At 44.0% G+C, this 144,179-nt stretch overlaps 2 protein-coding genes across 2 annotated transcripts; both read right to left on the bottom strand.

The window, feature by feature from the left end:
- Positions 1-7,330: 7,330 nt before the first annotated feature.
- LOC120936586 (putative serine protease K12H4.7) lies at positions 7,331-83,852 on the bottom strand. Its single transcript, XM_040349051.1, has 9 exons — positions 83,628-83,852; positions 75,624-75,805; positions 73,940-74,172; positions 72,500-72,635; positions 65,741-65,855; positions 44,037-44,238; positions 34,935-35,025; positions 30,686-30,894; positions 7,331-7,852 (listed from the first exon to the last, which is right to left on the bottom strand). Exons 1-9 carry the CDS (start codon positions 83,799-83,801, stop codon positions 7,743-7,745), a joined length of 1,452 nt encoding a protein of 483 aa, XP_040204985.1. The 5' UTR covers positions 83,802-83,852; the 3' UTR covers positions 7,331-7,742.
- A 14,035-nt stretch (positions 83,853-97,887) lies between these two features.
- Positions 97,888-124,470, bottom strand: FAM124B (family with sequence similarity 124 member B). The gene is made up of 4 exons (XM_040349052.1): positions 124,149-124,470; positions 119,240-119,385; positions 110,277-111,002; positions 97,888-98,573 (listed from the first exon to the last, which is right to left on the bottom strand). Exons 3-4 carry the CDS (start codon positions 111,000-111,002, stop codon positions 98,046-98,048), a joined length of 1,254 nt encoding a protein of 417 aa, XP_040204986.1. The 5' UTR covers positions 119,240-119,385; positions 124,149-124,470; the 3' UTR covers positions 97,888-98,045.
- Between the last annotated feature and the right edge of the window lie 19,709 nt (positions 124,471-144,179).

Genomic DNA, 144,179 nt, shown 5'->3' on the forward strand with positions numbered 1-144,179 from the left:
AAGGTGCTCAATTGCCCTTACCTGGAAGAAATATTTCCCCACATCCCAGGAAGCCCTCTGCGCCAGGGTCAAAGACATGGAACTTATGGAGAAAATGACGGCCAGAATACGGGACAGGTTGGACGACCACAATGAAGTCTGGGAGCGGTGGCATCTTCAGGACGACTTGTCATGAGCCGGCCACAGAGCCATCACGTAATCTAGTGTCTTCTTCTACCTTGTTTCCCCTACTTTCTTTCCCTTTCTATCTTATCTACTTCTCTCCTGTCTGGATACTATCTATGCAAAGTTAAACGTGTCATTAGTCTTTAAAGTACTGCCCAATTATATATATATATATATATATATTTTTTTTTTAAGGTACTGATATTACTGTTGGAATGTGCAATCCAAAATTTTGAAAGGTTTCCCCCTTCTCAACTTTACTGTGTATACACTAGACATTGTCCTATTCCTTTCTCTATTTTTGCCTGCTCACTGCATGTGTACCTGTGCAGAGGCGTCCCTAGGGGGGGCCAGAGGGGGCCATGGCCCCCCAACATCATGTTGTGCCCCCCCCCCAAAAAAAAAACATTTTTTTTTTTTTTTGTGCAATTTTTGTATTTTGCTCCCCGAGAGGGAGAGCGATCCCAGTCAGCTCTGCGGGGGATTCCTCCCCCTCCCTCTGCTCGCCGACACTGCATAATGCAAGCACTCACACAACCAGATATTCTAGCCTGGACCGTGTTTAAGTGTGTGCACTGCAGACTGCAGTACACTGTAATCACTGAACTACATTATCTCCATCCCTTCTCTCCCCCCCATTTGTCTCCCTCCCCCTCTCCTGTTCTTTCAAAACATTAACAATTTACTCTCACTTTCAGTTAGGCAGATAATATACGGTGCAAATTTCTTTCCTGCATCCACAGATTGCAGGAAAGAAACTTGCATGATTCCCCCATCAACAGACAGTGGTGACAGGGGAATATCCCTCCTGCCCAGCAATTATATTCTCCCGACAAACAGTGACTATCCAGCAACCACTAGTGTACAAAAAGAAGAAAACAAAAGGCGCCTCCAGGTTAAAACGTTAGTGAAGCTTTTAATACACAAATGACAGTGTGAACTTACATTTTAAAATCTTAAAATCCGGTGAGGAAATAGCTGGATCAGATGCTGAGGGAGGAGGGTGAGAGGGACGTCTATCCGGGCTGGTTGTTTGTGCTGAAAATCAGCACAAACAACCAGCCCGGATAGACGTCCCTCTCACCCTCCTCCCTCAGCATCTGATCCAGCTATTTCCTCACCGGATTTTAAGATTTTAAAATGTAAGTTCACACTGTCATTTGTGTATTAAAAGCTTCACTAACGTTTTAACCTGGAGGCGCCTTTTGTTTTCTTCTTTTTGTACACATGTTTGGAGTCCCTGCTCTGGTCTCCCCTGCTTGAAAGGCTTGCCCTGGGACAACGTTTTTGGGACAATCAGCTCCACACAGAACAGTGTCCCTTCTTCTATGATTCACTGCATCACCAACTAATCCCAGGTTTTACCATATATTTTTATTTTTTCATCCTCATTTTTTAAATTTTGTTCTAATATATACATATTTTTTAAAAATTGTTTATTCTTGTAACAAGGATTCATCTCCTATCCAGCGGACTTTATTCTACCCCTGTGTCATTTATTTTGCAGCGCCACAATTCTCTCCTTTGCAGCAACCACTAGTGATAATTATAAGAGAATCTGCTCATTAATGGTTAAAATATCAGCCAGTTTCTTCTGAACCAGCTGAGATTTAAACTGTCCATGGCTGGTCTTAGCTCTTAGGCAGCCCATACATTGATTAGCACTGTGGAGTGTCGGCTTCCTGGCGTGATCGGGCATGTGTGATTTTAAACACACCCGAGCTCATCTCTATTGGTTGTAGACAGTTGAGCTCCCTGCAGGTTGCTTAGCAGCAGTGGACCCTTCTCTGACATGCTGATCGGGATGCAATCCAGGTGATGCTCTTAGTCAAATCCTAGTCATAAATATCAGTGATTTTATTGATCAAAGCCCACACTTTACAGGCATAGTGCCCACATGACTGCTGATCATACGGTTGATTATATTTATGTGGTTGTACTCTTGATGCTAATAAATACTGTGTTTATTAGATCTGACTGGGAGCATCACCTGGATCACATGCCGATCAGCATGTCAACAGAGAAGGTTATACAGCATTACTGCTGCTAGGTGACCAGCTGGGGGCTCGGCTCTCTATAACCAATAGTGCCAGCCTTCCCCTGCATGCACCCATAATGTCACCAGCACTAGGTCCTAATAGACTGCCGCCGCTGCCAAGGAGACAGATGCCAGACCAGCGCTGTAAATAGCAGGGACAGGACAGCTGGGGAACCCCACAGTGGCAGAACAGGGCCCGGTGGCAAGACAACCTTTGCAACCCTGATAGTTCTCCCACTGCTTTGTACCCTTATATTTTCTCAGTGTGCTGGTGACATATATCTTGTTTTCTGCCACCCTGGGGGGCCCCAGTATAGTAGGAAGGGAGCTCACTGCAGAACATGTGAAAGGGCCCATAGTGGGATCGTAGTAAAGGGCCCCAGGAGATTATATATATATATAATTGCATTTTATAGTTGGCCCCCCTACTTTTGTCCCTGTCCCCCCATGTGCCCCCCTAAATATGAAAGCTGGAGACGCCACTGTACCTGTGTACTGGTGTTTTTCTCAAAATAACTAATAAAAAAAACGTTATTTGAAAAAAAAAAAACATACAATGTAAAAATGATATCACAAAAAACAGTAAAAAAATGTAAATCACACGATCCTTCCTCCAAACAGCCATCTGATTATTTGAGAATGTCTAGGTGGTTCGAGTTCATGGACTCCAGAAGGAGGGTATCTGAGCAAGTTTGTGCCAAAAGAGCATTTGTGAGATCAGGTACTTGGATAAGAAAGCCATGCTGACAATCAGATTCATCTCAATAGTGTTCAACAGGTTTACGGTATGTGCTTTGTAGAGATGACGTTGGCCAAAACATACCAGTGAACAAATCATTCCAGGTGGATTTATGCATTGCATTCCTCTGCCACATCCAGATTCAACCACTAAATCACATGATCCTTCCTCCAAACAGCCATCTGATTATTTGAGAATGTCTAGGTGGTTCGAGTTCATGGACTCCAGAAGGAGGGTATCTGAGCAAGTTTGTGCCAAAAGAGCATTTGTGAGATCAGGTACTTGGATACGAAAGCCATGCTGACAATCAGATTCATCTCAATCGTGTTCAACAGGTTTGCGGTATGTGCTTTGTAGAGATGACGTTGGCCAAAACATACCAGTGAACAAATCATTCCAGGTGGATTTATGCATTGCATTCCTCTGCCATATCCAGATTCAACCACTAGTGTTCCTTCGCACAAGACTCAAGTTATATCTTTATGGACCCAGTTTTGCGCACAGTGGCACATTCATGCAGAAAATGGCCTTCCCCAAACTGTTATCACATGCATGGACACGCACAATTGTCTGTCTTTGTATTGTATGCATTAATCTATACATTAACCCTTCACTAGAAATACCTGAACTCAAAATTAAAAGGTGTCCACATACTTTTGGCCATATTATGTGTATGGCTACAGAATCTAAAGCACAATAGTCTAGTTTTATTTTTCACAACTTAAAGCCCAATTCTACCCAAAACCTATTTTTTCCTATACCTCCCTTTCACTATTTTCCAGGCTTTTAAATGTCCTTACTTTGTGAAGTCAGTTATACGCACCGAATTCCCCCATCCAGGTCCCTCACTGACGTTTCCACCTGCAGGGACTGCTAATACAGAGTGGCATGTTAACCCTCACTTAATGGTCCCCTTAAAGGGTCACTAAAGGAAAAAAATGTTGTATCTAAATAGCTTCCTTTACCTTACTGCAGTACTGGTTTCATGTCCTCATTGTTCGTTTTTGCTTTGAAGTAGCTGTAATTCTGCTGTGATCTCCACACTTCCTGGTTGCCTGTTTCCTTATAACCATGGTACTGGGAGATTTTCACGGTGGTCTAAGCTGTCATTACTGTGTGTCTAAAACTCCTCAGAACCAATCAGATTAATTTTAAAAACAAAACACTGCCCTGGATTTGTTTGTTTTTGTTCTGTGAGTCTTCCCGACTCACCTCTCACCCGGAACTTCATGTATGTACCTTTAAAACCGAAAGTGAAACTAGAGGCACATTATATGATAGATTAAATTCAATTTTTAATCATTTTTAAAAGGAATCAGTTAACTTTTATGTCTCTATACCCAATAAACAGTAATTTCAGCAAAAAAATATTTTTCCTTTAGTGACCCTTTAACTTCTCTATGTCATATATTGCTGCTCTTCTGGATCCTAAGAGAACCCCTCCACTGGGCAAAAAAAAATCCATGTATGCAGTATTTCCTGGAAATGGGTTTTAGGCATAGTAGTCTAAAATGTATTTAGTGTATTATTTTTATTATACTGAAGTAGGATTGTTGATGAATACAAATGGCAAGCCAGCCATAGATGTAATACCACATCCCTATCCAGACAGCATAAGGGGAGTTGAATCTCCCCAAAGCTTGCTCATCTCTTATTGACTAGGCTAATAAAACTGTACCACAAATTACCTCAATACTCATTTATTTTGTAAAGATAGATAGAGAAGTCTAAGAAGAGACACAGCCACACAGTAAGCAAGACACATTGCTGTTCTGAATTTTATAGCCATCATAAATTTGTCTAATTAGCCCAGGTGGGTACATGGATTCCAGGCGCCTAGCTCTACCAATTCATCATTAGTTCATAAATTCATTCTGTACAATGCCAATGACACAATTCCAGCTGTTGCTGTACCCGGAGTCAGATTTCATTGCAATGAATTGTTACTTAGGACTGCATTGAGTAATGAATTGTATATTTTTTCCCTTCTAGATGTGAGATGATGAGGTGTTTGGGGAAATAAATGTACTACAAAAAAGTGAATCTATAAAAAGGACGTTAATACAAGGAAGCAAGTAGCAACTACTGTATTGTGTAAGGTGTTTTACTTCAATATAATATGATATATACAAATAATAATATAGTAGTAATTTACACACAACCTTTACATTACAATTAAAAAGAGACATTGATTAATAATGAGAAACTGTTAAAATAAATATAACCAGTGAACATCCTTTACATACTTTTCTTGGAATGACCAAGCACCATGTACCCAGGGCCGGTGCAAGGATTTTTGGCAACTCAGGCAAGGTGCATTTTGATGCCCCCCCACCCCCTTGGCACGCACGCACAGGGCACAACACATCAGGGTACAGTGCACATGAGGGCACAGTGAACATCAGAGCATAGCACATCAGGTTACAGCACACCGGGCCACATCAGGGTAAAGGGCACAGCACATCAGGGCACAGGTCACAGTACATCAGGGCACAGAACATCAGGGCACACGACATTGAGGCACAGCAGACTGGGACATCAGGACACATGGCACATCAGGGCACGGGGCACTTGGCGCACATCAGGGCATACTGGCACACATCGGGGCATATTGGAGCAGATCGGGGCATATTGGAGCACATCGGGGCATATTGGAGCACATTGGGGCATATTGGAGCACATTGGGGCACAGAGTTTACCTGGCAGCCAGTATGCAGGAAGCATCTGTGATAAGTTCTCTCACGTCACGCTTCCCTGGCGGCCTCTCCTCTCTTCTCGTCTATCCCAGATGATGTCACAAGCAAATGGGGATGGACAAGAAGAGAGGAGGGACCGCGTGACATGAGAGAGAATTTATCACACACACTGCCAGTGTGGCTGCAGTGCTCCCCTCCCTCCCTCCTCCTCTACACTTCACACACAGCAGGCATCCCGCTGTGTATATCGGAGCTTAGTGTGAAAACTTTGGCCACGCTGTGAGAAAAGTCCCGCCCTCCTCCTAGATCAGCTTGTGTGATAGACGCATTGTTCTGCCTATCACACAAGCTGATCTAGAAGGAGGGCGGGACTTTTCTCACAGCGCGACCAAAGTTAACACACTAAGCTGCAATACACACAGCAGGAGATGCCTGCCGTGTGTAATCCTGGGACTCACAGAGACGAGAGAGACACTGACACAGTGACACTGTCAATTTTTCGCCCGGTTCCCTGGCGCCGTAAGGCAAGTGCCCATGTTGCCTTGCGATAGCGCCGGCCCTGCATGTACCTGGCAGTCAACTCAAGCCCTGTACACACGGCCCGGAATCCCGTCAAGAAAAAAAACATCGGTTTTCCTGATGGGATTCCTGGCAAGCTTGCCTTGCAAAGCCGTGTATACAGACGGCCACTCAAAAGAACTGCCGTTCTTTTGAATGGCAAGAACGCGGTGACGTCATTGACTTCGACGAGCCAGTGTCTCGTCACATTCAATGCCATCGCCACCATCTTGCTACACCCCACACTAACCTTGTATGTTACTGCGCATGCGTCGAAGTGTTATCGAGCATGCGCGGTTTTTCACCACATACAGACCGCTTTTCTCAGCAGGAAACACTTACGGGAATCCCGTCGGGAAAAAAGAATCCCGCTGGGATTCTTGGCTGTTTTCCTGACGGGAAAACTGCTAGGGAGCATACACACGGCCGGGATTTCTGGCCAAATGCTCTCCTGGCAGTTTTCCTGCCGGAAAAAAACGATTGTGTGTACGAGGCTTTAAGTATAATAAAATAGCTGTTCATTCAGCCAGAAATGTGTAAAACCGATAACTTACTGTTCTCTCTGCCTCTGGAGACAGGTGTCAGTTAGTATTGTTCTCAGCTATATATGTTGACTACAAAACACCTCACCCAATGCCATGGAAAGAAGAGAGAGGATATTTTATAGTCCCAAATCACTCCAGTCCTAGAATAACAATGCTTCTCCCTATAGATACAGTAAAGTTATCACCATAGAACAGAAAGTGTGTTCCTGGCAGGATCACCAAGTGCAAATAAAGAAGAAAAAAGTGTGAAAAAAGGAAAACCAATTCAGCCACCACATCTAGAGATAGGTAGGCTGCAATATATTCAAATTTTGTTCTTGCGTTTAGATACCCTTTAGTGAGTCAACAAGTTGACCCAAACCCCTTCCAGCTTTGAAGCCCCATTATTGCCTTTTTTTGTGACAGGCAGTCAGGCTGTATTGGGTATTTCGCACCTTAGGTTTGCTGTTGCAGCACTGGGGTCTATAGTTCATGTTTTGTCATTGGAGAATTTCGCATAAATGTCTCTTCTGAAATAGGAAAAAGGACAAAAACAACACAGATTACTGAAACAGAGAGAGAGGGAGAATGGAAAAACACACACACGACGTTTTGAAAAAATAAATACAGTTTATTACCATCCTAACCAAAAAAAAAAAAAATCAAAAGCTAGGACCAGTGACAAAATTCTGTCACATGCTGTATGATCAAGTTGACACAAAAATCTTCAGATATGTTGAAAGCCTTCTGCAGGGTAGATGCAACACTCATGGACCGTACATTTATGTGATACAACATATTTTATTATGCAGAATAATTTGTGCTCTGCAGCCGTTTTTTTAAATGACAGCTCACAGTATGCCGACGCATGCAAGGCCATGATGGAACCTGTATTAGCAGCGACTGGAAAACAATCACATCATTTGTAAAATCTTTATAGGTTGTTAATAAACCTTATGTCTGATTCTATGTGGGTAGGAAGTGTAAGCAGCACCCATAAGAGGTTAGATCATTTACAGTGTTCATAACTGCAGCCATTTTGTTAGCAGATCATATATCTGTTTTCTTGCAGCTGGTAACATGGAAGGCTCTTCGGGTCGGGCAGGATACATATCGGCACAGTGAGCCGCATCTAAAACAATAAAAGGCCAGACAATAATAAGTGACCCTACTTCAATTAACAGCTACTCTATGGTTAAAACAACACATTGGTACCAATTTATGTATCAAGACATAGAAATCTACTACATATGGGCCCAGATTCTCGTCCAGTGGCGTAATTTTGTGGGGGCGTAACGTATCCGCTTTACGTTACGCCTCCACAACTTAGACGGGCAAGTGTTGTATTCTCAAAGCACTTGCTCCGTAAGTTGTGGCGGCGTAGCGTAAATTGGCCGGCGTAAGCCGGCCCAATTCAAATTTGGATCAGGGGGGCGTGTTTTATGTAAATGTACTGTGACCCGACGTGATTGACGTTTTTCCCGAACGGCGCATGGAATTTCCCAGTGTGCATTGCTCCAAAGTACGCCGCAAGGACGTCATTGGTTTCGACGTGAACGTAAATGACGTCCAGCCCCAGTGGTGTAGTGAGTAGCACTTTTGCCTAGCAGCAAAAGGGTCGCTGGTTCGAATCCCGACCACGACACCATCTGCCTGGAGTTTGCATGTTCTCCCTGTGTCTGCGTGGGTTTCCTCCGGGCACTCCGGTTTCCTCTCACACTCCAAAAAGACATGCTGGTAGGTAAATTGGATCTTGTCCAAAATTATCCCAGTATATCTGTGTGTATGACTGTGTGTCCCTAGCGTGTCGTGATCCTACGGGGTAAACTGACCGTACCAGCCAAGCAGACACTGGCTGGAATAGCGCCCAGAGGCTATTCAGTTCACAAGTGTAGCGCTATGCAAGTCATTCATTCATTCACGAACGACTTACGCAAACGACGTAACTTTTTCAAATTTCGACTCGGAACGACGGCCATACTTAACATTGGTACGCCGCAGTTATGCCTCATATAGCAGGGGCAACATTACGCCGGGAAAAGTCTAACGTAAACAGCATATCTTTTCTGCGTCGGCCGCGCGTACGTTCGGGAATTCACGTATCTAGCTAATTTACATATTTCAACGCGTAAATCAGCTTACCCGGCCAGCGTAAAAATGCAGTTAGGCTCCGACGGCGTAAGAGACTTACGCCAGTCGGATGTAATAGAAATCTATGCGGAACTGATTCTAAGAATCAGGCGCATAGATACGACGGCTCGGATTCGGACTTCCGACGGCGTACATGGCGCTACGCCGTCGTAAGTCCTCAGAATCCGGGCCATGATGTCCAAAGTAATGGGTGTGGGGCCACATTGGTTGTGCAGAAATTCTGACTTTTGACACACAATACACAGCAAATTATTCATAAACAAAAGGTCAACATTGTATTAATACAAATTTGAAGAGCACATCAAATTTCATAGAAAAATACTGGTAAATTTGGCAAATGCTAGGAGGGTCACTTTATTATGTGACTTCAACAGAATAGCCATTTCATTATATGAAAAGGGGAACATTTTGTTTGCACATTTAAAAATATGCCTTCTTACATCTACAGTACAAAGGTCCAGTACAAATTGAGTAATAAAGCACTCATGTCTGGACAAAGGTGCCTATTATTCTAATGCATGATAGAATCATAACAATGACCTGATCATCTTGTTGATTCAACATAGTTGATGGATGATAAAAATGTGCCTATAATTCAGACATTTTTACATTCCTCACATAGTATCCAATGACGCATGTAATCTGGCTGTCCAAATTCGCCAGACTTCACTGGTAGGGAAGTGGGTGAAGTTTTTCTATCAAATGTTACCAGTCTGAGATATCAATTGTAAATAGAAACTTTAGTGCCCTTCCAGTTTTTGTTGGCATGCAAATTATGAAATAAAATCTAGCAATACTCTATAAACCACTAAATGAGATATAAAATTAAACAAACATATAATAATAATAACAAACAAAAAACAAACACTATAAAACTTCTATATAATGTGATTCAAAGTTAGGTCATAGCAGAGGTGTTTCCTCTTTAACCATTGTGTGCACACACCTCGGCTTTCTGGGAACATGCAAAAAGAGGTGCATTGCACTTACGGTGCCATTACTTCTTAATGCAGCTGGCAGTCGCGCATTTTGTCATGCACCAAAACGTGCATTTCAAAACACACGAGGCTCTCTGCAAACAATGGTGCAGGAGCTACTTTGACACAGGGCAGCCCATTCAAGTGGAGGGGCTGGCCTATGCTGTCGCATAAAAAATGAACTAAAAAAACAGTGTGTTGAGTGGGTGTGAATAGGGTTTTAAAATTATTGTAAAGCCTTTTTCTTAAAATAGCAAACATGATCTACTTACCTGATCTGTGCAATGGCATTGCATAAAAGTGATTGCTTACCTTCTCCTCTGGGGTCCTCCATTAGAACAGTCTGCTCTTACTCTTCTCTGGGTGATCCCCATAGCAAGCTGGCTGCTGTGGAGGCACTCACACAGGCGTGTCCTCAAGTCGAGCTGTGTGCATCCATAGACACACACAGCATGGCTTGGAACCGCCCCCTCTCCCTCCTTCAATTAATTTGACTGACAGCAGCAGGAGCCAATGTCTCCCACTGCTCTTTGTGATGCTTGTGAGAGGAGGGAAATGGGGGAGAGAAGACCTGCAGCAAGGCACAAGGCTGGGTCAATAGGGGACTCCGGTAATTGTTTGGGGGGCATGGCTATTGAAGGTTTTTAACTTTAAATGCAGAGAATGCATTAACCACTTGCCGACCTCCTCATGTACATTTACGTCAGCAGAATGGCACGGACAGGCACATGTACGTACCGGTACGTCCTCTGCTTGACGTGGGTCGGGGGTCTGATCGGGACACCCCCCCCCCCCCGGTACATGCGGCGGTCGGTAAGCCTCGGGGAGCGATCCGGGACGACGGCGCGGCTATTCGTTTATAGCCGCCCCCCGTCGCGATCGCTCCCCGGAGCTGAAGAACGGGGAGAGCCGTATGTAAACACGGCTTCCCCGTGCTTCACTATGGCGGCTCATCGATCGAGTGATCCCTTTTATTAGGGAGACTCGATCGATGATGTCAGTCCTACAGCCACACCCCCCTACAGTTGTAAACACACACAAAGTGAACACTAAATGTTACAGCGCCCCCTGTGTTTAACTCCCAAACTGTAACTGTCATTTTCACAATAAAGAATGCAATTTAAATGCATTTTTTGCTGTGAAAATGACAATGGTCCCAAAAATGTGTCAAAATTGTCCGAAATGTCCGCCATAATGTCGCAGTCACGTAAAAAAAAAAATCGCTGATCGCCGCCATTAGTAGTAAAAAAAATAAAAATGCAATAAAACTATCCCCTATTTTGTAAACGCTATAAATTTTGCGCAAACCAACCGATAAACGATTATTGCGATTTTTTTTACCAAAAATAGGTAGAAGAATACATATCGGCCTAAACTGAGGAAAAAAAACATTTTATATATGTTTTTGGGGGATATTTATTATAGCAAAAAGTAAAAAATATTGCATTTTTTTCAAAATTGACGCTCTATTTTTGTTTATAGCGCAAAAAATTAAAACCGTAGAGGTGATCAAATACCACCAAAAGAAAGCTCTATTTGTGGGGAAAAAAGGACGCCAATTTTGTTTGGGAGCCACGTCGCACGACCGCGCAGTTGTCTTGGGTCTTTAGGCAGCATATTGGTCCGGTCCTTAAGTGGTTAAAGGAGTTGTAAAGGCAAAAGGTTTTTTATCTTAATGTATCCTATGATTCTAAGATAAAAATCCTTCTGTGTGTATCGGCTTCCCAGCACCCCCTAATACTTACCTGAGCCCCATCTCTGTCCAGCGATGTCCACGAGTCCCTCAGCTATCCCTGACTCTCACTCCTGATTGGCTTAGACACAGCAGCGGCGTCATTCACTCCCGCAGCTGTCAATCAAAGCCAGTTAGCCAATCAAGAGAGAGAAGAGACGGGGCCGAACAGAAGCTTTGTGTATGAATCGACTCACAGCTGCAGCTTGGCTCGGGAGTCCCCATAGCAAGCTGCTTGCTGTAGGGGCAGGAGGGGGGGCAGGTATAAAACCTTTTGGCTTTAGAAGAATTGCTTCAATTGAAATTGCTAGGAATAATTACTGATTACAGGGGTTCCTAGAAGTGGAAAAACCTTCAAATGGTGTGGACGTGCAAGACATTCATGGGGAGATTAGAGATGCCCTGTTGTAGTTGTGATATGTAAAGCTACCCCCCGTAAGGACTGCTGGATTTTTAGGCCCCCCCTTTACATGCATAGCCAGGCAACAGGTATTTTCAGCTCTCACTCTAGACAGAAACCAGTCCAAGGGTTTTGTTTTGCTTTTAGTTGATTAGGGGAAGCAACTTGGATGGGAAAAGGGTGGTATGGGATTCACAGAACTGTAGTACAATAGAACTTGAGAATATACAACAGCTGTCTCTGGTTTCCAGAAAAGGACACAATGCTGTATTCCAGTAGAACAAACTGAATAGCCCAACTGGCAAAGATCAATCCTAAACTGCTTACTACAGGTACTCTCCCACCTCAGAGTAGTGCCAAAGCACCTGGCTCCTCACTAGAATCCCCAAGTAGAGGTGTAGGATAGCTATAGATTATCTGCAGATTTTCTATGGTTGGATGGAAAAAGTGCAACAGGTTTCTCCATGTACGCTAAACTGTGTGGTTGGAGGAATCTCCCACTGGGTCAAGCTTCAGTATCTTGCTAGTTGACGGGCCGACTAGCAAGATATGGAAGCTTGGGCCAGTGGGAGATTCTTCCATCCACACAGTTCATCATAGATGGAGGAATCTGTTCCACTTTTTCCATCTGACCATAGAAAATCTGCAGATAATCTATAGGTGTATGGCCAGTCTAAGCTGTCCCTTGTAGATAGCTAGCTGGGTATTGCTCCTGGATGCTTGTCCTCCATAGGATCTGGGATATACAGGTGGTTCTCAAAAAATTAGCATATTGTGATAAAGTTCATTATTTTCTGTAATGTACTGATAAACATTAGACTTTCATATATTTTAGATTCATTACACACAACTGAAGTAGTTCAAGCCTTTTTATTGTTTTAATATTGATGATTTTGGCATACAGCTCATGAAAACACAAAATTCCTATCTCAAACAATTAGCATATTTCATCCGACTAATAAAAGAAAAGTGTTTTAAAAAAGTCAACCTTCAAATAATTATGTTCAGTTATGCACTCAATACTTGGTCGGGAATCCTTTTGCAGAAATGACTGCTTCAATGCGGCGTGGCATGGAGACAATCAGCCTGTGGCACTGCTGAGGTGTTATGGAGGCCCAGGATGCTTCGGTAGCGACCTTAAAGCGGTCCTCCACCCTAAAGTGGAGTCCCGCTGATCGGAACCCTCCCCCCCTCCGGTGTCACATTTGACACCTTTCAGGGGGGAGGGGGTGCAGACACCTGTCTAAAGACAGGTATTTGCACCCACTTCCGGCCACACGATACGGGCGAAAGACGGGCATTCCGTCACATCCCGTCTGTCGCCCGTTGTGTGCTGGGAACACTCGGCTCCCAGCACACAGCGTGTGAGCCAATCGGCGGGCGCAGCGCGACTCGCGCATGCGCCGTAGGGAACCGGGCAGTGAAGCCGCAGCGCTTCACTTCCTGGTTCCCTGAGCGTGGATGGCGGGGGGAGCAGCAGAGTGACGAGCGATCGCTCGTGCTCTGCTGCGATCGGCGCTGGACTCCAGGACAGGTAAGTGTCCTAATATTAAAAGTCAGCAGCTGCAGTATTTGTAGCTGCTGACTTTTAATATTTTGTTCCCATGGCACATCCGCTTTAAGCTCATCCAGAGTGTTGATTCTTGCATCTCTCAACTTTCTCTTCCCAATATCCCACAGATTCTCTATGGGGTTCAGGTCAGGAGAGTTGGCAGGCCAATTGAGCACAGTAATACCATGGTCAGTAAACCATTTACCAGTGGTTTTGGCACTGTGAGCAGGTGCCAGGTTGTGCTGAAAAATGAAATCTTCATCTCCATAAAGCTTTTCAGCAGATGGAAGCATGAAGTGCTCCAAAATCTCCTGATAGCTAGCTGCATTCACCCTGCCCTTGATAAAACACAGTGGACCAACACCAGCAGCTGACATGGCACCCCAGACCATCACTGACTGTGGGTACTTGACACTGGACTTCAGGCATTTTGGCATTTCCCTCTCCCCAGTCTTCCTCCAGACTCTGGCACCTTGATTAACGAATGACATGCAAAATTTGTTTTCATCTGAAAAAAGTACTTTGGACCACTGAGCAACAGTCCAGTGTTGCTTCTCTGTAGCCCAGGTCAGGCGCTTCTGCCGCTGTTTCTGGTTCAAAAGTGGCTTGACCTGGGGAATGAGGCACCTGTAGCCCATTTCCTGCACACGCATGTACACAGTGGCTCTGGATGTTTCTACTCCAGACTCAGTTCACTGCTTCCGCAGGTCCCCCAAGGTCTGGAATCGGTCCTTCTCCACAATCTTCCTCAGGGTCCGGTTACCTCTTCTCGTTGTGCAGCGTTTTCTGCCACACTTTTTCCTTCCCACAGACTTCCCACTGAGGTGCCTTGATACAGCACTCTGGGAAAAGCCTATTCGTTCAGAAATTTCTTTCTGTGTCTTACCCTCTTGCTTGAGGGTGTCAATGATGGCCTCCTGGACAGCAGTCAGGTCGGCAGTCTTACCCATGATTGCGGTTTGGAGTAATGAACCAGGCTGGGAGTTTTTAAAAGCCTCAGGAATCTTTTGCAGGTGTTTAGAGTTAATTAGTTGATTCAGATGATTAGGTTAAGAGAACCTGTTCATGATATGCTAATTTTTTGAGATAGGAATTTGGGGTTTTCATGAGCTTTATGCCAAAATCATCAATATTAAAACAATAAAAAAGGCTTGAACTACTTCAGTTGTGTGTAATGAATCTAAAATATATGAAAGTCTAATGTTTATCAGTACATTACAGAAAATAATGAACTTTATCACAATATGCTAATTTTTTGAGAACCACCTGTATAATTAAAGCTACTCACTTAGTCCTTTGTAAAGATCTTGTAGCTAATGTGGTGACTGCTGAACAGACCTCTTGCTAGACAGGTCCCAATGGCTCCCAGGGTGACTCCGCTAAGCCTAGCTGAGGCTGAAAGAGTTTGAGGCTTCCTCATCGGCTCCTTTTGCCTGGAGGCAGAGCCTCCCAGCACACAATCCAATACACACGGCCACTGAACCCTGGACTCTGCTTCCACATGGCCAGGCTCCAGAATACTTATGGGCCATCTCTCCATCTTGTGGGCCATCCTCACGCAGGGACTGGAGGAGACATTATAAATATTCAGACCTCATCTCTGCCCCTCCACCCTCTAAGCTCTAGAACTCTCCAGGAGTGTCTAGAAGGCAGGGGGTGGTGACAGACTCAGCCCACAAAGCTCTGCCAATCTAACTCTAAACAAATTAATACTGGCTCCTCTGACTACAATAGGAGCCCAATTAAATTTACCTATTGTACACAGGGGGTGCTACAGATCTATGCGCAGTATGACCTTTTTATCTGTGGGGGTCATACTGTCCAGTTATTTGCACAGTATGATCTTAAGTGGGGGTACAGACACATGATGGCATTTGGTTGTTTATAGAGCTCTGCCATCTTATTTGTGGCTATATTTTATATGGTCTTAATTGAATTTCTTTTTTTTTCTTTAAAGGGAACATTTTATAAAAGGTTTATGTCAATTGTACAAAACAAAAGAAACACAGCAACAAGTGCTAGAGAAAGAACTGGAAGATTAATCATTTTCTTATAGGAGGTATGTCCAAACTATGTGTAAGGAAATTTAATTTAGTGGCACTCTGGTAGTGCTAGTCATGAGTGGAGATAGAGAAGAGTAAAGTTATATAAAAAGTTCCAAGAAAACATTTAGATCATGTCTCATAGCTTGTGGATGAGTGACTGGAGTTTATTAGTGGTTGCTAGCCAAGACACTCACCCCAACCATATTTGGTAATTTTTTTGGGCATCTCTAACTAAATACATAATTTTAAATAAAAGGGAAAGATTTGTTAATTAAATCTTTACATGCTTGTAAAAGGTAGGTGGTTCGAGTACCTTCCAATGTACAGCTTTTTTGGCATACTGTAGCGCCCTGCTCCCAAATATGGGGGGGCGCTATTTCAAAATTAAAGGATGTCTGGGCCAATAGTTGGGCCCGGACCTGTTGAATTATATACACATTTGCCTCTGTTATGGCTGTGATACTGCCTGGTAGTATCTTCCCTTGTTGCCTGTGGTTGGCGTTACCACTTCAGGCCCATGTTGGTACACAGGTGTACCATGGTGTATTAGGTGTCCCTCCTCGGCAGCGGTACATTGGGAGTGGTGACCCCGCTGTGCATGATGGGAGGGGATACTTAAGGGGCAGACACCGTTTTTTGGGGTCCTTCACCTTGTGGCCTTCCTGGCGTGAGGTGGGTGTGCGTGATTTCAGTCTCGGGACCATGCTGGCCCGAGGCTGCATTTCTGTCCGGTAGGCCCAGTTATCCTGGCTGGGGCCTACGCTTTGAAGGTGATCCTGTGCTGTCTGTTCTGCACTCCACTCAATGAAGGAAGCCAGGGAAGCCGAGTGGAAGGCTGGTACTTTGGGAGAGGCTTGGTAACTTATTGAAGGATGCACCGTAACCTACAGCACCTTACAGTCCACCAGATTGGCTTAAAGGCTTTTTGGCTGCAAGGCAGGAAGTTCGGGACTTTAAATTCCTGACCATTATTCTGTGTTCTCAGACGGTCTGTGGCAGAGACTGTTTCTATTCCGGCTGCTAGGAGATGTGAGAGGGGTCTATCCGGGTGAGCAATGCCCACTCAGGAGTGCGTGGCGAATATTGGAACTTTGAATACTATTGTGCATTCTGTACTGCATGCCCCTTCTCTCTATACTCTCTCCTTCCTTCACAAGTTTTATGCAACAAAAATAAAGCCCAACAGTTGAAGGTTTTACATCTTGTGTGGACATTGCAATTTCTACAGACTTCCTCCCCTGGACAACGAACTTAGGAGGTAACGTGCAAAACCCAAAATCTAAACCAGCAGCTCCTTCGGGGGTAGTGCTACAATAAAAAAAAAAAAGAAGGACATAGAAGTAGTGATTTTCTAATTATTTTCAATCTCTTCCCCAGAAATGTCTCTCAGCAGGCACCATGACGGTTTACGGGGCTACGTCCCATCCAGGATTTAGTAAATGGTGTCTTGAACGTAAGAAGGCAAACTGGTTACAAAAGGTTATTGTTTACAATTCGGCTCTCTGAATACGATTGGCCTGCCAGGTGGATTTAATGTATGTCTATGCACCTTATAGACAATTATCTTAGGGAGTAATTGTTCTGATGATGTATTTTTTCAAAAAGAGGCAGATGTCCTTAGGTTACGATTTCTAGAATGTGGCTACACGAATACTTGCCTAAAAAAATAAAAGCATATAGGCGTGCTTCAAAGTCATTATGTCATGATCTCCTGTTTGCCCCAAAAACAAGTATAACAAAATGACACAGCCAGGATTTATTGGGATTAATTGAATCCAATGGTCCGTTTTGGGGGTGAAACCTCCCTTTGTAATAGTATATATACACCGCATTCCCCATGGTAGCAGTCTCTCTTGACACATGGGAGAGAGAGAGACACTACCTTACTATGCGATTGGCAAGTTCCCTGCTTCTCCTCTCCATTTACATTCATCATTTTTTTTCTGCCCTTGGGGACTCTGTTCCCTTCTACCTAGAGTAAGTATCTGGGAACTCTTATGCCCCGTACACCCGATCGGAATTTCCAATTGACTTTTTCCATTGGATTTTCCAATCGTGTGTAGCCCCATCAGAGTTTTTTCATTGGAAATTCCAATGAATTCCATCGGACTTTAGATATAGAACATGTTACATTTTTCCAAGTGAATTCAGTCGGCATTCCGATGTGATTTGACTGGACAAAAGCCTGATCCCGTGTACGCGGCATTAGAGTATGTACTCCTTAACTTACTACTTGCGATTTCACATGTGACAGAACTATATGACAATGTAAATCACATTGTTTTCAATTGTGCCCATTCACATCAGTGCAACTCAGTATGGTGCGATTTTGAAAAAGGTTACTGTGCTACCCATGTGCAATTCCAGCAACCACATCCAAGTTGCACTACATAATCGCACTGAAAATCAGATAAAGATTTTTATTGCAGCACTGTGAACCTACCCTGAAGAAAAACTGTGCTACAGTGTACCAAAAATATAAAATTATATTGAGAGAAACCAATATAAAACACTTTTTCTTTAACCAGTTGCTGACGGCCGTACGACTTTGTACGGCCTCAGCGCGGCTCTAAATTCCTAACAGGCCGTGTTTTTACGGCCTCCCCTTTGCTCGTTCCCCGCGCGCGCTCACGAGCGCGCAGCGGGGAACTAATGTCATCGCCGCGTCCCCTGGATACAGCCGCACGCAGATCGCGGTAAATAGCCAATCACAGCGGCTATTTACATCGCGATCTGGACAGCCAATGACGGATGATCTCATATGTAAACATATGAGATCATCTCTCATTGCCGGCGCTCTCTCCACACACAGACGCCGCGTGTGTGGAGAGAGTGAGTGACAGTAACAGTACAGTACAGTGAAAAAGTAAAAAAAAGTGCCCATCAGCGCCCAATCAGTGCCCAATCAGTGCCCACCAGTGCCCACCTGGTACCACCAGTGCCCACCTGGTACCACCAGTGCCCACCTAGTACCACCAGTGCCCACCTAGTACCACCAGTGCCCACCTAGTACCACCAGTGCCCACCTGGTGCCCACCTGTGCCACAGTACAGCCCGTGCCACAGTACAGCCCGTGCCACAGTACCGCCCGTGCCACAGTACCGCCCGTGCCACAGTACCGCCCGTGCCACAGTACCGCCTGTGCCCGCCTGTGCCACCAGTACCGCCTGTGCCACCAGTACCGCCTGTGCCATCAGTACCGCCTGTGCCATCAGTACCGCCTGTGCCATCAGTACCGCCCGTGCCATCAGTACCGCCCGTGCCACCGTGCCACCGTACCACCTGTGCCACAGTACCACCTGTGCTCGCCTGTGCCATCAGTACCGCCCGTGCCATCAGTACCGCCCGTGCCATCAGTAACGTCCGTACCGCCCGTGCCATCAGTACCGCCCGTGTCATCAGTACCGCCCGTGCCACAGTACCACCTGTGCCCGCCTGTGCCATCAGTACCACCTGTGCCATCAGTACTGCCTGTGCCATCAGTACCACCTGTGCCATCAGTACCGCCTGTGCCATCAGTACCGCCTGTGCCATCAGTACCGCCTGTGCCCACCTGTGATCAGGGCCCATCTGCAACACCTCAGTGCCCATCTGTGCCGCCTCATCCGTGCACATCTGTGCCGCCTCATTCGTGCACATCTGTGCAATCAGTACACATCTGTGCCGCCTCATCCGTGCACATCTGTGCAATCAGTACACATCTGTGCAGCCTCATCAGTCCCCATCTCTGCCACCTCAGTCCCCATCTCTGCCACCTCAGTCCCCATCTCTGCCACCTCAGTCCCCATCTCTGCCCATCTGTGCCACCTCAGTGTACATCTGTGCCACACACACACCGCCAGCAATGTCAAAACGTCGCTATTCCTTACAGGAGGCATTTCAGATTATTTCTGCACCTGATGAGAGCAATGTGGAGCTCCCTGTTTCTGATTCCCAATCGGATTCGGACGTAGACTATGAGCCAATCTACACCAGTGGAACAGCGACAGGCTCAGAGGGGGAAGATGGTCAGCCCGCCAAAAGAAGGCGCTCTGGTGAGGAGGCAGTGGCATCCACCAGCACCGACATGCCATCCACCAGCACCGACATGCCATCCACCGATACTGAAGTGCCATCCACCAGTACCGTCGTGCCATCCACCTCTACCGAATTGCCATCCACCAGCACCGCAGTACCTCAGCAACAAAGGTCAAGGACCCATGCCAGCCTTCCCTATGCCCTTCAGTACCCCCTGTGGCTTCCTCCAAATTCCGGAGAAGCCAACATTCCCCCCTTCACTGCCCAGCCAGGAGTCCAGGTAAACACGGACAATTTTTCCCCAATTCAATTTTTCGATTTATTTTTCCCTGAGGAACTGCTTTCTAGCATTGTGGCCCAGTGCAACTTGTATGCCCAACAATTTATCATCAAGAACCCCACATCGTCCTATGCCCGTCCCTTCCAGTGGAGAGACCTTACAGTGGATGAGTTCAGGATTTTTTTAGGCCTCACTTTTTGCATGGGACTCAACCCAAAAAATGAAAAACATTCCTTTTGGTCAAAACGCCCCATTTACCACATGCCAATTTTCTCCACAACAATGCCCAGATCCCGATATTTTCTAATCATGAGGTTCCTCCACTTCAATGATAATACACAGTGCCTTCCCCGAAATGACCCCAATTTTGACAGGCTTTTCAAAATTCGCCCCTTATTAGATTATTTTTCGCAATTATTCCCCCAAATATATACCCCGGAACAAAACGTATGTGTCGACGAGTCCCTAGTAAAATTTTGTGGCCGACTTAAAATCAAACAATTTATACCCAGCAAAAGGGCCCGCTATGGGGTGAAGGTCTACAAACTTTGCGAACGAGCCACAGGGTACCTTTATTCCTTTTTGGTGTACCAAGGGAAGGACACCCAGCTGAATCCCCCCGATTGCCCAGACTACTTGGGATCAAGTGGGAAAGTTGTCTGGCAACTCATCAACCCCCTCCTTGATAAAGGATACCACCTGTACGTGGACAACTTCTATACGTCTCTTCCTCTGTTCCACAACCTGCACCGAAAGAAGACGCCAGCATGTGGCACCGCCAGAAAGAACCGGAAAGGCTTTCCGCAAAGCCTTGTAAATACAAAGCTGAAGAAAGGGGAATCGGCGAGTCTGCGGAACAAGGAGGTTCTGGCAGTGAAGTGGAGGGACAGAAGAGACGTATATATGTTGTCCTCCATCCACAACGATTCTTTTGTTGAAACCCGCAGAAGGCGTGGCACCACCATCCAAAAACCCACCTGCATTCAGGACTACAATTTGTTCATGGGGGGAGTCGACTTAAACGACCAAATGTTGGAACCATACCTTGCCACAAGACGCACGTACCATTGGTACAAAAAGGTAGCAATTTATTTTTTTCATTTGGCCGTCTACAACTCCCATGTTGTTTACCGCAAATCAACCCAAAACCCCCTACCCTTCCTTGGCTACCTGGAGGAAATTACCACTTCCCTGATATTCCCGAACGACCTGCCCCAACACATCCGATCAGATGTCCTAAGTCGGCTCTCCGAACGGCACTTCCCGGATAAGGTCCCTCCCACAGCATCAGGCCGACGAGCTCAAAAAAAATGTAGAGTGTGTACCAGTGCAGGAATCAGACGGGACACAGTTTACTATTGTGCAGAGTGTCCTTCACAACCAGGCCTCTGTATAATTGACTGTTTCAAACGTTACCATACTAAACTAAAGTATTAGTTTAGTATGGTAAACGTAATCCTCCGTTCCTGCCTTCTCACCCCTTATGCCACTGCCTGCTTTTGTAACTGACCCCGGCTTGTTATTGGACCACCCTTCTGCCTAATGATTTTGCAATACCGCTGCCTGATTTGGAATTGACCCTGGACTGTTTTTCGACCATTCTTCTGCCTAACGATTCTGTACTGCCTCTGCCTGATCTGGAACTGACCTCGGACTGTTTGACCATGCCTTTTGCCTGCCTCTTGGACTGATCTTGTACCCTGCTACTGGACTAGTGGGATTCAACACAGGGGTCTCACATATGTGAGGGGCGCCAGAAAAGTTTTTCTGGATGAAGAAAACTTTTTTGTTTTCTCATGCTAGATTAGGGTCTGGTTGCCCGGAGGCTTCAAAGAGATTTGGGTGGGAGAAGCCTCTACCCCTGTCCCCATTCTGTCCTGAACGAGGCCCTCCTTCTGCCTGTAGGACCTATGCCATCATGCCTCTGCCTGTTGCATGAACTGACCACCTGCAGTATCCCTGCCTGGACGTTGCTGACCAAGTCCCTGCCTGCTGCCTGGACCAGTGCTATCCTGCTGTGTAGAACTGCGCTACTATTACCAAGGTAATCTTTTGTTTACGCTTTGCTCAGCATAATGTATTTTGGGGTGTAATTCTTGGTATGTGCATGCTATGTGTCTCTGGAACACCTGACGGTGTTCCTTGCATGTTGGATCTCTATATGTGGTCAGGCTGTGTAGAAGTCTCACACATGGGGTATCGTTTTACTCAGGAGGAGTAGCAGAATGTATTTTGGGGTGTCATTTTTGCTATGTACATGCTATGTGTTGGAAATATCTTATCAATGGACAACTTTGTGTAAAAAAAATGCGTTTTCATTTTTTTTCCACATATTCCAAAAACTTCTGGAAAAAAATGAACTGTTCAAAAGACTCATTATGCCTCATAGATTATACGTTGGGGTGTTAGCTTTCCAAAATGGGGTAATTTTGTGGGTAATTCCATTGTCCTGGTGTTCCAGGGCCTTCAAACGTGTAATAGGTTGTCAACTAGTTAGATGTGCAATTTATGCTCCTAAAACCCCTGATGGCGCTCCCTGCATGTTGGGCATCTGTATGTGGCCAGGCAGTGAAAAAGTCTCACACATGGGGTATCGTTTTACTCAGGAGGAGTAGCAGAATGTATTTTGGGGTGTCATTTTTGCTATGTACATGCTATGTGTTGGAAATATCTTATCAATGGACAACTTTGTGTAAAAAAAATGCGTTTTCATTTTTTTTCCACATATTCCAAAAACTTCTGGAAAAAAATGAACTGTTCAAAAGACTCATTATGCCTCATAGATTATACGTTGGGGTGTTAGCTTTCCAAAATGGGGTCATTTTGTGGGTAATTCCATTGTCCTGGTGTTCCAGGGCCTTCAAACGTGTAATAGGTTGTCAACTAGTTAGATGTGCAATTTATGCTCCTAAAACCCCTGATGGCGCTCCCTGCATGTTGGGCATCTGTATGTGGCCAGGCAGTGAAAAAGTCTCACACATGGGGTATCGTTTTACTCAGGAGGAGTAGCAGAATGTATTTTGGGGTGTCATTTTTGCTATGTACATGCTATGTGTTGGAAATATCTTATCAATGGACAACTTTGTGTAAAAAAAATGCGTTTTCATTTTTTTTCCACATATTCCAAAAACTTCTGGAAAAAAATGAACCGTTCAAAAGACTCATTATGCCTCATAGATTATACATTGGGGTGTTAGCTTTCCAAAATGGGGTCATTTTGTGGGTAATTCCATTGTCCTGGTGTTCCAGGGCCTTCAAACGTGTAATAGGTTGTCAACTAGTTAGATGTGCAATTTATGCTCCTAAAACCCCTGATGGCGCTCCCTGCAGGTTGGGCATCGGTATGTGGCCAGGCAGTGGAAAAGTCTCACACATGGGGTATCGTTTTACTCAGGAAGAGTAGCAGAATGTATTTTGGGGTGTCATTTGTGGTATGCACATGCCATGTGAGAGAAATAAGCAATTACAATGACACTTTTGAGAAATTTTTTAAATAAAAAATAAAAATCTTAATTTTGCAAAGTGTTTTGGGAAAAAATGACAACTTCAAATAACTCACCATGCCTCTTACTAAATACCTTGGGATGTCTACTTTCCAAAAAGGGGTTATTTGGGGGGAATTTGTACTTTCCTGGCTTGTTAGGGTCTCAAGAAATGAGATAGGCCTTCAAAACATCAGGTGTGATCAGATGTGATAATTTATTATGATTTGCGCTATAGCTTGTAGACTCTAAAACTTTCACACAGACCAAATAATTTCCCAAAAAATTGGGTTATTTTTATCAAAGACATGTAGCAGTATAAATTGTGGCCAAAATTTATGAAGAAAATTTAATATTTTGCAAAATTTTATCACAGAAACTAAGAAAAAAACATTTTTTTTCTAAATTTTCGGTCTTTTTTCATTAATAGCGCAAAAAATAAAAAACCCAGAGGTGATCAAATACCACCAAAAGAAAGCTCTATTTGTGGGAAAAAAAGGACAAAAAAATCATTTGGGTACAGTGTTGCATGACTGAGTAATTGTCATTCAAAGTGTGAGAGCCCTGAAAGCTGAAAATTGGTCTGGTCAGGAGAGTGTTTAAGTGCCCAGTATGGAAGTGGTTAAAAAAGTAAAAGCCTTGCTTAAAGGCAGAGACCACAAGATGCCTGCTATTACCTTTATTCGTCAGGAAGGATTTTTCTTTGATTTAGTTTCACTATATTATTACTTTTGTGGTCGGACTTTCACTGACTTCATGGCTAAATTCCGTAATCTGTCATCCTCCTGTCAAGTGAGTCAGTATTTGACAGAAAATAGAAACAGAGGCGCCACTAACAAAGTAAAATTAAATTGGAGGAAAGTTTCACGGCTAATAAATGTGGTCTAATTAAAAGCAATATACTCCCTGCAGTCACCAAAGTGAAACGTCCAAAATGCTTCTATAACCCAGAGACCATGTGATTTTTGTCCAAAATGTAGAGCTTAGGAACATTCAGGCCTTATGCACACTGGACGTTTTTTGAAGTTTTTACAGCAGCTGTTTTTGGCAGTAGAGGTTTTTTTTTTCCTACAGTCATTAAACTCTCCATAATATTATCCTAAATAAATACGTAAATAAATAAAACACTAAAAAAACGATATTGAAAAAAACGTTGAAATACTCACTGCAAAGCTACTGGCGTTTTTTTAAATGTTATTTTTAACGTACAGTGTGCATTTTAGTGAATTGTCCCATTTTTCTTTTTTATTCATAGGACAACATTCACCTTGTGGGTTAATAACAGGTCTACATTAACCCTTTGGGGCCGGCCGCACGTAAATATGTGGCCTCTCTACACCTGGTCCTGAGAGGACGCATATTTGTGTGAAATACTGGCGCCCAACCGAAAGCTCCCGATTGCAAGCAAAGGATCACGTGACCGCAGTGACAGCCAATCACAGATGATCATGTAATCTTAAGCCCCATCCCACCCCACCTCCCAGCATCATAAATCTCTTAAGGGGATGGGAAGCGTCAGCGCGAAGAGGTTAAAGTGGGAGTAAACTCTGTACTACCACTTGTACCTACAGGTAAGCCTATAGTAAGGCTTACCAGTAGATACTGTGAATATCTCCTAAACTAAAAGGATATATTCAGAATGCATGCAGCCGATTATATAATTGACGCATGCGATCTGAAGGCCCAGCTTACAGTGCATGTGTGGGAGTGACATCACAGCTCCAGCCAATCACTTAGTCGAAGCTTATGAACCCGAAGACAGACAGGGGAACAGGTAAGCCCTCTCAGCTGTGACTTTACAGCGATTGAGGGCTTTGTTCCAAGGTGAGTATTTCATAATGCGCTAGTATGGGATGCATACTAGCACATTATGCCATTGCCTTGCATGTTTTTACATGTAAATGAATGCTTATAATTGTTTTTCAATGGTGCCATTCACACAGTACATTTACCTATGCTTGGATGCGGTCAGTTTTGCTTTATTTCGAGAAAATTTTATTTGGTGTGCCAGCATCTGATTAACCACTCTAAATGCAGCTAAACCCATGTAAAACACACTTGGAGGTGGTTAAACCTGCTAACAAAGCAGAACATATAAACTCTTATCGGAGGGATAGAAAAGCTACAGTATTTATACTTCCCAGGTGAATTCTGTGTTTAGAAAAGCCAAGCGCAGTAGTCTCAGTGTGACTGAGGCCTTACACCTGTATGACCGCTTGTCATTTTAAGTTTATTGGGCTAAAAGAGATTTATATAGGATAGTAGGTTTTGCTTTTCAGATTAAAGGTTGAAGTGTTTGTAAAGTCTCAGGATTTTTCCTCTTTTTGTTTTTTTTATTTTTTATGCGTGTGTTAACCCAATTTAGAGTGCGTGTGTAGGTGTGGTGGTTTTTGTGGGAGGGGGGTGGGCGTACTAAGCACAGGCCTACCTTGCATAGCACACCCACCGGGAGCCGGGCTGAGACCACCAAACTCAATTCACATGAAGCCGAGACCGGGATCCGAACCTCTAGCTGCAGAGGTGAATGGCTTGTCAGCGCAGTGCCAATCGCGTTGTGCCACCGCAGCTCCCAGGATTTTTCCTCTTAATGCATTAAGGTGAAAAAAATCTGTGCTGCAGCTTCCCCCCTGCCCCCCCCCCTTTTCTTACCTGACCCAGATCCAGCGAAGTGCACAAAACCCAGCAGCTCCAGCCACTACCTCATGCCTCATTGGACAGATGGATAGCAGCAGAAGCCATTGGCTCCCACTGCTGTCAATCAAATCCTGGGACACAGGAGCAGGGCGTAGGGCTGAGTACCTTTGTCTGTATCAACAGACCCAGCAACAGGACTCTGGAGCGAGCCTGCATTGTTGCCTCTATGGAAAGCAGCTTTCATTGGGGCACCCAATGAAGGGGAAGAGCCAGAAGATCCGGCGGGGAACCCCAGAAGGGGAGGATCAGGGCTGCTCTGTGCAAATATCTTGCACAGAGCAGGCAAGTATAACAAGTTTGTTGTTTTGTTTTTTGTTTTTAAATAACAAATGTACCTTTAGAGCCGGTTCACACAGGGGCAACCTGGGATCCGACTTGAAGTTGCCCCAAGTCGTGTGGTTGAGAAAATCAATGGAAGTGAATGGAGCCGTCTTAATGCACACTACTGAAGTTGCTCCGACTTCAGAAAAGGTTCCTGTACTACTTCAATCCGACTTCTAGGCAACTTGTACCCATTGTCGGATCACTGTCTTAACTGAAGCAACAATACAGGAAGATAACATACATTTCTCAAGCAAACCCCTCCCTCCCTCCCACAGAGCGGATTGTTGTTTGATTGGCCACTGGAAAGTCTCCTGTCCTGGAGGCAACTTGAAGTTGCCTTGTAAGTTGCCTGATGATTCATACATACTAAGTCGTGTCCAAGTTGCCTCCCAAAGTCGTGCTGGAAGTCGTGTTCTCCCTGTGTGAACAGACTCTAATAAACACTTCTTGAGTTGCATAGCATAAATAAATTAAAACTCGATCCAAAAAAAGTTGTGTTTTTTTATTTTTGGATTTTTTTTTGCCTTTAGTTTGGGAAGAATTGCCTTCACCTCTTACAGGATTAATTCTGACATGAAGTTATTTTAAATATCACCATCGGGAACACAGACAGAAGAAAAAAAAAAAAAAAACACCTTATAGGTGTTCTAAACCTTTACCACCCAAGGAAAACAAAAGTTTGGATAGCATATCATTTTAAACACTATCAGTGTTTTAATCCGAAAAAAAAAGAAAGAAGGACACATGTAAGCAGGTGCTTACTGAGGTATTACAGTGTTGTGTTCAGTATTTCTGTGGTTACGTTTTTTCTTCTGTGATGATTAAAGGATAAGTTAACCTTTGTGAAAAAAATTAAATGCACACCCTTTTGCAGGTAAAAAAAATGTGCATGTATTATTTATTTTACTATGATCCTGCAAAGTATTGCACCCACGATCAGCAGATCCCTGATGCCATGCAGTGGCTGTTGAAGACAGTCTATGCAAGCCGTCTGCTCTTACCTCATACAGCTCCCTGGTATTTAATTGAGAACATAAACAAACTACAATGTGTGTGTGTGTGTGTTTTTTAAATAATAATGCTAAATACCTTCCCTCACACCACCACTATACAGTCACGTGATCTCCCTCTGCTGGCTGGCTGTCAGAGGGGAATCTCAGCCCCTCCCACTGCTCTCATTACATTGGGGAAGGAGAGGGGGATCATGTGACGTGACCACACAGCAGCGGTGTAAGAAAGGGCATTTAGCATTATCATTTTCAAAAAACACACGCACTGTAGTTTATGTCTTTAAAAACCAGAGTTGGTAGCAGTAAGATAATAATGTGACTTTACAACCACTTTAAAGCTAGGAGACAACTCTTAAACAGTATTAACCACTTCACCTCCAGAAGATTTACCGTTACTTTAACAATTGTATGGACATGCAAATCTAAACCCAAGTAAAATGTATGTAATTTTTTCCTACAAAAAGAGCTTTCTTTTGGGGGCATTTGATCACCTTTTTTTTTTTTTTTTTTTTTTTTAATAGTGCAAAAAAACAAAAACAAAAAAAAAATAGAACTATAAAACATATCCAAAAAAAAAAAAAAAATGTACCAATCTAATTTTGTTATAATCCCAAGCATATATAGTTTGGTTTACATGAACAATATAGACTCTACAAACTATGGTATATATTTATGATTTTTTTTTTATTACAATAATAATAATCAGAGCAGAAGGTGCCTGCTGGTGGCATACGCAAGTCCTCTGCAGGTGGAAGTGCAAAAATCACATATATATGTGACTCGGATAGCTATAGATAGAGATCCATCTATGCGACGATGATACTGCCACCCTGTAGCAGTAAAATTGCTATAGAGCAGTCAGCAAATGGTTAAACCAAAAAGCAAACCTTATATTGCAGCTTACCAATTCTTATATGTGGTGGCTGCATGAGTTTTTTTCCTATTTTCATCTGATGATCCGAACAGTAAGTCTGCTGTTTTTCAAAAGAACAAGCACCCTTGCAGTTATAGGGACGAGACAAACCATTTAACACTGACAGGGGTGCTTACAATTATCAGCTTTTTTTTATGTAAACCTTTTATCCCAAAAGGAAAAAATTGGTTATAACATGTACTCTGAAGTGTGGCTTCAATTTGTTAATGTAATTAAATCTGCTAGTACATCTACCCCTTCCTTCCCCCCAGAACGACAACGTTGCTGTCCAATCTGTCCCCTGTGCTTTGTCAAGCGTGTAGGCAATCTAATACTGGAGATGCGTTACTGGTTGGATCACAAGGTAAAAACAAAAAGAAAAAAAAAAAAAACCCTGTATGCAGCTACCACATCTCAGGATTGGTAAGCTGCAAAAAAAAAAAAAAGTTTTGTTTTGGGTTGAATATGACTTATCTTAATCTTTTATCAGTAAGTACTGTGTGCAGAAGTTTAAATTAAAATGGACGTTTAGACTTTTCTTCCCATAGTTACAGCTTGAACTGATGCAAGTATGCAGGTGACATACATGGCCAATCCCCATGGAAGCTGGAAATCGCTGTAGTAGACACCGCTACCACCAGGGGCCGACTGACATCTCATGGGGCCCATGGACAATAGAAGATTATGGGGCCCCCGGGCAATAGATTATAGGGCCACACAGTATACACACACACACACACACACACACACACACACACACAGTATACACACAGTATATATACACACACTGAAAAGGTACTGGAGAGGTGGGGCAGTTATAAATCTTGGGATTTTTAGACCAAAAGGATGTCAGTAAGGGACATTTCAGGGACAGATGTAAAAACAAAAAAAAAAGATTTTTACATACTGTCCCTGATGTCACTGAGGCTGGCAACCCTGATGGGGCCCCCTAGTGGCATGGGGCCCTCTGGCAGTGCCCGAGTGCCGAAATGGTCAGTCCGCCCCTGTCTACCACAGTGATTGCCATTAGATTCCTGGTCCCCTACTTCATAAAAATGGAGCATAGCTGAATATATTAGTTTGCCTGTACTTTGTACAAGTTATTTAGACGCTTCTTACCATTTTAAGCTTCCCATTTCCTTTTTAACACTCCCTAACACTTTCAAATGTAAACTACTGCCATTTTGGTTCTGACTTTCTGCGTAATCGGTCACAGACTATACTGCTCCCAGCTTGCCAAAAATACTGAAATCCAGTATCAGGTTCAACAGCTATTATATGTGTGCATATTCAGTGACAGATACGAGACAAATCATACTACTGCAAAAGAGTGCAGAGAAATATAATCAACATGGCTTAAACAGAAGAAGAACAACTGTTCCTATTCCTATCTGAAAATGTAGGATTTTTTTATAGGCAAAAGGAAAGCAAGTAATACACGGAAAGATATAAAAGATATATACTTGGAATTTACTTTAAAATCAATAAATCTCCACTAAGTGTCAGGTCACATATTCATTATTTTACCAGCAAAGCAAGAATATTTAGTGTTTAAAGCGGTGACTGGAAGACAGGATAAGACTTAAGATTTCAAACAGTTGATCCTTCTGTGTCCCATTGTAATAAATCTGACTAGCTATGGATATAGATTGAATGTCATGGATGAAAAATATATATGGTTAAGTCAGAATTTCAGACAAAGCTAGCTACATCAATAATTATTCCACTCACACGGGTCCAGACAACGCAGCAGGGATACATGCCACAATATTGTACATTTTAAAGCGGAGTTCCGGCCACAATTTCACTTTTTAAATATAAATACCCCTGTAATACACAAGCTTAATGTATTCTAGTAAAGTTAGTCTGTAAACTAAGGTCCGTTTTGTTAGGTTGTTACAGCATTTAGACACTTTATAAAATAGAAATTGACTGGGGCCATCTTAAGTGTGGGCATCATGAAGCCAGACTGTATGACTGCCTGGATTTCAGCCTTTCAGATCTCGCACATGCTCAGTGCTGCACAAGCAGTGTCAGATCAGGTTTCAGCACCTGTGCTGTCCAAGTCACATGATTCTTTGAGACTGGGGAGTGCACAGACTCCTGGAAAGTTACACCCACTACATTCCCAGGAGTCTGTGCGGTGTAGGTTAGGAAGCATTAAGCACCTAGGTGCAGGAAGTGGGAAGATTAACTATTCTGCCTAGCAACAACACTTTGAAGGCATCTAAAAAAAAATAAAAAAATTCGTAAAGGACTAATGACATTTTTTTAAAACGACTGATGTAATGTTATATTTATGGGTGGAACTCCTTTAAAAAGGAAAACCACGTCTATGACTAATGGTAGTGATTACAATATCTCTACAATGGTCTTCATATGAATTACCTTGCATTGGGATGGCCACAACATCAGTGCCAAGGCTCCTGGTAATCCCCAGTGCATGCCAAGGGTCAATCAGTCCATTTGGAAATATTATTCTACTGCTGTGAATATTAAATCCACCATAATTTTCATTTGTTTGCTGAACAGCAGCACTAACCATTGATAAATTGAATTCTGAGCCATAAATGTCAGCACATTGCTGGATGTGGTAGCTGAAAAAAGAAAGAAGAAAACAACATATTTTATATGTATGAATTCAAATACGTGTGCATTTGTCTTTTGCAGAATAAAAAAAAAATAACTCTTCATGGGTATATCACTTAGGCCAGTCATATACGGTTCCTGCTTAACCAGTCAATATTCTAACCATTAATGGGCAGGCTAAATGTACCAAGTTGATTGATGAACTTGAGTACAACCAGCTTGCCGGATTCACTTCCAATTATCGCAAGTGGCTGCTATAGCAGCTAGCGATAATCACGGTCTTCTTCTCCTGCCCCTTCACTGGGAGAAGACAACTGCATAGCAGGAGGAATTCGAATGTCAACACTGTGGCTGTAGGAAAGAAATTCACACAGGCCCAGATTCAGATACGAGTTCTCCGGATACGCCGTCGTAACTCTGAGTGTGTGGGGTCGTATCTATGCGCCCGATTCTTAGAATCAGTTACGCATAGATTTCCCTAAGATCCGACAGGCGTAAGTCTCTTACGCCGTCGTACCTTAGTTGCATATGTGCGCTGGACGCTAGGTGGCGCTTTTGTAAATTTACGCAAGGAATATGCAAATTAGGTAGATACGCCGATTCAGAAACGTACGTCCGCCCGGCGCATTTTTTTTACGTCGTTTACGTAAGGCTTTTTCCGGCGTAAAGTTACCCCTCATAAAGCAGGGGTAAGTCATGTTAGGTATGGAAACATACGAACAGCGTCGTATTTTACGTTGTTTACGCAAGTCGTTCGCGAATAGGGCTGTACGTAAGTTACGTTCACGTCGAAAGCATTGACAGTTTGCGGAGTAATTTGGAGCATGCGCACTTGGAAACGTTCACGGACTGCGCATGCGCCATTCGTAAAAAACGTCAATTACGAGGGGTCACAAGTAATTTTAATAAAACACGACCACATCATCCACATTTGAATAAGGCGGGCTTACGCCGACACATTTACACTACGCCGCCGTAACTTAGGGCGCAAGTTCTTTCTGAATACGGAACTTGCGCCTTAAGTTACGGCGGCGTAGTGTATCTGAGATACGCCACGCCCGCTGATAGATACGATAATGTATCTGAATCCGGGCCACAGTCTATGGGCTGCCTTGAAGGGATTAAAGCAGATGCTCTAGGTTCTGAAAAAAAGACGACTCCAAGCAAGCGTGTTTAAAAAAGGACTGACTGCCAAATCCATGTGCAGATGCCATGGGGACTTCCAGCAGTCTGATTAAAGGGGTTGTAAAGGTTTGTTTTTTATTTTCTAAATAGGTTCCTTTAAGCTAGTGCATTGTTGGTTCACTTACCTTTTCCTTCGATTTTCCTTCATACATTTTTTTTTCTTTGTCTGAATTTCTCACTTCCTGTTTCTCCTCAGTAAGCTTTCCACCATCATCCATGGGGGTTAGTCGGCCAGAACAGCTTACTGAGGAGGAACAGGAAGTGAGAGATTCAGACAAAGAAAAAAAACATTTAGAAGGGAAATCGAAGGAAAAGGTAAGTGAACCAACAATGCACTAGCTTAAAGGAACCTATTTAGAAAATAAAAAAAAAAAACCTTTAAAACCTCTTTAAAGACTCTATATTACCAGCACACCATGTTCAAAATTGTGGACAAGACCTTTATTCATCACCCATAAGTAGGCCCTGAGTAAGAGGCCCCTAGTGGCTGCAAAGAGTCACATCTTGTGGGTGACAAATAAATGACTTGACTGCAATTTTGAACATGGTGTGCTGGTGCAATTGAATCTTGTGGACACATAGGATGGCACCATCTGTCTTGTCATCATAGCACTTGTTTTATGGTCAGCTGCTGTAAGGAGTACACTGGATTTCTCTGCATTTATGGACTGATTTTCCTTCAGCATGATTCTTTGTGCTGATCACAAGGATGTATTGGACCCATAAGGTCTATGGAAATAGCTTCTATTCCTTCTCTTGACCTGCAACTGACACATGACAGTTGAATCTAACTTTCAGATAAAATTTAGAAATCATTTTGAAACCACAAACTGATTCAACATTAAGGCTTCATTTCCACTGGCATTTTTACAGCTACTTTTCTGAGCGTTTTTTACAGCTTAAAAACGCCTGTCCATGTTATTCTATGGCATCATGCCCACATAGGCGTTTTTGAGCTGCAAATGGCATAGGCGTTTTTAAACTGTAAAAAAAAACGCGGGACCAGGGCGTTCTGTGGCTCCAGCAATAGGGCTGTAAAAACGCCAGACATTAAAAAACGCTCAAAAACGTGCAAAAACAGATACACTTGGCTGTTTACTTTGCAAGAGAAATTGCAAGGAAATGTTCCTTTAGGTTTGTGAATGAGGTGAAGGTCAGATGACTTTCATCCTCCATAAATGTGCAAGTAAATATACAGTTTTTTTTATTTTCCATGCACTCCTCTGCTGTTTACTTTACATTTCTAGGGAATACATATCCCATGGTACCTTGCTGCCTGAAAACATTGATTCCTGTACTGACTCCACCTCCTGAAACTTCTCCTCTCAGTACCTCTGTAGTTCACAAGGCAAGCTTTGTGAAATGTGACACAGCTGTGCATAGTCATAGGGCATATTGAATGTGTTACTGCATACAAGGAATTAAAATGTATGGAACGTTTTCAAACTTCTTTCAGATTAACAGAAGGCTAGAAATAATTCAAATGCAATGCGATTTCGGCCATAGAAAACACGTTGTTTTTCATCAGGTTACCAGTTATTGGTGGGCAGCTCAGAAAGGAGGAAGCAAAACCCTGCTCTTCTACAAAGTTGTTGTATGCAACTTGGAGACACAGGGGTTGATTTACTAAAACTGGAGAGCAAAATCTGATGCAGCTGGGCATGGTAGCCAATCAGCTTCCAAATTCAGCTGGTTTAATTAAGCTTTGTCAAATGTTTCTTTTTTTTTAGTAGATCTCCCCCACAGTGCAGAACAAGGAATGTTAAGTCAGTAATGGGTGTCAATCATAAGATTAACCACCAGTTTATTTTTTCCATTTTAGTTGGTTATTCCTGCAGCAGGAGGGGGATGGGGTGGCACTGTCACTAGGTGACACGGAGGGGGGGGGGGGGAGAACAGAGGAGACCGACACAGAAGAGCAGGCTGCGGATGATGAAGGCGCATACTCTGACCACGGTGTCAGGGCTCAGCAGCCATGATTACCGTGGTCAGTTTACACAGGAGAGAAACTGGCAGGATAAGCCAGTTTTTTTAGGTGTTACAAGGGTCCAAATTACACAGCACAAACACTGTGCTGTATAAGATGCTGTACAGGAACAGGATCCTTTTTTTTTTGTTTTTTTTTTAATAGGTAAACTTTATTACTTTTTTTTTTTTGCAAAGGTTTTAATGAACAGCACAAAAATGAATATACACTAGATTACCAAAAGTATTATGACACCTGCTTTTACGCACACATGAACTTTAATGGCATCCCAGTCTTAGTCTGTAGGATTCAATATGGAGTTTGCCCACCCTTTGCAGCTATTAGAGATGGTCCTGATTGCAAACAAACAAACACCCAATGTTCGATTTGAACGACAAACTGAACATATGGGGCGTTCATGGCAAATTTGAGCGCCGGAGTGCCCCATAATGCACTGCGAGATCGTAGTGCATTCACAGTTGCCGATTGGCCAAAGGATGCACCTGACCTGCATGCTTTGGCCAATTACAGCGTGATCTGCTGTGAGTGCCATGAATGGCCAAAGGCAGAGTGCCTTTGGCCAATCATGGCTCAGGGGACTAAGTCCACGCCCCACACCATATAAGGCTGCTTACACGGCAGCCGCATGTAGTGCGATAACATGGAGATTGAGCCCCCCAAAGCACCTTGTCCCCATGCATCAAAAAGTTATAACACAGCTTGTAAATATGTTGCTATAACATTTCAGCAAAGCACAATGTCATCTGTGTAGTATGACGACTCCTCTTCCAATCTTTTTATGATCACACCCTTAACTCTTGGTGAAGAATGGGTCAGAATATCTAGGACCTCCTCCACTAGAGCAAACAAACCCAGTAATAAGCGTATACAGTTTACCTTAATGGAAAACCAGAGAATGGTTGTGAAGTAGAATCTGAAGACTGGAAATAGCCAAATTCTGTACAGGTTTGGTACATCCATTGCCTGCCTGGAAAAACATTGACAAATATAATCATTTTATATTGCTTATGGATTCTAGCAGTGACATTTGTGTTGCTCTGTTGGTAATACAATTATTAACTTTCCTTCTCTGACAATTAAGAGGTCATTAATCATGAAATTTGCATCACCTGACCCCTTTATTAAAAATTTGAATCAGTAGTTGCTTTAAAATATTAAAAGGAGTAAACATGCTGCAAGTGTAAAGTAAAACTTCTCATGAGGGAAACACAGGAATTGCCATTTTGACCTTCTCCCAAAAACTCTATGCTTAAATACCTTTTGGGCAACTGATGTAAAGTATGCAGATCAGGAAAGTCATGAAAATGTTCTAAAGTGGATGAAATTGGGTGGAGTTAAAAATGGAGTGGAAAAATTAAGCCAATCTTTGTTTGAGCACCCAAACAAATTTGTTAACTTGGGTGAAGATGTACAGTTGCCAGCCCTAAACGTACCGATGCCTCCAACAGCCGGGAGTGCAGCTCACCTACTAGAGGTGATCAGGGTAATGCAGAAAGGCCTAAACAATTGCTGGTAATAAGGGGATCTGTCATTAGGCGAACTGATGGAATAATTTCTCTCAGTTTACATCTACCAATTGATCTGCTGTCTCCCTGATGCCAGAGTTCGGCATGTGGTGGACCAGGTAGACAAATTACTGGGGAGGACTGGGCATGACACAGCTGCCTCAGTCCGTGTTGCAGGTGGTATTGAGATTCCAATGTTACAAAGATACTTTGGAAAATAGGAGTACTATTTGCACTACAAAAAAGGTAAGGTTAATACAAGTGCATAGTGCAACAATAGACTGGACGGCAGTGTTAGTACACCAATTCCAGGAGTCTGCCAAGCAAAATAAAGCAGTAAAAACAGCACCTGGATTTAATTGGTAGTTTGGAAAAAGTAGTGGCACCTGTATCTATGTGAGAAGTCATCTAAAAGTAGGTTTGAAAGAGGAACTTCTTGATGGAGAGTGTGATGGTAATGGGGTGTGGGGGTTGAGTTATATATTAACTGGTAAACTGCAGAGATAATGCAGAAGTAAACCCATCCATTAATTAGTTTCATTTCCGGCACATGCCAGGAATGTAGCACTCCCATTTGTTGTTCTCTCAAACCGTCAAACCATCCAATGGTTGGTGTCATGACTGATCACATGTGCAGCATAATGGCAGTTGTAGATTGAACAGAGGCAAAGATGGCAGCTTCCTTGGCTGAAAACGATAGAAGGTTTACTTACACTTTAAAATACTGGTGTTTGTTGAATGGGAGTTAGGGACCTTAGATTGTAAGCTCTTTGAGGGTGGGGACTAGTGTGAATGTATAACAAATATGTGAAGCAATGCGTAAATTGACAGCGCTATACAAGTACCCATAATAAATTAAATAAATTAACAATATACAGTGCCTTGAAAAAGTATTCATACCCCCTTGAAATTTTCCAAATTTTTCCATGTTACAACCAAAAACGTAAATGTATTTTATTGGGATTTTAATGTGATAGACCGACACAAAGTGGCACATAAATTGTAAAGTGGAAGCAAAATGACCAATGGTTTTCAATTATTTTTTTTTTTTTACATATGAATATGTTTACCTACTTAAGGACCAAAAGGATTTGCCCCCATAATGACCGGGCCATTTTTTGCGATGCGGCACTGCATCGCTTTAACGGACAATTGTGCTTTACATGCGATGTTGTATAAAAACAAAATTGTTTATCATTTTTTTCCCCTTACAAATAGAGCTTTCCTTTAGTTGTATTTCACCTCAACAGCCAGTGTAGGGCTCTTGCATCTTAGGATTCACAATAATTTTGGTTTTGAAAGATGGGGGAAGAGAAGGGTATCCCTTTCATGGTTTGTCATTGGTGGAGAGCTTCCTGTCATGGGTGAACTCAAAAATAGTTATGCTACTGCTAGCATAGAAATTAGGACCAGGCCAACTACTGTATATTAAAATAGGCAAGCCTTGGTATTCATTTTACATGTATTTAGGAACTTTACTATGGGAAGTCTATGTATATAACTCATCAATCATTTTCATTGATTGGAAGCTAAAATATGTAGTAAAACAGCAGATGTCCTTTGAACGTTATCCAGCATAGTCCAGGTACATCTTCATAAATCCAGTCAACAAGTCTGTTTTTCAAAAGAACAAGCGCTCTTCCTGATGTTATCAGTTTACAGGGGTGAGACAAACCATTTAACACTAGCAGGGGTGTTTACAACGGTCGGATTTTATTTATCCCCCAAAAAAACTGTTTACTCTAAGGCCCCTTTCACACGGGGCGGATCAGTAATGATCCGCCTCCGTGTGCTCAGCGGGGATCGCTTTGTTGATCCCCGCTGAGCTGGCAGCAAGGCTGTCCAATGCATATGGTGGCCGAATATCTTTTATTTTTTTTTATTATTATTTTGGAACAAAATTTGGAACATTACCAATTAATCAAATATTCACAGTTCCTTCAAACTATTTTACTTGCTTATAAAAGTCAGCCCCTTAGTTTAATTTCCCAGTCACATATTTACTAAAAAACAGCCCCTCATTTGAAGAATTAATAGTCATCTGTGCTGGAGTTATACAAGGAAAAAGCATATTCTTCTTTATTCCTCACTCATGTAACTTTGAATGTGGCAACATATGTAATAGTGTAACAATCGGATGCCTGAGAACTTTCTTTATAGTATATTTTTGGCACATATCACTTCCTTTTACCACAACTGAAATAACACTGCTAATGACAAACATATGGAGGCTAATGTTATAGGCAGGGAAGCAGTAGGATGTGATGGAAGCAGTAGCACACAGCTGGAAGTCGAAGCCAGAGAGAGAGAACTTCTCAAGGTTTGATTTCTCATGTACAAATAAACACAACTGTGCATATGTTCTAATAAAGAGCAATGTGGGTCATGGAACCCTGAGTGGGAGTGCACTGCATAGGAGAAAAATTAAGACAATAAAATGTATTTACTCATTCATTCAGGGACACAGGATTAAGAGACAATTGTAAAATAAAATGTCAGAAAAAAAACAAAAAAAAAACAAACAGTGATTGGGCTGGTACAACCCCTGCCACTTCCAGCATGCCTTTGTTTTGTGGTAGTGTCCTAGAAGCAAGAATGTCTTCGCACTACTATTACTACTGAGAAAAGTTTACCTCTTTTACTAGCCATTTTCTTGGTTTTACTTGGTGTATGTTCAAGTCCCTCTGATGCCAGCTTTAACCATAAGGTCCTTCAAGCAGGTCTTTGAGCTGTGGGCTGCCCCTGTTTCCCTAGTTTTGCTATGTGGGCTTGTTAGTATTTTGTTACTGTTGCCCACTTCTCAGTTGGACGGTTTAGGACATCCCAAATGTCCGAATCTGGTGTCCCTTAATCTACTCCATTAAACTGATTTTACGATGAGTACAACATTTTTTTGGCCTAGTAGTTCACTTTTATTCTTTTTGTAATGCAGCATAATTTTAGAAAGTGTTAATGTTTTGGTTCTGGTCTAAAACACCAGTGGCACTACACAAGCAGTCAGACTCAGGGGTATTGATGCCAACACACAAAAGAGTCAACATTTGATAGGGAGAAGGGTGGCAGGAAAGTATGTAATTGCATTAAAACTTACGGTGCCAACTCTAAAATCTCCTGTCTACTTTCTAGTAGCAATTTTTCTTGTATATTTCACCTTGACAAAGGGCTTCTTGCACACTTTGAAGCATTGGGATATTATATCTGTCAGGGCTGGGCTCAGCTCTTCCTTCTCTGAGCTGGCCTGCTCAGCTGTCGGCTAATTGCCAGGTCCTATCTCTCCACAGTGACTCACCTGTTGAAGATCTGCTCGTCAGCCCTGCCTACTTAAGCCATCCAGCTCAGATGATCTTTGCCATTGCCTTGGTCAACATCACAGAGACAATCTCCTGCGTTCCTGTTAAAGACTTGCTTGGCTGACATACCTTCTGGCTCCTGATCCTGCTTGCTGTTCTACTACGTTGATCTCTGGCTCCCTGACGTTTAGCTTGTCTGACAATCCAATCCAGTTCCTTAACTCTGGCTATGTTTTGACCATGTTTACTCTGTTTATATTTGTATTATTATTATTAAAACAAGTGTGATTTAACTGTACATCTGTCTCGGTCTGATTCATGGTTTCTGACAATATCTTGATAAACGTGTACAGAGCTGGCAGATCCAACTGCTCCCCTGAACCATGTGCTTATAGTTTGAGGGTTGTACAGTTTGTAAATGTAAATTTAGATGGAAGTTTTAAAAAGCATAGAGAGAGTATGTTTAGAACATAATTACTTACTTAATTGCTATATTAAAAAGTGTATTAAATATCCCTCTCTTTCAAAAACGCTTCTAGACACGTTACCGAATTTACAAGCCTTTACAAGCAGTTGTTGTTTCAAATGCTTCTGAACATCCGTCCTGAATGCTTTTTTTTGCTTTAAAAAAATGCTTCTATCCTCAACTGCCTGGAAACCAATATAAATGACTCTGTGATAAGATAACATATCAGAATATGCTGATAAGATAACATATCAGAATATGCTGATAAGATAACAGTGGAGCGTTCAGGGGCTGCCCAATTGCTCCTAAACATCCATTTATCAGCTGCAGTGTACATGAGGCCTTAAAGCGGAAACTGTCCTATCACTACTCTTATGGACTATCCCTTCGCTATTATGGATAGGCCGCATCAACATGGTTAAAATGACTGTGCTCCCTAAGATCCTATATTTTCGCACTTACCCGCCGCCTTCTTATGCTCACTCCAGAATAAAATCTTAGCTTGCATTTGGCCCAAAAAACACCCCAGAGTAGCCCGTACCACTTTCTTTGTCCACAGACCAAGAGACCAAGAGGTGGACTTGGTGTCCCAAACATCTCAAAGTACTACCTAGCTGCACAGCTTACGTCGTTACACATGACCTCAGACGTTCTTCATGGGTGCTTCTGGAAATCTATCTCATTAGTAAAAAGATAGTTTTAAACTTTTATTTAAAATTATTTCGGTACTTCCTGGTTTCTTGTCGAGGCAAATGTCATGTCATACATCCCAGGAGTCTTCAGGAGGGGAGAAGGAGAGGGTTTCTCAGCTAAGCACCCTCTCCTTCATGCCGGCTTGTATTTTTGGTTTGTGGTGCCAAGATGCAGTGAAGATTCGCTTTAAGAGTCTTTAGAACCATGTCAGAACCCTGGTCACCCCAGCTGAAAAATCCCAACTTACAAATATGTGTACACTTGCATCAGCATCTCATAATGCAGTGTGTGGTGTCTGAATCCTATTGCTTGATTTAAGCTTTGTTGTCGAGTGGCAGCGAGACATATTATAAATATTCTTACTCTGCACACTCTGACCCTAATGGCTCATTCACAAGGTCACTCCACCCACTGAGCTGTGTGCAGGCAGGTCACAGAAGGTAACTTGGTACGCATCTTCTGTATGGACTTGCCTGCACTGCTGAGTTTGACAGGTATACAGGGAAGGGGCAAAGACACAGATGCACAGATTCTGCGTTCAGATCTATGCACCCATCCTAGCATACCTGTGAATTTGGTGTGAGAGTCTGTGTAGCTGATGTGTACCTACTCACTTTCCATGTATAGCCTGCATGTGGCTTAACAGTAGTTAAAAAAAGTGAGTTTAATTTTTTTTTTGGCTCGCAAGTTTTTGAAAAATGCAGGAAAAAAAATAAAAGGAGTATGGTTTTAGAAATATCTTATTAATTTACAATTTTGAACACACACACACACACACACACTGGCTAGGCATACTAGAATTACACCCCAAATATATTCTGCTACTCCTGAATATGGGGATACCACACTTTAGTACCTGGCTGCATAGAGAGGTCTAAAATCCAAGGAGCACCTTAAGGTTTTCATAAAGTAAACATCCAAGTAAAGCTGGCCATAACTGGGTAGAATTTCAAATTATATTTCTTAGGAAAATAAAGTTTGTTTTTCTAATCATTAGTGGGTCGACCACAGTGACCACAGTAAAAATAAAAATTTGGAACAGGATGGAAAAAATTTCTAACAGTGTATGTGGCTTTCGTTTGGTAAAGTCCATTCACTCCAAAAATCAAATGTTAAAAACAAACATTACATTTTCCTAGGAATTTTTGTTAGAAATTACTGTATAATCATCTTTGGCCAGCTTAAGTAAACTTCTGATATAATATTCTGCCATATTAGTAAAGATATGATCTTCTGCCTTATGGTGCCAGCTCTCCAACAGTATCTTTTGTTTGTTTACATGCCTTTTACACAGTGTCGATACACTTTAGACTCAACTGGCCCTAAAAGTTAGTGGATAGTTCCAAATAAAATTATTTTTTAGTTATTAGCTTTCAAAATAAAGTATAAACAAAAGCGGAAGAAGAAGAAGAAGAAGAAAAAAAAAAAAAAACACACTTTTTCTACCAACAGCATATTCACCAAATACTATAGATAAAACAACTCTAAAGCCATGCCACCCACAATACACATTCCCCCAACAATGGCCAACCAACAGTTTCTTCTAGCAGACAGAAGAAGCTTAGTTAGTAATTTAGATACCTTGCAAAAAAAAATGAACAGTAAAAAAGGCTGAAAAGTTACTGTGGCTGAACGGTGCAATGAGTGGTAGTAATGTTTAAGGCAGAATACCCCTGGAAAGAAATACCCCCAATGCAAGAAGTCTACATTCCTTGCATTCATCCTTAGGTGCATATAAAAGGGGGACAACGACTGGCTGTGTGTTGGTCTAAAATCACTAGCGTCCCCTCCTTGCTTTTTCTTGGATAGGACAGCTACCCATCTGTTAGGTGGAATCTCTTCACCTTATTGTAGCGATATTGACTACCAGCAGAAAGCACTGTACCCTTTCAGGATTTCGAGACATCGCTGTCCAGAAGACATTGGAGCAATTTGGTCATTGGTGAGGGTAAATTGCTTGACCTTTATCTATTTATTGCCACTATTACAGAGACACTTTGCACAGACATCTTTACCCCAAGAACACTTTACTGCATTGCTTGAACATTGTGCTCAGACACATTTAGATCTTCACCACTAGGAATCTATTGCGTTCATTAAACCCAAATGGATTACAGTTAACAAGCTCCAACTAGCCGGCGAAGAACATCAGATCTGCAATGTGGAACTTTTTTGCCATTACTTATAGGAATGCTCTTATATTACTCTTTGTAGACCCACTCCCTTCATTAGGCTAGCATAGGCTGGCTAGATCACATATGTCTCAGTGTGGCAGCATAAGTAGTTAACTGAAACATCCAAAAGGAAGTGACCTCTGATCAAAAGGGAGTACACATATATGTATACAATATTGTTGTTGCTGAACCATTGTCTTGTGTCTTCTGGAGGAATTTGTTTGCCGAGTTTGTGCTGTTATCTCGGCTCAGCAGATTCATTACCTCTCTTGAAAATAGCTTTCCCTTATTTGGTTTGAGTAAAATATTTTAGAACCTAAAATTATAATAAAGTTGTTTGATTATTGCCACACAGTGCTACCAGGATATCTGAACCCAGAGTGTCAGGTGGGTTGAAAGGTTTACTTTGTCATGGCCGTGCAGATGAGCAGGTAATTCTCAGCAGTCCCCTAGGGTCCGTACTACATTGTGTCCCAACTCCTGGTCATAGGCCTGCTCATGACATCCTTGGCTATAAGCCTTTATATATTTAAGAATAAAGGAATTTCCACGCATGAAATATATTTTCTGCACTTTGCTGTAGCTTTTAAAGATGGCTCAGACTTCTAACATCCTAGACATACTGACAGAACTCTTTAGTACAGGAGGCCATACTCATGAGCAAACATAATGTAGCTGCCATTTAGGCACACACCGCTAGCACATAATTTGTAAGTAATTTTCTCCTTTTCACCTCTGCTGTCCTTGGGAGCACCACAGAACTGGGACCACTTTAACCATACAGCTTTTGTCACCAAGTCAAATCAAGGTGCTTTTCACTAGCTATAGTCATTTATGGCTTTGCCCAGCCAGGCATGATCCCTGATGATACACTCTTTCCCAGGTGTTCTAGGACTCACGCCAGTCGAGTCTTCCCTAACCTAAAAGGCCTTTTGCATCCCGCTTCTAGTCCACAGCAGACCGCAAAATAGTCAAGGCGACTACAGCTGGTCCTTCTGGTGTTAAATTGCCTCACCCGGGGCTTCAGCCCTGTTATGTGCCCTTGGCAGTGAGGACTGCCGAATATCTCTGGGGTGTTTGTTTCCCATGCCCCAACTCACTATCCTGGTATTTATATGGGCATTAACACACCCAATACATCACAGATGAAGGGGCCCAACACTGAATTACCACTTTGCCTATACCAGACTATATTGGGAACAGAGCCACCTAGTGGCAGACTAGCCAACTGCACCTGCTAACATACATACTGCCCTAAGAGCTAGTACCACTCGTGCACTGTGCAGTCCTGTTCAGCCTCAGCAGCTTTTACCTGCTGAAATCTCATGCACACCCAGTATGCACAAGACCTTAAAGTGGTGGCTATTACAATGCTTTGACAAACATTGTAAAACATTTGCTCTTTTCCTGATTAAATAAGAAATATGTTGTTTGACAGATTAATACAGTATATAAATTCATATCAACTACAAGGATGCATTACAGTAAAACCTTGGTTTGAAAGCGTTTTGCAAGACAAGCAAAATTTTTTAATAAATTTTGCCTTGATATACAAGCGATGTCTTGATATAAAAGTGTAGAGTCATGTCACAACTGAGTATAAAAAAAGAAGAGGAGCCTCTAAGTGTAGCAATATGGTTACATTTAATGAAGGTACAACATTTAGCAACTTATTGCTACACTTAGAGGTGCCTCACTTCTGTTTCATACCCTGTAAAAAAAATGGATTTGGATTACAAGCATGTTTCTGGAACCAATTATGCTCGTAAACCAAGGTTTTACTGCAATTCGTTTCTGAACTATGCAAAAAGGTATCATTAAGCTAAAAGAGTCAGGGCATAATTTCTCACCTCCAGTAGAGGCAGCTCCTTCCCAGTGGCAATCCCTCATGTCTTGAACGTATGAGCGATAACTTGCTTCAATGCATTTCTCCTGTGCAGCTTTTATAATGGTGTTAATTACTTTAGCATATCTGTCATATGGCGAGCCCCAGGATTCATTAGCCATAATATCACACACAACCTGAATGGTGATATTGGTGGTTTTCACACCCTAAGAAAGGAAAATGGGGAAAAAAGTATAAAAGAATACATTTTATTTTAACATTGTATTGCTTTATTGAATAAACCTGTAAAAGAACAATAGAGAGGTTCAGCAACCAACTGAAACCAGAGGTCACATAATCGCAGTTATATCAGCAAGATGGGTTCAGATGTGTTGCTCCTAGCATATATGCTTTGCATTATACTAAATACAGTTCATAATAAAAAATGTACATAAAAAGGAAGTCATATTTGTTCATTACATACTGTACATTGCAAAGTTACACAATGGTTGTGCTTTACTGCTTCATCTGAGTTGATTGACTTTTTTTTACAGCAATATCCTTTGTGTGGCTGATAGCTTACCAACAATTGTTAGAGCCCAGCTAAACCTTCATTTAAATCATGGGTAGGCAACCTTAAAGAGGTGGAGATCTACCTGAACAACATGGGAGTAGTCAAAGATCACCGGGCTATGGCTAAGTGTAGCAAACACGCAGGAAATCTGCAGGTACACTGCACCCACAGTGTGGGTAAACAATAGTGCATCAGCGTGAAAGCAGCCCTATACTAATATGCCCAGTGTATTGCTCCACACTGACCTGAAGATCTTTTTCCTTTAGCTGGCACCACTCTGGAGACCGATAGCTGGGATAAGAGGTGGAGTGCAGCTGGTATGACTCCGCATGGGACAGGAGTCAGCACTACAGAGAAGGCATCCACTTATGTGGCTCTTGCTCCCTACTACAGCTCCAACTTTACAAGTAGTCTCTCTGCATTTCACTCTGATGCTTTGGGATAGAGCATCAGCAAGCCCAGACTGATCTACCAGTCACGATCTAAAAGTTTGCTGATCCCCGGGTTAAATCCACTAAATACATTCCAGGTTGATCAAAACAAAAATATGGGCACATTTTTACAGTTCAATTTCTTTCTTAAAAAAAAGAAAAAAAAAAAAAAGAAGTTTCAGAGAAGGACGCTTGCCGTCTATGGGAAAGCAGTTGACTTTTCACACAGGTCCAACACATTTGAGTCAGACCTAATGTATAGCTCTGTGGTCAGCAAGTACATGCTCCCTGTGTTGATGGAATTGGTGATCGATTGGATTTAAGTCCTCTGGCATGGACAATGTTTTTAAAACATATAGCACTATGTGTGACTTTTTTTTTTTTTTTTTTTTATATATAATATATAAAAAGGGATTATACATTTCCTGTAAACCCTGGGTGATATATTAGGGAAATGTTACCAGGTATCTCATGGTTGCATTGTAGTAATCTCCTGCTGTTCTTCTCACCTTTTAGCTATAAAACAGGACAGGCTTTTACAATTGGGAGTTGAGGAAAGCAAAAAAGGGTGAAAACCTTGAGTGATCTGTTTTTTGTCCCCCCCCATATTGAACCTCTGGTTTTAAAGTACTGCTTCACTGCATCTCGCTGACACAGTATGGGTGGCCCTAGCGCAACGTAAAACCGCGCAAAGCACATCGGGAAATTGACGTTGTGAGCATGCGCAGTACGTCCGGCGCGGGAGCGCGCCTAATTTAAATGGGACTCACCCCATTTGAATAGGAACGCCTTGCGCCGGCGGGATTTAAGTTACACAGCCGAAAATTTCTAGGTAAGTGCTTTGTGGATCGGGCACTTAGGTAGAAATTTTGAGGCGGTGTAACTTAAAGCGGGGGTTCATCCCTATAAAAAAAAAAAACATTTTTTTTTCTTCTAGCATAAAATTCGGCATAGTAGCGCGAGCTACAGTATGCCTGTCTTAATTTTTTTATCTCCGTACTCACAGTGTAATCGTACATAGAAGAATCCGACTGCCCACGGGGAATGGGCGTTCCAATCCAGACGGAAGGTGATTGACGGCCGGCTCTGGCGCGTCACGCTTCTCCGGAAATAGCCGAAATAGGCTTGGCTCTTCACGGCGCCTGCGCATAGTCTGTGCGCAGGCGCCGTGAAGAGCCGAGACCTACTCCGGCTGTCTTCAGGGAGCGTGACGTGCCAGAGCCGGCCGTCAATCACCCTCCCTCTTGAAAGGAACGGCCATTCCCCGCGGGCAGTCGGAATCTTCTATGTACGATTACACTGTGAGTACGGGGATAAAAAAAATTAAGACAGGCATACTGTAGCTCGCGCTACTATGCCAAATTTTATGCTAAAAAGTTGTTCTGCAGGGTGAAACACCGCTTTAAATGGGAATATTTAAGTTACGGCGGCTGGCTGTGGATCTGGCCCTATGTGCGCAATTAGCACTTTAAGCATTATTGCTCCCTTGGCAAACTCTTTGCATTACAAAACCCTTGCTTTAGCTTCCAAACAGGCTACTAAACTGCCAGAATGGGCTATGTGTGGCCTGATTTTTGGTGCCAACCATCAAAACAGCTAATATAGCTTGCTTATATCATCATCATGCTACAATTTTAGTCAACCTTTCAAATGGTCCAGATGTTCACCTATAAAGTAAAATCTCTTGATAATTTAGAATTGGTGATATCAGATTGTGTGCCTCTTGAAATGTCAAAAAAAAAAAAAAAAAAAAAAAAAAAAAAAAGGTTTTGGGCAAGAATAAGCATGTGCATGGGCTTCTAATGAATGTAGTACCCTCTAGTGTGCTAGAAGTGTATTTTTTTTTTGTTTAGTGTAGGTAAACTCGTGCAGGCATGGCTGGCAGCCAAGCCTGTCTTTTTTTCTGGGTTGGGCAGAAATTCAGGGAGAACTGGATGACTCACAAGCAGCATCACTGAGACCACCCCATGTACCGGAACCTTCTAGAAGAATAGGAGGGGGAATAAGTAAGATGGAGCTGCCTGGAGTATCCTGAGGGCCCTGACCAATCCCCAACTTAGGATGGCAGGGGGCAGGCCCCCTCAAATACTCTAGGTCAGCCAGGCTGGGGAGGAGCTGTTCTAGTGGAAAGTGGAGATGGAGTGTTAGGCTGTCAGTGGCCTTGGAGGGAGCTCCCCAGTTTGAGGGAGTGACCTTGAGCCTGGGCAAGGAGAGGACAGCATGAGAAGACTGCCAGGCAAGTACCCAGGAGGACAGGGAACAGCCAAGAGGGCTGGTGAGTGACACACAGTCAGGAGGACTGGGAGGTGCGCCTGAGAGGACTGGGATGGGTGCAGAGCCAGTCAGGAGGACTGTGGTGGCATGGGCAGTGGAAAGGGGCAGCTGCAGCCAGGAGGGCTGGCCATGACTGAAAATGTGGTACTGGGAGCACTAGCCACAGATAGGACAGCTAGCACTAAAGACTTTTATTTTTTCTACACCTGCCTGGAAAGGGCATTTGTCCAGACTAAGATGAGATTGTGCTGAGTCTGAAACATGTACTAGCTTTTCCTGGGAATGATAGTCTGCAAGCATGTGCTGGAGGTAGAAGGGGAGAGAATGTATATTTAGAATGTATGCATTTATGAGTGCCTAGAAAGGCCTTATTCCATTTCCCACCCACTATCTTTTACATATAAATAGAGATTCCCACACACACACACACACACAGTGATCATAGCCAGGTATGCTATATACATAGTTACATTGGCCCAAGCTGTAACTATGTAGAAGATACCTGTATGACTTGGCTATTGCAATCAAAAAGCCGCAGCACCTGCGCCTGTCTGAACACCCAAACGGTGACGGCAATGGGTTTAGATGAAGTCCCTGTTCAGCCAACATATTTCCATCCAACTCCTTTGATTTTTTCAATCAACCTTAGTGTAGCCACGTAGTGTTGAAAAGGCCACTTACAGCTCAGCCCCTAGTTTTAGCTGGTGCAGCAGGTCTAAATTTAAGCCGTACATCGCCAGCTTTAGACCCGATTTGCCATACTGTAAACAAGGAGCATCTGCCCACTAGAATGTCCAAAATGACCCACCGTTAAATCTTTAGGCTGGATTCCCACTATTGCGAATTGGATGTGGTTTTCCCTGCATCCAATTTGCATAGCAGGAGATTATGACCGGCTCTCTATGGAGCCAGTTCACACATCTCCAGAGTGGCTCCAGTGTAAATTGCATGGGAGTTCTGGGTGTCTTTTGGTTCGTTTCAGTTAATGGAGACGCACCGGACTTCTGCTATGAGCCGCTCCATGGTTCAGTCTGAACCCAGCCCAAAGGCCCGTACACACGATCGGACTTTGACAACAAACCTCCGACAGACCTGTTTTTGCAGACAGACAATCCGACCGTGTGTATGCTCCATCAAACAAACTTTTTCATCGGACAAGTGTTCGCTGTGTGAACAGACAAACTTTACAACAACAAATGTCCTACGTCAGCTAATCCAATTGTTTGTACACAAGTCCATCGTCCTAAAGTCCAAAGTACAAACACGCATTCTCAGAACCAATGCTAAAGATCAGACAACAATAGCAGAAGTTGCCCAAATGGTGGCGGTAAAGTAAAAAAACCACAGTCTATTACGTCACTACGTTCGTGTTTGTTGGCTGAAAAAGTCACGTGTATGAGGCGTTAGACTTACCAGCCCACATTTATCAAAAGTGTTCAATGCACTAGGCACAATTTGACACAGAACCAAAATGATTTGTCATACAACATTTGATTCATGTAAGTAGCTGCCGTAACCGAACACCTGAGCACACATAAACACTGAAAATCTATTCAATCTTTTAAAATTTTCATCTAAAACCAGTTTACTTCCCTTTGATTTCACTTGGTAACACTGCAAATAACACATATCCTGTGCCTGGGTGGCTTCACACACTTCCCCACTGTATCTAGGCAGCAGCAATCTTGGTCATCTCCCAACATATATTCCTCTCCCCATCTACATGGGGATTGTTGGGTTAGTGGTGTACAGAAAGAAAAATCTGTGTTTTGTTTTCACTTCAGCTCTTAGAAAGTAAACTACAAGGATACTGCATGTCTGTCAAGATCAACATCGACATATTTTCTGCCATTACTAAAAATGTTCTTAGCCTGAAAAATTATGCATCCACCACATTTAGGAATTGGTATGCAACATTATTTTAATAGGCATGCGCAGGGGGTGTGCCAGGTGCTCTACGTTGCCCCACAGTGCTGTTGGCTTCCCTCCTCACTCCTTAGTTTCTGCGGGGGAAGTACTTGTAATATGTCATTTACCAATGCCTTCCTTTTCTAAATGAACACAGTAAAACACACCCACTTACTGTGTTCATTCATAACTGAAGCATAGCAAATTGTGTTTGTGAATGAACAGGAAGCCGCTCAGCACAGAGCACTGCCCATTCATTTACTGGCCCGTGCAATTGCAGAGAAAGGTATGCATGTTTGAGCTTTGGGGTGCACACCCTAATGCAATAGGCTGCGCACACCTATGAATGTATTACATTTTTTTTTTCTTGGGTATAGATTTTTTTTTAATAAATAAAAAAAAATAAAGAAAAATGCTTCTTGCCCTCCTCTGTAGAATTCAGACTGGGAGATGGAAGAGTCAGCACCCTGAACCATTTGGGGTTTTATTGCTCTGCACAGTGTTGACAATAATACTGTATACATGCTTAGAGGAGGTGAATGCAACATCAATGTGTTCCTGTTCCCATATTGTCCAATTATCTGGCTAAGGGAGGAGAGATGGCTAAGGAGGCAAAGACGGCTAAGGCACCAGAACCTCAGCAGACCTCCTACAGTCACCCATAACAAACATGTTGAACATGGATGCTTGTAGCTATGAGATGAATGTATATGGACTTTGATGCGGAGCCAATGATTTTTTTATTTTTATTTTTTTATGCAAACCAGCAGAAAAAAGTATAGTAGTAAAATAATTAATTGATGGTAGATAGACTACAAATGCTACAAAATATCTATAGCATATAAAAAGGGCAAAACATCCCATCAAACTAAGCAGCTGGTGTGGTTGGATCCTGGCCGTGTCAAGGTCAGAAAATATACGAAGAAAGTTTAACACTGCAGAAACAAAAAATAGTTACAACACCATGATGAGCAACAAAAGGACCATCTCTTCTGTGAAAGGAGCACAAGTTGTTAAACGAAAATGAAAGGTTAATATTATGTACATTTCTTTCCCATCTGTGACCCAAATATTACACTATTCAATTCATCCACTTTTAGTCTAGATTTCATTGAGAATAAAAAAGGAAGTTTCACAACATTTCACAGACAGACAAAGGTTAAGAGCAGATCAGATTTTATAAACTAAAGACCTTAATCTTCCACCCATGCAGATTTTAAGAGGCTTCATGTCATTGTACACGCCATTCAGTCCAACACAAACACAAACAGTACAAATTTGGCTTCTTTCCTCCTTAACATGGGAAAAAAACATTTCATTTTATGCTGGGATACACTGTTGGAAGGAACAGAAAACCACAATGTTCTGTCTGGAAATAAGAAATACTAACATCAAACATATGATCAATTTAAAATGTCAGAGGAGCTTGGAAAGAGTTCCAGGAGCTTAGGAAACTTAACAACTCCTTAATGTTGCAATAGGAGAATGAACAATTTGTAATACAAGGAAGTCACGTAGTAAAAAACAAAAAGGAAAAAATTAAAAAAGGAAAGTCATTATGGGTATATAAAGTATGAGACATAGGATTCAAAAGCTGAGCAATAAGGATCGTCGCTACATTTCAAAATGGAACATGCCAAAATGTATCTGGAAAATAGTGCATAGTAGTGGTGTAATAAAGATTTTCTCCCAAAGCGCAAGAGGAAAAAATTCTCAAGGAACAATTAAATATTTTCAATTAATAACATGTGCTCTAAAAAGGTGGAACTCCATGAAACTTTGTTAGCAATACATCCTTTAAGGTGTACTGAAAGAATCCAGCTTTCAAAAATAGGTCTTTAGAACAGGGATTTACCTTAAGCTAGCTATACATGGATCGAAATACAGCCGGTTTGGCAGGGACATGTAGAATTTCGATCCATGTATGAGCAGGTTGTACAAAAGTCGATCTACCAAATGACAATTGAGCAGAAACTTTCCAACAGGGCTATTGTACAAATCAGCACCACCAGCTATAGCCAGCAGCGCTAATCAGTGTATTCTGATGGTGGGGAGGTCTCCCCACCGTCAGAATACAAAGGCTTAGCTAGCTTCTGTGTTTAGTAACAGAGACCGAGTTCCTACACCTATTCTGAGAAAAAAAAAAGTCCTGGGATAAAGTACAAAAAAAGGGATTACAATGCCTGTCAGTTTTTTAATGCTTTTTGTACCATTGTAAGGGGTAGTCGCCCTCTATATTTATCCTGTTTAGCATAAAAAATTATCTTCCCATGGGGACACTAGCCCTGAAAAAATAAAAAATAAAACACACACACACACACACACACACTATAGTTCTACTTTAAGCTACCCCACAATGCACTGGGATTCCTTTGTGATGTATTAACCGTTTATTGATGAAACAAATTAACTACTTCTGGACCGTCCACCACACATATACTGCGGCTGCATGAAACAACGTACCTGTACTTTGTTCGCTCTTCCTAGTCGGTCTTGGGTGCCCACAGCGCCGGCGACCTGCTTCCGCTGTGATTGGACACAGCAGGAGTCAGTCAGTGGGTCTGGCCACCCCTGATCATTAGGGGGGGGGGGAATAGATGACAGAACGGTGGTCTGCCACCGTAAACAAGGCAGATGTAAACAATGTAAACAAGGCAGACCGTTTTTCTGTCGGAGGAAGAGAGATCTGTGATTCCTACTAAACAGGAACACAGATCTCTTTTCGTCCAGTGTCAGCATCCCCAACAGTTAGAAAGCACACATAGGGAAGGGAACACATTTAACCCTTTTATTGCCCCTGATGTTAACCCCTTCCCTGCCAGTGTCATTTATACAGTGTCCGTGCATTTTCTTTTAGAACTGATCACTGTATTGGTGTCACTGGTGCCCACAAAGTGTCACTCAGTGTCCGATTTGTCCAACGCACTGTCACAGTCCCAAAAAATATTTTATTATATAATAGTTTGCAGACGCAATAACTTTTGTGCAACCCAATCAATGTACGCCAATTGGATTTTTTTCTTTTTTACCAAAAAAATGTAGTAGAATAGAAAATGTGCCTAAATTGATGAATTACCTGGATATATGTTTTATACCAGAAAATAAAAAAGAAGAAAGAAGAAAATGTTTTGTTTTTCTTTCAAAATTTATCAAATACCACCAAAAGAAATACCCAAATGACCCTGATCAAAAAATTACATACCCCAGTTGTTAATACCGTGTATTGCCCAGTTGAACATCAAATGACAGCTTGAAGTCTTTTGTGGTATTTGTGGATTTCTCAGGATGGTAAAGCTGCCCATTCCTCTTGGCAAAAAGCCTCCAGTTCCTGTAAATTATTGGGCTGTCTTGCATGAACTGCACGTTTGAGATCTCCCCCAGAGTGGCTCAATAATATTGAGGTCAGGAGACTGAGGTGGCTACTCCAGAACCTTCACTTTGTTCTGCTATAGCCAATGACAGGTCAACTTGGCCTTGTGTTTTGGATCATTGTCATGTTGAAATGTCCAAGTACGTTCCATTCACAGCTTCCTGGCCGATGAATGCAAAATGTTCCTCCAGTATTTTTTGATAACATTCTGCATTCATCTTGCCATCAGTTCTGAGCGCATTTCCTGTGCCTTTGTAGCTCTCACCTATCCTCAAAACATCAGGGATCCACCTCCATGTTTCACAATAGGAATGGTGTACCTTTCATCATAGGCCTTGTTGACTCCTCTCCAAAAATTTAGCGTTTGTGGTTTCAACAGAATCCCTCATTTTCCACTTCTTGATTAGAGTTTGAACACTGCCGATTGGCATTCTCAATTCCTTTGATATCTTTTTTTAATCCTTTCCTGTTTTATAGAGTTCAACTAACGGTTCCTGCATATCCTTTGACAATTCTTTTGCTTTCCCCATGACTCAAAATCCAGAAACATCAGTGAAGCCCTGGATGAAAGATGTAAGGGTCTGTCAGGAGTCCAGAAACTCATTGACCTTTTATACACAGCCATTACAAGCAAACGGATCAAAGGTGAGGATGGTTACCTTTAATAGCCATCCAAACCCCTTTGTGTCACCTTGTGTACATATTATCAGGCCAAAATCACCAGGGTATGTAAACTTTTGATCAGGGTCATTTGGGTAGTTTAACACAGTTGATTGATAATAAATGGCTTCAGCCAAACACTAACCATGAGTGAAAGAAAAGTTTTCGTGCTCTCATTCACATTCTCTGAAAAATTGCCAAGAAATCAAATTCTGCCAGGGTAGGTAAACTTATGAGCACAACTGTGTGTGTGTGTGTAAAAATTACACACACTGGGAAACTTGGCATTATCTAACAGAGGGAAATGGAGAGACTTTACACTGTTATTCTATCAGAGAGGGGAGTATCAGGACAGAGGAGTACACAGGAGAGCTGCGGATGATGGAGGCACATAAACTGACCACGGTGTCTGGGCTCAGCAGCCATGATAAACTGTGGTCAGTTTACAGGGGGAGGGCAGAACGAGGCAGGATCAGCCAGGTATTTTGGGAGATAGAGGGGGCCAAATTACACAGCACAAGCACTGTGCTGTAAAACATGTTTTAAAAAGTAACAGGATCTATTTATGGGTTACAAACACTTTAACTTTTTTTATATTAGCATAGGTGTATTTCAATAATGGGAGCTATAATTAAGGGTTCCAAAAGTCAAAATGTAGATTTATAGCCATTGAGTGGGACCAACAATATATATTTATATGCCATCACAAAAATTACTACACTGGTCAATATGTACATTTTACACATTGAAGCCTTCTGCCTTCATTTAAGAATTGTATAAAATTTGTAGACAAGAGAAAGTGGAAATAACACATAATAAAATATTGGTTCTATTCTTTTAAATGCACAATGCGTAATAAAATACCTAGAATTACACCAATTTCTATGCGGAGTGCCAACTTATCTCCTTTATAAAATAGCTTAATATACCCTATTATATACACACACATTTAATTTTACATCACACAAGTTTATCATGGAACATCTTTTTTGGAATTTGTTTGGCAAGTTGTGCATTGCTACCTAGGTTTAGATAAGAGAACATGATCCACAGTTCCTTATACTCAGAACAATTATCTTGTCTATTATACAACTAACCCAAATGTGTAATTGCATACAGATGTTCCCTTCAATAAAGTTTTAAAGTTTTCTCTTCTGTTGTACTCAAGAGAAATAAAGACGTCATATTCAGTATTCTCATTCTAACATCTAACTAAACAAATACATTCCTTTCCATAGTGGGAACACAAAAAAACCCTAATCTTCCTCTTGAGATTCTGCATTTGTCATGGAGGTCATCATCATTTTATATATGCATTCATGGGACTCTTAGTAAATTTTAATCATCCAGGAACTGTAATTTAATTAGCTGCAGGGATAGTTTGTTAGTGTAGATACCCTGAAGGCCAAGTACTACTTTAGCTTTCATCCAGAGCACCTTTGGAAACACTTATATTTCTGCCTATGAAGCCTCTTCTGCACTTCCCTTTGTGTGTTTGCGTAGCAATTCAGTTACCTAAAGTTGTCAGGAAGTTCACATTTTATGGTCTACATATTCTTATAATGCAGTCCGAATTCCTAAAAACAGGTCATCACTGACCTATGTATCTGCATACACCGTGGAGTCTCATCCTCCAAGTGACTCTGGGGGTGTTTATTTGATGCCCAAGCACTGCATCTTTGGAGGAATAAGCTTGATGCATGTGTACCCCATACCTGGAAGTACTGAGCTTTTCTTGGATCAGGGCACTGGTCGGAGTGCAGTGAGGGTAAAAGCAGACACCTTACCTAGTCCGTTATGTGCGATTTTGATTTCCTTTAAAAGTTATTACAAAGGCTGCAAGGACTGGGGCAGTGATAATTAATGGGGGATTTTACCTACCCTAAAATTTACTGGCACTGCTAGAACGGTAAAGGGGCAGAAATGTAAAAACCTATTACACGACAATACAGTTCATAGGAGGCCAAAGCTGGAATGATGCTCTGCTGGACCTGTCCATCTCAAACCATGCTCGTTACTAACGTTCATATAAAAAGAACATCTTGGTAGGAGTGACTATAACATGATTTCATTTAAAAGAGAAGTTTTGGGTTTTAAAAAATAAATAAAACATTTATACTCACCTAGGTGGATCTGATGCTGCATCTGTCCCCAGTCGGCTCTGCAGTGAGAACAGAGCGAACAAACATCACCGATTGTTCAGTTTTTCCTCTATGTTCTGAGCCGAGAGCTGTGACTGCCAGTCACCAGCTCTCTGTTCTCCCCTCCAGCACTCACTGGAGCACTGGACTGTGGAGGGGGTGGAGGGGCTGGCTCCGGCTCTCAGTGGATGTTGGTCCAGGCTTCTGGGCGGATACCAACCATATAGTCTTGATCTTTCCTGAGCCCGGATTGGCTGAGTGACATCTTTAGCCTACTGTCAGCTGACATTACTCAACAGGTGAGGGAGGAGCTGCTGGTTTGTTTTGGGCGGCATGTTACCTCTATTTCCTCGCCGTCTAGGGTATCAGATGAGAGTTGAGAAAAAGTTTCAATGTCCACACTTCTTTTTCTTTGATTTATTTGCTGAACTTGGTAAAGGAATAAAATAAGTAAATAAGTAGTTGAAGAGGTGGAAGGGTAACAGGTAATAGGTTCAGGTGCACAACTTCTGTCCAGAAACACTCCTGCTTCCAGCAACACAGCTTTTGTCGCCACTCTAGCCAGAGTGGGTATTATGCACCCGGATAGGCCTCTCTCACTAGCCTAGAAGCCAGAATGGTGCACGGAAATTGGTAAAGCCTCTGCCACAGACCTTCCCACAGATGGAGGTATGTTCGGTCCAAAATCCTCTCAACACAGGATTCAGCACTCGGATCTCTCCCGATTAACTTCTTGTAAACTTAAACTGACAGACGACCATCATTCAGCCTTTCAGTAATGGTGCGTCCTTCGATGAAGTTCAAGGCCTCTCCTGAGATACCAGCCTCGTGCTCGGTGCTCTCCAAAACAGGTTCTTCATCGAGTGGATTCCTCCCTCCAGGACGAACAGCACAGGAACACTCTGCAAACATAGACCTAGTCTGACTACCGGGCCTACTTTGTAGATCACAACCCCAGACCAACGTGGTCCCAGGGCCAGGAACACATGAACACGCACCCCCGGCCAGGAGGGCCACTCATGGGGGTGGTGGGACAACAGACCAGCGATCGATGACCCGGTCCAATGGTGTCTGTCCCTTAAATACTCCTCCCCAGCATGCACAGCGAGACGATCAACCCCCACTGATTGGCTGCCCAAAGGGGAGCACCCAAAAAACCTTGACCTGACTGCTGCCACCCTTGGCCTGGGGTGGTAACGGCACCCCAGACAACAATAGTGGTCACTCACAGTATAGCCATGGCTAGAACAGAGGCCCAAAATTTGAAAACAAAAAAAAAAAATCATACGGTCTGTGTCAACCAACTCTCAGACTACACTCTAAATTTAAAAGCAGCGCCAGCTAAAAAGTAAGACGCTACACATATAAATAAAATGAATAAGAGCACCTAGACCAGATGGCTTACAACATCGGGTCCCCAAAGCGGAGTTGAGCTTTTTTTCTAAGCCATTGTTTCTGATTTTGTAGACACTCTTTAACCACCAGTTGTGAGCTGGACACAAGATAGCTTAAGGCAGAGAGCCCGCTGCGTGAGTACTAATGACCCTGGAAAGGAGAGAGACTGTATACATGGAAGATGGCTTAAGTTTAAAGTGTTATATGCTGCTATCACATGTGACTGCTGCCGATCATTCACTATATGTGATTGACAAAGTACTGTCAAGTGACCCTGGATAGCTTGTCTATGTGACTGTAAATGCCATTCTTAAAGTAACATCAGTAAAGTGCAGCAACTATAATTTTGTGTGGACATTCCTTTCTTCAAACCATGAAGGCCAATTGTCAGGGATGTCATGGGAAGGCAAGGAGTTGGGCACAATATGGCGGAGGTTTAGGGTTTTAAGTAGGTGCGTTGTTGTTCTAGCTGGCTCAAAACATCAGCCAATTACAAGCCCCCTTACACTCATGTTTACCAGGAGGCTATTGGGAAGACTGCATGAAAATCACCAGCACCTAAGCTAACACACAGGAGTCTACAGTTAGTAACCGTTAGTTTAGAGTTTAAGTTTTAAGCTCAAGATATGCTTTAAAAAGATCATATTGAAAAGTTTTACCAGCATAACAAACCTTCAGCATTAGCATTCTAACAGGATGCAGAGGACATCTAGGGGTAGCAATGGAAAATACAATCCTCATGTAATGAGAAGGCCAGCCATGAAAGAAATGCACTGGCTACCATTGCTGACCACCTTCTGAAAATGCTAGCAACTTGCTGTCCCCATCTTCATTTCACCTTCCGAGTCACTGACCTAAAACTAGTATGCTGCAAATAAAGTCAGTATGTCCGATCTTTATAGCGATTCAAATTATAGTAGCTAGAGTGATAGGCATATTCATGACCAGGCTGCCAATGGCGACATCAATATTCTTCTTTTAATGTTTCAGTCCTGTAATCCTTTGTGCAGCATAGGTGGCTTTCCGTGTGATTGTGCAGAAAACCTACCTGTGGCGAGTGCATGCAGTCAGATTTTCACTCCTTTTTATATTTTTTGCAGATTCATGAGAACATATACCATAATCACTCTTCTATTAAAGGTCCACTAAGATAAAAATAACTTTCAGGTGGAACCTCCATCTTCTCTTCCATCATTAAAAAAGTTACTAGCTACTGCAGAAGCTTGCGATTAGTGTTTTTTAGTCCAATTCTTGGACACATAACAGGGTAGAGTAGACAATGCAATATTAATACCCCCTAAGAAAGAACCCATGTTTCCATCAGTGAGGAAATCTGATAGCAATAGTAATCTGCCATGTATAAACCCCAACAACAAACATCTTGTTTGGTCCCTTTTAATCTGCAATTTATAGTATTGAAAGATTTTAGATCTGTTTGATAAATGCAAAAACATACTTGTTGATTCTGGCAGAAAACCACTATGCCTTTGCTACACTGTTATCAGCCCTGTTTACTTTTGTGGACTACAAAACACCTCCCCCAAGGCTATTGAGATGAGGAGAGGAAAGCTGTTCTGTATTGCTAAAACATTTTTTCTCTCCTACAAAGTTGCTTGACAACCATTATAGATTGAGTACAATAAACTATTATGGTCGCCCTAGGACAGGGAATGTGTTACTGTCAGACTCTTCAGGAGATGCAAAAACAAAGGGCCCCCGTCAATGGGCCGGATTCAAGTAGATTTGCGCATTTATTACGGAGGCGCAGGGCAACGATTTTGCCCTGCGCCCCCGCAATTTTTTTGCGCTGCCCTCGATTCACGGAGCAGAAGCTCCGTAAATTGCGCGGGTGCGCCGGCAAAATGCCCGGCGCAAGTTAAATGATCCCGTAGGGGGCGGGAATCATTTAAATTAGGCGCGTTCCCGCGCCGATCGTAGAGCGCATGCTCCGTCGGGAAACGTTCCCGACATGCATTGCGGCAAATGACGTCCCAAGGACGTCATTTGCTTCAAAGTGAACGTGAATGGCGTCCAGCACGAATCACTTACGCAAACTACGTAAAATTCAAATTTCGCGACGCGGGAACGACGGGTATACGCAACATTGGCTGCCCCTGCTAATAGCAGGGGCAGCCTTACGCAAAAAACGCTGTACGGAAACGACGTAAATTGCGTACGCAGGGCTCGCGCAACGTTGTGAATCGGTGTTAGTATGCAATTTGCATACTATACGCTGAGCACAACGGGAACGCCACCTAGCGGCCATCGCAAGAATGCAGCCTAAGATATGCGGGCATAAGAGCCTTATGCCGCGCAGATCTTAGGCTGCAGTCGGCGTAACGAGGTTCCTGAATCAGGAGCACTCGTTACGCCGGGGCAAGTAAGCAATTGCGCTGTGTAACCTATGGTTACACAGGCGCAATTGCTTCTTGAATCCACCCCAATGATGTTAAAAAATGGCTTCGCTCACTGGAATTGAAGTACACCATGCCCTACCCTGCCCGCTTGCAAGTGGTTGCCAGAGATGAAGTGCTTTTTTTGAAAAACATACCTTGGCAATGCAGTGGCTGGATAGGGAGGAGCGCTCCAGTCGAGATGAGCTTTTTAGATGACGAAGAGCAACCTGATTTTTATTGATTTATACCCTTTTCGTTATGACAGTCTTCTACAATTGAGAGATTGGTCAGTTTTCTTATGTTGATCCTGCAAAGGCGGATGACTGTTTTCACAAGTCATCTCAATACCAATTGGGCCTTTGGCTCTTCAATGCCAGCTACTGAATGTGGCCCACTAGTTGCTAGTACCTCATGGACATCACAGGTATTTTTTTGTTATTAACTTGGACCCCGTTGGTCCCAGGGTTCTCTACCTACCTAATCTTTTTCTCTACAGGAACTGCCTCCACGGTCGTGAACTGTCCCATGCCTCATGGGATCATGTGTGAATTCATATACTTGCCCTACCATGTTATCCATACACTACCCGTACCTCCATCAAATCTGGCCCGCTGATATGTGTCTGTTTGTTATGGTATGTTTTTGTGTTAAAACCCCATGGCTAAACATAATGTGATTACAAGCTGGAACGTACGAGGTTTGGGAGACAGAGTGAAATGGTTGGCTGTATTCCACATGCGTCTCCAGGAGACTCACAAGTCCCCACACCAGGCATCTCCGTTTTTGACCTGTGTATTTGGCACACAGTTCCACTCAGTTTTCTCCTCCTACTCCAGAGGACTCAATGTGTTAATTTGTCCGAATGTACCCTTTACATCAGGGGTGCCCAACCTTTTGAAGAGTGAGGGCCACTGAAGCGACTTGGTAACCGGTCGCGGGCCAAAATTGGTGGAATGGGAGGATGACAGGTCTGTGTCCACGCTGCATATGCGGAACAGACACGGACACAGCACATGCTATTCTATGGGCCCTCAAATGCAATTTTCCCAGATGAAAGGGGACAGATTTTTTTTTTTTAGCAGATCAGATTGGAGGTAAGCAAGGGTAAATGAACATAGATGCAGTGGCGGCTGGTGGGTTCTTCTTTGGGGGGCAGCAAACAATCACCCCCCCCCCTGCGGGCTGTCTGGACCGGCACATACCAGCTTCTGTGATGGTGCTGTGGTGCCCTCTCCTGGAGTGTGGGCAGCAGCCGCAGCTGCTCCGGTGTACGCTCCGCCAGCTTCCTCTGCCATGTGTCTTCCACCTAAGTGCTAGGCATCCAATAGGATAGCCTGACGCCTTGGCCAATCAGGAAACAGGTCTCGCAGACCTGCCTCCTGACTGGCGGGGAGGAACTTTAGTGTGATAATAGCGAAAATGTATTTGCTGTGGTCACACAACTGGGTGGGCTCTGAAAGCAATGCGGATTAGTTTAAAAGCAGCCTAGTAACCACTGCAGACCAGATATGCCCATTTAAAATTCAGTAATAAACTTACCTTTAATAACAGTCTTCTATTGAGATTTCCCCGGCTGTTGCTGTCCCAAGCAGAGTGTATTTGTTATCGAATGTGACAGGAGCTGGTGTTATACAGGAAGCAGCTGCTTGCTTTCTCTACTACCGGTCTCATTCACAACACTGATGCTCTGGAATGGCGGTTTGGTGACCTGGGATCTAAGCTTGCCAAACCACCATCCCAGAGCAGGAGGTCGCGGGCCACATCAGAGAGCCCCGCGGGCCACTGGTTGGGCACCCCTGCTTTACATGCTCAACCTCGCTCATTGACCAGCATTGTCGTTATAATTTTTTTTTTGTGTACCCTGGACGGTCTAGAGAAGACTGTATTAGTGAAAATTGATATCCCTCCCCCTTTCTCAGTGGAAGTTGTCAAACTTTTGGCACATTTTTGGGCACACCACCCCGGCATGCCTGCACTCATTGTTGGAGATTTTAATAACTATTTGGATGCAGACCAGGACAAATATTCTAGGGCTCCATCAGAGTGTTCTGGGAAGGGCGCAACCTCCTTTTGCTCTGCTTTTATCGGAGCTGGGCTTAAAGGATATTTGGAGACTCAGACACCCAGGGGTTAAATGTTATTCATGTCACTCATGGTGGGCTCTCTAGAATCGATCTTGGTCTGGGCAATGATTTGATGCTCCCCTTCGTGTCCTTCTCACGCTACGAGGCAAGAACTGTCTCCGACCATTCTCTCTTGTGTTTCCAAATTCTCACTTCTGGCATAGTCAAGTGGACTTATTGGAAAATTAATCCATTCTGGTTGTCGCCATTTCCTAGCCCCAATCCCATACACAACTCGCTTTCCACATTTATCAAACTAAACAAATCATCAGCTAGCCCTGGAATTTTCTGGAAAATTAAGGCCTTTCTAAGAGGCCAATCTATCAAGACAATTAATGCCATCAAGACCAGGACTGGTTCATGGGAACAATCTGTGCTGTGGGAGGTTGAGAGGGCCGAGTCAGTGTTCGTTGATTCCCCCTCTGAACAAACCGAAAGGGCATGGCATGAGGCTCAGTATAAAGCTAAGAATATGGTTTTAACCAAAGCTGAAAACAAGAGGTTCTTTCTTCAACAGATTTTTTTTGAGAAGGGGAAAAAAAAAAAATACAGGCCATAGGCTAGCACTGATGGCGAAATCGCAGAGGGGATCCTTATATATAGAGACAATTACTGACCCCTCGGGAGCTCGGTTTTCCTCTCACTTTGGTATCCAAGCTACGTTCAGGGATTTCTATGCCGATGTATATTCCTCAAAAGTCTCACCAACATTGACTGAAATTAGGTCTTTTCTTGACAATAGCCAGGTCCCTCAACTCCCGACCTCGGATGTAGAGCTACTGAATGCGCCCAGAGGCGATTCAGTTCGCAAGTGTTGTGCTATATAAGTTTTTCACTCACTCACTGAATGCCCCTCTCACTGTTGGAGCTAATGGAGGCTCAGGCACTTTCCTCTCTCGGCAAGTCTCCAGTGGCGGATGGCTTGCCGGCGGAGGTTTACAGGAGGTACGCTGAAACTTTGATGCCACAATTGAGAGCTCTTTTTTGATGCCCTGGAGCGGGGAAGTCTACTCCCATCTATGAATGAAGTGGTAATCCCATCTAAGCCCATCTTGTTATTAACGACAGATGTGAAGTTACTGGCCAGGGTCCTAGCTACCAGGCTGGCTAAAGTCATTCACAAAATTGTTCATAAGGATCAATCTGGGTTCATTCCCTCTAGGTCCACAGCCCTAAACATCAGACGACTATTTCTTAACCTCCAGCTGCCTGTGGACAATCTGGGCAACAGAGTCATCCTAACATTAGACCGTGTCGAATGGCTTTGGGCTAAGAGATAAATTTATTGCCTGGGTGAAGTTGTTGTATGTGGCTCCCACTGCGAGGCTACGTATAAATGGAGATCTCACTGACCCTTTTACCTTTTTTAGGGGCACGCGACAGGGGTGCCCACTGTCACCCCTGTTTGTGTTTGCCCTGGAACTACTGGTGGCTACCATCCGGTCCTCCCCATCTATTGTGGGCTTCAACAGGGAATCGGGTGCAGGAAAAAAATCTCTGTTTACGCCGACGACACCCTTCTTTACCTGGGGGATGCAGATAGGTCCCTCCCACTAATGCAATGTCAGTTATTCAGTGTGTTGGCTCTTTGTCAGGATTCTCCATCAACTAACAAATCGGTTCTTTTACCCTTAGATAATCCAACAGTTTTGTTGCCGGTTGCTGCAGAGTCCCTTAAATTAGTCTCCTCATTCAAATATCTGGGAATGCAGGTGTCTACTAACCCATCAAAATACTTAGAGGAGACTTTACTCCCCCTTTTGAAAAGACTCCAAATGGCCTGCAACACTTGGTGTAAGTTGCCACCGTCAGTAATTGGTAGGATAAACCTAATTAAAATGGTATGGTGCCCCCAATTGCTGCACATTATGCACAACTCCCCTTAGTGGATACCATGCATATGTTTCACTTGCATTAATACCTTATTCAGGTCCTTTATATGGAAAAAACAAGTAGCTAGGATTCGTCTCTCCACACTGCAGTATGGTAAGGACCGGGGAGGGGCTGCGGTGCCTAATCCCAAGCTGTATTTGTATGCCTCCCAGCTACAACACTTGAGTGGCTTCGGGTTACCAACTGAATCCGACCCGATCAATGGCCTATTGCAGACTGGAGCGCTGACGGTTCCACTTTAGCAGGTTTGGAGGCCGGCTTACCCAATTTGCCACAAACAGCACCCACCATTATTCTCTTTAAAAAAAACTCTGGGCCACACAGTTAAAAACAGTTTGGGGACCTTATGATTTCTAGCCGTTACCCCATTATGGCACGATCTGAATCTGGCGGAGGTACATAAATTGGAGGGTTTTCAGTCGTGGAAACTAGCTGGCATTTGCAACATTTCCCAGTTATAGAATCAGAATATACTGAAATCATTTATGGACCTTTAGGCAGAATTCAATCTACCTAGACAACAATTTTACAAGTACCTTCAGTTGAAACATGCTCTCCAAGCCCAAGGGATATCTTCTACGGACTAGAGAAAAAGGGCCCGATATTCCATATCGACTCATGCCTACTATCAGCCTTACAAGACCCAGCAACTTTGCCATGTAGGAGGGGATGGACACAGGACCTATGGAAGATAGATGACGATACCTGGGAGTTGTGTTTGCAATCTGGACCGATGACATGGGTCTCACAGTCGCACAGGTTATCTCATTTATTTTTACTACACAGGGCTTATCACACACCCATCCAATTACATCACTGGGGTAGGAGGGATTCTTCTATGTGTCACAAATGTAATAGGGAGGAAGGCTCTCTAATCCACCTGATATGGCACTGTCCCAAATTGCACCGTTATTGGGGGAGGTAAATTGCCAAAGCCATCTCTACAGTATTCCAGGTTAGGGTCCTATTGGACCTTTCATTCTGCTTACTAGGAGCTATTGATGAAGAAAAATATACACCCCCCATTAATATGGCAGTGATCAGACTACTCTATATAACCCGCAAGTTAGTGGCCAGATTCTAGCATTCTCCACGTGTGCCCACTAAAAAACAATGGGTAGACCAAGTTAACAAACAGAAAATTCTCCTGCGCTCTGGTATCTCCTGCTATAGGGTAACGTGATCCAAATACAGGGTATATTCAATGGACTTGCAGCCCTCCTCAGAATCATGGGAATTAATATGACTAAAACAACCACACCCTACGAAATAGGAGTGGCCAAAGGGGAGATGGGCGGGTCTGATAAGTGGGGGGAGGCCTATGGTCCGGGCACCTCCGCACATGTCCATGTGTGTATAAATATCCAAAGGTTTTATCATGAGGGAGCAACTATAGACCACCAAGGCTCTGAGGAAAGGGGTGCGCCCCTGAAACGCGTCAGCCATACCACTGGTCAGATACGACTTGATCCATGTTGTCACCGTGTTTGTCTGGCGTTGGTGTACCAGCTGCACTATTTTCCAAAGCGTGTTATACAACTCATTTTGTGAGTATAACCATTGTTTTAATACATTTAATAAAACCCTTTTATACAGTATCACACTAGGTCGGTGCACCCTCCTTTCTTTTGTCTTTTCTAGACCAAGTTAACTACATTCTTGTCAGGGAGCAGATGACGTAGCATAGAAATGCAAATCGTAAGTACCATTCCTTTATGGCAAGACAAATCTCACGGTTGTTAAGTATAACCTCTATAGGCACTCATTGACCTTGGGGAGGAAATTTCTTCATGAGCAGGTGGGATGAGGAGGACCATGTTATTCTATGTTGGGTTGGCTGGCTAGATCCTGCCTACTCAGCATGGATGGTTGCTATTGTTGTCAAAAGTTTTCTTTCTGTTATCACGCACTATTTTATCATCATATGCCTTTTGTGACGTGTTATCCTACAAAAACACATAAGTAGTTGGTCATGGGTTTGTGGCGGTATAATATTAATACCGTAACACTCCCCTTTTTTTTTACGACTTATGACGTTGAATTTTACGTTGAGCTGTAATCTTATTCTTTTCATTTGTATTCTACATGCCTGCCGATAACAAAAATATTTTTTTCTTTTTAATGTAACCTTTGATGTATAACAATTGGCACAATAAAAACTTCTGGCAGGTGTCCCAATACTTTTGGTAATATAGTGTATGTGACCCCTGATTAACATAAAACTCATAAATAGAAAAACCTAACAAGACTGGACATAACTTGAGGAGCTGTTAAAAGTAACTAAATCGGCAGGTATTAGCGTTTCTAACTATATCATTGGTTGGTTAGAAGTCACCTTTGGATTTGTTGTCCGATCTGCACTGCTTTGGGCAGGCTTTGTTATATGCTAGAGGCCAAAATATGTTCTCTTTTGAAACAGTACATGTATTATAAAAGTAAAAAATAAACAAAGTAAAAAAGGTAAATAAAATTATTCATATTGCACTTTTAGTACTAAAAATGTTGTTACGCTTTGTCCAATATTATAATCACTTAACTACAGAGCTGTCTAATGAAAATCTTACCTCAAACTCTCGATTGTCATTGTTATACTGAACAACATCCATAATGTATTCAGCTGTGGTATCAAGGAAAAAGGCCATGTCCATTTTTGAGTTGATTTCCAATGGTTTGCACAGGCTTCGTGAAGAAAAACAAAAAACAAACACTCATATATAATGTAGCGGATGGTTGCTTCTAGTTACTATCATCCACCATGTTCACCCTGCTGCCAGACCATCATACATCACTCTCCAGTACAGTCATTTGCTTTTGTTTATTTGGGGGGACATAACTTGGTTGGGGAAAAGGGTATGGGATTCCCATAGAATGGATCACACTTGCCATATTTACTGAAGAATTATTGAATCAGTTTTGTGTAGAAAAAATTATGGACTTTAACATTGACAGTCTCACTTAACTTCCTCCTCTGCACAATCTCCTGCAGACTTACGCCCAGGACTCTTCTCCTCCTGCACAAAAAACCTCACTGTCCCAATGTTAGCCTTTCCGCCCCATCACCTTTAGGCTGCACCAGGGATCACTCTGAATAATCCCTGGTGGTTGCTGGACTTTGCTGATTGCCCAAAAACTTAGCAGAATTAAATGGTCGGTGGACTACTGATCCGAGTCAGTCCTTCTTGCAAACCCTGTGCCCTCAGGCCACAGCGATTTGCCACAAAACCCCACAGTCTCTCCTTTGGCCTTGCACCCAGTTCCCCTGGCATGCCTCCTCCAAATATCCACTGTGTCTCACTCACCAAACTTCTCCTGCCCTGAGTCCTTGATGAAGAATCTACCCGGACATGCGTACCGACTGCTTCTCCAGCTCCTTTGTTCTAGGGCACCTCCTCCATGACCATGTACGGAGAGGCTACCTCCCAGCTCCGGAGCTCCTCCGCCAAGGCCTGCACACCCCCCCCCCAGATGGGGATGGGCCCCCTGCTGCAGTCTAACACTCCATTCTTCACTTCACCGCGGCCTACATCCAGCATCTATCCCCCAGCACACAGTGCACGGATGCCTACCCCAGACTGCTCCGAACAGCATCCGACCCCGGCCTACAGGAGGTCAGCCCTCTCTCCCCCACCCCTTCATACCCAGACAGGCCGGCCCCTACCTCCCCTAAGGCTTAAAAGGCCAACAAGATCCTGGGACACCAGTGCCTCCACGAGCCACGCCGGGACCCCCCTCCTCCTATGCTGAAATGGCATGTGCACAAGCCCCACCACAGAGGGGGGACCACGCCACAAGCTGGTCTGAACCCTGGGACCCTCCACAGCCGCCTACCCCCCGAGCTCCTCTGAGCCAGCGGAGCACTACCTCCAGCAGCCCCCGATACCTCATCCCCATTCACACCAAGCTGATTATTCCAACCCTTTAATCCACGCAAGAGCGGGCTTCGCCATCTTGTTAAAAAAGGGATACCCTTTCACCTGCTCAGCCACTTATCTAGATCCGCAAGGTCACTACATTATCCTCCGTGGTCTGTGGCAGGCGCATAATGTCACTTTATGCGTCCTGCATGCCCCAAACACTCGCCAGCATCCCTTCTTGGTGAAGGTTCTCACTCGCCTGTCCCGAACTACCCACAACTTTCTCATAGTCGGGGGGGAGACTTTAATCTCTCACAATCTGTGGCCTATGATCGTCTGGTGGTGAGCCCCAGGGCCTCCCAATCCCGAGCCCTGAGGGACTCTAAACTCTTCCGCCAACTAACAAGGAAACATGCTCTATTTGATGCATGGAGGGCTCTCCACCCAGGCGATCGCCGGTACACTTTCTACTTGGCCCCTCATCACACCCATTCGCGCATAGACTGTTTGTCAACAACAACGCGCTTCGTATTACTAACTCGCCACAAATACTCCCCATATCCTGGTCCGATCACGCCCCCATTACAATAACGCTGAATCTCGGCATCCCCCTGCGTAGACCGTATAACTGGCAATTGAACGACTTTTTATTACAACACGCCCCCTCTCAAAGTGAATTAGAATCTACACTTAAACACTACTTTGACGAAAATGACACCTCAGACGTGTCCCTTGCCACTCTTTGGTCTGTCCATAAGGGGGTCGATGCCTCGCCCTCTACTCAGCGCTTCAGAAAGGATGCCGAAGCCGCCAAGCTGCAGGCGGAAATGCAACTTAGAGCCCTAGAAGCCCGGTTGCAATGCTCCCCATCCTTAACACTCCTCAAGCGAATCATATCCCTCCGGTCCACGCTTAGGGAGCTTGCGATGGGACAGGTAGAGAAGGCATTGATTGGATTGAAGCAGCTATATTATGACAAGGGAAATAAGGCGCAAGGCCTTGTTGGCCAGGAAACTGGCTGATCGTACGTTATCCGCCACCCCGCACAAAGTTAAAAACAGATCAGGTGGCCTGGTGTCACATAACAACAAAAACCTGGGGAATGCCCAGGGAAAAACCAAGCCTACTTACCGACCAGCTTGCAGAAAACCAATTAACCTGTCTACAGTATGCGTTAAAAAAAGGTGTCACACCCTTAGGATATAGCGAACGCATTTGCGGACTTCTACCACTGACTTATACAACAAAACGGAAATACCACATAGCCTGACCTCTTGGACAAGATGACACAATATCTGGAGCAGGCGGGAATTCTCCGTCTGCCGGAGTCAGACCTACTTGCACTTAACGCCCTCATCACCAGAGAGGAGCTCACGATAGCGATAAAAGGACCTACCTACCCACAAATCCCCTGGACCAGACTGCCTTACGAATACTACAAAAAAAAATAAAAAAATAATAAAAAATAAATAAAAAACTTTCCTCCCCCACTGACCCCCATCTCGACTGACATGCAGCGCTCCCACCTGACTCTGATCCCTAAACCGGACAAAGACCCTTCTTCATACGCCAGTTATAGGCCAATAGCTCTATTAAACACAGACCTTAAAATGTTCACGAATCTCCTCTCGATACGTCTGACTGCGATACTACCCTCTATGATCCATAAAGACCAGGTGGGCTTCGTCCCCCTCCGCCAAGCAGGCGACAACAAAAGAAAGATCATAGAGCTAATCGATGTGGCCAATAGAGACAATACAGAAGCCCTGAGTTTGGACGCGGAAAAGGTGTTTGACCGCGTTGGCTGGCCGTTCATGCTCGTTACTTTGCACCATATGGGGTTTATGGGACCTTTTTAATGCGAGCGATACAACATTTCGCTGCCCAACCTGCATGCCGAACTCGATAAATACAGCGAACTCTCAGGCTACAAAACAAATACCTCAAAATCTATGGCCCTCCCGCTTAATGTCTCGGAGAATGAAGTGCTCCACTTACGGTCAGAGTCCCTATACAACTGGGAGTGTAAAAGCCTGAAATACCTTGGGGTTAACCTCACCCTGTCCTTTGACTCCCTATACCAATCCAACTTCCCTCCCCTCTACAAATTCATTAGGGAATTACTCCAAAAATGGAAGACCCAACAAATTTCTCTCTTGGGGCGCATTCCATTCGTAAAAATGGTCATCCTCCCTAAAACATTTATACCTGTTCCAAACCATACCTATTCCCATCCCCTATAGTCATCTACGTAAACTTCAGGCCGACCTACTGCGCTATGTATGGAACTATGGGCGACACAGGGTCTCGCGCTCGGTCCTGACGGTGGCCCGCACGGATGGGGGCCTGGCGTTTCCTGACCTGGTTAGGTATTACCAGGCGGCCTAATTGCGATCAATAGTCTCCTGGTTCCCCTCAGAGGTCGTACAACAAGTGGACAGAGATAGAGAAAATTTGGTTGGCACCCATTCACCCGAACAGTCTCCTCTGGAACGCAAATGTGAAGTTAGAGCCTGGTCGATTATTAGGGTCTATGTCCCAGCTCCAAAAGTTATGGCGAAAGCTATCCCGTGAATGCGAGCTTAAATCTGAATGCTCTCTGATGACCGCGTTGCTGTACAACCCTGAAGTGCCGGCTAGTCTTACCCACCAAATGTCGTGGCCCTGGGCCTCGCAGAATCTGTTCCATTTTGGACACTTGGTGGACCCCAGGTCCTGTACGCTGCTTCTGTTCTCCAAGCTCCAATCCCAACATGACCTTCCTAGACAAGTGTTTTACAGCTACCTACAGATTCGCCACTACTCCCAAGCTATAGCACCACGCCTGCAATTCTCTGCGCCTTCCCCATTTGAATGCATTATACTAGAAGGCCGCTCACGTAGGGGATTGATCTCTGACATATACCAGATCCTGAACAAGCACTCCATGCAGGTCCAAGGCAAACATGCTTATATGCTCTGTTTGGGAGAAGGAGTTGGGAGAGGAGATCCCGGGGGACGCTTGGAGGGTGGTCTGGAGTCAGGCTGCTAAGAGCTCCATGTTTACCCTTTATAAAAGGAGAATTCCTACAAGATTCTCTTTTTTTGGTACCTGACCCTGGACGTACTCCATAAACTCTATCCCTCCACCTCTGATCACTGCTGGCGTTGCCAACGAGCCAGAGGTACGCTCTTCCACATCTATTGGACGTGCCCCTTGATAGTCCCGTTCTGGACCTCAACGCAACAGCTACTGACTCGCCTCTTTGAGACACCCATACCTTGGACCCCAAAACTCTTCTTGTTGGGTCTCTCCCAACCAAAGATAGCTAAACCCTACAAAAAAAACTGCATAGGCACGTTCTCACGACGGCAAGGTGCTAAATTGCCCTCAACTGGAAGAGAAATGCACCCCCATCGCAGGAGGCCCTTTATGCCAGGGTCAAAGATGTAGAGATAATGGAAAAAATGACGGCCAAACTGTGAGACAGTGTATGGGATCGGTGGCGTTCTCGGGAGGATCGGTTCTGACCCGGCGGTCGAAACAGAGGTATTTTGCCACATTTCTCTCCCCCTTCCCGTCTTGTTCATCTGGTCCTTCCGGTTTTCCCACCTACCCTTCTCTCTCTGTTCTCTTCTCTCTTCCCCTCCCACTTTTCCGTGTGTATTTAACTTGTGACTATGGAAAGTTAAACAAGGCATCTGTGACGAAGGTACTGTACGCTACATATCCTACTTGAGACTCTGTTAGTCTATGTGATGCCAAAGTTCAAAGGAGGGCCCTCCCTCCAGGTTTCTAACGCTTGCTAGACGTTGCTACAATTTTAATCCTCCCAATGTCAGATTGCCATATTTGTACCTGCCATATTTGTAAGTTCTGCTGTTTTATTTTCCTAAAGAACAATAAAACTTTTTTTTTTTTTTTTTTTTTTTAATAACGATAAAAAATTAAAAAAAAATCTTATTAATAATAAATAAAAAAATAAATAAAAAAAAAAACTTTGAAGGCACAGTCTAATAGCAAACCTACACTATTGTTTTAATTGCCATTGTTTTTGTTTTTATGTATTTAATTAGCTTATACACTGCCTTTAATTCAACAAAATTAAGCCTGGATACACACAGGCTGGATATCAGTCAGTTCAACAGGAACCATCTGACATTTGGCCATTGTGTACAGCTGTTTTTCCAACAGAAGCCGCTTTAACAGACAGCTTTTGTCAAAGACATGCTGGAAAGCCAGCATCCAATCAGCGCTCACAGCCAATACAACTCATTGTGAGAGCCCCCCAGCTGGGGTTCTCGCATCTAATCATAGGCCAGGTGCATCGCAGGTGTGAATGCATCCTTAAACTTTGAACACAGTTAAAAGCAGAGGACCATTTTAAAAGGTTAGTTTTCTTACCATATTGCAATTCACAGATGCAAAGCTGTTCATTCACAGGTTGTCTACTGTAAACAATAAGAGTAAGGTCCCATGCACACGGGACGCCGGTGCAAACTCTGCTGAACACACGTTTTTAAAGGCTAAAACCAGCGTTTAAAAACGCCCGTTTTGCCACGATTTTCGCTGCGTTTTAGTTTATAAGCGTTTAACTAAGAAACATAAGACCCTCCCTAAGCTCAAAATAACAGTATTATTTAACCATTTCAGACATTTTGTGAGACCAGAGTGAGTAGCAGCTGAGAGAGCAGCAGTGGATTTGTATTTAGCATGTCACTTGCCACATCACCTGCCACAAGCTGTGGATTGTCCACTTGCCACGTCACCTGCCACAACTTGTGAATTGTCCACTTGCCACGTTACCTGGCCATGTCATCTGCCACAAGTTGTGTAGTTTCCACTGGCCACGTCACAAGTTGTGGATTGTCCACGTCACCTGCCACAAGTTGTGGATTGTCCACTGGCCATGTCACCTGGCCACATCGCCTGCCACAAGTTGTGGATTGTCCACGTCACCTGGCCACGTCACCTGCCACAAGTTGTGGATTGTCCACTGGCCACGTCAACTGGCCACATCACCTGCCACAAGTTGTGGATTGTCCACTGGCCACGTCACCTGGCACAAGTTGTGGATTTGTCCACTGGCCACAAGTTGTGGATTGTCCACAATGCAAGCAATTAGTTTTTTTATATTTTTTTTATCATTTGCCATCATTTTTGAGATTTCTAATGTAAAAAAAAAAAAAAAATAGGTCACCTTTAAAAACGCCTATAAACGAAATTGCGTCAAAACACTGGTACCGCGTTTTGCGTCTGAAACGTGGAAAACTTTTGCGTCTGAATTCATTTTTTTGCTTCTGGAAAAACGAGGTTAAACGCAACTGCCTAAAAACGGCAATAAACGAGACTGTGTGCATGGACACATAGGATAACATTGAATGTGTTCAGGGGCAGTTGAAAAAAGTGTCCAACTGCCTCTGAACACGCGTTTATCAGCGTCTCGTATGCATGGGGCCTAAAAACGAATCTACACAAAAGCCACTTACTTGAAATCACGTGTGATTTTCTCGTAGTTCTCTTTGTGGGCCAGAAGCTCGATTAATGAATCTGAAGCCATTTTAATTGTCTTGGGGCAGTCAGAGTGATTTCTAGCCAACGATGACTGCACCACATCAAGGTATTCTGCAAATCAATAATGGAAAGTTAATAATAGCCAAAATAGGTTGTTTGTTTTCTATACAGCGAGAAGGAGCAAGAACTGTCAGGTCTTTATTGCTCTCAATGCCCCTGTTGGAAGATTTACCCACCCCTTCCTGTCCTTGTAAAGGGTGGGAACATTTCTCCAACAGGGGCTAAACAGACCCTAGATACTTTTTCAAATGGTATAAAGTTAAGGAGATACAATTAACTGACCCTCTCAATAGATTATATGTCAAAAGCTTGCACTTTCAAACACAAAAGGTGGTTATATACAAAAGGCATATCCACTTTGCACTACAAGTGCAGTCGCTGTAAATCTGAGGAGTAGATCTGAAATGAGAAGAAGCTCCGCTGATTTTATTATACAATCATGTGCAAGCTAAAATGCTGTTTTTTTTTTTCCCCTTGCATGTCCCCCTTGGATCTACAGCGACTGCACTTCCAAGTGCAATTTCAAGTGTACTGTGCCTTTGTAGTGCAAAAAGTAGATTTGCCTTTAGAAAATAACCCCAAAAGTGCCCTCACATATTCTAAAAGCTTATAATTTTCAAATTATTTAGTTAGCCAATAAATTCTAAGCTTTTTTCTTTCATGACTTTATAAATATTAAACAGTACTTTGCAGCTCCAAAAATTGTGAAATTGTCTGAAACATGCGTTTATACCAAATTGCCATACACCAGCTAAAAGTTAAAAAAAAAAAACACCTTCCAGAAGGACTGCCTTTTCAGCAGTTGGGGTGCAATCAGAAAAGAACTGCATTGTGATGTTTACTAGAGGGCAGAAGGCAAGACTTGCTAAATGATCTACGCAGCTGTAAACGGTTTGCTACATGTTATCTATGCATTTGCCAGTTTAGTTGGTTGGGAACAAATGCCATCTGCATTTTGACTCAAAAAAAAGAACTGAAGGAAATACGTCTTTCGATTTTCTGCTCTAACCAATGAAACCTTTCACTTTCTGACCCGAGTACAAAATGACACCCGAAATTTCATAGACTGCCAAGCATTGAGGACTATGTTCACCTGGAGTAGCAATTCATGATAAAAAATAAAATAAATAAATAAAAAATTAGAAGAAATATTGCAAGATCTTCTCTCTGAGAAAAAAAATAAATAAAAAAATTGTACACAGTGATGTGCTGGTGAAGATTTATATATTCTTGCATATTGCTGGTGCCATCCATCTCACCCCCAGGATACACTTCAGATTTTATTTCATTAAAAAAAAAAAAAAAAACACACACACACACACACCACACAAAATTGTAATTCTTTAGTTTCTTACCAGAAAAATTCAACACAGCTTGTATAGGGGCACTGCTGGCTACAGCTGCATAGGCCAAGTGAGGAAACTTTAATCGGTACCATGCTGCAAGACACCCAGGATATGATCCACCGAATACAATCCATTTCCTGCTACCTAATCCAAGTTTTTCAGTCATCACTACCTGAAAGTGGGCAAGGTCTGCCAAAGCTTGTTGACTGGTCAGATAATGGAGATTGTCCACACTCATATTCCTACAAGAAGAAAAGGTGGATGTGACTAGCAGACAAAAAGTAGTTTATAGTGGTTGTAGACCCCTGAATTAAAAAAAATTAACCAAGCATCACTCCATAGTATCTACTTGCCTTACTCCAAATTACCTAGTGCGATTTCTGTCATTCCTCTGCTATCTGCAAGAGCCAATTCTGACAGTCTGTGCCGACGCAATCTCATGAGATGCCCCTGTACCCACAGCACATAGCAGGAGATTAACAGCCTCAGCTCTGCATATATTCCTTATGAGATTGTGTAGAGAGGGTTTGTCCTTTACCTCCACGCAAGTCTCATATTACACTCAGCTTAACCACTAAAAGGGATGGTAAACGCTTGTGCTTTTTCACCCCAACGCATCCTATGCATTAAGGTGAAAAAACACCTGGTAGTCACCGACCCCCCCCAGTCCCCCCTTATCTCCTCGGCGGAGATGCGCCGCCCTTCTCTCCACGGGGTCCCGGCATTGGTTTGGATAGATTGATAGCAGCGCAGCCATTGGCTCCCACTTCTGTCAATCAAATCTAATGATGCGGGCGCCGGGGCCGAGTCCGGCATTCGTGTCTATGGACGAAACCCCCCCCCCCCCACACGGGGATCCCACAGGTATATCTGTGGAAGCTGGAAGTCACTGAAGCAGTCTCTGGTGATCTCTGCTGTCTTCTAGGTCCTGTTCTGTGTGATTGTTCCTGTTGCATAGTGTACACAGGTGGTCACCACTCGCCACGGACAACATTCACAGAAAGCCTTGTATTTTTTCTCCGTGAATACAAGACGATCTGATTGGACCAGGTGGAGATTGTGACATCACCTTCCTGCCTCTCCACCTCATCTAATCAGAGTCTGCCTTGCATTCACTGAGGGGAAAAAAAAAAAAATGCATGGCATTCTTCGAATAGTGCCTGTGTAGAGCGGGCAAGCTCCTGTGGTTACTATGCAGCTGTTCAGCACATGACCTTTAAGACAGCAGTAATCACTGATTTCCAGCTTCCAAAAATGAAAAAGTATAAAAATAAAGCCCACAAAAATGTGAAATCCCCGAAATACCACCCCTGAAACCAAAGCCCCTTTTTAAAAAGGGAAACACTATTACTTTGCCTTGTACTCACACCAATAGCTGATGCTTTTCCATTACAAATGCTGACAAGTGCCACGGTACGTGATCTCTGCCTAATAAGGTTAGTGGCTAGTTACTCTCTCTCCTGTGGCTCCTGCCTTATACATGCCTGTGTACATGGGAGTGTGTAGAACACTGGGAGCATGCCTGGGAGGAAGAGGTATATTGACAATCCAACAGGTAAAATCATTGCAAGGTTACCGTGCTGTCACTGAAATATAGATAAAATTGTGAATACCCAGCACATGAATGACAGGCAGAACCCACCTACAGTCAGGGATATAGAGAAGGATAGCAATGACAAGGCAGTATTCTTACTCTGTTGGGTGACTTTTTCCATAAAATCTGTGCTCCAGCAGAAAACAAAGGGCTCGCATTTTCTCAGCATACGTCATCCATGTCCCTTGAGTCATCCAAGCTGGATTGGCAGTTCCTTCACCTCCAATCATCATGAAAATGGGGCCATCATCACTTGTGAAAGAGTCATTCACGTAATATCTCTAAGAAAAAAAACAGCAACAGGTTTAACATTTTACAATTGAGAACACACAATGAGGGGAATTTACTAAGACTGGAGCATCTTTGGCAACCAGCTTCTAGCTTTCATTTTCAAAGCTTAACAAGTTGAAGTTAGCAGTTGATTGGTTGTTATGTACAGCTGCTCCAGTATTAGTAAATTCCCTCCAATAAATGTAGCCAAAATGTTGATTTAAAGAATATGTAAAGACAATATTTCATCTCCCTGATATGTGCCTGCTGTACCATGTACTTGTATGAAAAAGTATCCTGTTCCCTTTGTATTGCTTCCTGTGTGTGAAATACCAGGTGCTCCTGCCAGTCCCTCTGCTTTTTAATCAAAAACTGACCATACTAGGCACAAGAGCACAGCATGGTCAGCTCTCTAGCTGAGTTGAGAATGCAGCCTGCTCTCAACCAATGATCAGACTTATCCAGACACTTCCTCTTACACAGCCATTCACTGGAAAGACTGGTGTACTGCTGCCGCTTCTTCTTCTTCTTCCTCAGTTCTCTGTGCTCTTTATGCAGCGAAGGAACAGAGATTATATGATCACAAAAAAAAAGGGGGGGGGGGATTATGTTGTGACGTTCATGTTGGTCTTAAACACAATAGGTTGTTTTACAAGATGAGGGTTTACAATAACTTCATAATATATATTTTTTTTCTGTTCAATTATTTTTATTAGTTAAAAAAAAAAAAAAAAACAACAACAGCTAAACAAAGGAATGTGTGACTGGCTTGGACTGCAGGGCTAGGTGCTGTCAGCAGGACCAGTAGCATCACCCCCTAGGAGGGCAAGGACCTGCTTAACTGAGTTGCCATGTGCAAGACCCTGACACCCCTAGCTGACTCCAACATTCCCCCCCCCCATATACACCCCATTTGCCTTGCCTCCGGCTGCATTGATGGGCACTTGTAAGGCTGCATTGATGGGCACTGGTGAGGATGCATTGATGGGCACTGGTGAGGATGCATTGCAAATCTTTTTTTAAGGTGTGCTGCAAACATTTTATTTTTGGTGCATCGCAAGACAAAAGTTTGAGAAACACTGCCATAACTGAAGCTTAATAACAGATGTAAGAAATCTTTATACAAAAAAGCAATTAAAAGAATACACCAACCCACATCTGAAATAACAGTGACAGCTTGCCAAAGATACATTAATCAAAATTACAACCAATTATAGCTCTCCTTCTGCCCAGCAGTGAGAGCTACCCGTGCTGCTCTGTCTAGTACCACCTCACTTGGAAATAACCTGTACAAAGTTATCATTCAGATTGTGGCAGGAGTTATCAACCACGTTTATGCTAAAGCTGAGGGAAATATTGGTTACTAAGGGAGGTCATCATTCCTATTGATTAAAATGCTATGGTACAAGTTATTTTACCATATTGTAGGTTGTACTTTTGGCAGCCGTATATCAATGGTGAATTATGGGAATCCCATTGTCCTAAAAAGTGCATTTATGCTCAAAACTTTTTAAAGTTTTGGATGGAGTGGGTAAAAGTTAGGATTTATATCAGGTTTTACTGCTATCTGGTGCTCTATTAGGGGAATTTCACCCTACTGTCTATACCGGGGATAACCTTTTACAAGACATAAATGAGCAACAGAGATATTAAAAAAAAAAAAAAACACACACACACACACACACACACACACACACACACACACACTTTTAAGGCTTAATTTCCATGGACGTTTTTACAGCCACTTTGTTTAGCCTTCTTTACAGCTTTAAAAATGAATGTCCATGTTTTTTTTTTTTTTTTTAATTAATTAATTTATTTATTTTTGAGCTGGAGCTCAAAAACGCAGCGGTATTTAGTGTTTTTGCGCGTTTTTTAAACATCTGGCGTTTTTACAGCTCCAACGCTGGAGCTTCAGAATGCACTGGTCCTGTTTTTTTTTTTTTTTGCAGCTTAAAAACAGCTCAGCCATCTACAGCTCAAAAACGTCATGGTGGGCATGAGGCCATAGACTAACATGGAGAGCCGTTTTTAAGCTCATAAAAGTGGCTGTAAAAACGTCCATGGAAATGAAGCCTAAGAGTCAATGCCATTGATATATTTCTGCTCTTGTATAAGCAGGACCCCTGGTGGCAATCTCAAAAACTACCTTGCATTAGCTGATGTCTTCCCCCTCCCCCTTCTTTCTTTTTTATAAAATAAAATAAATAAAGTAAAGGCTTGCAAAGCGAAGTTAAAGCCCAACAATACATACCTAAAATGTCTGCTTATGCAAATTATTATTGCTACAGAGGATATACATATGGTTGTCACAGGTCAGTGACTTATCAAATACAGAAGCTAAAATACAGATAACAGCACCAGAACGGGCATCCTCATAAATATATGAGCAATGGCAGTTCCCATGTCGGCTTCCTAACAGCTCTCTTTTGAAAATGCAAGTTTTCAATATTCTGAGACACTGACCCAAAAAAGAGAATACAGTCAGCAAAGTCAGAACTTGTGATCTACAGTACAGTATGTAGCACTACCCCCGTAGCAGGCCCACACCAAAGAACTTTTGGAATAATGCTGAGACACAGCAGCGCCCTGCACATGCGTAGCTCTGCGTTGTGATGCAGTCGGTGTGCTGCCCTTAAGCTGGCCCCTGGAGGGCATCCTGCCTCATTGGAGATGTGCCTGTGCCTCCTTCTCCTCCTCCTCCTCTCTCCTATCAAGCACCCACGTACAGTCAGTGACCCCATCATCCCCTCCCTCCTCATCACTGTAGAAAACCTGGCAGTATGCTGCAGCTAGGGGAACATGACTGCCAGATTGCTGTCCTTCTTGGGCACCCCCTCTCTCTGGGCTCACGTTACTGCCTTCCTCTATTTGTGTACCATCATCGGAGCCTTCAAAACGCTGCGCATCCTCATGCCGCATGTACCCAACACTGTGGTCAAAACAGTTCGGGGGACTCCTCAGGAGGACATGGTGGGGCTAGGGAAGGAGTGAGTGATGCCATTGAGCAGAGGGAAGAGGACACCTTGGCAGCTACTTTGCCAAAGTACCCTGAGCCTGGGTGAGAGAGGATGAGGAGGATGAGGACGGCTTGGTCATCCACTCTACCAAGTCTTCGGCATATTGCGGCTCAAACACAGCCAGCTGCCAAAAACAAGGACGAGCGTGTCCAACGGCCACATGCTGATGAGGATGCACCGTGTCCACGACCAGCACTGTTGCCTCTAGATGCAGAGCCTGCTTGCCCTTGTGACTCTCTGCCTCTCCTTGTTGTCCTTCCAGACATACTAATGGCCTACAGAGGACAAAGGCAGTACACACACCCCGTAGCTTTAGGTGCAAACTACAGAGCACAAGGGCAGTACACACCAAGTAGCTTTAGGTGCAAACTACAAAGGACACGAGCAGTACACACCAAGTAGCTTTAGATGCAAACTACAGAGTACACGTACAGTACACACCGAGTAGCTTTAGGTGCAAACTACAGAGCACACGTGCAGTACACACCAAGTAGCTTTAGGTGCAAACTACAGAGCACACGTGCAGTACACACCAAGTAGCTTTAGGTGCAAACTACAGAGCACACGTGCAGTACACACCAAGTAGCTTTAGGTGCAAACTACAGAGCACACGGCCAGTACACACAAAGTAGCTTTAGGTGCAAACTACAGAGGACACGGCCAGTACACACAAAGTAGCTTTAGGTGCAAACTACAGAGCACACGTGCAGTACACACCAAGTAGCTTTAGGTGCAAACTACAGAGCACACGGCCAGTACACACAAAGTAGCTTTAGGTGCAAACTACAGAGGACACGGCTAGTACACACAAAGTAGCTTTAGGTGCAAACTACAGAGCTCACGTGCATTACACACCAAGTAGCTTTAGGTGCAAACTACAGAGGACACGGCCAGTACACACCAAGTAGCTTTAGACACAAACTACAGAGCACACCAAGTAGCTTTAGGTGCAAACTACAGAGCACACGGCCAGTACACACAAAGTAGCTTTAGGTGCAAACTACAGAGGACACGGCTAGTACACACAAAGTAGCTTTAGGTGCAAACTACAGAGGACACGGCCAGTACACACCAAGTAGCTTTAGGTGCAAACTACAGATGAAACGGCCAGTACACACCAAGTAGCTTTAGGTGCAAACTACAGAGGACACGGCCAGTACACACCAAGTAGCTTTAGACGCAAACTACAGAGCACACCAAGTAGCTTTAGGTGCAAACTACAGAGGACACAGGCCATACACCACGTGAGAATACTGCAGCTAGCACAATCAACTGCCTGCCAGTAAATTAGGAAGAACTGATCTAGCTAAACTATACAGTGTATAAATATATGTACAACACCTGGGATGTATATATCCTCTAAACACTAACTTTAACTGACTAGCCTGCCTGCTCTATCTAAAAAAGACACTCTCTCTCTCTTAGACAGATCTCTAACCACCGCCGCAACACACTACACAAGGCCGACCTGCAGGCGTGTACTAAACCCCCTGAGCCATAATTGGCCAAAGTCACCCTGGCTTTGGCCAATTACGGCTCTCCGTTTTTTGCGGGTCATAGTGCATGCTTGGCCAATCATCAGCCAGCAATGCTGCAGTGAATTATGGGCCGTGACGCACCACTCGAATTTGACGCGAACGGCCCGTAACGTTCGTATTTCGACGAACGATCGAACATACGATGTGCAAGTCGAACATGGGTTTGACTCGAACACGAAGCTCATCCCTATTCAGTATGAGTCTGAACTTTCCAGAAGGTTTGCGGACCACAAAGATGTGGGAGTAGAAACCCCTTCCTGTCTGCTCTCTTGGGACCCGTACCACCACCTTTTGATCCTCCAACTCCTGAAGGGAGGAAAGAAGAGCTGATGACTTTTCTGTACATTTTGGCAGCTCAGTGACTAGAAGTCTGAGTGGGGTGGGGGGGGGGGGGGGGGTATTTGAGAATTCCAACTTGTATCCTCTTCTTATGATCCCTAGCACAAAACTGATTGCAGATGATCATTTCCCACTGTGGGAGAAAGGCCCCCAACCTTCCTCCCACTTTGACCCTGTCACTCTGGTTTTTGGGGCTGTTCAGGAGGGCGAAAAATCACTCCCCCATGACATTTGCCCTTCTGACCCCAAAACTTATTTTTTCCCCTCTGTTTTTGTGGCTTCCACCTTCTTCTGAGGTCGGAACTTTCTTTTGGCCTGCTCCCCATACTTCTTTTTAATGGGAAAGGCCTTTTTCTTGTCTGCCATTCGGTCTAAAACAGCCTCCAAACCTGGTCCAAACAGCAGATCTCCTGTAAGGGGAATACCGCACAGCTTAATCTTAGAGGCACTATCCCCTTGCCACGTCTTGAGCCATAAGGCCCTTCTTGCCGGATCTTGCAGACATGCGCACTGATTCTGCTGATGCGTCCGCCAGATATGCCACACTTTTTTGTAGCGTTGGAAAGGAGGACAAGATGGTTTCTTTGGGTGTCCCTGCCTCAATGTGTGCCTTAATCTGTGTGAGCCAGTGCTCCAGATTGCGGGCCACCACTGTGGCCGCCATGGCAGACTTCAGGTTCCCTTGTGAAGAATCCCAGGACTTCTTCAGAAGAAGCACCGTGCACACTTCCTGGCGGGCTCTGCACGTGTTCTATGCGAACACGCCAGAGCTCATCCTTACTTGCAAGCAACAAATGTCAGAAATAGGCTTAGTCAGGAAAGGGTTAAAGTGCAGAGTAGACAGGCTGACTGACACCACGGTTCTTGTCAGTGAGAAGCTGCATTCAAGGGTGGTTGGACAACTGTTGGAGGATCTCCCCATCACTGCTGATCTTGTCGTCAGGTCTCCGACACAAAGTGGGAAGCTGCATCATCCTTAGGGGCCCCTGCAACTGGACTTTGCTACAACATTTATCTAAAAAGGTATCTCTATTAATAAGTATATATACACACACACACACACACACACCGGAGTATATGTGCACATTTCCATCATGTCTCTTGTTGGGCCCTTTGCTGGGAATACCTATTTGTATACTGCAGGGCTCGACAAATCCCGGTCGCCAGGTCGCCATGGCGACTAGAAATAGTGTCCTGACGACTTGGCTTGGAAGGTGGGCGCCATCTGGTGGTGGCCGTTGGAATTACAAGTTATTACCACCAGATGTGAGCTGGCGCCATCTGGTGGTGGCCGTTGGTATTACAAGTTAAGCATTACAAGTTAAACAGCAATTCTAATGTCATTTTTCACTGCCATCTTCTTCCCTCTAATTAGAACCCTCAAACATTATATATATTTTGTATCCTAACACCCTAGAGCAGGGATATGCAATTAGCGGACCTCCAGCTGTTGCAAAACTACAAGTCCCATCATGCTTCTGAGGCCCCGTACACACGACAGAGTTTCTCGGCAGAATTCACAGAGAAACTCGGTCAAAACCCGGATTCTGCCGAGAAACTCTGTCGTCTGTACAGTTTTGGCTCGATGGAGCCGCCGAGGAGCTCGACGAGAAAATAGAGAACATGTTCTCTATTTTCTCGTTGTTCTATGGGAGAAGGCAGCCCGCCGAGCTCCTCGGCGGCTTCATCCCAGAACTCGACGAGGAACTCGACGTGCCAAGCACGTCGAGTTCCTCGGCCGTGTGTACGGTGCCTCACTCGGGTGTCATGCTTGTGGCTGTCAGAGTCTTGCTATGCCTCATGGGAATTGTAGTTCTGCAACAGCTGGAGGTCCGCTAATTGCATATCACCGCCCTAGAGAATAAAATGGCGATCGTTGCAATACTTTCTGTCACGCCATATTTGCGCAGCGGTCTTACAAGCGCACTTGTTTTTTTGTGAAAAAATTACACTTTTTTTAATTAAAAAAATAAGACAACAGTAAAGTTATCCCCGTTTGTTTTAATACTATGAAAGATAATGTTACGCCGAGTAAATTCATACCCAACATGTCACGCTTCAAAATTTTGTCCGCTCGTGGAATGCCGACAAACTTTTACCCTTTAAAATCTTCATAGGCGACGTTTAAAAAAATCTACAGGTTGCATGTATTGAGTTACAGAGGATGTCTAGAGCTAGAATTATTGCTCTCGCTCTACCAATCGCGGCGATACCTCACATGTGTGGTTTGAACACTGTTTACATATGCGGTCGCTGCTCGCGTATGTGTTCGCTTCTGCGCGCAAGCTCGTCGGGACGGGGTGCGTTTTCTGGCTCCTAACTTTTTTAGCTGGCTCCTAGATTCCAAGCAAAATTTGTCAAACCCTGGTATACTGGATATATGTACAGTTATTGATTCATATTTAAATTAATGATATTAAATTAAAAAGTCGCATATAAAATACAAATATATAAAAATAATTCATTTTTTAAAAAACTGTAATTATCGGTTTTCGGCACCAACATTTTCATTCGGCGCACCTCTAACAACTTTACATTACAGTGTGATACTAGCAGCTGACAGTAGAGGGCAGCAGATCCCTACACATGTATTATTTCTATACTGATGTGCATCTAGTTAATGTGCTATGCTAGTTTCAGTAGTTCTTCTGCTCCCAATTATTTTGATTCATGCATAGATCGAAAGCAAACTTTAGATTTCACTTTACTTCTGCCAGACTGATATAAAAGGGATTCCCACTGACTGATACCTAGGGCATACTTTGCTCTCTTTACTGTTTTCTTGATTAATATTAAATGAGAAAAAACAAAATCACTGCATGCTTTTATGGGGCAGGTTTAAAAAGAGAGATTTCCAGGAACAAATGGGAATCCTGGATTTATTAATGGTTAGTGGTTACTCTGCAAGGAAACTTGTCTAATCTTCATAAACTTGCCTGTTTCCAAACTCTGGTGTCAGCTCCATTGAAATGATCCAGCCTCTGCTCAAACCAGTGATCCTGCACTGTCACTGGCATTTCAGAGGGTCTTCTGCTAAACCTTCCATAAGTGAAACCGCTACAAAGAGAAGCCCCCAGGCACAGCAAGACAAGCAGCTGTACACGAGCCATTGTTGTCCTCCTCAGTGGTGTTCAAAGGATGGTCACATGACCATTTATCAGCTGACTTTCCTTCCGCCTGCTGGCTCAGCACTCTACGCTGCCTGCTTAGGAACCTAGGACACAATATGGAACACTCACAGCACTCAACTGTCCCTAATTTGGAGGGACTGTCCCTCTTTTGGAACAAAGTCCCTCTTTTCTTTTCAGTCTAATGCGTATTCCTATAAAATGCAACTATTTACTATTTTGCAAAATGTGTTTTACAGAGCTAAACCTTTTATCCAATTTCTAAATTGTTGCATTTGTAGATTTAAAAAAAACAGAATATTGGAAGAGTTCCAAAAAAATAAAAGTAAAAAAGAACCAATTATTTTTGTACTATTTCCTTGTTTTAATATGGGTGTGGCAGGGGCTTTTCCTTTGCTTACATACTATTTGCTAATAGGTGTTTCTCTTTTCCATCTCAGAAAGTTTGGAGGTCGTTCTGATTCAATTGCTTTAAAACTAAGACCCCTTTCACACGGAGGAGTTTTTCAGGCGGTACAGCGCTAAAAATAGTGCTGCTATCCCGCCTGAAAAACTCCTTCACTGCCTACTCAATGTGAAAGCCCGAGGGCTTTCACACTGAGGCGATGCGCTGGCGGGAGAGAAAAAAATCTCCTGTCAGCAGCATCTTTGGAGCGGTGAGAGGAGCGGCATGTATACCGCTCCTTCCCATTGAAAACAATGGGAAACTGCAGCAATACGCCTCTATAGAGGCACATTGTGGGCGGTATTAACCCTATAGCGGCCGATTCCCGCGGCAATCCCGGCGGTATAGCGCAGCTATTTTTAGCAGCGCTATACCGCGGCTCCCGCTCCAATGTGAAAGGGGCCTTATGCTAGCCATACATAGCTTGGTTTTATCTCGTTGAGCCCTGGTTCAACCTGCCCTTGGCCCAACCTGCCCTTGGCTCAACCTACCCTTGGCTCAACCAGCCCTTGGCTCAACCTGCCTTTGGCTCAACCAGCCCTTGGCTCAGCCTGCCCTTGGCTCAGCCTGCCCTTGGCTCAGCCTGCCCTTGGCTCAACCTACCCTTGGCTCAACCAGCCCTTGGTTCAACCTACCCTTGGCTCAACCAGCCCTTGGCTCAACCTGCCTTTGGCTCAATCTGCCTTTGGCTCAACCTACCCTTGGCTCAACCTACCTTTGGCTCAACCTACCCTTGGCTCAACCTGCCTTTCGCTCAACCAGCTCTAGGCTCTGCTTGCCCTTGGCTCAGCCTGCCCTTGGCTTAACCTGACCTTGGTTCAGCCTGCCCGTGGCTCATCCTGCCCGTGGCTTAACCAGCCCTTGGCTCAACCTGCCCGTAGCTCAACCCGCACGCCCCATTGTTCTCCAATGATCATCATTCACAATTTGCAGAATGTCAAATGTCTCTGTGGCAGATTTGCCCAGTTTCACGCAGAATTGCACGTTTGCTCTTTGCTTTAACTTGCTGCCCATGATGAAATAGCAGACGAGGTGACGCACGTGGTCAGAATAGCACCAGTTGCACAGCTCCCGATGTACGCAGGACAATGTCTTTTGGCACACTGACTTATGAAGGTTGGTGCTCCCTGTGACTGTCTGTGCAGCCTTGTGCTGCCATCTGTTGGCGTGTTACAGAACTTCTCTCAAAACTTTTTGATACCACCTCGTATACTTCCCTATTTTCAGCCCACTACAGACCAGTCAAGTAATTTGGCTTCCCCATGGCGGCCAGTCGCGGATGCAGAGGAGTGGAGAGAGCGCTCGCAATGGGCCATAGTAAGCCTATCGGTGAAGTGATCGCAAGTATATACATCTTTCTTACACAGGTTAGTGAACATTAGTAGGGGGAGGGAGTGTATTTAATATTAAATAGGTTTATCTCAGAATTCCACTTTAAGTCAGAATGTTGATCTGTATAATTGGTATTGATGGGTGGTTCACAAAAGATTAAAGCTGGGCATCACACAAAAATAAAATGCAGCTCTCTATTTACTGATAGACAATTAAACATATTTTACCTTTACCCCACATCCAATTTGCAATAGCAGGAGATTTTGACCATCTCTCTATGGTGACGGTTCACATATGTCCGCTGCGAATTTTCACAGAAATTCTGTGCGTCTTTTGGTCCAATTAAAGGGAGCGCGCCCGCAAGGACTCCTCACCATGCGAGCTCTGAATGTGATGATTTCTTGCAGGGAGGATCAGAGACAGCCGCCAAGGGACCCCAGAAGACGTGGATCGGGGCCACTCTGTGCAACACAAACTGCACAGTGGAGGTAAGTATAACATGTTTGTTATTTTAAAGAAAAGGCTCAGGGGCAAAATTCCCTCTCTCTCTCTCTCTCTCTCTCTCTCTGCTGCCCATACCTCTTTCAATACAAGAAGTATTTTGTTAGCTTTAGAAATGGCAGCTTGACATTGCATGCTTATATTAAGTCTATGATCTACCAGAACACACAGATCCTAAACGGTGGATCCACCTGTGTGAAAGGGGCCGAACAGTTTGGCAAAATCCTAGTATACTACCTCCACAGCCATTCCCTTTGTCTATGTTTTTACTTACCTCCACATAAAAATAAATCAGATGTGTTTGACAACTTTGGTCGTTTGTTAATGCATGTTGAGAATTGCTTAAAATATTTTTTTTTTTTTTTTTTTTTTAGCAAAAACTCTTCTATGTGGTCCCAGGTAGCAAGCAATTATGCAGCAAGTTTGAAAATGACCTCCTAAGCTATTGCTAGACTTGCCAGGCTTCACAAGTTGCACAATTGCATCAAGTATGACTCCCAATCAACTTTTTTGGGCAAACATTCTTCTGCAAATTCTGGTTCAGTTATGTTGTGCAATAGTCATCCCACCACAGGGGTCACTGTGGCTGAATTTTCATGGTGTAGACTTGCAGAGCCCTTGCTGTAGACTCACCGCGGGAACTTTGCTCTTGCTAGAGACTTGCCATGTAAATTTGCTATAGATTGGAAAAGTGTCAACTAGAACTTGTACTTCAAGTGCTCTACAAGTGTACAACTTGCCAGTGACAATACACAGCAAGGTAACAAGACTTACATTTCAACACTGCCATAAATCCTTGCCATCTGGGGTTCTTTAATAAACTCTCAAATATTTTCCTGACTATAGAAGTTAAAATAGAACTATAGGCAAAGCTTTTTTATTTTATTTTGGATAGAGCCAGGATTGGTTAAAACCCATTTCAGATTTATTTTAAATTTTTTTGTCATCTGTGCCCATTGCAGAGATCTCCCTTCACTTTCTCTCCCATGGCCAAACAGGAAGTGAGAGGAAATCCTTGACAATTACGGGAATTCCATGGGGACCCCCATGTCACCCAAACTAGTGTCCCCATTGCAAGATTTCCCCTCAATTACTTTTATAGGGACAACCCAAAATTTGGGATTTTCTTGCCGAACAGCCACCATCATTATACTGCGACAGGTCGGCTCTCCTGCCCAAACCGACATACCTGTACGTCGGTCTGTGCAAGGAGGATAGCGGGCACGTGCCTGCAGGTCCCGCAGACTCTCTGTCCGCCGGTGACCCGCAATCGCTGTGTACAGAGGCAGAACGGGAAACTGCTTATGTAAACAAGGTGATTCCCTGTTCTGCCTAATGGTATGTCAGAAATCTTCTGTACCCAGTGATCGGGAACAGTAATCTGTCATATTCCAAGTGAGCCCATCCCGCCTACAGTTATGCCGCGTACACATGATGGACTTTTTTCATCGGAAATTCCGATTGTGTGTGGGCCCCATCAGACTTTTTCAGTCGGTGTTTAGAAATAGAACGTCTGTGTGCAACTCCGACGGAGAAAAAAAACCCATGCATGCTCAGAATCAAGTCGACGCATGCTCGAAAGCATTGAACTTAATTTTTCTCGGCTCGTCGTAGTGTTTTACGTCACCACGTTTTGGATGACCGGAATTTGGTCTGACAGTGTGTATGCAAGACAGCTTGAACGGAATTCTGACGTATTTTAGACCATCGGAAATTCACATCGTGTGTACGGCAAAAGAACACGCTGAGGGAATACACTTAACCCCTTGATCGCCCCCTAGTGTTAACCATGGGCGTAGGAACCGGGGGGGACGGGTATGATAAAATCCCCCCCAGGTTAGGAGGACTTGGAGCCAGGGACGGGTCACTGCTCAGCAGCACAGCGGGTGGGTGCCGTTGCGCCAAAGTATCACACACTCGCACTGGTCCCCTCCCTCCTCCTACACCCCTTGTTGTCTCAGGTGGTACTGGTAGCGCGGCACTGTTGCGTAAAGCGTGCGTGCGTAATGCATGCAGCTTCAAACTCTAACCGCGCCAGCCGCCAGGAGCAGAGGGGAATGACTGACCGTGTTAAGCTGATGTCGCACAGCACAGAAGCCAGGATGGGACTGACACACTGCCGTACTGAAGAAAAGTTAAGGTGAGGTCGCCTGTCTCCTCCCCCTTATCTAGCAGGCTGTCAGTTTTCACACCTCTCAGGGTCTTCACACCTGTAATTCCCTCCTCCCCCCTGGCCTGTACTCCACTGAGGAGGGGGGGGGGGCACCATAACAGATGTGAGCCTGGCACTGTGAAAAACGAAAAAAATAAAAAAAATAGATATGTTATATAGCAGAACGTACAATTTTTTTTTTTTTTTTTAATTGGTCTTTTGTTAGAAAAAAATAAAAACAAAAAAAATAATAAAACTCAGAGGTGATCAAATACCACCGTGCAGTTGTCAGCTTAAGTTACGCAGTGCACAAAATGGCCTGTCATGAAGGGGGGGTAATTTAGATTTACCCCCCCTTAATGACAGGCCATTTTTTTGCGATGTGCACTCCCGTAAGTTAAGCTGACAACTGCGCGGTCATGCAACACTGTACACAAATAAAATTTGTATTTTTTTTTCTCGTGGTATTTGATCACCTCTGCGTTATTTTATTATTTTTATTTTTTTTAAAGACCAAATTTGAAAAAAAAATAAATAAAACATTTTACTTTCTGCTATATAACATATCCAATTTCTTTCTTTTTTTTTTTTTTTTTTTTTTAAGTTTTTTCATAAATTTAAGCCAATGTTTTTGGTACAAAATATCCCAATAAGCATCTACAAACTATGGGATATATTTATGGAATTTTTAATTTTTTTCTAGTAATGGTGGAGATCAGCGACTTATAGCGTATATTGCGTCATTGCGGGAACCAGTGACTCTAATACAGTGATCAGTGCTAAAAATATGCACTGTCACTGTACTAATGACACTGGCTGGCAAGGGGTTAATCATCTAGGGCAGGGGTCTCCAAACTGTCTAAATGAAGGGCCAGTTTACTGTCCTTCAGACTTTAGGGGGGCCGGACTGTGTGGTTACTGGAAATAGAAAAATGTTCCGGTATCAGCAGAAGTAAACAATGCCCCATTTTTTGGTGTCAGTGAGAGGAGTAATGACCCATCATTGGTGTAGTTGGGAGGAATTGTGCCTCTTTGTTGGTGTCATTGGGATAAATTGTGCCCCTTTGTTGGTGTCATTGGGATAAATTGTGCCCCTTTGTTGGTGTCATTGGGAGAAATTGTGCCCCTTTGTTGGTGTCATTGGGAGGAATTGTGCCTCATTGTTGGTGTCATTGGGAGGAATTGTGCCTCATTGTTGGTGTCATTGGGAGGAATTGTGCCTCATTGTTGGTGTCATTGGGAGGAATTGTGCCTCATTGTTGGTGTCATTGGGAGGAATTGTGCCCCTTTGGTGTCATTAGGAGGAATTGTGCCCCATTGTTGGTGTCATTAGGAGGAATTGTGCCTCATTGTTGGTGTCATTGGGAGAAATTGTGCCCCTTTGTTGGTGTTATTAGAAGGAAGTTGTTCCTCATTGTTGGTGTCATTGGGAGGAATTGTGCCTCATTGTTGGTGTCATTGGGAGGAATTGTGCCTCATTGTTGGTGTCATTAGGAGGAATTGTGCCTCATTGTTGGTGTCATTGGGAGGAATTGTGCCCCATTGTTGGTGTCATTAGGAGGAATTGTGCCCCATTTTTTATGTCAGAAGATGAATTATTGCCCCAAGGGCCAGATAAAAGCAAGTAAAGGGCCACATCTGGCCCCCAGGCCACAGTTTGGAGACCCCTGATCTAGGGCAATTAAAGGCTTAACTGTGTTGCCTAACCAGTTATAAACAACCCCCAGTTGCCTAACCAGTTATAAACAACTCCCAGTTTACTGAATAAGAATATACCTGGCGAGTAAAAATGCTGCCCCCCCCAGATTTGAAAGGGTTCCTACACCCATGGTGTTAACCCCTTGCCTGCTAGCATAATTTTTACATTGATCAGTGCATTTTTATAGCACTGATCAATGTAATAATGTCACTGGTCCCCAAAAAGTGTCACTTGGGGTCAGATTTGTCCGCCGCAATGTCATAGTCCTGCTAAAAATCGCAGATTGCCACCCTTACCAGTAAAAACAATAAAAATAAATAAAAGTCCCTAAATCTATCCCGTAGTTTGTAGATGTGATAACTTTTGCGCAAACCAATCAATATATGCGTATTGCGATTTTTTTTTTTATCAAAAATATGTAGAAGAATATATATCGGCCTAAGCTGATGAATGAATTTTTTTTTATATCATTTTTGTTTGTATATGTATTATAGCAGTAAGTAAAAAAAAAATATGTTTTCTGTTTTCAAAATGGTTGGTCTTTCTTTGTTTATAGTGCAAAAAAAAAAAAATGCAGATGTGATCAAATACCATGAAAAAAAAAACTCTGTTTGTGTGTTAAAAAAAAAAGCACATACACGACTGCGTAATTGTCAGTTAAAGTGACGCAGTGCCGTATCGCAAAAAATGGCCTGTTTATTAAGGGGGCAAATCCTTCCAGGGCTGAATTGGTTAAATGATAAAAGTAAACAGGACAAATAGAGAGGGTGAATCTTAACAGGGGCACAGGCAGCAATAAAAACTGACAAGCGTTCTAATCCCTCTCCACCCTATCCAAGAAAAAAAAAGCTTTGCCTTTAGTTATACGTTAATCTGAACAGTCTGTAGTTACTTGGTAAAGACTAAGGCCGCGTACACACGATCGGTTAAACCGATGAGAACGGTCTGATGGACCGTTTTCATCGGTCCAAACCGATCGTGTGTGGGCCCCATCGGTTAGTTATCCATCGGTTTAAAAAAAAGCCAACTTGTTTTAAATTTAACCGATGGATTCCTAACCGATAGAAAAAAAACGATCGTTAGTAGGCACGACCATCGGTTAAAAATCCATGCATGCTCAGACTAAATTAGGGGACGGGAGTGCTCGTTCTGGTAAAACTAGCGTTCGTTATGAAGATAGCACATTCATCACGCTGTAACAGACAGAAAAGCGCAAAACGTCTTTTACTAACACAAAATCAGCTAAAGCAGCCCCAAGGATGGCGCCATTGAATTTGAACTTCCCCTTTATAGTACCGTCATACGTGGTTTACGTGTCCGCGTTCTGACATGATTGTTTTTTTAACCGATGGTGTGTAGGCACGACTGACCATCAGTCAGCTTCATCGGTTAACCAATGAAAACGGCCCATCAGACCGTTCTCATCGGATGGACTGATCGTGTGTACGCGGCATTAGAGCCCTTTTTTTTTTAAAGTACCACATTGGCCTTACGCCAATCCATTTTTTAATAGGAACAGTAAGGCCCCATACACACGACCAAACATGTCTGCTGAAACTGGTCCGCGGGCCAGTTTCAGCAGACATGTTCGGTCGTGTGTAGGCCCGAGCGTGCAGGATTCCAGCAAACATTTGCCCGCCGGGCCTTTTCCCAGCGGGCAAATATTCCTGGACTTGTTTTAAAACAGTCCGCTGGAATCCTGCCCGCTCGGACATGTTCGGTCGTCTGTACAGACCTACCGTACATGTCCGAGCGCCAGCCATCCCTCGCATGCGTCGAATGACTTTGACGCATACGTGGAAGCATTTAACTGGCAGGCCCGCCCACGTCGCCGCGTCATCGACACGGCGACACCGCGGACACGCCCCGCGTATTGTTTACGCGCGGATTTCTGTACGATGGTTAGTACAGCCATCGTACAGAAAGCCCTGGCCAGACATGTACGGTGAAAACGGTCCGGCGGACCGCTTTCATCGTACTTGTTTGGTCGTCTGTACCCGGCCTAAGATGTTTGTTTAGGACTGATATGACAGGGCCGGGTCTACTACTGAAACCAACTTTTGGATAAACTTTTTTTTCCACTGGATAGAATTAAGCAATGATTCTTAGAATGGTAAAAAAAAAAAATTTAGGAGCACACACTCAAAATATATTCCTTCGATTTCCCTTCTAAATGTTTTTTTTCTTTGTCTGAATTTCTCACTTCTTGTTTCTCCTCAGTAAGCTTGCCCCCATCATCCAAGCTGTTCTGGCTGGGGGTTAGTCAGCATGCTCGCCCCCTCCCTCCACTGACTAACCCCCAGCCAGAACAGGAAGTGAGAAATTCAGACAAAGAAAAAAAACATTTAGAAGGGAAATGGAAGGAAAAGGTAAGTAAACCAACAATGCACTAGCTTAAAGGAACCTATTTAGAAAATAAAAAACAACCCTTTACAACCCCTTTAAAGCCATAGCCTCAAGTGTAAAGGAAAGTGAGGGGAAAGCAATATTCTGTGGCCTTCTCTAATGCCGCGTACACACGATCGGTCCATCCGATGAGAACGGTCTGATGGACCATTTTCATCGGTTAACCGATGAAGCTGACTGATGGTCAGTCATGCCTACACACCATCGTTTAAAAAAAAAACGATCGTGTCAGAACGCGGTGATGTAAAACACAATGATCGCGGTCCAAGGGCCTAGACTATGGAACGCTTTACCAACCAGCATTCGGTTGGAGGAGAATCACTTAGCATTCAGGAGAAAGATCAAGACTCATCTCTTTTGATACCAAAGGAGACAGGAACAACAAGCGCCCAGAGGCGATTAAGTTCGCATGTGCTGCGCTATATGAGTTTTCATTCATTCATTCATTCAATGACGTGCTGAAAAAAACAAAGTTCAATGCTTCCAAGCATGTGTCGACTTGATTCTGAGCATGCGTAGATTTTTAACCGATGGTTGTGCCTACAAACGATCGGTTTTGTTCTATCGGTTAGGTATCCATCGGTTAAATTTAAAACAAGATTGCTTTTTTTAACCTATGGATAAATAACCGATGGGGCTCACACACGATCGGTTTGGTCCCATGAAAACGGTCTATCAGACCGTTCTCATCGGTTTGACCGATCGTGTGTACGCGGCATAACACCGCCTCTGGGTCGTCTTCATTCTTCTTAATGTCCTGGGTCTTCTGGAACAGACAGATAAGATTCTGACTGACACTAGAGACAGTGGGGAAGAGGCAGTTTGCTTTTGAGCTCTGGACAGAGATGGCTGTATTAAAACTGTTAATTGTCCAAGAAAGTGTGACATAGTTGCAGAAAAGTTGCAGAGTTAGATTCGGATGCAAAAGACCGGTGTTAAAATAAGGTCCTGCTCCGGTACAAAAGAAGCATCTATACTCTGAGGAGTTTGAGTGTTCTGCAGGCTTTCGGCAACGTGTATGTTAGTCAGAGATTTTGCTGTTTCTGTTTTCAATTATTGCCATCAGAAAGGGAATTCCCTTTTGGATTACTCAAGGATATGTCGTGTAGAAATTGGGGTATTCATGTCCATGAAGGAGTACACAGCAGCCTGGTTTAGACTGCCCTGTAGTGAAGTTCTTATGGCAAAAGAGCAGCAGAAAGTGCCTGAGCACCATATAAAGGCTCAAGGTGGAAATGGCATTGAACTGTGACCAGTGGTGTGATGTAACACTTGGTCATCCACCTGACACTAAGCTCTGAATGGTGAAGCTTTGAGACACCAAGTTTCAAAAATGTACACTGTATAAGTGGGATAGGTTTCAAACACATTCCCAGTTTTGGATTTTTTATTTTTTTTGTAGAAACTAATACTAGGGTAAACATATAAGTGTAACACAAGTAACAATAAGTCACGTGTCTAGTGATGTAACGCGTGGGGGAGGAGCTACAAACGGGAATGATGGATCGCACATCCGAATGAGGAGAACATCTAACCTGAGCGGCTAAAGGAGGATTGTTTGGTGCTTGTTTTGTCCAGGGGATCCGTGAGTGTGCCTTTGTCACAAGCCTGTCATTCACCTTCTCTTGATATTTACATGATTGCGCTATGAGGATTTCTTTCTCTCCTTGTCTTGCATGAGCTGTGCTAAGTGTGGAGGATTTTACACCTGGCTGTGAGGCAGCTACCTGAGACTGGGAAGGCTGATTCCACCCAACATTGTTCAAGTCATTATATCAGTATTGTGTCTTTCCTGCTATACAGAGGATCAGCACATACCCAGCCACTGATTGGGACTATTACTATGGTTTTGTTATATGTTTGTTTAACACAATTGCACTACCACTTGTACTGTTGTAGTAAGTTTCACACCATTTGAGTTAATTTTCAGCGCTTAATACTTTATTCACAAGTAACAGAGGTGCCATGTCTCATACTTGCAACGGGGCCATCATGGTATGGTCTAATAAACAGGGAGACCTTGTCTTACCTTTTTCCTGCACTGCTCCCTGTGTAGAGTTCAAGCTTGACTCATCACATTGGGAAAACCTCTAAAGGGGTCTTCAGAGTCTGGGTCCTATACGGATCAACTACAGTCCTGTACTACAATAATTGTAGTTCCTGAACAACTGCAGTGCCAGAGTTTTGAGACTCCTAACCTAGAGCATGGTTTCTCAACCTTTTTACCTTTTAGGAACCCTTGACAAAAAGTTGGAGATCTCTAGGAACCCCTAAAATAACCTTCACATCTACAGCTCATGAAACATTGGTGTTATCAGCTGTTGATCTAACAATTATTTTTAGAAACGGCTTTAACCACTTCATTACTGGGCACTTAAACCCCCTTCGTGCCCAGACCAATTTTCAGCTTTCAGCGCTGACGCATTTTGAATGACAATTGCGCGGTCATGCAACACTGTATCCAAATTATATTTTTATAATTTTTTCCCACAAATAGAGCTTTCTTTTTGTGGTATTTGATCACCTCTGCAATTTTTATTTTTTGCGCTATAAACAAAAAAAGACAGATAATTTTGAAAAAAAAAAAAAAATTTTACTTTTTGTTATAATATCCCTATTTTTTTTTTATATGTTTTTTTCCTCGGTTTAGGCCGATACGTATTCTTCTACATATTTTTGTTAAAAAAAATCGCAATAAGCGTATATTGATTGGTTTGTGCAAAAGTTATAGCGCCTACAAAATAGGGGATAGATTTATGATTTATTTTTTACTAGTAATGGCGGCGATCTGCTTTTTTTTTTTTTGTCAGGCCTGCGATATTGCAACGGATATATCGGACACTTTTTACACCATTTTGGGACCATTCACATTTATACAGCGATTAGTGCTATAAAAATGCACTAATTACTGTATAAATGTGACTGGCAGGGAAGGGGTTAACACTAAGGGGTGAGGAAGGGGTTAAATGTATTCTAAATGTGTGTTTTAACTGTGTGTGGGAGGGGGACTGACTGGGGGAGGTGACCGATGCTGTGTCCCTATGTACAAGGGACACAGATCGGTCTCCTCTCTCCCTTACACACAGAGCTCCACGTCCCTGCTGTCACCGCCGATCGCGGGTACCTGGCAGACATCGTGGCCGCCAGGCACACGCATCAGCATCTGAGCGATGCGCCGGGCACAGTGTTTACCTGCTGCGCGCCCCCAAAGGCGCGCGCGGGTAATGCACATAAAAGGACATCCAGGGACGTCCACCCGGCACTTGAGAGCCGCGCTGTGGACGTCTTTCGTCTATAGCGCGGATCTCAAGTGGTTAAAGGACAGAATACCTATTAAAACTTACCTATTTAAATGTAAAACTTGTGATTATATCTTTCTGCAGAAATGCTCAATTATGGGTAAAACTTGAGATAATCGGTGTGTAGCAGACCCCCGAGGGAGCTGCTTTTGTTTGTTCAGTCCGTTACTATGTCTTTTAACTCCAATGAACTGTCCCATCCCCTCTGGCACACCTAGCAATGTGGTTAATAAAATAACTCAGCAGGAATACACAACACAGTTCTTCTTGTAGTTTACTTGGAAAAATCAGGCTAACATTAGTCAGCCAGGACCTGTGTAAGTACCCAGGACTTGGTTGAAACAGTTTAAAGAAAACAGTCGGGAACACTATGCAAACAACAAAAGCAATAGGTAACAATATGTACAGATTAAATAGACTCCCCAATAACTTTTGGTGTGTGTGGGATGCTGTGGCTAAAGGGGTACCCCAGGCCAGCCAACAATACCTCTAGTACATACCCAGTGAAATAATCTCAATATCTGTGGTGTGTCCCCTTTTGGAGCAACCGCAGCAATGTCCTGGAAGCAAAGCTTTGTGTTTTATTATCTTCACCGGCAATGTAGGAGCTCTGTGGACAATATTTGGATGTGGTATTCTATTGAAAACATTAAAGGTTCCTCGGCAAATCCCCCTCACCAAATCCTGTACACAGTCAGCGGTCCTCTCCTGAGCTATTGATCGATCTTAGATGCAGGTGTGTCGCAGTGGCATTCAGTCCTTGAGCTGTTGCAGGGTGTCCTTCTTTAGCAGCTGGAGCTGCATGAACAATCTGTTCCTCTGGACTGAAGCTGCATGCACAATCTGTTCCTCTGGGCTGGAGTTGCAGCCTGTGTGCCCCCTGGTAGGCCGCAATTCCACACACACATAGATAGCAGATACTCTCCTAATGGGGTGCAGGCAAAAAGAGGCTCTGGCCTAGTTCCTCTGGATTTTTATCTCCTCTCCCACAGTCCTTTGCTGCTGTCTCATGATTGGCTCACGCTCTTCCAATAGAGAGTTTACAGACAACCTCCAATAGAGAGTTTCCAAACAAGCAGTCCTGAGTGTCTGTGTGTGAAGAGAGAAGGGGGGGGTGAAAAAGCCCACGCTGCTGCAGCAGACAGCTGTCCCCTAATAGATTAGATCAGTCTGGAGAAGTACCTGCTAAAAGTGTACAGAGGGTAGCATGGCAAAGTATAGGAGTCAGCAGATCAGAGCACAGATTGGTCAGCAGGGCAAGATACAGGAGGTCACAATATATGGAGGGCACAGCAAGGTACATTACATGGGGGCACAAGTGCACATTATGAGGCACAGCAGGGAATATTACTTGGAGGTTTGAAGGCACATTATGTGGCACACAGCAGGGCACAGTATGGGGCAGACAGGAGGGCATATCTTGGGGAACAGCAGGGCATATTACATGGGGGTAGGAGGGCACATTATGGTGCACAGTAGGGCATATTACATGGGGGTAGACGACATATTATTTGGCACAGCAGGGCGCACAACAAGGTGCAGGTGAACACAGCTGGAAACATTATGGGGCACACAGGATGGTACATTGCTATAGCAGTTTCCTTCACATGCAGAGTAGCAGGGGAAGCAGCTGTAATGGCACCTCTTGTAGTGTGCTGCTACCTGCTGACCCTTGTACATCCCAGGTTATGTCACAAGAAGAACCTGGGGTGAATAGGAAGAGAAGAGGGGCCAGCGGGAAGCAATGTGCCACGAGAGGTCTAATTATAGCCACTTCACTTGCTACTCTGCATGTGTTGGCCAAGCAGGTACCTGATCTACCCGTAGGCTGCCTGTGACTGACAGAAACCCCTGGGTATTTCTCAGGGAACCCCTGGTTGAGAAACCCTGTCTTGAGACAATACTGAGAGCTCATGGAGTGAGGTAGCGGTATAGAGGGATGACCAGGGGAAGTGCCCAGCAAAGCCTTGTCAGTGTCTAATCGCCTGAGGGTCCCAGCCTATAGCCCAGGGTCTGTAAATGCCAAGCCTGTGTCCTGTATTGTACAATTAAGATATATATTCATCTCCCTTCAAATATTTTTTCATAACATTTTAAGATTATCTAACAAATGGTTTAGTAATACTGTACATGTATATGGTTCTTTTAAGTTCCTGTATGTACCCCTTGCATTGCCTTCGTAAACAAACCTACAATACATTTGAATGCATTAAACACAAATAAATACATACACATCGTAACAACCTTTTCATGGACCCTTTAACAAAGCAATTTTATTCCATTAACATGTGTAATTGCTAATTCTTTTAACAAATGTTCAAATGTCAATATGTCTGTTGTGTTAATGGTTTTCACTCCTGCGGCGTAAGATGGATAACACAGCTAGCTAATATCAAATAAAAAATTCCTCTCTAAGCTGCTTGCCATTGCTATGGCATCCATGAGATCTCCTCGAGTGAAGTATCTTGTTGCTGATGTAAACTCCTTTGTTCTCCGTGACAGCCGGAGGGAATTTGGAGTCCCCCTCTGTTGAGGCTAAATATTTAGCATCTTTGAAACCTGCAGCAAAGAGTTTATGTTCACAAAGTGGAATATTCTGTGGATCCCTGGACAGTCTGTAAACAGAGAATGTCTGATGTCTCACATTGTGAACTCTGTGTCCTGTGTCTACGTTTGTCTCAGTCTCCTCTGGTCGTAGAATGGCTCTACAGCCCCTGTTGACTATGTGGCCAGTTTCTTTTTGATCGAAAGCTGTGCAAGATACTTGAAAAGGTTTTAAGTCTTTCGCTTTTGTAAGCCCAGTTTGCTTCTCTTCCTGTGTGCCTTTGGTTGGTTTAGCCAATGATAATGATTGAGCAGTGAAAGCATTTGATTGGGGATGAAAAGCATCACCTGGTGCCACCCAGCTGTTATCAGCGACCTATTTACAAAAAATTATGTGAAATACAGTTCTACAATTAACACATTACTTACTGTATATATAACCATGAATTAAAATCGAATTGCCTCATTTCCTATTAACCACTTAACCCCCGGACCATATTGCTGGTCAAAGACCAGAGCACTTTTTGCAATTCGGCACTGCGTCACTTTAACTGACAATTGCGCGGTCGTGCGACGTGGCTCACAAACAAAATTGGCGTCCTTTTTTTCCCACAAATAGAGCTTTCTTTTGGTGGTATTTGATCACCTCTGCGGTTTTTAGTTTTTGTGCTATAAACAAAAATAAAGCGACAATTTTGAAAAAAATGAATATTTTTTGCTATAATAAATATCCCCCAAAAATATATAAAAAAAAAATTTTCCTCAGTTTAGGCCGATACGTATTCTTCTACATATTTTTCGTAAAAATCGCAATAAGCGTTTATTGATTGGTTTGCGCAAAAGTTATAGCGTTTCCAAAATAGGGGGTATTTTTATGGCATTTTTATTAATATTTTTTTCTTTTTTTGTACAAAGAGTTTTATTTAAAAAAAACACATCAACAGAAAAAAAAATACAAAAGAAAAAGCAGTGGTGGACACACCATGAGCTATCATATAAAGAACTGGAGGCTTCAGAAAAGTTAGTCCGTAGACCTGAGATTGACCCAGCACCTAGGAATTCAGAGGCGAATCCAGAAGACCAGCAATAAAATGTCCCAATCTCAAGTAGCCTGCTAAATCAACCTAATGCTGGTTTAGGTAACATACCGGTTAACACACCGGAGTAAATGTATAACTTAAAAGCGATATGGCTATTCGATACACAACATTACAAAAAGAAAAAAAAAAAAAAGAATAAAACAAATTTCAAACAGGCACATAGCAGAGGATAGCATTATCCAAAATGTAAAATAAACAATGCATCATGTGTCCAGGACCAACAGGACCAAGCCCGTGGGCCCAAGCCACAAAGAACAAAGAAAGGGAGGATGTGGAGAAAGAGAACCAGCTAGAAAAGTAGCATGAACAAATAGCATTAAAGAGAAAGAGAGAAAGAGAGAAAAAAGGAAAAATAAGAAGAAAATAAAATAGAAGAAAGAAAGAAAGAAAGAAAGAAAGAAAGAAAGAAAGAAAGAAAAGGGTCCACGGGACGGGGGGAACAGAGGCTCATCAAAGAGAAAGCAGCGTTGGGTCAAATCGTGAAGGGTGGTTGTAGGCCACCCAGGGTTGCCATACCCGGAGGAATTTATCGTGGGTATCCGCTAACACAGCAGTAAGTTTCTCATTAACCATAATATCATTAATGCAGTTTTTAACTGCTTCGAAGCTGAGGACCGGGGTCTTCCAGGCCCTTGCTATGGTCAATTTAGTTGCAGTAAAAACATGCGCCGCCAGCTGGCGTTCAGGGCGGAGAAGCTCCGTGATCTAATATTTTTTTTTGGTTTACTAGTAATAGCGGCGATCAGCGATTTTTTTTCGGTACTGCGACATTATGGCGGACACTTTTGACACATTTCTGGGACCATTGGCATTTTTATAGCAATCAGTGCTATAAAAATGCATTGGATTACTATAAAAATGCCACTGGCAGCAAAGGGGTTAACACTAGGGGGCAGGGAAGGATTTAAGTATGTTCCCTGGGTGTGTTCTAACTGTAGGGGAGGTGGCCTCACTAGGGGAAATGACTGATCTTCTGTTCATACATTGTATAAACAGAAGATCAGCATTTCTCTTCCTGACAGGACCGGGAGCTGTGTGTTTACACACACAGCTCCCGGTCCCCGCTCTGTAATGAGCAATCGCGGGTGCCCGGTGGCGATCGCACCTGCCGCGCATGTGCACGGGGGACCGAGCCTAGTGGCCTGCGCGAGAGCCGACGTTATATTATGTGCTCTCGCGCAGGGGAGCCGACCTGCCGCCGTAAAACGACGGCTGGTCGGCAAGTGGTTAACATGTACAGCACTTTTCACTTCATATCAACTTTTTTTTTAGTAGCTACTGAATAAGGGTGATAACACTTAAAAAAGTTTCATATTAGGTAAATACCCAGGCTGCCCATGTGGATCTCCTTCTGAAAAACGGTAGATGCTTGTTTGTCATGCTGATCTTTTGGCCTCAGAATGGGAAGTAGATGCTGTCTAGGGGTTCTGGCTTCACTTTCTGCATTTTTGTTTTGAGTCAGTGATTTTCCATATATTAAAGCTAGAGAATTAGAATAACAGCCAGGCAACAAGCTTCTTTAACCTATTGCTGCCCATGTAAGGCATATCTGTGCCAACAAATTCCAAAAAGGGTCAGCTTTAATGCCCACATGCCGTACATATGCATCTATGGGTCAATCGGTCAATTGTATATAACTTTATTAAAGTATATTTGATAAAAAAATAGAACATGAAAAATTGCAAAAACCTCTGACATAATACGGTAAAATTACAACATTGTCAAAACCAGACAAAAAAGCAGCTGCAGACATCCACCACACACTCATCCAATCCAATAGCTGAATCCAAACGGCACTAGTGCAAGTGGCTGAAGATGGCGTATGATGTTGTTTTTACCAGTTGGCCAGTCTATGACTTCAAAGGTAGTGCAGGGCCAGACGTGATATGGCATATATAAGGGATGGATATATGAAAGAATGCGCTGAAACAGAGTCAACCAGTGGTGCATTTTCATGGTACAGCCATAGGTACAGGTAAAAGCTGAATGGGGTCTGCGTACAGATGTACTGAATGGTAGCCTTACAGCTAACATGGCTGTGTAACGCTTGAAAGAGAAGTATGGGTTAAAAAAAAATTTAGATTCATACTTACCTCGGTGGATGGAGCATCAGACCGATGCTCCATCTGTTCCCCGCCATCCCTGCACTGAGAACTGAGCCACCGAACATCGCCGATGGCTCGGTTCTCACAGATCCCCGAGAGGAAAGATGCTGACTGTCAGTCAGCGTCTTTCCTCTCTGCTTCTCCATGCTCATTGGAGCTCCGAGCAGTGGAGGGGCGGGGAAAGGCTGTCTCAGCGCCTTGCTATCAATCAGGGAAGCTGGCGGATCCCAACTTGGAAGTCGTGATGGCGCGCTGACCTGACTGTTGGCAGTGACGTCAGCGGAGAGCGGACTTCAGACCACTCTCCAATGAAAACGGTCAAAGGAGTGCAAAACGAATTGCACTCCTGTGACCCTGAGAAGCCCAGCCTAAAAAACTCAAGCTGGACTTCTCCTTTGACTGTGAGTGGGTGGACAGGTGCAAATAGGAACGGTGTGCATGCAGTATCTTGCTAGGAGGCCAGCTACATGTGGGTGAGTCAGTGTCCTATGGGCAGTATACAGAAATTAAGTCAGTGCGATCCTGCCACTGCCCAGTCGCGCTGAAGGCTCCTAATGCCTCATGGACATAATGCACTTGAAGGTAGTTCACCAGAGCACTCTTCTTGTTGCCGCCCCGTGTGGACAGACACTGCACACAGGTCGATAACGTGGGAGTCTTCAGGGTCTGGTCTAGCAATGGACATCAGAAGAGAAAGGACACGGTGCTAAATGTGACGCCCATTCCTAGACCAGAACCTGTAGATTCCTAAACCCACGTTATCTACCTGTGAAACGACACTGTACACACAGAACAGCAACGAAAGCAGAGTGCTCTGGTGGACTACCTCCATGTTGATTCTGTCCATAAGGCATTAGGAGCCTTCAGCATGGCTGGGGAGTGGTGAGATCGCACTGACTTACTTTGTGTATACTGTCCACAGGACACCAACTCACCCACGTGTAGCAGGCCTTCTAGCAAGATACTGCACCCACACCGCTTGTCAGGGCGCAGACCTTCCACGGTCTCTTTCCCCAGTTGGTCCTGGGTGGAATCGAACCCAGGATCTCTCCATTGAAGGTCCAGCTCTTTTGTCTCTGAGCCACTGCTCAGTGCTATTCTGTGTGCTGTCCGTTGGAACCTGGTCCTGAACCTGTACTCCTGTGGACCAATCAGTGGCTGTACTCCTGTGGACCAATCAGTGGCCAGTGCGGCCTATTTAAGCCAGCCCCTTCCCCTTTGCTGGTTGCTGGTTTGTCATCAGTTCCTGTATGTGCTTTATCCCTTGAACTAACCTCTTGACCTGGATTACCTGATTGCTTGACTACATACCTGACCTCGGCTTGTTTATCGGATTGCTGCCTTCTCTTACCCCTGACCCCGGCTCTGGACTTTGGACCCGCTTCTCTCTGTGAACCCTGATCCCGGCTTGAATCTCAGACTTGCTGCTGTCTCCATTCCCTGAACCTGGCTTGCTTCTTGGACTTCCTTATTCCTGCTCCTGATTGACTTCGCATTGGCTTCCGGCTTCTAACGTATCCTGTGGATTCCGGATCCCACACTTGTGATCTTCACCTCGGCTACTACCCAGCTACCCTCCGGTGCCGGTGCCTTCTGGTGCTTCCCTCTCTCTGTTTCCACCCTCAGAGGAAGGTTAGCGCCAGTCCGCAAAGGTGAGCCGTCCGCAGCATCTCGGTCTCGGTAAGTACGTGTCCTGATAGTACAAACCAGCCAGATGTCTGAGACCGACCGGGCGCGCTCACCTTTTGAGACCTTGTGCCAGCAGGTCTCCGCCTTGACGGACGCTGTGCAAAAACTTCAAGAAGGCTATCTCCAGATGGATGGCCGCCTACAACAACTTGCCATCCCACCTGGGCCATCTGCTGTACCTGCAGCCCCTCTTACTGGACTTCCCGCTCCTCAGGCCGCATTAACCCCAGCAGTTATGACCACGAACCCGGAACCCCGAGTACCCATTCCTGAACGCTTCTCGGGTGACCGTAGGAAGTTCAGAGCTTTCAAAAACGCCTGCACCCTTTATTTTGGTTTACAGCCCAGGACTTTTTGCTCTGAGGCGGTGAAAGTGGGATTTGTCATCTCCCTCCTCTCGGATGAACCCCAGGCCTGGGCCCATGGTCTAATGGAGCAGAGGAGTCCCGCTTTGGACACTATTGACGAGTTTTTTATTCACATGGCCAAGCTCTATGACGATCCCCTGCGTTCATCCACTGCTGAATCCACCCTCCATAATCTGAACCAGGGTAACCGCCCAGTGGAGGATTACACCGCCGAGTTCAGGAAGTGGTCGGCCGATACTGGGTGGAACGAGTTGGCCCTAAAGTACCAATATCGCCAGGGTCTCTCCGAAGCCCTAAAAGATGAACTGGCACGTTCTGAAACCCCTGCTACGCTGGAGGGTCTGATCCAGTCCGCCACCCAGTTGGACCGACGCCTACGAGAGAGGCGTTCTGAACGTTTCCAGTCCAACCGTCTCAGCTGGGCTCCGCCACGTCTGCCTTCGGTGCCCACACCTCCTTCGGTTTCACCAACTTCTTCATTACCTGATCCAGAGCCTATGCAGCTTGGCTTAGTACGTCCGCCCCTCACTCCGGAAGAAAGACTACGCAGGCGTCGAGCCAACCTTTGCCTTTATTGCGGTGGGGACGGTCACTTTTTGCGCACCTGTCCGGTGAGACCCTGTAAGTTGAAACCTGCACCAACCCTCAATTACCATGTCTCGCATCTATCACAGACTTACGTTGTGCTTTTCCTTTCCCTGCAGCTTCCGGAAGAGGCAACCCGCCTGCCGGCGATCATTGACTCGGGAGCATGCAGCAGCTTCCTGGACTTGGCCCTGGCCCAAAAGCTGCGCATCCCTCACCGCACTAAAGATACTCACCTTCAAGTCCACCTAGCGGATGGGTCACTTCCCCGTTCTGGATTGGTTACACATGAAACACTTCCCCTGCACGTCATCTCTGATCTTGGCCATCAAGAACATCTTCGGTTGGACCTCATCCCATCTCCCATGTTCCCCATCATCCTGGGACTCCCTTGGCTTCAGCTCCATCAACCATGTATCAATTGGCTCACCAGAGACATCAGTTTCACGTCTTCTTTTTGCCTTCAGCATTGCCTGCTACCTCCTCCTGATTCTTGCTCCACCCTCATTAGCCCACCGGAAAACCTTCTACACGTCCCTCCTGCCTACTTGGGGTACAAAGACGTTTTTGATAAACAACAAGCAGATTGTTTACCCCCACATCGGCCGTATGACTGCCCTATCGATCTCCTGCCAGGCTCTGAGATTCCCTTCGGCCGTATTTTTCCCCTTTCAGAAACTGAATTAAAGGCCCTCAAGGCCTACATCGACGAGAATTTAGAGAAAAAATTTATTCGCCCCTCCTCTTCTCCCGCTGGGGCTGGGATTTTCTTCGTCGAGAAGAAGGATGGCTCACTCCGACCTTGTATAGACTATAGGGAGCTCAATAAGGTCACCATTAAAAACCGGTATCCCTTACCACTCATCCCAGAGCTGTTCCAGCGTTTCCGCTCGGCCCGCATCTTCTCAAAACTCGACCTCAGAGGAGCTTACAATCTTGTCCGGATCAGGGAAGGGGACGAGTGGAAGACAGCGTTCAGATCTAGATTCGGACATTTCGAATACTTAGTGATGCCTTTCGGGCTTTGTAACGCCCCGGCCACTTTCCAACATTTAGTCAATGACATCTTTCGTCAGTACCTGGACGACTTCCTTGTTGTCTACCTAGATGACATCTTAATCTTTTCAGCTACGCTAGAATTACACCGGAACCACGTTAAAAGAGTACTTATGATCCTCAGACAACACAAATTATATCTCAAAGCAGAGAAATGTGAGTTCGAGAAGACTTCAATACAATTCCTAGGTTTCCTTATATCCACTGATGGGGTTGCCATGGACCCCCAAAAGGTCAAGGCAATTCAGGAATGGCCGGCTCCTACAGATAGAAAAGGTGTCCAACGTTTTATTGGCTTCGCCAATTTCTATAGAAGGTTCATTGTGGGGTTCTCCTCCATTGTCTCCCCCATCACCAAGCTTACAGGTCAAGGGAATCGGTTCCATTGGTCACGGGAAGCTCAGGAAGCCTTCATTAAACTTAAGTCAGTATTCTCTTCGGCACCCGTTTTACATCACCCAGATCCAACACTCCCATTCATCCTGGAAGTTGACGCTTCAGAGTCCGCCACTGGTGCTGTTTTATCTCAGAGACAGGGACCAAAATCCCTCTTGCACCCAGTTGCTTACGCCTCCCGGAAACTTACTCCGCCGGAAAAGAACTATGATGTTGGGGATAGGGAGTTGCTTGCTATCAAATTCGCATTGGAGTAATGGCGGTACTTACTGGAAGGAGCTACTCACCCTATCATAATTTTTACAGACCACAAAAACTTAGAGTATTTGCATTCCGCTAAGCGTCTAAGACCCAGGCAGGCTCGCTGGGCCCTCTTTTTCACGCGGTTTAACTTCCACATAACCTATAGACCCGGTTCAAAGAACGGTAAAGCCGATGCTCTTTCAAGAATGTTCCCGGAAACACCTAATATTTCAGAACCCAGCACTATCCTGAACCCTCAAAACTTTTTTCTGATCGCTCAATCAGACTTCCTCAATTCTCTTAAATTGGCATCTCGCCAATGTACAGATCCGGAAACCTCTTCACTTGTAAAACGGGAAGATTTGTGGTGGTCTCGAGATAAGATCTTCGTGCCAAGGGAAGTAAGACAGCTACTCCTGGGTACCTTCCATGACCTCAAGATGGCAGGCCATTTTGGAACACGTAAGACCTCCGAACTAATTGCTCGATCCTTCTGGTGGCCTAAGTGGCGGCGTGACTGCAAAACGTATGTGGCCTCCTGTGTCCGTTGCCAACGCAACAAGGGTCCTAACACCAGGGCCTGGGGTCTTCTCAAGCCACTGCCCATTCCGGAACGTCCATGGGCAGACATCTCAATGGACTTTATCGTTGACCTACCACCCTCTGAAGGGTTCACCACGATTCTAGTCGTGGTTGACCGGTTGTCAAAAATGGCACATTTTTTGCCCATGGTTGGCACGCCCTCAGCTTCCGATACGGCAAACATTTTTTTTAAAGAGGTCGTTAGACTTCACGGAGTCCCTAAGAGTATCGTATCCGATAGGGGTACACAGTTCACATCCAAGTTCTGGAGGGAACTGTGTAAGTCCCTGGAAGTGAAGATTTGTCTGTCCTCGGCCTATCATCCGCAAAGCAACGGCCAAACGGAAAGAACTAACCAGACCTTGGAGCAGTACCTCCGTTGTTTCTGCTCAGTCTCCCAGAATGACTGGCGTTCACTATTAGTATCTGCAGAATTTGCATATAACAACTCCATTCATGCCTCCACAAATCAAACACCGTTTTGGGCAAATTATGGCTTCCATCCTCCCTTCTTACCGGACTCCATTCCCGAAGCTTCTGTTCCAGCCGTCCAAGAACGGTTAGTATCCATTCAACAGAATTTCTCAAACTTACAAGAGGTGATGCAGCGGGCTCAGGAGGACTTTAAGAAATTTTATGACAAAGGTAGAAGGGACTGTCCCACTTTTGGGGTGGGAGAGAAAGTCTGGCTGTCCGCCTCTAATCTAAAATTACCTGTTCCTTCACAAAAATTGGGCCCGAAATTCATTGGTCCTTTCGAGATTAAACGCAAGATTAATCCTGTAGCCTTTGAACTGGCCTTACCTGATTCTTACCGGATTCACCCCGTATTTCATGCCTCACTTCTTAAACCCCTGGTCCCGGATCCTTTCCAAGGGAGAGCGGAGCCTCCACCTCCACCAATAGAGGTTGAAGGAGAAAGAGAGTTTGAAGTGGAAGCTATCCTTAACTGCAGGAAAAGAGGGAGACAACTCCAATACTTAATTAAATGGAAGGGCTATCCCCCGGAGGACAGTTCATGGGAGCCTTCCAGAAACATTCATGCCCCTCGGTTGATTCGGTCCTTTCAACGCGAACATCCTGAGTTAATGGACAGTTTGGGCGTCCAGAGTCCGCCCCTAGGGGGGGGGCACTGTCAGGGCGCAGACCTTCCACGGTCTCTTTCCCCAGTTGGTCCTGGGTGGAATCGAACCCAGGATCTCTCCATTGAAGGTCCAGCTCTTTTGTCTCTGAGCCACTGCTCAGTGCTATTCTGTGTGCTGTCCGTTGGAACCTGGTCCTGAACCTGTACTCCTGTGGACCAATCAGTGGCTGTACTCCTGTGGACCAATCAGTGGCCAGTGCGGCCTATTTAAGCCAGCCCCTTCCCCTTTGCTGGTTGCTGGTTTGTCATCAGTTCCTGTATGTGCTTTATCCCTTGAACTAACCTCTTGACCTGGATTACCTGATTGCTTGACTACATACCTGACCTCGGCTTGTTTATCGGATTGCTGCCTTCTCTTACCCCTGACCCCGGCTCTGGACTTTGGACCCGCTTCTCTCTGTGAACCCTGATCCCGGCTTGAATCTCAGACTTGCTGCTGTCTCCATTCCCTGAACCTGGCTTGCTTCTTGGACTTCCTTATTCCTGCTCCTGATTGACTTCGCATTGGCTTCCGGCTTCTAACGTATCCTGTGGATTCCGGATCCCACACTTGTGATCTTCACCTCGGCTACTACCCAGCTACCCTCCGGTGCCGGTGCCTTCTGGTGCTTCCCTCTCTCTGTTTCCACCCTCAGAGGAAGGTTAGCGCCAGTCCGCAAAGGTGAGCCGTCCGCAGCATCTCGGTCTCGGTAAGTACGTGTCCTGATACCGCTCCTATCTGCACCCGTCCACCCGCTCACAGTTCAGCTTTACACAGCCAGGTTAGCGGTTTGGCTACAATTCAGTACATCTGTGGGCAGACCCCATTCAGTCTTTACCTGTACTATGCAAATGCACTACTGATTTACCCTGTTTCAGTGGATTCAGTCCATCCATCCCTTATATACTCCACATCTCGTCTGGCCCTGCACTACCTTTGTCAAAGATTGGCAAACTGTGGTTAAAACTACATCATACTCCATCTGCAGCAACTTGCACTAGTGTCTCTTCGATTTAACCATCGGATTGGATGAATGTGTGGTGGATGTGTGGTCTGTGTGGGTGTCTGCAGCTGCTTTCTTATCTGGTTTTGACAACATTGTCAATTTAATTTCTTGTTTTGTTGGAGGCTTGTGCAATTTTTTTGGCGGGCTGTACTTTTGTTAAAATGTACAATTTTACTATAAAAAGTATTGATGCCTCCTTTTAAGTGGCCCTATCACTAACCGGAGGAAATGAAAGTAACCCCAGCCTGTAAAAGAGGATGTTGTATATTTACCTTTGAGGCAGGACATGTCTTAAGTTTCAGTGTTGCCGATCTCTGGCTGCTGATTTCCTATACTTGTATACACAAGTGTTGAATACCCACTTCCCTACTCTACACTGTGGTTCCTTCCACCAGCCCCTACCTCACTACACAGCATCCCCTACATCAGTAGTGGATGTACAAGCCCGCGGAAGAAAGCTACAGTTATGGGGCACATCAGGAAGTGTCAGAAACCATTAACACCTGGACACAACGTTTCTCACCCAACAAGATATTACAGGATATATATTTACCTTCATCAGGCTGGCCAAAACATTGTCCACTATGTCCACAAAGCCACCCACAAAAAGAAGCTTCTGTGAGGATCATGGGAAATGCATTTCGTTCTAAATGGGCTGCCTATCGTAATGCAAGATAACTGGCATGCACTAACACATTGTTTTTTCAATATTACAGCACTGATACATGTGGCTTAGTTTCATCCAATTACATAACAAAACAATCTGTTCTTTAAAGCATGTAGGCTGTCCGGTACATTTTTTAAATGCAAACCCTTGACCATCTGGCTACTCCCCTGCTATCTAGAACCAAAGAAGGAAGAAAGATTCATCAATAGTCCATAGGGTTCAATATTGGGTTGGCCCACCCTTTGCAGCTATAACCGCTTTAACTCTTCTGGGAAGGTTGTCCACAAGGTTTAGTAGTATGTCTATGGGAATGTTTGACCATTCTTCCAGTTCCTTCACCCCAAACTCGCTAGCTTTATGGACCTTGCTTTGTGCAGTGGTCCAAATCATTTGGTGGAGGGGGGTTAAGGTGTGGGGTTGTTTTTCATGGGTTCCAGTAAAGGGAACTCTTAAGGTGTCAGCATACCAACAATTTTGGACTGTTTCATGCTCCCAACTTTGTGGGAACAGTTTGGGGATGGCCCCTTCCTGTTCCAACATGACTGCGCACCAGTGCACAAATCAAGGTCCATAAAGACATGGATCAGCAAGTTTGGTTTGGAGACACTTGACTGACCTCAACCCAGTAAAACACCTTTGGAATGAATTGGAGCAGAGACTGCGAACCAGGCTCTCACCCAACAACAGAGCCTGAACTCACAAATGCGCTTCTGGAAGAATGGTCAAACATTCCCATAGACACACTCCCAAACGTTGTGGACTGCCTTCCCAGAAGAGTTGAAGCTGTTATAGCTAAAAGGGGTAGGCCAACTCAATATTTAACCCTACGGACTAAGACTGGGATGCCATTAAAGTTCATGTGTGTGTAAAGGCAGGTGTTCCAATACTTTTTACAATATACTGTAGTGTGTGTCTGCAGGCAAACCAACAAACACTGGCCTGTGTTGTTCCCATGAATCCTGGCTTGTCAATAACTTCAGAAGGAGGCTGGCCACATTTTCGCTCTGGCTCTACTTTGATTTATCCAGGCAGTGAGTTGTTGGGCTGAGGGGGAAGGGGAGTACACAGGATAAATGGTGTGTGTGTGTGTGTGTGTGTGTGTGTGTGTGTGTGTGTGTGTGTATAGGAGATTTATAAAGCCGGTGGAGAGTTAATTACCAAGAGTAAGATTCTGTTGCCATCATGATCTTGGGTTTGCCATCGCGTGTCACTAATTGGCACACACGGGTAGGGCAACAAAGGAACGAGTTGTCCTATTTCTTGTATAGTAAATTGAAGAGCACAGGCATCTTTCACTTGCACAGATACCCCTGGGGGCAACTGCTTTAGTGAGAGTTGTATGGATATGTGCTTGGTGGAACGTAAAACAAAAAAGCAAAATCCAAACTTCTGGGTGGTTGCCTCCACACCCAGGATTGTTTCATAAAGCCGCACTGCATCCTCATAGTTATCACAACTACAGTACAGGGTAACTCTCAGGATCTCGGCGCCATAGTGTACCCGGCGTATTCCCCAAACTGGCGTATGCACATCCAGACAGTAAAAATCGCAATTTTGACTGAATAAACAGGATTTTCCAAGGTTAAGCTCTGTATTGACGTGATCCCATGGTGGTAGCTGGAAGAAGCTTTGCAGTAGAGAGATCCTTTCTTCGTTAAGGTCTTCACGGAGGAAAAGTGTCACAGAGATCCCAGGAAATTCAACCCTTCTCTTCCGATACTCATATCTTGGCACTGGAGCACCTTGTTCGGAAACCAAGAAGAAAGGAGTATCTACATAAAGGTCTTGCAATAGTCGGTCAATTGCTTGGTGGAATATTGCAAAATCACCTTTACTGACAAGCAAGTGAATGGTGACAGGCAGGGCAGCTTGTTGGGCATCCATCTAAAAAAAACTAAAAAAAACACTTGTATGAAACTGATTATCAGAACATTCAAGATACAATAACATTGGGCCTGTTCATTTAAAAAGATGGTAAGCAGTGGCGGCCTGTCCATAGGGGGGCGCCCCCCCCCCCCCTCCTGTAGTCATAAAAAAAAACGAGAAATAAAACGGGCCCTTTAAGGCTTTTAAAAATTCTTTTTGCAGCGCCGCGCAAATAACATACACTCATGCATTGCATGAGTGTATGTTATTGTGGCCAGCCTATTCAGATAACCGGACATTGGGCGCCGATTATCTGAATAAGGACAGCTGGTTGGCTGTGCGGAAGTGCCTATCAGAACCAGCTTTCACAGTACAGCCCTTCAGCTCCCGGATGTCTTATCCTCGGAACGTAGTGGGCTACATCCCTTGGATAAGACTGACGGCTGTCTCAGCCAATCAGGTTCACTGATTCTGGTTATCAGTAACCTGATTGGCTAAAGCGTCATCGAGGGCGGCAGAAGACATCGAGGGACCGTGGAAGGATGATGGCGAACCCCAGAAAGGTAAGTGCCAGGCGGGGGGGGGGGGGCAATCTGACTGGCAGCATTTTACAGGGCACAGTGGGGACAATTGATGTGGGGACAATTGATGTGGGGACAATTGATGTGGGCACAGTGGCGACAATTGATGTGGGCACAGTGGCGACAATTGATGTGGGCACAGTGGCGACAATTGATGTGGGCACAGTGGCGACAATTGATGGCATGGCACAGTGGCTGCGTTTGATGGCACAGTGGCTGCGTTTGGCATGGCACAGTGGTGATAATTGATGGGCACAGTGGTGACAATTGATGGCACAGTGGCGACAATTGATGGCATGGCACAGTAGCTGCATTTGATGGGCACAGAGGCTGCCTTTGATGGGCACAGTGAGGCTGCAATTGTCTTTTTTTTTTTTCATTTGTTTGCGCCCCCCTAAAAATTTTGAGCACCAGCCGCCACTGATGGTAAGGTACTGCTATTCCTTTAAAGTGGAGCTGAACTCTGGCTTACAAAACTTTGCTGGCAAGCAGATTTTTATTGCAGAAGAAACTCTGTGGGTTGGTTTACAAAAGGCAAACAGGCAGTATATTTTGCAAGGGTATTTTTTTCCCCTGAACTTAGTAAATGAGGCGAAGCTCTGCCGACTACCATTATACAGTCACATGCAAGAAAAAAATATATTTTTTAAATGTTTCCTTGCATGTGATCTGGTTTTGTTCGCAAAGTGAATTTTCTCTATGCTGAGGGAAAATTCCCTCACAAAACAGAGCCTATTTAGCTTTAGTAAATCAACACCTGTATGACTCTTCTCCAAAACAATGTTTTAGCTGACTGCAAGCAATGTTTTTTTGTGAATGTACACGAGTCGTGCATGCACAGCTCTAAATACCCTTCTGGCATCAGTGTTTTATGCAGCACACAACAATACACCTCAAGGCAGCGTTGTGAGCAAGAAAATATGTCTTGGCAGTGAGCCTGTGTTATTCTATGCAGATCAGTGCAGCGCAACAGACAGGGTGTGAACAAGCTCTAATAGGTATCCAGGGGCATTTAATGCAAGCAGTGGGCCTGTGTAGAGGATCATATGTTTGACCCTTCTGAGTAAGAAAAATAAAGTGCGGCACATGCAGTGTGCCACAGCAATAAAGGGGTAAGTTTTGTGCTAAATATTAGTTGTGGCTAAAAGGGAAACAGGGTTCAGTAGTAAGCGACGCAGAGTTCAAATATCAGTAGGTAGTGAGGCAGAGGTTAGTTAGGGATCAAAAGTAAGTGACGCAGAGTTCAGAAATCAGTAGGAAAAGATGATGAGGTCAGGGATTAGTAGTAGGTGATGCAGAATTTAGAGATCAGTAGGAAGTGATGCAGAGGTTAGGGATCAAAAGTAAGTGAAGCAAAATTCGGAGATCAGCAGGAAGTGACACAGAGGTCAGAGATCAGTAATAAGTGGGGCAGAATTCAGAGATCAGTAGTAAGTGACGCAGAAAACAGGAATCAGAAGTGATTCCGAGGTCAGAAAGCAGTAGTAAGTAATGAAGAGGTCAGAGATCAGTAGGAAATAAGGCAGAGTTCAGAGATCAGTAGGAAGTGACAGAGGTCAGTGATTAGGAGGAAGTGGCACAGTTGTCAGATAACAGTAGGTAGTGATGCAGATCTTGGAGATCAGTAGGTAGTGATGTAGACCTCAGAGATCAGTAGGAAGGGAAGCAGAGATCAGTGATCAGTAGTAAGGGAAGCAGAGATCAGTGATCAGTAGTAAGGAAAGCAGAGATCAGTGATCAGTAGTAAGGAAAGCAGAGATCAGTGATCAGTAGTAAGGAAAGCAGAAGTCAGTGATCAGTAGTAAGGGAAGCAGTGATCAGTAGTAAGGGATGCAGTGATCAGTAGTAAGGGATGCAGAGATCAGTGATCAGTAGGTAGTAATGCAGAGGTCAGAGATTAGTATAAGTGATGTTATGCAGCCAGCAGCTGTGGGTTCAGCTCCACCATTAACAGGCAGGGAGTTAAAGTGGATGTAAACGCAAATTTTTTATTTATTTTTTATGTCACAATGTAGAGTATAGGATTTCCTATCATCTGTGCCCAGTCTTGCCACACAGAGTTAAAGTGGAGGTTCACCCAAAATATACATTTTTAACATTAGATTTAGGCTAATTAAGGGGAGCAGAAACGGGTATTTTCTTTAAAATCAATGCCGTACTTACCGTTGTAGAGATAGATGTTCTCCCGCCGCTTCCGGGTATGGGCTGCGGGACTGGGCATTCCTATTTGATTGACAGGCTTCCGACGGTCGCATCCAGCGCGCCACAAGTTTCCGAAAGTAGCCGAACGTCGGTGCGCAGGCGCAGTATAGAGCCGCACCGACGTTCGGCTTCTTTCAGCACCTGGTGACGCGCTGTATGCGACCGTCGGAAGGCTGTCAATCAAATAGGAACGCCCAGTCCCGAAGATCATACCCGGAAGCGGCGGGAGAACATCGATCTCTAAAACGGTAAGTACGGCATTGATTTAAAAAAATAAAAAATACCCGTTTCTGCTCCCCTTAATTAGCCTAAATCTAATGTTAAATTTTTTTTTTGGGTGAACTCCCGCTTTAATCCAGCTCTGAGCAATCCTCTTATTGTTCAGTGAAATAAAACGGACTTACAGAGAAAAACCTTAGTCCGTTCCGCCCCCTTGCTGTGAGTGACATGTTATTTACATATCTCATGCACTAGCCTGGAGACAGGTATTTTTTTTTTTTATTCCCACCCCCACTCCTTTCCTGAAGTCATGTGGTTACTTTTTTGGATTTTGACTGGATGTTAGTGATCATAGCAGAATTTAGTGTAAGCAATACACTAAAGAAAATGCATGTTGACAAGGGGAGTGTAAAGGTGGGCGGGGAGTCTACTGACATCACGACTCCACCCACAGAGCTCCAGACAACAGATCCACCCACAGAATCTACATTTTTTTAGTTCTTATAACAGACAGAAGGGAAACATTTGACAGGTAAGGATACATGCAGGAGGCATCTATATCCTAATAGATCAGCACTATGGCAGTAGTTTAGAAAGGATGAGAGTGGGTTTACATCCTCTAGCCAGCTTCCTTGCCCAGATAAGAAAGACAAGGAACCAGCGGCTCCCCATGTTGTGCAATGTGTGAAGCTCTCCCTTGGGGTCTGTGTGCACTGCATACATTGCACCCATGGATGATATCTCACTGTTGGTAACATTATTTTAGCCACATTGATCTATTTTACACATTCTGTATATCTAAAAAATAACTCAATGGTAATGCACCATACCATACTCTGACTTAGAAATTAATATTGGTTAATGTATACATTTTGTTAAAGTGGAGTTCCACCCATTTTTTTATGTTTGTCTGTGCTGCATGCCCTAATCTCATAGTGTTCAGAATGGACAATATTTATTTATTTTGTTGCTTGTAAATACCTTTATTTTGTAGTCCTTCATTACTTCCTCCTCCTTATTAGCCTAGGCTATTAAGTCACATGGCTATTCGCAAAGGTTTCTGGGATAGGCATCATGTATCCCAGTAGTCCTTGCAAATAGCCTATTTGCATAGAGAAGGGGCGGCAACTTCCTCTGACACTCCCGTTGCTATGGAAACCTGACTAAAACCTATTACATTGCTTGTGCAGCACTGAGCATGTGCGAGATCTGCAAGGCTGAAATCCAGGAAGTCATACAGTCTGGCTTCATGATGCCCACACTTAAGATGGCCACGGTCAATTTCTAGATTATAAACTAACTAAATGCTCTAACAACCTAACAAAACGGACCTTAGTTTACAGACTAACTTTACTAGACTTTAAGCTTGTGTATTACAGGGGTATTTATATTTAAAAAGTGAAATTGTGGGTGGAACTCCCCTTTAAAGACACAATTATGTGTGGTATGATGATTACATCATGCCATGTTGTCCATGTTCTGATTAAGACTGGAAAAGTTCTCGTTCTGCACAGATTTCACATGATCAGGAAAGGCGCTGCTTCCTTTCATTGTACTTTTGCTCCCTGTAAATATTTACAGACTGAACTGTCTGATTCTGTTCAAACCTATAGGGCTTGGTCTAAGAAGCTGAAAAAGGGCAATAGTATCTATTAACCCATAGGGCATAGGTCCATAACCCGTAGGTCAGAACTACAGTCTTAAAACTTCAACTTGATTACTTTAGGTGATGAGACATAATTGTGATTTTCATTAGATTATGAAATAAGCCCCAGAGGTTAAAAGACATTTTAATCCAATTAGTCAGCTAGAGAGTGATAAAACTGACTAATAGATATGCTATAGAGCTATATATATATATATATATATATATATATATATATATATATATATATATATATATATCTTCTTGATAACATCCGTGGCATTCATTTACCTGAACAAAAATGGCACCGCCCAAATTTATAACTTTGTACTGTACAAACAAAAAATTTAGCTCCCAGCTCATTTACCAGCTAGCCAGCAAGTAAAAAAATATAGAAATAAATAAAAAAGGTCTAACAATTTACATTAAAAACAGGAGTTTTAGGGCCCCTGCCAGGACCTTTAGTATAGTGCTGTCCTAAGTCTTTGAAAGTCTCCATATTGCAGCATATATAGCAATGGATACATTAAAGGAGGGTATGCTTAGAGGCAGACATTCCTCCTTAAAGCGGAGGTCCACCTGAATTATTTATTTTTTTTAAAAGCCAGCAGCTACAAATACTGCAGCTGCTGGCTTTAAAAAAATGGACACTTACCTGTCCATTGCGCCTGCAAAGTCGACAGCCGAGGCTGAGCAATCGTTCGTCTCTCGGCTGCCCCCACCACCATCCTCAGTGAGGGAATCCGGAAGTGAAACGTTGAGGCTTCACTGCCCGGTTCCCTACTGCGCATGCGCGAGTAGCGCGGCACGCCCTCACTGGTCACACTGGACCTGTGTGTTTCCCAGGAGACAGGGGGGGGGGGGAAGGGACGTGACTAGGGTGTCTATGCCAGGAAGTGTGTGTGCGAATACCTGTCTTAGACAGGTATCTGCACCCCCCTCCTCCCTGAAAGGTGCCAAATGTGACACCGGAGGGGGGGGGGTAAAGTGGAAGTTCCATTTTTGGGTGAAGGGACACACCAGAAGCCCAGCAAAGCACAGTGGCAGCTGAAGGTATGCAGTAATTCCCTTCATCAGTTCCAGCAAGCTAAACATAAATAGCAACTACCTCAATGTATACCTAACTTTTACAGTAAGGTGCATATAGGGAGGATTTTGCAAAGATCCAACAAAACAAAATGTATTTCCCAGCACTAGATAAAGGGGAGGTATACCTGGAAGCTTCTTTTGTTGGGTAGCTGGTAAGTGTGCTGGGAAATACATTTTGTTTTGTTAGCTTATCAAATGTCTTCCATAAGAACGCAATGGATGAGTGCATGAGGGGACCTGCGTTGTGGTGTCAACTTCTCTTTTAATCTTGCGGATACCCATATATAATTGCAAATAAGAAGGATGTACGTGATAAAGCACCCGGAGGGGTCATATGTACTATAGATAATGATTAGCTGTAAAATGTATACTGATGTACAAACTATCTATTGATTACTATGCATTTCTTATAGATATGCAATTTGCTGTTATAACCCTGATGAAGGAAAATACTTTTTCCGAAACGCGTTGGCCTATCATGTCCTCTATTGAAATCTCCTAGATATACTGTATCCACGTTTATTTATAACATTATGTGGTTTTTCAATAAATTCTTTTTGTAATTTTTATACTTTGTGTGGTAGTGCTCTTAAAGTCCCACCCTAGGGGTTTCCTCCTTTTTGGTACTTTTCTTGGGATGTGGCACACCTATATTAGTTTTATTTATCAGATTCCCCTTTTCTATCCATAAGAACTGTGTGCATTGCCTCACATCAACCAAACATACTAACTTTTTATGGGCAATTCTTTGATAAATGAGCCTCGCTGTGCAGCTGCCAGCTTAAATTGATTGTAAAGGCTCAACTTTTTTAATAAAATAAAGATGTTATATTTACTTGCTCTGAGCAATTGCAATTGTATTGCACAGAGCAGCCCTTCAACCTCCTATTCACCGGCAAACTTGACTCCTTCTCTTCTGTGGCTGCCTCTATAGCAAACCGCTAAATACATGTCACCAATTGGAAAAAAAGGGTCTCTGCAGCATCTTTTTCCTATCTGCAATGTAGGTACTGAAGGGGAGGGGGGAGTCATGGTGGGAGAGAAGGTCTTGCAGTGGTAGAAAGTCCACAGCCTCAGTTAACAGAGAAGGGAAGAAGGTCCTGAGCAATTATTAGTGTTTAATATCATAAGAAATTGGCCCAATATGTTCAAACTTTCAAGGGGTTGTAAAGGTACAATTTTTTTTTCATAAATGGCTTCCTTTACCTTAGTGCAGTCCACCTTCACTTACCTCATCCTTCCATTTTGCTTTTAAATGTCCTTATTTCTTCTGAGAAATCCTCACTTCCTGTTCTTCTGTCTGTAAGTCCACACAGTAATGTGAGGCTTTCTCCCTGGTGTGGAGTGTCGTGATCGCCCCCTCCCTTGGACTACAGGAGAGTCAGGACGCTCTCTACATTGCAGATAGAGAAAGTAGCTGTGTCTTAGTGGGTGTCCTAACTATCCTGTAGTCCAAGGGAGGGGGCGAGCACAACACACCACACCAGGGAGAAAGCCTTCCATTACTGTGTGGAGTTACAGACAGAAGAACAGGAAGTGAGGATTTCTCAGAAGAAATAAGGACATTTAAAAGCAAAATGGAAGGATGAGGTAAGTGAAGGAGGACTGCACTAAGGTAAAGGAAGCTATTTAGGGAAAAAAATTGTACCTTTACAACCCCTTTCACATTTCTTTCGGTGGTGGGATTTGTTAAACATTATGGGCCAGATTCAGGTAGCTTGGCGTATCGTTGAGCGGGCGTAGCACATCTCATATGCGCTAAGCCGACGTAACATTGAGAGGCAAGCTGAGTATTCACAAAGCAATTGCTCCCATATTTACGCCAGCGTAACGTAAATAGGCTGGCGTAAGCCCGCCTAATTCAAAGTAGGCAGGTAGTGGGCGTGTTGTATTAAAATGAATCGTGACCCCATGTAAATTAATGGCCGTACGAATGGCGCATGCTCATAATCACGTCGCATATCCTCCCTAAGATACGACGGCTCAATGCGTACGACGTGAACGTAACCTACGCCCAGCCCATTCACGTACGACTTACGTAAACAACGTAAAATACGACGCTGTTCCCGCACCCATACCTTAACATGACTTACCCCTGCTTTAGGTGGGATAACTTTACGCCGGACGTACACCTTACGTAAACGGCGTAGCTTACTGCGACGGGCGCAAGTACGTTCGTGAATCGGCGTATCTAGGTCATTTACATATTCAACGGAAGCGCCCCTAGCAGCCAGCGTAAATATGCACCCAAGATACGACGGCGTTGGAGACTTACGTCGGTCGGATGGACCCAGAATTCAGACGTATCTGGTTTTAAGAATACGGCGCATAGATACGACGGCGCTTACTAGAACTTACGCAGCGTATAAAAAGATACGTCGGCGTAAATCGTTCCTGAATCCGGCCCTATATATTCATAAAATCTACATTTGCTTTTATATCATTATAGGCCATCCATATACTTATAAAATGATGGTATTAATAGTAGTTATAGTAATATCTTCAAAAATGGCACTTACCTTTCTTGATTTAATATAGCAAATACTGCATGTCTATGCATCTTTCTTTTCCCTCCATGATTTTATTATTTCCTTTGTTCTCTGTAGTGTGCTATCAGTTGTTGGTTATCTCTGGATGCTTAATAAGCAAAGTAATTTCACCTGGCCTGGAAAAAAAAAAACACATGTATCCAATTAAGCATTACATTTTTTGAGTGTTGTCAATGTTACTTCTAAATCCCTGTTTCCCTGTTTTGAATTGTGTTAGGACAGTTATGAATAATGGTTTTTGGTTTATATATAAAATCTTTTTCTTGGAATACACCACAGGACATATTAATTACAATGGGATTTTATTATGCTACCACCTCCAGGTGATTGGGCAGCATCAGAAAAAAGACAGAAGTCCCCACCCAGACATAACCCCTTCCTGCTAGGTATATATTCAGTTTTGTGCCAAAAAATGAAAACCGTAAGAAGGAGAGGGATCCCCGTGTCCTTTGGTGTACCCCAAGAAAAGGATTTTACTGGTAAATGTAAAATTACCATTTTCTTTATCATACAGCTGCTGAATGGAGTCCATTGGAACATATACCAACAAACTAAGGCACAAAGAAAATCCTCCAGATACCTGTAAGTTTCAGTTTCCCTGTGCAGGGGGTCTTATCTCTCAAAATTTTGAGGCTTTGACACTTCTACAGCCACAATACCTTCTTGTAAGGCTCCCCCCACCAGAGCAAAAGAGGCTTTAAAGTGGATGTAAACCCAATTCATGAAATTTGAGCTGGGCACATATATCTACCGTGTTTTGTTATCTCTCTTCAAAAGTCTTATAGCTTTCTCCTGACCCGTTCCTCTGTTATCAGCCTGATAACTCCTGACAAATTCTCAGACACATCAGATAAAATCAGCCTGACATTTGTGTCGTGGGAGGTTGCTATAAATAGATTAGCAGGCAGCTGGTCCTGTTACAAAACACCTCTGAGAGTCTCAGCCTATGTGGAGAGGGGTTGTGTGCCTTTTCCTCTAATGAGCTATCTTGGCTGTATGCCCAAAATTTCCTACCATGATCTGAACTTTCTAAACAGTATTTAAAGCTGAAGACAGCACATATGGATGTAAAAAATGATATAGGGAGATTTGTTTAATCTCTGTGTATCATATGGAGCTGTTCACTTCACTGGGTATATGTGAGGGTTTACATCCACTTTAAAGAAGGCCTCAAGATTTTTGTCCTAAGCAGGGCTTTTTTTTCTCAGAGAATAGGTGCAGGAACTCCTCCTTTCAAGTCCCTTCTTGTCTCAGCCCCCTTACCCACCTCCGAGCACCCTCCCTTGATTCCTCCCCCTAGCCACCTCCCAGTATGATTTTGCGGTACCAAGTAATTTATATGGAATTTGTTAATGATAAGCTGTAAAATATATCCCCTGCAGCCAGAGACAATACACCCCCCTTTCAACAATAGTTTGCCCCTGCAACAATAGACTCCCCCACAACAAGCAACTATAAATCTACCCCAGCATTAGCAGACCCCCACCGGCAATAATAGATTCTTCAGCAGCCAGCATCAACAGACCCTGAACAAAAGACCACTTCCTCCCAGCAGCAATTAAACCCCCCTACCCCAGAAACAATAGATCCTCCAGCAGCCAACAATAGACCACTCTCTCAACACTAGATCCCTCCCAGCAGCTATTGAACCCCCCACAGCAACAATAGTTCCTCCAGTAGCCAGCATCAATAGACCTTCAAGCACACCTAAACACCCCTTGCCATTAATACGTTCAGCGATGGAGGTGCCGGAACTGCATGACCCCCCCCCCCCCCGCGTTCCCGCTGAAAAAAAGCCCTGGTCCTAAGCATCCTTAAACATGAGAACCTCTTCAACCAAAACTGCAAGGGTCTGGTTGAGCTAGTATACAGCTGAATCCACTACAGGCATACTTCATTTCTTAGTGAGCCTATTCTCCATGGGATATTGTTGATTGAATCATTTTGGTGGAACGAACACCTTTTCAGGGTGTTCACACATGAGTCCAGTTCACATATAGCACATCATTTAAATGAGGATGTACAAGGAAAGGATTAAAGATGCTGCAGCAGATGCCACAATCCAAATCCTGTAATCTTTGAGGTAGAGGACTCACAGTGCAGTAGATTTAATTGGGCCTGACTACATCAACAAGAAAACCCTTAAAAGTTTTTTGGGTCTAGGATAAAACCCTGGTATTCATCAGGAATTCTGAAGGAACCCTTTGCACACTGTTATATACATGTAAACTATTTGGATTTGAGCACAGACTCCATTTCTATTAAATAGTGCAGCCCAATGACTGGACATGAGTCTGTTGCTCCCCTCCAGCTGCGTCTGTCTCATATCGGCAGTGTATGTCCACTAAAATACACTGTATTTTTCAGTGTAGAGTATGGACTGGCCAGGTAGGGATTACTTTGACTCAGGTGGCCAGATTGAACATGCATTGCAATGTATGTGAACCAACAATCCCTGATTATTTTTTAATGGAAAAATTGCTGGAATTAAAGGGTAAGTTCACCTTTTACAGAAACATATGTAAGGTGAACTTACACAGGACCTCCTCCTCATTCCCCCCCAGTCCCGCTGACCTGGATCGTGGCAATCTCCCGTTTTGAGCCCCAGTATATCCGTGTCAGGAGTCTGGGGCTTAGAAATCCCTGCAGCTGAATCTCCAAATCTTACCCCATCAGGAGGGATGTTTTGGAGCATTCTAATTGGTCAGCGCCATCACATGGGTGGCGCCAACCAATCAGAAGCCACATAGATCGTCCTGTCAGCTGGGAAGACGATGCGTGGATCCTGAGGGGGATTTCCAAGCCTTGACTCCTGGTGCTGATATACCGGGGCACAGAACGGGGGATTGCCATGATCCAGGTCAGTGAGACAAGGGGGTGAGGAGGGGGCCCTGGGTAAGTTCACATTGCAGATTTTTCTGTAAAGGTGAACTTGCCCTTTAACTAGTTAGAATTAACTTAAAGCGTAACTCCACTTTTGTTGAGAAAAAAACATCCCCCCCTGGGTGATCTATGTACATTGCAAGGATTATAACAAGAATTGTTGCAGATTCCTACCTTTTGTTATTCTGAAGAAATCCATGTTTGCTTGTCTGTGACTCTGGGAAGAGTGAGTATAATGGGAGTGGTTTCATAATTATCAGTCAGCTGTGACAGCTGCAGAGCACCAATGAGGAAAGCTGCTGGGCCTGCATCCCTTTAGACGTGTTCCTATTGGAAATATCTCCCCAAAAATTACATTTTTGTTGCAGGGGATGCCTGAACTCTGACTTGCATCTTAGGCAGACTTCTGGGAAAATTGGTGAGCCAATCACACAAGCAGGAAATTATGTTTCTGGGGGGTGGTCAGTACACATTCTGTGTACAGAACAACTCCATGTAGCCATATTGAATTTACAGACATTTACAACAACTGTAGATTGGAAAGGTAACTTTTAATAACATTCAAATACAATATGACTTGTATCACAATTGTACACGCTATATTATTTTTTTATTTGCGATTTTTTTTTTTTTTCATGAAAGTGGAGTTACCCTTTAAAGGGAGTTACCCTTTAAAGGTTTAAATGCCACATTTGGTACTTATTGGGAGGTACCCGGTTTTGAGGGTTCTGGGAAACCCTGGTCTATGTAATATTCTTAGAATACTTGTCCTGTAAGGCTAGGCTCACACCTGTGCGTTTGCGTGGGCATAAGAGCCCATTCATTTGAATAGGCTTGCTGTGCCCTGCACTATTCTTAAAATAGCAAATTAAATGGGAACCGAGGTTCCCTGTACTGTTGCAATCTCCAGTACGGGCAGAGTGCTGGTAGAATTAATTGCACCTGCCCCCGGGTCCTGTATTTCTCTGTGTGGGTTTTTGCAGCTGCTGGTATGTGTGCGACACCACCCACACAGATGTGAGCCTAGCCTAACAAGATACTTTTTTGGTATCTTGTTAGGATAGGTGTAAAATGTAAGTGTCAAATCAGAAGCATATAACATTTCTGCCATCATGTTTCCCGCTACAAACCAATACAAATAGAAGCTTATCTCCCGAGCCAAAAGTGTCTCAAATTGTAAAAATACGCCCAGAGGAAAGAGTTATGTATAAGTATAGGAAATTATTAGGTAAATGCATCAGTTTAATGTTAGAATAATAAATACAAAAAAAAGATTATATATAATAATTTGTATATATATATATATATACACACACACACACACATTATATATATATATATATATATATATATATATATATACATATATATATATATATATATATATATATATATATATATATATATATATATATATATATAGACCATTTGATTTATTTGGAGTTATGAAGATGGATAACTATCAAAGCTAATTTGTGTCATTCGGTGACTTGCAAAGACTTTTTGGCTGTGGATTGAAAGAAGACTCTAGCTTTCTTGCCATATGTTAACAAATACAGCAGAGTGTGTTCACTGCTTGTCAGGTACATTTTCTATAGGCTCTGAACTACATTTGCTGATATTATTATATTTATTATAAAATAGTAAATTATATTTATTATATATGGTATAAGCAGAGAACAATGGAGGAAATAATAAACATCCCCAGTTCACCAGCTTGCTTTTGTGTGATTTTGTCTCCTTTGGTTACCTTTTGCTGTAATTTGTACCCTAAAAACTACCACAATATTTCTAAGTAGCATAGAATGACACATTCCCACCGCATTGGTACATTTCAGTTGTTAAACCTATAGGTTTCAGGGTTCCCTAATAGCCACAGGTTTCTAAATCTTAGTAAGTATAGTAAGATTTAGACTGAGTTTACATGCCTGTCCTCAGCATTAGGGATAATTATGATCTCTCATGATATAAGAATGCAGCACAAATCATCACTGACCTGCTGTGGGTTATCGTGTTCTTGCTGATCAACTATGCAAACCTTCTGTCTTCTCAGACTGGAACAGGAACAGTCCCAACCTTTCCTCTTGTGTGCTTATTCTGGGATAAAGACCACCCTTCTGCATCATAAAGCCAGCCTTAATGTCTATTGTCACAGTAATTTATGACACAAACCACCACAGCCTTCTCACCCCTTGCTGTGCTACACTATAAAAGGACATTTAATAGCACAAAAGTAATAATCAGCAACTGCATTACAAAGAAAACGTACATATTTCTTCAGGAAAATACATTGTTTGTCACACACATTCTTTCACATTTGCCAAGATTTTTTTTCAATAAAATTTGTACTTTTTTTTAATATACAAAAACTTTTTTTTTTCAGTCAGCAATTATATTAAAGCTGAACGTGCAGGAAAACAACTCATTTTAATATGTTATTATTTCAGGTACTTATATAGCGTCAATTTACGCAGCGCTTTACATATACATTGTACATTCACATCAGTCCCTATTCTCAAGGAGTTTACAACCTAAGGTCCCTAACACACATTCATACATATACTAGGGCCAATTTAACCCATTAACCAACCAGCATGTCTTTATAGTCCTTAATATACACAAATGCTGTATATAAACTCACTTGGTGAACACTAAATACCTTTTCAAAATCAAAATAAATTACCCTGTAAAAGTAATGGCATCATCATTATTATTATTATACAGGATTTATATAGTGCCAGCAGTTTACAGAGCGCTTTACAATATAAAAGGGAGACAATACAGTTATAATACAATAAAATACAAGAGGATTAAGAGGGCCCTGTTTACAAGAGCTTACAATCTAATAGGGTATCCTGTGCAGAGAGCAGTGTTTTTGGAAGGACTCAGCAGGCCCCACCCACTACAGGATGCCTGTGTCCTGCCGAGAATTGTCCCTCGGCGGATTTTGCCCGCTCTGACCTGCCGCAGGTGCAGCGGACTTCTGAAAATAGCCGAAGCTCAACACAGCTGTGAATCACCTGTACATGGCGCATGCGCAATGAGCACAATATTGTGCCACACACTGACACGCACTCACAATGCTCGCTCCACTCTGCAAGGGGCGTGTATATTATGATTATATTGTCAGCAAGGGGGCGTGGTGTGTGTATTACTATTATAGTGAAACATAAGTGATGCGCTAATATCAACAATTGCTGCTGTAAGTACAAAATAGTGCTAATGATACCACATACACATCCTGAGCCAGGAGGTATCAAAAAAATGTGCAAATGAATATAACAAATAAGTGCAAAATAAAAATGCAATAAAGTGCCTAAATACTAGGATGGAACAGCGTCCCTCCTAATTCAAACCTGGTGCAGGTGCAAACAACCCAAATAGTGACACACTAATATATGGAAGTCCTATTATCAGCCAATGGATAATGCACACGAAAGGTTTAAATTGAACCAAAGGGAGTATTCCCAGATGGACTTGATGGTAGTGTGAGCGGTGATATCAACAAGTGTTCATCCGTTCAAACAGGTTGTCAGCTCATGTAAAGCAAAAAAGAAACAAACATAGTGCAAGACTGTTTCAGATAGAGGGTATGCAGAGTAATCACAGCGGTTCAACACTCACGAAACCCCCGATCAATCACAGCATTTCAGATGGCAGTATTTGGATAAGCCGCTCAGCGTTGCGATCTCCTCATTCGTACGGATCTCCCGTCGATCGCGTCACTAGGCTCCTCCCCCACGCGTTACGTCACTAGGCACGTGACTTAGTCATGGGTTTGCCATGTGACCCTATCAGCCGAGCTTTTATCTGAGCTGGCTGTGGAGGAAAGCATGCGACGGAGGGATCAATCACATCATCGCCAGCATATACCGAATTCACATGAAAAGGCATATTGACATACAATGGGAGTAAACTTTAATTACACAGTACTGAATGTATCAAAACAATTCAATCTTAAAAACAATGTTTTGACATAGGGCAAGGTCCAAATGCCCCCAGTGGTCAGCGGACTGCTATTACAAGGATTCCTCTATGAACATGGCTAAGCCCATATTAGAGAACCGCACTCCCTCCAGTGGGTGTTAGTGGTATTGCATTGGACCAAACCTTCAATTCAAAACCAATAACAATATGGACTCCATTGCCACAATGACATACATTTACATGGTTATTAAGCATGCATGCGTGCATCTCAGTCCTACTCAGCATCAATATCAGTATTCATTTTTTGTGGCATTAATCCACTTCCAACATATGGGATATTAAAAAGTTAAGAAATTAACATTTAAAATGCAATTAAAAAAAATTCGATAAAATATCTAAAACATTATAATTATGTATAGATAATTACATTTAAAACCCATGATTAGTAATCCACGATAAAACAATTGAGGTCAAACTCAATATTCAAGCCATTTGGGGCTAGAGTGACCATCTCATGTATCCATCGGGATTCACATTTGCTTAGTTCCCATACCTTGTGGCTACCTCTCCAGTGGGGTGTGTATTTATCTATAGCCCAGAATTTCAAATCCTTAGGATTTTTTTGGTGGCATTGTTCAAAATGCCGTGAGACGTTGTGTTTCGGGAAACCATTCTCTATGTTTTGCACATGTTCCCGAATGTGTTTCCATAACGGCCTTTTTGTGCGTCCCACGTACTGCAATGAACACGGACACTGCAGTACATAGACCACCCCCTCTGTTCTGCATGTTATCAGATTTTTTATTTCATATTCTTTTTTAGTCACGTTTGATATAAACTTTGTGCATTTTTGGCCGTTTTGGTTAGTCTTCTTGCACGCATAACTGCGTTTACACGGAAAGAACCCCTTTCCTTGCCAAAAAGTCAACAGACTTGATTTATTTGGTGGGTCGGGGACGTTTTTCGCCACTAAGTCCCTCAACGTGGGTGCTCTTCTATATACCACCCTAGGGACAATAGGTAATATACTTTGCAACTGCCTATCTGCTTTTAAAATGGGCCAATGTCTTTTGATGATGGATTCAATTTCTTTATGCTGAACGTTGTACAAAATGTTTGGAAGTTCATGTTCTGATTTTTGGATCTTCTCTTTATCCTTTATAAGGTCTGGTCTTGGGATATCCTGGACTTTCTTTATTTGTTCTTGTACAAAATCCTGGTTGTATCCTTTCTTGATGAACTTGGTGCCAATCATGTTGGCTTGTTCCAGGAAAATTTGCGGGTCTGAACAGTTTCTTCTAATTCGCATCATTTGGCCTTTTGGGATGTTAATTAACCAGGGCTCAAAATGGCAACTGTCCACTGGTATATAACTATTGCGATCTACCGGTTTGAAGTAGGTTTTTGTGGTGATTCTTTGTGACTGCAATGAGATTTCGAGATCTAAGAACTGAATAGTGGATTTGCTTATTGTGTATGTCAGTTTAATATTTTTTCCATTCTCATTGAGTTTATCAAAAAACTGTTAATGAAGAGATATCACCTTTCCAGATAACTATACAGTCATCTATAAATCTCCTATATAGTATCAGTTCTTCTGGTATGTTGTTATATATAGCGGTTTCCTCCCACTCAGACATGAAGATGTTTGCTACGCTCGGAGCATATTTTGCTCCCATCCCAATTCCATTCAATTGTCTGAAATAATCCGATTTATGCCAAATATAATTGTGTTGGAGGCCATAAGCTAAAGATCTCAAAATGAAGCGTGTCTGCTTTGGAACAAGAGTACTAAAATTGTTCAAAGCCCATTTGGAGGCCCCAATGGCCTCTTCATGGTTGATGATTGTATACAAAGATGCCACATCTGCTGTGGCTAGCAGATATGTGTTGTCGGCATCAAAGACAATCGTCTCCAAGATTTGGATCAAATGCTTGGTGTCCCTCAGGTAGGCCCGTGTTTGGGGCACCAATGGTTGCATAAACCGGTCAACATACTCGCCCAATCTGGAATTAATGGATTGTATTCCATTTATAATGGGCCTCCCTGGTGGTCTTAGGGGATTTTTATGAATCTTAGGGACTGTATAGATAATCGGGACCCTACATACATCTGGGGCCAAATATTTTTCCTCTTTTGTTCAGAATTCCTTTCTTCCTCCCTTTAGATACCAACTCAAGGAGATCCTCTTTATATTCTCTAGTTGGATTACCTCGGAGTTTGATATATGTATCTGTGTCACTTAATTGGTTACCAAGTTCCTCATAGTAGTAACATAGTAGTAGTATACTATTATATCGTCTGCATGTGGGGTGGGTGTATGAAATGAATGGCGATATAATAGTAATACATACGCCCCCCTTGCAGAGTGGAGCGAGCATCGGGAGCGTGCGGCAACGACTGTCACAATGCCCTGTTTATTGCGCAGGCGCAGTCTACAGCTCATGCACAGCTCTTCATGTTTGTCAATTTTTGGAGCGGCGCCTGCACAGTCCAGGGTGGGCATTATCCGCCAGGGGGACACATCTCGGCAGAACACCTGTAGAAAACTAAAAGAGGGGGAGCGGTGACATGTCCAGTCACCATACATGAGAAGAGAGCAGAAGTGATTGGTCTTTTTTTTACAGCAAGCTCCTGCATGAAGATGGTTTTACACTGGATTCATGTACAGATCTGGAATAAATATACAAAGAACACCAAGATTCAAGCGCATGCTTCTTGTATTTAAACAATATAGACAATGAAAATGTAAAAATAAAATGAAAAATAAAAAATAAAATGAAATATAAAAAATAAAAATAAAACAATCTCGCCTAGGAAAAAACAGTAAACAGAAACTCTATGCAGCAGCTGTTTTAATCTAGTGATAAAGGTGAAAACGGTGTCTTAGAAAAAAGGGTTAATCCTGCAAAAAAAAAAAAAAAAAAGCGCTAGCAAGGTGCCTAATAATATATAAAGGTAAATGGTGAAACGATCCTCTACGAAAAGGAATTATCATTTAACAATCCAATCAAAATGATATTTACAATGGGTGTAAGATATGTATCCAGTGAAAAAAGTCCAACAAAAGGATGATATATATATAGCAAAAAAGTAAAGTGAACATCCTTGCTCAGATATGAACGTGCTGTAAGTTAGTACTCCTAGCCGATTCATAAACAGGTGAAATTCCTACTCACCAAATGGAGTTGACCCTCATTACCATGTAGCAAGAGAGGTCAAAAGCACTTTGTGGTCTCAAACTGCCCCCCCCCCCCCCCCATGGTAACTGATGATCTGTGGTCCCAAGGAGCAGCCCAGAGAGGAATCCTACACTCCCCTACACTCTGCGAGATCCAACCAACGATCAGATCTCACCGATCACAGGCTCCACTCACGGACTCCAGCCAATAGCTCCCTTCCACTCTCCATGCTCCAGGTGGACAAATGGCATTTCATAGCGTAAACCAGCATGGTTTATTGAAAAACGTTAAGTGTTTAAAAACAGTTCTCAGCAAAAATGATGGTAACAGCTTGCTATAATCACTAATGAGACATTAAGGTCCTTACAAATTCTCCAAACAGCAATAAGCTTACTGTATAACATCTAAAACTTTCTGTAAAGCATCTGAAGCTTTCTCCAACACACTGTGTTTCCTAGCTTGACATGTTTCGTCCTAGTAAATGACATCATCAGAACCTGTTTGGGGAATTTGTGAGGACCTTGATGTCTCATCAGTGATTATAGCAAGCTGTTACTATAATTTTTGCTGAGAACTGTTAACACTTTTAAAGTTTTTCAATGCTGGTTTATGCTACGTGGAGCCTATTTTCCTTTTATTTTTAAATGCCATTTGTCCATCTGGAGCACGGAGAGTGGAAGGGAGTTATCGGCTGGAGTCCGTGAGTGGAGCCTGTGATTGCAGAGCAGAGGATCCCTCTCTGGACTGTTCCTTGGGACCACAGATCATTTTTTTTTCTTTATGAAAGCTTGAGGCAGAGTTCACACTGGTACGACAAGCTAATGTCACATGAAAAATCAATGTTTCCCTATGAGAGCTGTCTTAACTGGTCTGACACAAGTCGGTCCGACTTTGAAAATGCTCCCTGTACTACTTTGGTCCGACTTTGATCCTACATCAGCCCATTGAATATCACTGAAGTCGGATCAAAGTAGGATCCTTGTCCTTACCATCCGACTTGTGACATCCGACATTGTGATTACAGCAGCAGTAAAAGGAATTCATCTCACACTGGGATTGTTTTGATTGGTCAAAGGACAAGTCAGACTATCACAAAGTCGGATCAAAGTAGTATTCTGTTCATTCAAGTCGGATGGATGTAGGACCAATGTAGGACTGATGTCGCATAGTAGGATGAAAGTTGTATGACTGTGGTGTTGTATCAGTGTGAATCCAGCCTAAGGGCCCTTTCACACGGGCAGATCAGTAATGATTCGCTCCGTGTGTCCGCAAAAGCTCAGCGGGGATCCTCCGTAAAATCCCAGCTGAGCTGGCAGCTGACAGGGCGGTCCCCGCACACTGTGCAGGGACCGCCCTGTCTTTCCTCCGCTCTCCCCTATGGGGGATCGGATGAACACGGACCGTATGTCCGTGTTCATCCGATCCGGCAGACAGAAGAAACATAGGATTTTCTTCCGGACATATGATCCGCACGTCTGAAAGGGCCCTAAGGCTGGGTTCACACTAATACGACACGACAGTCGCAATAAAAATCTCAGACTGCCACCATTACTAGTAAAAAAAAAAAGTTATAAAAAGGCCATGACTCTATCCCCTATTTTGTAGACGCTATAACTTTTGCGCAAACCAATCAATATACACTTATTGTGATTTTTTTTTACCAAAAATATGTAGAAGAATACATATCGGCCTAAACTGAGGAAACTTTTTTTTTTAAATGGGATATTTATTGTATCAAAAAGTTAAAAATATTGTGCTTTTTTCAAAATTGGCGCTCTTCTGTTTATAGCGCAAAAAAAATAAAAACCACAGAGGTGATAACCCCAAAAGAAAGCTCTATTAGTGGGGGGGGGGGGGGGGATTTATAAAAAATCATTTGAATACAGTGTTGCATGACTGCATAATTGTCATTCAAAGTGAAACAGCACTGAAAATGCCCTGTATTGAAGTGGTTAAAAATGTATCAAATGCACCTATTAATGTGCATTAACCACCTAAGACCCGGACCAATATGCAGGTTAAGGACCTTGCCCCTTTTTGCGATTCGGCACTGCGTCGCTTTAACTGACAGTTGCGCGGTCGTGCGACGTGGCTCCCAAACAAAATTGGCGTCCTTTTTTCCCCACAAAATGAGGTTTCTTTTGGTTGTAATTTTTTGCGCTATAAACATAAATAGGAGCAACAATTTTGAAAAAAATCTATATTTTTTACTTTTTGCTATAACAAATATCCCCAAAAAAGATATAAAAAAAAACGTTTTTCTTCCTCAGTTTAGGCCGATACGTATTCTTCTACCTATTTTTGGTAAAAAAAAAAAATCGCAATAAGCGTTTAACGATTGGTTTGCGCAAAATTTATAGCGTTTATAAAAAAGGGGATAGTTTTATTAATAATTTTTTTTTTTACTACTAATGGTGGCGATCAGCGATTTTTTTCGTGACTGCGACATTATGGCGGACACATTGGACAATTTTAACACATTTTTGGGACCATTGTCATTTTGACAGCAAAAAGTGCTATAAAAATGCATCGTTTACTGTAAAAATGACAATTGCAGTTAAGGAGTTAACCCCTACAGCGCCCCCTAGTGGTTAAGTGTGACCTCATGTGTGTTTCTAACTGTAGGGGGGCGGGGCTGGATGTGTGATGTCATTGATCGTCTTTCCCTATATCAGGCAACAGACGATCGATGACAGTGCCACTGTGAAGAACGGGTAAGGTGTGTTCACAATTATAACGTATGTATGAGATACTGAGAAAGACTGGTTTGTATGGATTAACACGTTGCTGCCTTGCATATTGACTTCATTGAGTCTCTACGGGTGGCTGCCTAGGAGGTTGCAATGCTTATTGTGGAGCGTGCCATTATTTTTACCGAAAGGGCCAACCCCTATCCTTATATGATATCCCTTTCACAACCCAAGAAGTAATCACTCTGCTCAAAGCTCTGGCCCCCTTGCGTGAACCTCTGGGAACCACAAACAGGTAATCTGATGCCCTGAAAGTTGGGGTAGCATGGATATACATCGTCAGTGTCTCTCTGACATCCAATGGACTTTGTCCATCTTTCAGATGAAAAGTAGTCACATGATTTCTAGCTGAGGCTTTGGCTACCAGGAAAGCGGTCTTTAAACGACAATTCCCATAGTAACACCTCCATCATGAATTTTGGAGCAGACAGGTAGTTGAAACGTGGGGGCCCTGGGAAGCCTTAGCTTTATTACAGTCCTAAGAATTGAAGGTGTCCACTGAGTCCCGCTAAGGGCCAACGTGGAAGAGATATGTCTTTTGAGTGTGCTTGCACTCAAGGCCATGTCAAGATCTCTTTGAAGAAAACAGAGGACCTAACAAACTCTTGTTTCCCTAGAGAAAAAAAACTTCTGATGTTGCATATTCTTAGAATTTTGCCAGCCTTTGTTGAATATTTTGCTCATGCTGCTTCTCCATGCTCTCATGAAGGCATCTACCATTCTTAATGAGCAACCTAAATCCATGAATCCTCACCTCTAAAAATCTGGGCCGCTAACTTGAGCTTCTCTGGAGCCGGATATAGAACTTGACTTTGTGCCACTGTCTGGCAACTGAGGTGTCTGAGATATAAATAGTTTGATGCATATCCACTGTTGAAGAAAAACCCCTAGAAAGGGTATCTTTTCCACTGAGCCACTCAAAACAAGGACAGGAGAGACCATGGTCCCGATAGTCACTAGGCATGAAGACGCTAACAGGTGAAGAGAGGAACACCAGGACAATTCAGTACCTTACCACCGGTATGTTCTCTAGCAGCAGAGAAAGGCATACTTTTAACCAGGATTAGTTGGGCTTCTAATTACTGAAGGACTGTGTAGGGGTTAGATGACCCTGATCTTTATTCACCAACTCAGAGACAGGAAGCCAGACTGTCCACAATCACAGAACCTTGTCGTCAATTTAAGCTTCCTTTTCTATGAACAAACAGTGAATTTCCTTGAAGTCCACATCATTTTCTAATGGTAAAGCAATGTATCTGGTCACATCCATAAGGGACACACTGACCAAAGGGGGTGACTCCAAATGCTGGACACCTCTCTCGTCACAAAGGCATCATTTTAATATCTGCTGTGAAAACATGCTTTATTCAGTCACCATAGGAAAACTGCAAAGTGGTCTTCAGATGCACTTGAAAAAAACTTCCACTGCTTCCAATCTATCTTGAGGAATCTCACTGGAAAAACTGGATAAAAGTCATCTTCACTTGCATCCAATTCTTTGGAAGAATCTGAAGAAGATTGGTTGGCCTGAGAAACCTCTTAAGACCAGTTAATGGTTTTGGAAGGAAAACTAGACCTTACCAGAACAGATGACTAGCACAAAGGGAGTTCAAACAACTCTAATTAAAGTGAAAAAATGAAGTTCTTGCATCACCACAAGATGGCGTTGTGGGTACAAAGTGTTTTGTGTGCCAACATCCTAAATAGATTGGAAAATTGTTTGGAAAGCGAAAACATGCACTTTATAGGCACACATGTAGCTTTTATGTCGAAAAAAAAATAGGATTTTATGCTCACCGTAAAATCTCTTTCTCTGAGTTCATGGATGGACACAGGCTATTTCCCACGTTGTCAAGATTAAGGCTATCTTTAGGAGTGACTAGGCAGAAAGAGTTAACTTCAAAAGGCGAACCGCCCATCCCAGGGTGCGGTCCCACTGACTATATCCCCTCAGCCTGCACCAAGCAATTCAGTTCGTAGCAAGCAGTACAGACAAGGAGGGGTGGGTGCTGTGTCCATCCACGAACTCAGAGAAAGATTTTACGGTGAGCATAAAATCCTATTTTCTCTTCCGCTCATGAATGGACACAGCCCTAATCTTGACAATGTGGGACGTCCCAAAGCAGTGTCAAAATGAGGGGTGGGAAGCATAAAATTAAACTTTACCCCAAAACAAAACAGAACAGATCTCAACTGAGTTGTAACTCTAAACAGCCACCTGCAAAACTTTGCGGCCGAAGATGCACTCACTTCAACTTGTAAAGTTTAGTGAAAGTGTGACCGGGCGACCAGGTCGCCGCCTTACACACCTGGGAAATAGACACTTGATGTCAGAAAGCCCAAGAGGCACCATTGCCCTGGTCGAATGCATCATGATAGGGAGGCGCCCGACCCTTTATGGAGTAAGCCTGATCAGGATCTGTCGGGTCCACCTCGAAATGGTGGCCGATGAGCCTGCTGGTCCCTTCTTGAGACCAGCTACCGAAACAAACAGTGAGTCTGAACTCCGGAACGGAGCAGTAACAGACAAGTATATTCTCAGAGCTAGGACAGCGTCCGAGGAATGCCACGTTGTCTCCTTAGGATTCGAGGGATGAGGACACAAGTGTGGCAGTACGTCTTCCTTGAGATGGAAGGTCAAAATGACCTTAGGAAGAATCTAAGGCTGCGAACGCAGCACCATCTTATCCTTGTGGAAGATCAAAATAGGGAGCCTTTCCTGACAAGGTTGCCATCTCAGAACCCGTCTTAGCTGACCTAACAGCCAGCAAAAGGACCACTTTCTGAGAAAGTGTTAACAAGGGAACTTCCCTAATGTTCTTAAACTGTGGTTTCTGAGGCACCTAGAGGTCATGCCGTTAAGGCCATTGACTGTAAGCAGGATGCCGTATGGGACCTTGCGACAGCAGGTACTCTCGTAGCGGTAGACGACAAGGGATGTTTGCTATACAAATCCCCACGGAGGTAGTGGAGGACAGACCGGAGGGGCCACATGCCGAACCCCCTGTAGAAATGTTCTCACTAGAGATTAAGTCGCCAGAGGTCGCTGAAAGAAAACAGCCAGCGCAGATATCTGCCCCTTAAATCGTGCTTAAAGCGGATGTGCCATGGAAAAAAAATATTAAAAGCCAGCAGCTACAAATACTGCAGCTGCTGACTTTTAATATTAGGACACTTACCTGTCCTGGAGTCCAGCGCCGATCGCAGCAGAGGACGAGCGATCGCTCGTCTCTCTGCTGCTCCCCCCCCCATCCACGCTGAGGGAACCAGGAAGTGAAGCGCTGCGGCTTCACTGCCCGGTTCCCTATGGCGCATGCGCGAGTCGCGCCGCTTCCGCTGTGTGCTGGGAGCCGAGTGTTCCCAGCACAAAACGGGGAGGGTGACGGGACGTGACGGAATGCCCGTCTTTTGCCCGTGAATGCCGGGCCGGAAATGGGTGCAAATACCTGTCTTTAGACCGGTATCTGCACCCCCTCCCCCCTGAAAGGTGTCAAATGTGACACCGGAGGGGGGAGGGTTACGATCAGCGGGACTCCACTTTAGGGTGGAGAACCGCTTTAAAGCAAGCTCTTGGTCCACCCTGTGCTATAAGAACAGCAGGACTCTGGACACCAAATAAGTCTGTGGATTCCACTTCATTTCCTCGCAAAGGGCTCTCCAAGTGCGATAATAAATCCTCCTAGAGGATAACTTCCTAGCCTTTCTCATGGTAGGAATTACAGAATCCGAAAGGCCCCGGTCTCTTAAAACCTGGCTTTCAATAGCCATGCCGTTAAAGCCAGCGACTGTAAAGTAGGATGCGGTATGGGACCTTGTGACAGCAGGTCCTCTCTCAGCGGTAGACGCCAGGGACATCTGCTACTAGCCGCACTAGATTGGCGTACCAAGGACGCTGAGGCCAATCCGGGGCAATTAGGATCATCGGGATCCCCTCTGCCTCCACTCTGCGAAGCAGAAGAGGCAGGAGCTTTAGAGCAGGAAAGGCATAGATTAGCCGACTCCACGGCGCCACTAATGCATCTGTGGCGTCCGACCATGCGTCTTACGACCTGGCCACAAACCTTAATACCCTCCGATTGAGTCGAGACGCCAGGAGATTTACGTCTGGCGTGCCCCACCTTGGGCAATGGAGCTGAAATGTCTCCGGGTGCAGAGACCATTCTCCTTGGTCTAGCATCTGGCGACTCAGGTAGTCCGCCTGCCAGTTTTCCACACCCGGAATGTATATGGCCGACAGGGCCGGTATGCTCCTTTCTGCCCACCTCAGGATGTGAGCGATTTCTGATGCTGCAGCCAAGCTTTTTGTTCCTCCAGGATGGTTAACATATGCCACTGCCGTGGTGTTGTCTGACTGGACGCCCTCGTAGCCTCTGAGACGATGTGGAGACCATGTGGAGAGGCACAGCCTGATCGTCCGAAGTTCCAGGACATTGATCGGCAAATGGGAATCCTCTGGAGACCAGCGACCCTGGGTCGACTGAACCCCCCCAACCGGTAAGACTGGCGTCCGTCGTGATGACTATTCAGTGATAAGGAAGGAACGACTTCCCGGACAGAAGTGCCGGTGAGGTCAGCCACCAAACAAGGGAGGTCTTGACCAAGTGGCTCACCCTGATTTGATAATCCGGGGATGATGGGCACTTGTCTCATCTTGACAGAATTTCCTTCTGTAGCACTCGTGTGAGATTGCGCATATGGTACCGCCTCGAAGGAGGCCACCATGAGGCCCAGGACTCGCATGCAAAAGCGGAGTGACAACCCTTTCTGGGATGTCAACTATCACACCGCAGCCCGAAGGGTCTGCAACTTTTTCACAGGGAAGAAAACCTTTGCCTCTGAGGAGTACAGAATCAATCCCAAATATACTAGTCGTTGAGTCGGTACCATTACTGACTTCTGAATGTTCAAGAGCCACCCAAAGTGTCTGAGGATCGGACATGTTATAGACACGCTCACCTCTAATTCTGAGGCTGAAGCGGCCCTCAGAAGCAGGTCGTCCAAGTAGCCCACGATAGTGATGCCACGTTGTCTTAGTAGGGCAAGAATTGGGGCAAGCACCTTGTTGCCGATGCCAGGCCAAAGGGTAGAGCCACAAATTGATAGTGGTCTTCCCCGACCGCAAAGCGCAGAAGTCTCTAAAGCTTGTGCATATGGGGACATGTAAATGGGCATCCCTGATGTTCAAGGATGTGAGAAAGTCCCCCGGCTGGAGGGCAGTGACGACAGAGCGATTGGGGGCCCTGAGGTCCAGAATTGGGCAAACGCCCTCCTTTGGTACTATGAACAGATTGGAGTAAAACCCCTGAAACCGATCCTGTACTGGGACAGGAATAACCACCCCGCGTTTCAGCAGGTCTTGAACTGCCCCAAATAGGGCTTCCCGACGAGTTGGTTGTAGTTGGCGGTTGGTGGGAGACAAAAAAATCTGTTGTTAGGTGGGCAAGACAGAAGTTCTATCTTGTACCCTGAAGACACTGCTTTGCAACCTACTGGTCGGGGACCCGAGATGTCCACCTGGTCGCGAAGACGTCCCCCCCACCCAAGAGATGGGTGGGGGCAAAAACCTTCATGCGGACGTAGCTTTGTCTGCAGGTTTGTTGAGTTTGCAAAACCAGGGACGTCTCTGTCCCTGAACAGGCGCTTTATCGGCCTGTGGTCTTCTACCCGCCGTACTGGGCGGACGAAAAAAATGCTTGTGTGCGGTAAGAAGGTCCCTTGCCTACGGCGTGGCTCCTTCCGCCTTCTTGGACCGTGGGAGCAGTGCTCTTATCTCCTGTAGCCTCTTTAATTATGTCATCCAGGGATGTTCCAAAAGTCTGTCGCCCTTAAAAGGGCAAGTCCATCAGGGCTTACTTGGAAGATTGGTTGGTGGACTAAATCTTAACCAAAGTAGACAGCGTAACAACACCGCCTGACCTGGCCAGCAGAGGAATAGTGTCCAAGGCTGATTCACAAATGAATTTTAGGCCTTGTACTAGTTGGTCAGCTAGGGCTGCCTTGTTCGAGGAAGCCTGACGTGCTTGTAACCCATTGAGCGGCATCTTTGCCCATTCCGTGAGTGTCAGACACCAGGGCCCCAACTATGGTTGGGCGTACCGCCAAACCCACTACCGTGTACAGGTTGTGGGTGATCGCCTCAGCCTTCTCGTCCGCAGGGTCTTTGAAGGTGAGAGCCCCCTCCACTGGTATGGTGGTTAGCTTGTTTAATCTGGACAAAGGAGGGTCCGCTATCGGGGGCGAGGTCCATCTTTTCAAGAGACTCTCTTCAAGAGGGTAACGCACCACTAGATTTTTAGGGACTGAAAAAAACCTTCTGTGGTTTATCCCACTCCTTGTATAAAAGTTTGTCTAATAAGACACACAAGGAGACACTTTAGCAGTGCGGGTTGCCTTACGGAACCCAAAAGGGACTGGCGCATCTGCTGTTTCTGCAGACCCCTCTATCTTTTGAGTATCTCGCACTGCGGTGATAGGGTCACTTACTAGAGCAGGGGTCTCCAAACTACGGCCCGCGGGCCACATCCGGCCCGCCAGGCCATTTCTTCCGGCCCGCAGCGTGACTCCTTAGTCCACCTGTTAGTTGTGGAATCTGCGCTGCATATTCGCCCCAGGCAATATGCAGCGCAGGTCCCGCAATCCCTCCCGGCATCTCACTGTGTGTGTTGGCTGCTGGGACCACGGCATCCCAGCAGCCAATAAGGTGTTTAGGGCAGACCGGTTGCCGCCTCCCTGCTCCCGCCTCCCGCCTCGCTGTTAACCAGTAACGAGTGTGCAATACCAGCGGGGCGGGAGTCGGGAGATGCAGCAGGTCTGCACAGCCAGTGGCGGAGAGTGGAGACGCGCTGGACACATGCAAGGAGGGGGGCTGATACACTTGAGTGGGGGTGGGTTGAATGGCGCTGATGGGGCACAAACATCTGGGGGCTGATGACTCTGATGGGGACACACGTGGAGGGGGTCTTCAGACCGATTTGGACACAAATTTTGGGGGGCTGATGACTCTGCTGGGGACACACGTGGAGGGGGGGTTGTAGACTGATGGGGACACACATTTTGGGGCGCTTATGACTCTGATGGGGACATACATGTGGGGGGGGGGGCTGATGACTGATGGGGACATAAATGTGGGGGGGCTGATGACTGATGGGACATAAATATATATATATGGGGGGGGGGGGTGATGACTCTGATGGGGACACAAATATCTGTGGGGTCTGATGGGGACACAAATGTGGGGGGCTGATGATTTTGATGGGGACACAAATATCTGTGGGGTTTGATGGGGACACAAATGTGGGGGTGCTGGTGGCTCTTATGGGGACACAAACATGTGAGGAGGGGGGCTGATGGCTCTAATGGTGACACAAATATGCAGGCGGGGGTGGGCTGTGATGGGGACACAAATGTGCAGGGAGACTCGGATAAATGATGGGGGGGGCTCTAATGGGGACACCAATTTGTGGGGATAGCCTAATGAGTGATGGGGACACAGAAGAATGGGGACACAGATGAATGGGGAGACTGATGGGGACACAGATGAATGCGGAGACTGATGGGGACACAGATGAATGGGGAGACTGATGGGGACACAGATGAATGGGGAGACTGATGGGGACACAGATGAATGCGGAGACTGATGGGGACACAGATGAATGGGGACACAGATGATGGGGACACAGATGAATGCGGAGACTGATGGGGACACAGATGAATGGGGAGACTGATGGGGACACAGATGAATGGGGAGACTGATGGGGACACAGATGAATGCGGAGACTGATGGGGACACAGATGAATGGGGACACAGATGATGGGGACACAGATGAATGGGGACACAGATGAATGGGAAGACTGATGGGGACACAGATGGATGGGGACACAGATGAATGGGGACACAGATGAATGGGGACACAGATGAATGGGGACACAGATGGATGGGGACACAGATAAATGGGGACACAGATAAATGGGGACACAGATGAATGGGGACACAGATGAATGGGGACACAGATGATGGGGACACAGATGAATGGGGACGCAGGTGGATGGGGAAACTGATGGGGACACAGATGAATGGGGACACAGATGGATGGGGACACAGATGGATGGGGAGACTGATGGGGACACAGATGAATGGGGAGACTGATGGGGACACAGATGGATGGGGAGACAGATGGATGGGGAGACTGATGGGGACACAGATGAATGGGGACACAAATGAATGGGAAGACTGATGGGGACACAGATGAATGGGGACACAGATGAATGGGAAGACTGATGGGGACACAGATGAATGGGGACACAGATGAATAGGAAGACTGATGGGGACACAGATGATGGTGACACAGATGGATGGGGAGACTGATAGGGACACAGATGAATGGGGAGACTGATAGGGACACAGATGAATGGGGAGACTGATGGGGACACAGATGATGGTGACACAGATGGATGGGGAGACTGATGGGGACACAGATGATGGGGACACAGGTGGATTGGGACACAGGTGGATGGGGACACTGATGGGGACACAGATGAATGGGGACACTGATGGGGACACAGATGAATGGGGAGACTGATGGGGACACAGATGATGGTGACACAGATGGATGGGGAGACTGATGGTGACACAGATGATGGTGACACAGATGATGGGGACACAGGTGGATGGGGACACAGATGGATGGGGACACAGATGGGGACACAGATGATGGTGACACAGATGGATGGGGAGACTGATGGGGACACAGATGATGGGGACACAGATGATGGGGACACAGGTGGATGAGGACACAGGTGGATGGGGACACAGATGGATGGGGACACTGATGGGGACACAGATGAATGGGGACACAGATGGATGGGGACACAGATGAATGGGGAGACTGATGGGGACACAGGTGGATGGGGACACAGATGGATGGGGACACAGATGGATGGGGACACAGATGGATGGGGAGACTGATGGATGGGGAGACTGATGGATGGGGAGACTGATGGATGGGGAGACTGATGGATGGGGAGACTGATGGATGGGGAGACTGATGGGGACACAGATGATGGGGACACAGATGAATGGGAAGACTGATGGGGACACAGATGATGGCGACACGGATGTAAAGCCTCATGCACGCTGGAAGTTTAGCCCCGCTGCATGATGCTCCAGCGTTTAGGTGCCAGCAAAGAATATAGGAGCACCATCCAATCCTGCTGTCAGCAGTAAGTCAAATTCTATTCTATTCTTCTTCTGTGGATTTATTTATAAATTATGTTTCCGGCCCGCGAATATGTGTAAAATATAGAATGTGGCCCTCGAAGTAAAAAGTTTGGAGACCCCTGTACTAGAGCCTTATCGCGTGCTGACCTGCCAAGGTCGTCCTCACTGTCTGGGCGGTCCTCCCCGCCTGACACAAGCACACCCTCCTGGCTGCAGCAGGGACAAGGGATCCCCCCCCCCAGAGGACTCACCACCATCTTACAGATTACAGTACTGTATAAAATAATTACACATCCCCTTTGTCCCTACTGGTCTGCCCAGTGTCCTACATGCACTTTTATATTATAAAAAAACGTTCTTTCTGACTGGAAACTGGAGATTGTCCATAGCAACCAAAAAGTGTCCCTTTACATCAAAAGTAATTTTAGACCAGCTAGAAAACAGGGATAATAAATTAGAATCACTTGCAGAATTGAGCGATATCGATTTGTGGGGAAATCCGTCATCAAACAATAAAAGTAATGACAGCGACAATTCTGCAACTAAGCAAATTGCTGTGTTTTTGATTTGATTACATTATTGAATAATTTTTAATATAATTACATTATTATTTGTTATATTTATTATATTATAATTTATGGTTTTGTGTTTCAAACTTTATCATACCCGGGATGTCTACTAGACTCCTGTTTGGTCAGATTAAAGTCAGTTATTCCTAAGAATTGCAGGGCTACAATATAAAACGCCAAATTTCCATGCAAAACAATTGTACCGCTTTCAGCACCTAAAATCTGAAATAATCATACCGCCAGGGAGGTTAAGCAGCAGTGCCTCATCCATAAAGAAGCTCAGCATCTCCATAATATTAAGGCAAGTGTGCAATTCAGCCATGATATTACACTGCTTCCCCATTGAGCGCTTCAAGCCACACTTTACTTAGATGTGCCTGTTTTAATCATTCAACCATGTGAGTTGCTAAATGTTGTACCTTCATTAAATGTAACTATATTACTACACTTAGAGGCACCTTTCTTCTCTTTTATAGTCGGTAGCTCCTGCTGGATTTTGCTTCTAATCCCATTGTAGAGGCTGGCATCACATTGCTATAATATTTTTACATGGACTAAAAACTGAAGGATTTATGAATAAATGGTTGTGGAACAAATCATCTGAGTTTCCATTATCTCTTATGGGGAAATTGTCTTTGATATACAAGTGCTTTGGACTACAAGCATGTTTCCGGAACTAATTATGCTCGAAATTCAAGGTTTTACTGTATTTTCCCGGCGTATCAAGATGACCTTTTATACTTAAAAATATTGCCCAAAAATCAGGGGTCGTCTTACACGGCGGTATATAATGCCGTCCCGCTGGATGTATGGTAGTACTGTATGTAGCTTCGGCTACATACAGTATACCGCGTTGAGCCAATCACGGCAAGTGATGTAGTCTATTAATGAATACAAAGCCTGCTCAGATTGGCTTTGAGAGTCAGAGAGGCATGGGCTGATGATGTTCCAACCTCTGCCAATCACAGTGAGCGATGTATGCTATTAATGAATACAAAGCCTGCTCGGATTGGCAGAGGTTGGAACATCATCAGCCAGCGCCACTCTGACTCTCAAAGCCAATCCAAGCAGGCTTTGTATTTATTAATAGAATACATCACTCGCCGTGATTGGTTCAGCGTGGAATACTGTATGTATACAGTATGTTACCGAATGTGCTGATCGGAGCCCTCTTGTTTGGACAAAATTATGCCCGTTCTGGCAACCCCTTGGCTCCTCTTCCTTCCAAAGCCATCTCACCATCCACCACTGGAGCTTTGGTTTGAAGCACCTGACCATCCATCTGGCTCTGCACACATTGGTTCTTCACCTACAGTGTATTTTCCAGGCACATGAGGTATTTACCACCGCAGCATCACTTCACAAAGCTGGTGATCAAGTTGCACAGACTTATTTTTGCTATTTTAGTATGTTACCAAAGCTACTAGACAGACTTGTAGGAAGGAGGTCATCTTATATGGCGATTATATCCCAAAACCAACGTTTTAGCTGTAAATTTAGGGGGTCGCCTTATACGCCAGCAAATACGGTAGGTAACTCAAGCTCAGTGTTTGCTGATGACACACAAATATGCAGGGCAACAACACAGCAGGATATTGAAACTTTACAAGAGGACCTGAATAAATAAAATTAATGGAGTGGCATACTACATGGGAAATTAAGTTTAATTCTAATAAGTGTAAGGTAATGCACTCGGGGGGTAAAAATATAAAATGCAAGTTACTCTTTAGGGGGAGAATCCCTAGAGGCTTCCAGGATGGAGAATGAGATAGGGGTCCTAGTAGAAGACAGGCTGAGCAATAGCATGCAGTGTCAAGCTGCAGCTACTAAAGCCAGCAGATTATTAGCATGCATTAAAAAAGGGAATTGACTTCAGACACAAGATGTCGCTTGCGGCAAAAACGGGTTAAAAGCGCCCACAAAGCGCTTTGCAGATTGATTTCAATGGCAATGGTGTTTTGGGAACGGTGTATTTACAGCTCCTAAACCACCCTACAGATGCTGTTTGCAGGACTTTTTTTTGCATCCTGCACGTGCACCACTCCAGTGTGAAAGCACTTGGCTTGAACATTGGAATGACAGGAGAGGAGCTCAATGTAGCGCTAAAACTGGAGAAGGATAGTGTCCAGAGAAGGGCAACTAAATTTAATATGGGGACCTCAATTATGAGGAACGACTACAAGCGCTAAATTTATTGTCTTGGGAGAAGAGACATGACTGCGATATACAAATATTGCAACGGTGATCCCAGCTAAGTATGAAGCTTTTCAATCCCAGGGAGTGCAAGGGGACACACAATGAGACTGGAAGAGAAGCAGTAGGGGTGTTTTTCACTGTCAGGGTGGTACATAGGTTGAAAATCTCTTCCACAATCAGTGGTG

This window comes from Rana temporaria, chromosome 4 (genome assembly GCF_905171775.1).
Source record: "Rana temporaria chromosome 4, aRanTem1.1, whole genome shotgun sequence".
In the NCBI taxonomy this organism is placed as follows: Eukaryota; Metazoa; Chordata; class Amphibia; order Anura; family Ranidae; genus Rana; species Rana temporaria.

Bases quoted from the DNA above. Each gene is read 5' to 3' on its own strand.
- LOC120936586 (XM_040349051.1), bottom strand. From the start codon at position 83,801: ATGGCTCGTGTACAGCTGCTTGTCTTGCTGTGCCTGGGGGCTTCTCTT. The intron at 72,636-73,939 runs GTAAGAAACTAA...ATTGATTTGCAG, and splicing joins AGCTGTGTTGAATTTTTCTG to AATACCTTGATGTGGTGCAG. The intron at 35,026-44,036 runs GTGAGAAATTAT...ATGTTTTTCCAG, and splicing joins AGGAGCTGCCTCTACTGGAG to GCAGGCAATGGATGTACCAA.
- FAM124B (XM_040349052.1), bottom strand. From the start codon at position 111,002: ATGGATGCCCAACAAGCTGCCCTGCCTGTCACCATTCACTTGCTTGTC. The intron at 98,574-110,276 runs GTAATTAACTCT...TTTTGTAAATAG, and splicing joins GCAACAGAATCTTACTCTTG to GTCGCTGATAACAGCTGGGT.